Genomic DNA, 144,179 nt, shown 5'->3' with positions numbered 1-144,179 from the left:
CTGTCAAGGAATAGAAAGGGGCCCCTTCATGTAGATCTGCAGATTTTTCCCGGCCCTGAGCCTTAGGATTTTAATGGGCCTAAGAGATTTTAGGATCATTAGAGCACCATGATTAGCTGTAGAGTTTCTGAAGGAGGGTAAAAAAGAAGGCTAAATATTCCATAACATTGTGAAGGGATCTTGTTGGGGACCAGTCTGGAGAAGAAAAACTTTTGGAGGGAAAGTAGTGGTAAATGGGAACCTGATAACTCTTTGGAGGCATGACGTGGAGAAAAGATCCTCCACATTCTACAGGGCAAAATAGGGAGCAAGGAATGGAATCTGTAGAGGTTCATTGAGCATTGATGTCTGGGAATCTTCGAGAAATAAGATGCCAAGAGTTCTTTCTTCAAGACCTCCATTTCTTCTCTCCAACAACACAAATACTCCAGTTCAAAGTGTCACCAACCTTTGAGTATTACAATAGCTTCTCTTCATTGATGTTCCAAGCTCTAGTGTCTCCCCTCTCCTCCACACAGCTGATTAAACCCATATCTAAGGCACAAGTTTGAGAAGACTCAAGAAGACTCAGTGGCTCCCTATTGCCAGGAAAATTGCCCCTTATTTGTGTATTTCATTCCAGTTGCTGATTTCATTGACGTGGCTTGCTCCCATTCTCAACACTGACAAGCAGCCCATTGTCTTAGAATTCTGTTAGTCATTGAAATTTTAAGACTTGACCAGATTCTCAAGGCTAGTTTGTGTCAGAGTCCAGACCTGAAATCTGCCTCCTCTTTCTTTCTTATTCATTCATTCATTCATCTATTTGTTTATTCATTCATTCCTTCATTCATTTATGTGCTGAGGCAATTGGGATTAAGTGACTTGCCCAGGGTCACACAGGTAGGAAGTGTTAAGTATCTGAGGCCATTTTTGAACTCAGGTCCTCCTAACTTTAGTGCTGGTACTCTATCCACTGTGCCAAATAAATGCCCCTCCTTGGACTTTCAGTCCACTAATGGTATACCTGGGACATGGTGTTCTACTCCACACTAAGTCTTCAAGAAAAACTGGGTGACCACTTGCCATGTAAGTTATACAGGACATTGATGTTGAACTCTTGGTCAGACTAAATGGTTTCTTGGGTCCTTTCTAACTCAGGGAATTCATGACTAAGAAATTTCTATGACCCTTCTGATTTGACATGTCACAACATGCCATAAAATTCCTTCTAGATCAAGCATTCTCAATCCTAAATTCCTTTCCAACTCTGACTTTGGAAGCTTTCATCAGCTATTGTTTCCCCTTCCACAGGACCTGGGCTCCTCTCCTGCTTTTCCTGAAGTCCCACTTGAGAGTTGCTATCAGGTATGTACTTACAGAAGAGCCAGACTCAGTCAAGGATCAAGGGAAAGGTCAAAATGATGGTTGAGGATAAAGGTCTTCTTGCTGCTGAAATGGGGAACAGGAATAGGTCCAGAATAGAGGGAAATGAAGTCACGGTTGGGAATGAAGCCTTCCTAGTCGAAACCTCTATTCTGGGATACCAGCAACATTTCTTTTCTCTATCCCCAGACACTGGACATCACCAGAGTGGATGTTTATGACAAGATTTATCCCTGGAAGAAACCTAAAGCTTAAGGAAATGGGGAAAGTCCCAAGGCATGTTGTCACAACCCTTCTGTTTCCATTCATAAAGGAGGGTTCAGAGGTATCTCTCAGAAGAGATAGCTGAGATATTGGGGTCAGTGGGGAAAACTTACCAGAAGAGAGAGAAAAAAGATGGGTTTTCAGAAAAGAAAGGCCCCCGTGAACCTAGGGAACCACCAGACATCCCAGAAAGGATCAAGAAGAATGAAAGACACTAGAGTTGAATGTGCCTGAACTGGTCAGAAGATAAGACATGACATGCTCTGTTGCTTTCTAAGTACTTTAGTATTTTGAATGTCTCCATATTTTCCTGTCTTCTTTATCTACATAAAAATCCTTTTGGAAACTTCCACATTTATTCCTACTAAACTTGGGAGTCAATGATCCATCATATTTTCCTAGTCTAAGATGCTTGAGATTCTCAGAGTCAAAGAGTCCATGGTCTTATGCTCTGGAGGTTCCATGGAATCAGGAAAATCTGCCACTCAACAACATGACCTCAAAGTTGGATCACCAGAGGCAGAAGTGGTTGATGGTTGTGGAAATCCCTACAGAGTATGAACAAAGCCAGCCAAAGAAGAATAATGGCAATTGTGGAGAGTATGGATGCTCATGGCTAAAAGAAATGGGCAGTATTGAGTTCTAATGATAGTGACTCTTAGAGCCCAATAGTGACCTCTACTCATGGAGAATTTTCCAACAGGAAAAAAAAGGAGATCTATAGTGAGAATCTGGGTGGCACCCTGTAATGTCTGGGCTAGCTTTCTGGGGGTCTGCCCGATGGGCCTTAGTCTCAGTAAGATAGTCACCACAAGGATGGTCAGGAATAGACTCTATCTCCTTCATAGTCTGTTCACTCTGACTGACTGTGTCCCCAGTTCTCTCAGCCCTTAAATGCCCTATTACAATTACATCATTACAGCATAGTAAATATGTGTGAACTAGAGAACCATTACATCACCATATTAAGTACTAAATATATGTAAACTAGAGAACCATTATCTCATCAATTCCACTGAGTTAACACCTTGTTGTAAGTATCCTTGTTTCAAGTATACTCCTCCAGAGTTCCATCCCTCTACAGCACCCCTTATCTAAAGTAATCTTCCATATAGGCCTCTCACTACCATTTTATTTACATTTTATTGTACCCACTCCTTTCAGGGAAACTATTTACGGAAGAATACACCACAAATTTGGGGGTTTGAGGGGATATTTTGTAACAATAGTTCTTACTATTCTTTCTCAGTAAATAATTGTTTTTCCCTTGGATTATTAATGGGAGAAATCTTTCTTCCATGATCAAATGAGGCTGTAGGATCAGATTATCTGTTATAGTAGTTGCTCAGTTGGATCAGAAACTTCATAAGCCCATGGACCATTGCACTCCAGGCCTTTTTATCCTCCACTATCTCCCATAATCTTCCATGGCACTATCCATCCTCTGTCATTCTCCCTTTTTTTCCTTCAATATTGCCCAATATCAGGATTTTTTCCAATGAGTTTTGTCTTCTCAATCTATATCCAAAGCATTTAAGCTTTAGCTTTAGTATTTGATATTCTAGTAAATAGAATATATTTGATTTAGTATAGACAGCTTTGACCTCTTTGCTGTCCAACAATATTCAAAAGTCTTCTCCAGCACCACAATTCAAAAGCATCAATTCTACAATATTCAGCTTTCCTTATAGTCCAATTTGAAGTCATATATTGTTGCAAAACAAAACTCTGGTTATATGACTTGTTGGCAAGATGATGGCTTTGCTTTGTAGTATGCATCCAGATTAGCCATAGATTTTCTTTCAATGAGGCAAGTATATTTTCTTTTTTTTTTTCATTTTTCTTTTCCTTTTTTTTTTTCCTGAGGCAATTGAGGTTAAGTGACTTGCCCAGGGTCACATAGCTAGGAAGAATTAAGTATCTGAGACAAAATTTGAACTCAGGTCCTCCTGACTTTAGGGCTGGTGCCCAATCCACTGTGCCACCTAGCTGCCTTGAGCAAGTATCTTTTAATTTAATGATTGACTTCACTGTCTGCAATGATTTTTTTAGTCTAAGAATATGCAACCTCAAGTAGGATTTACACCAGGAATGCAGAGCTGGTTCAATAGCAGGAAAACTATTAGCATAATTGACTATATCAATAACCAAACTAACAAAAATCATATGGTTATCTCAATAGATGCAGGAAAAAACCACTGGATAAAATTCAGTACTCATTCTTATTAAAAACACTAGAGAATATATAAATCATCAGTTTCCTTAAAATGATCAGTTGCATCTATTTAAAACCATCAGCAAGCCACATATGTAATGGACATAAACTAGAACCATTCCAATAAGATCGGGTGAAGCAAGGTTGCCCACTATCACCATTACTATTTAATATTGTATTAGAAATATTAGCTTTAGCAATAAGAGAAGAAAAAGAAGTTAAAGGGGGAAACAAAATTGTCACTCTTTGCAGATATGATGGCATTCATAGAGAATCCTAGAAAATCAACTTAAAAAATACTAGAAACAATTCACAATTTTAGCAAAGTTTCAGAATACAAAATACATCCACAGAAATCATTAGAATTTCTGTATTTTACCAATAAAGTCAAGTAGCAAAAGATACAAAGAGAAATTCTATTTAAAATTATTGTAGATAATATAAAATATTTGGGAGTCTATCTATCAAGACAAAGTCAGAAACTATATGAACATAATTACAAAACACTGCCTACACAAATAAAGTCATATCTAATCAACTGGAATAATATCAAATACTCATGAGTAACCTGAGCTAATATAGTAACAATGATAATTCTACCTAAATTAATCTACTGATTCAATGTCATACCAATCAAACTGCCAAGAAATTATTTTACCAAGCTAGAAAAAAATAATAACTAAGTTTATCTAGAAGAACAAAAGAGCAAGAATTTCAAAGAAATCAATGAAAAAATGCAAACAAAGGTGGCTTAGCTGTACCAGCACTAAAACTGTATTAAAAAGCAGCAGTCATCAAAAATATTTTGTACTGGCTAAGAAATAGAACAGTTGATCAGTGAAATAGGTTAGGTTCCCAAGACACAATAGTAATCTAGTGTTTGATAAATCCAAAAACTTCAGTTTCTGGGATAAGAACTCACTATCTGATAAAAATTTCAGGGAAAATTGGGAATTAGTATGGCAGAAATTATGTATTGAGCCATATGTAACACCCTATACCAAGATAAGGTTGAAATGAGTTCATGATTTAGACATAGTGATACTATAAGCAAATTAGAAGAACAAAGAATAGTCTACCTCTCAGATCTGTGGAGAAGGAAGGAATTTATGACCAAAGAAGAACTAGAATAAATATGCAAGATAAAATGGATAATTTTGGTTACATTAAGTTAAAAGATTTTTGTAAAAACAAAACTAATTCAAACCAGATTAAAAGGGAAGGGGCACCTAAGTGGAGCAGTGGATAGAGCACCAGTCCTGAAGTCTGGAGGACCTGAGTTCAAATCTGATCTCAGACACTTCACATTTCCTAGCTGTGTGACCCTGGGCAAGTCACTTTACCCCAATTGCCTCAGGGGAAAAAAAAAAAAATTAAAAGGGAAGCTGTAAACTGGGGGGAAATTTTACATCTATGGGTTCTAATAAAGGCTTATTTTAAAAAATAGAGAGAATTGACTCAAATTTATGAAAATACAAGTCATTCTCCAATTGATAAATGGTCAAAGGATATGAGCAGACAATTTTCAGATGAAGAAATTAAGACCATTTCTAGTCATATGAAAAAATCCTCTAAATCACTATTGGTCACAGAAATGCGAATTAAAACAACTCTGAGGTTCCACTACATACCTCTCAGATTGGCTAAGATGGCAGGAAATGATAATAATGAATGTTGGAGGGAGTGGGAAAACTGGGACACTGATACATTGTTGGTAGAACTGTGAACGAATCTAACCATTCTGGAGAACAATTTGAAACTATACCCAAGTTATGTTATGGAATATTATTGTTCTATAAGAAACAAACAGCAGGATGATTTCAGAAATGCCTAGAGAGACTTATATGAACTGATGCTAAGTAAAGTGAGTAGAACCAAAATAACATTATATACAGCAATAAGATTATTCAAAGACCAATTCTGGTGGATGTAGCTATTTTCAACAGCAAGGTGATTCAGGCCAGTTCTGATAATCTTGTGATTGAGAGAGCCATCTGCACTCAAAGAGAGGACTATGGGGACTGAGTGTGCATCACAACATAGTATTTTCATTTTGTTGTTGTTATTTGCTTGCATTTTTGTTTTCTTTCTCATTTTTTTCGCTTTTTGATCTGTTCTTGTTCAGAATGATAATTGTGGAAATACGTATAGAAGAATTGCACATGTTTAACATAGATATGATTCCTTGCCATCAAGGGGAGGGGGTAGGGAAAAGGAAGGGAAAAAATTTGAAACACAAGGTTTTGCAAGCGTGAATGTTGAAAACTATATGTACATATGTTTTGAAAATAAAAGGCTTCATTTTAAAAAGAATAAAAAAATGAAAAACAAGAATATAAAATCTGATACTTTCTCTATTTGCCTGGCATTTTATCTGTCATGATCTGTATATAAGTTAAATAAGTCAGATGGCAATATACAACTTTGTCATAATCCTTTTATCATCTTAAACCATCTAGTCCTTCTATGTTGCGTTCTAACTGTTGCTTCTTGACCCACATACAGACACTTTAAAAGCCTAATAAGATGATCCTGTACTCCTATTTGTTTGAGGACTTGACACATTTTTTTTATGATTCATACTCAAAGGCTCTAATGTAATCAATGAAGCAAAAGGAGATGATTTTCTGGAACTCCCTCACTTTTTCAATAATCTAATGTTGGGAATTTTACATCTAGTTTCTCTGCCTCTTCAAAACCAGCCTGCTTGTTTTATTACTGAGCTTATATCCCAAAGAGATAATAAAGAAGGGAAAGGGATCTGTATGTGCAAAAATGTTTGTGGCAGCCCTTTTTGTAGTGGCTAAAACTGGAAATTAAGTGGATAACCATCAATTGAAGAATGGCAGAATAAGTTGTGGTATATGAATGTTATAGAATATTATTGTTCTGTAAGAAATGACCAGCAGGATGAATATAGAGAGGCTTGGAGAGACTTACATGAATTGATGCTAAGTGAAATGAGCAGGACCAGGAGATCATTATATAATTCAACAACAGTACTATACGAGGATCAATTCTGATGGACCTGGCTCTCTTCAACAATAAGAGGATTCAAATCAGTTCCAATTGATCAGAGATGAACAGAACCAGCTACACCCAGCAAAAGAACACTGGAAAATGAGTGTGAACCACAACATAGCATTTCCACTCTTTGTGTTATTATTTGCTTGCATTTTTGTTTTTCTTACCAGGTTATTTTTACCTTTTTTCTAAATCTGATTTTTCTTGTGCAGCAAGATAACTGTATAAATATGTATATATATATATACTTTATTTACCATATACTTTAACATGTTTAACATGTATGAGATTTACTGCCATTTAGGGGAGGGGGTGGAGGGAAGGAGGGGAAAAGTTGGAACAGAAGATTTTGCAAGGGTCAATGTTGAAAAATTACCCATGCATATGTTCTGTTAATAAAAAGCTATAGAAAGAAAGAAAGAAAGAAAGAAAGAAAGAAAGAAAGAAAGAAAGAAAGAAAGAAAGAAAGAAAGAAAGAAAGAAAGAAAGAAAGAAAGAAAGAAAGAAAGAAAGAAAGCAAAAAAAAAAAAAAACAGCCTCCTCTTCTGGTAATTTTTAGTCTGAATGAGGGCACTGATATTCTGTCCAGGCTTGATGAAGGAAGGGAGTTAAGTAATCTGGGTTTCAGGAAAAGAAAAAATCCACACATTTTTCTTCCCCTACCCCCACACTCTCAGTTGTCATCCTGAAATACAGGAGCTTTTATCTCTGTGACAGGAAATCAAATGGCATTTCAAGGGGCTAGTGGCTAATACTGAGTGACCCTTCTTCCCCTTAAGTGGGAGGAATCTGTGCAAGATAAGGAGAAAATAAGATGCAAGGATGTTTTTGTTTATCCTTCATTTTTGATGAATACCAATGAAATCACAGGGTGATGTCTTGATTTGTACATAAATTGGATTTGTGTGAGGCAAAGCTGTGCAGAGACATTTGCCTCATTCTCTCTTCTTGAGTTATTGAAGCCCAGTAGCATGACAATATCTTGACAATTGGTAATGACCTGTGTTAATGACTTGTGGTGACAGTAGATGACCTGACCAAATTCCAAGCCCTTCACAATGCCTAATTCTATCACCTTCATGGCCCTAAGATAAATTGTTCTCATCTAAGTCTCCTCATGCTTGGAATAGACAGTGCCTTATTTTACAAACAGGCTTGGAATCTGTAAATTACGCTCACCTTAGTTATCTGTAGGTTACCTTCATCCTGGGAAATGGGAAACTACAGAAGGTGGGAAGGGACAAAAATGTAGAAGAGGGGAAGAAGGAGCAAGTGAGAGACAAAATCCATGCCCTGTGGGGTCCATATGATCCTTGCTGAACTATGAGCTCCAGATTTGAAGAGAGAGTCCTCAATTCTGTAGAGAAGGAGAAAGAAATAGAGCAGACAGATCAGAACTTCCCAATAGAGAGAGCACTAAGCCTGATTACAGGCAGGGTCAACTTCAGGGTTTGTACCTGGGTTCTGTGAAGGGAAGATACAAATGCAGAAGGAAAAAGCAGAGATTACTGATGAAGAGAGAAGTGATCAGAATGCTACAGTGGACAAGTATCCATAGTGAAGTCACCAGATCTGCTCAGGTCCAATGGAGATTAGGTTCTGACCCTTAGAAGCTTAAGAGATTCTGACTCTAAAATAGACAACTGTCCAAGGACTAGGAGAAAGGCCAGTCTAAGGGACATATGTTCAAGAAATAGTCTCTGCAGACCTATCCAGGGGAATATTTCCTAAGCCTGGGTCAAAGGAAAAGTAGCATCTCAGAGCCATCAAATCACAAGCCTGAGACTCAGATCAGTGTCCAGCCCCATAGTTGAACAATCTCTGAACATATAAAGGAAATTTTTACAGTCAGAGGGGAGCTATTTTTGGGCTCCTTCCCTGATGTTTACTATGTAACTATGGACAACTCAGTTACCTTCTTAATCTTGTGCTTATCTGAAGCATTGTCTCCCTCTCCTGAGGCTGTTTGGGAGCAAAACTCTTGTCAGTCTTAAAATCTCTTGCATTTGAATGATCTGAAAGATTCTGAAAATCACTGGGCAGGATAAAATACTAGACATTGAATTACTTTCTTAAACTAAACTGCCAAGTATTCAAACTTTTCAGCAGAAAAGGCAAGTCCTATGGTGTGGTCATGTTGTTTATGTGCCAAATGTGCTTGGCTAAAACACTTTTTGTGTGTGTGTGTGTGTGACTTGAGAGACACTGGCCCAGGACTGCACAGTATGGGGTATGCTCATCAAACAAAGTGCTGTGCTCTATGAGCAAAACAGAATTGAAGTAGCTCAAAAGAAACATGAGCTGCAGAGATAAGTCAAGAAGCTGCCTAAATTTTCCCCATTTTCTCTCAGAAACAATGCTCAAACTTCTAAATAATTTCTGAAGTGATAGGATCTATAAAAAGATGGAGTGAAACAAGTTTCCAGATTAATAGAACTTGTAAGGACACCAACAAAAGTCTGTCTCACTTAGATAAAAGGGAAATGCAGCCCAGTGCAGGCATCATATGGGCAATCTAACAGGAAGCTCTTAGTAAAAATCAGCAACTGAGAGCCCTTGGTCCTGACTCAACAGGGCAGTGGAATAGCAGGGGAGTGGCAGAACCTCTAACCCTTAAACAGATGACAAATTGAAAGCCCCAGAATCCTGGAACAACAGAGACAACTAGGCTGAGCCGTCTCATTACAGTGGGCAAGCCACCAGCACCTTAAGCCCCAGGATGGAAATATAATGATCTATCCCTCAATGAAAGAAGTTGAGGCAGTGTCTCTTGTGCCCTAGGAGTAGAGCTCAACTTTAAAAATGAGCAAAAAAAAAAAAAAAAAGAACCCTGACAATACACAGCTACAGGGAAGATCAGAACATAAACTCAGAAGAAGAAACCATGGCAAAATGCCTACATGTGGAGTTTCAAAGAGGAATATCAATTGGTCTCAAGCTCAATCAGGTCAAAGAGGTAGAAGAAAATTTGGAAAAGAAATGAGAGTTATACAGGAGAATTAGAGGAAAAGACTAAATAGTTTAAGAAAAGAAGCATAAAAAATGACTAAAGAAAACAACTTCTTAAAAACTAGAATTGGCCAAATGAAAAGATGGTTTTAAAAAAAAACTTAAATGAAGGAACTCACTCTGTAAAAATTAGAACTGGGTGAGTGGAAGCTAATGACTCAATGAGACATTGAAAATCAATCAAATAAAATCTAAATAATGAAAAAAACAAAAGAAAATGTAAAACACCTCATTGGGAAAAGAATTTACTTAGAAAATAGATCCAGGATGTTAAGTGAAATGAATAGAACCAGGAGATCATTGTAAATGGCAACAACAAGATTATATAATGATCAGTTTTGATGGAGGTGGCTCTTTTATATAATGAAATGATTTAGGCCAGTTCCAAAGGACTTGTGATGAAGAGATCCATCTGTACCCAGAGAGGGGACCATGTAGTATTTCCACTCTTTTTGTTGTTGTTGCTTGCATTATGTTTTCTTTCTCATTTTTTTCCTTTTTGATCTGATTTTTCTTGTCCAGCATGATAATTCTGGAAATATATACAGAAGAATTGCACATATTTAATATACATTGGATTACTTGCCATCTTGGGGAGGGCATGGAGGAAATGGAGGGAAAATTTTGAAACACAAGGTTTTTTAAGGATGAATGTTGAAAATTATTTATGCATGTGTTTTGAAAATGAAAAGCTTTAATTTTTTAAAAAGAGGGGGAAAAAATAGATCCAGAAGAGAGAATTTAAGGATTTTTGGATCACCTGAAAGCCATGACAAACAAACAAAAAAAAGAGCCTGGATAACATTTGCCAAGAAATTATCAAGGAAAACTGCCCTGATATCCTAACACCAAAGGACAAAATAGTAACTGAAAGAATGCAGCAATAACCTCCTGAAAGAGATCCCAAAATGAAAACTCCAAGGAATATTGAAGCCAAATTCTAGAATTATCAGGTCAAGAGAAAAATACTGCAGGCAGCCAGAAAGAAATAACAAATAACAAGGAACCACAGTCAGGATTACCTAAGATTTGCCAGCTTCTATGTTAAAGAATAGGAAGGCATAGAATATAATATTGCAGAAGATTAAGAAGGCTGGATTACAATGAAAAATCAATTACCCAGCAAAACTGAGCATAATTTTTCAGGGGAAAAGATGGATATTCAATGTAATGAAAGACTTTAAAATTTTACTGATTAAAAGATCAAAGCTAAACAGAAACTTCAATCTTGAAATACAAGACTCAAGAAAGGCATTAAAAGATAACTAGGAGAAGGAGGAAAGGCATGTCATTCAGTAATATTAAACTGTTTACATTACATATACATGGGAAGATAATATTTATAACTCTTGACAACAGTATTTCTACTAGGGCAGTTACAAGGAATATATATATATAAAGAAGGTATAGGTATAAGTTAAGTCAGATGTAATTTTATAAAAAAAAAATTAAGGGATGAAAAAATTAATTGTATTGGGAGAAGAGAAAAGGGGGAGGCAGAAAGGGTAAATTACATCACATGAAGAGACACAAAAGACCTATTACAGTATTGGGAAATAAAGGAGGGAGTGAGCATTGTTTGAATCTTACTCTTATCAGATTTAGTTTGAAAAGGAAGTAACATACACACTTGGGTATAGAAATTTATCTTACCCTCTGGGGAAACAATGGAGGAAAGGGGAAAGAAAAGGTGGGGCTGGTAGAAGGGAGGGCAGTTTGAAGGAAGTAGGAATCAAAAGCAAGACATTGGTGAGGAGGGACAAGGTGAAAGAAGAGAGAAAAGTACAAATAATTGAAAACAGAGGAGAGAAATCACACAGTCATCATAACTGTAAACATAAATGGGATGAACTCTCCAATAAAGAGAAGCAAAGAGCACTCCTGTTGAGTGAAACAAGCCAGGAAAACATTATATACAACAACAGCAAAATTGTACAATGATCAACTTATGATGGACTTGGTTCTTCTCAGCAGTTCAGTGATCCAAGGTAATCCCAAAAAAACTTTAGACATAAAATATCATTGAAATGATGAGAGAGAACTGTGGAGACTGAATATAAATCAACACATACTATGTTCATTTTTTTTTCTTTTTATTCTGTTTTTTTTTCCTCTCATGGTTTTTCCCTTCTGTTCTGATTTTTCTTTCCCAACATGATGCATAAGGAAATATGTAAAAAAAAAAAAAAAAAAAAAAAAAGGAATTTACATGTATAACCAAAAAAATGTTGTTTCTACATGTAACCAGGGAAAATTTAAAAAAAAATTTTAAAGAATGTTATTGTCTCCCAGCTGAAAGCATGATGCAAAGTTAATGTCATCCAATTGAATGTACTTCCTTACAGATAAAAATGTTAAATATCACAAGACCCAGCAGAGGTCAAACTTTGAGCTACTAGTGACTACTTTTTGAGTCTGGACTTCAAGCAATTCCAAATAAATTAAACTGCACTATTAAAAAAAAATAGAATAGGCAATGAGGAAATAAGATAGATAATGCAGATGATATGATGGCATAACTAGATTCCTAGAGAATCAACTAAAAAACCACTTAAAATAATTAATTACTTTAGCAAAGTTGCAGGATATAAAATAAACTCACACAAATCATTGACATTTCTATATATTAATCACAAAGCTCAGCAACAAGAAATAGAAAGTTCATTTAAAATAACTGTAGACAATATAAGATATTTTCAAATCTACCTGCCAAATGAACCCAAGAACTATATAAACACAATTCCAAAACACATTTCACACAAATAAAGTCAGATCTAAACAATTAGAAAAATACTAATTGCTCATGGGTAGGCTAATCTAATATAATAAAAATGGTAATCTACCTAAATTAGCATACTTATTCAGTGCCATACCAATTAAACTGACAAAATACTATTTTATAGAGCTAGAAAAAATAATAACAAAATTCATCTGGAAGAACTCAAGGTCAAGAATATCAATGGAATTAATGAAACAACTCTGAGATACCACTTTACACCTCTCAAATTGGCTAAATGATAAATGTTAGAAGGGATAGGGGAAAACTGGGACACTAATGTATTGTTGGTGGAGTTGTGTCCTGATCAAACTATTCTGGAGAGCAATTTGGAACTGTGCTTAAAGGGTTATAAAACTGTACATGCCCCTTAATCTAGCAAGACTATTTTGGGGTATCCCAAGGAGATTATAAAAAGGAAAAAGGACCCATAGGTACAAAAATATTTATAGCAGCTTTCTTTGTGGTGGCAAAGAACTGGAAATTGAGCATATGCCCATCACCTAGGGAGTGGCTGAATAAACTGTGGCATGTGAATGTAATGGAATTGTATAATTATATAAGAAATGATGAGGAGGTAGATTGCAGAAAAACCTGGAAAGACATATAAACTCATTCTGAGTGAAGTGAGCAAAACCAGTGTAACACTGTACACAATAACAGCAACAATGTGTGACAATTAAGTATGATAAACTAAACTCTTCTCAATTATACAATAACCCAAGACAATTCTAAGACTCGAGGTAGAAAATCTATCAACATTCAGACAAAGAACTTTGGAGACTGAATGCAGATGAAAGCATATCATTTTCACATTTTTTTAATGTTCTTTGTTTTTTTCTTTCTTATTTTTTTTCCTTTTTATCTGATTCTTTTTTCACAACATGATTAATATGAAAATGTTTAACTTGATTGTACATTCATAACCTATATCCGATTACTTGATGTCTTGGGGATGGGAGAAGACAGGAAGGAAAGGAAAAAAACTTAGAACTCAAAATCTTACAAAAATGAATGCTGAAAATTACCTTTACATACAATTGAAAAAATATATATATTATTAAGAGAGGATGCATTTTCTGCCCTTAGCTACAAGAAATATACGATGTGCTCCTCTTCTAATTTTTATAATATCATCTTTAATATTAATGCTATGCATCCACTTAAAGTTTATCATGAAGATAGCTTAAGATGTTAATTTAAGCCTAATTTCTGCTGTCATGCTTTCTGGTTTTCCCAACAGTTAAAAAAAAAAACAAATAGAGAATTCCTTCCTAAATAATTTGTGTTTAAAAGATCATTGGTCTTCTCATCCAGAGTCCTGGGAAGCTTGACTGTAGTCTCCATGTGTATAAGACAATAGTATTGGTTTTACCAGTATATATCAAGAGTTGTTTGGAAAATGCAAAATCTAGTTAAAAATTCAAAATGTTTGATCACCAACCCGGCAGACTTCTTTATGTTATGATAAGATTTAATTAGCATCACCCCCCAGCAGGTTGTAATTGTAGTTATATATGAAATTGATGATTTTTAATGTTTGTGGCAGCCCTGTTTGTAGTGGCTAGAAACTGGAAATGGAATGGATGCCCATCAATTGGAGAATGGCTGGGTAAATTGTGGTATATGAATGTTATGGAATATTATTGTTCTGTAAGGTATGACCAGCAGGATAAATACAGAGAGGCTTGGAGAGACTTACAGGAACTGATGCTAAGTGAAATGAGCAGAACCAGGAGATCATTGTACACTTCGACAATGATATTGTATGAGGATGTATTCTGATGGAAGTGGGTTTCTTTGACAAAGAGACCTAACTCAGTTTCAATTGATAAATGATGGACAGAAGCATCTACACCCAAAGAAAGAACACTGGGAAATGAATATGAACTATCTGCATTTTTGTTTTTCTTCGCGGGTTATTTTTACCTTCTGAATCCAATTCTCCCTGTGCAACAAGAGAACTGCTCGGTTCTGCAAACATTTATTGTATCTAGGATATACTGCAATATATCTAACATATATAGGACTGCTTGCCATCTAGAAGAGGGAGTGGAGGGAGGGAGGGGAAAAATCAGAACAGAAGCGAGTGCAAGGGATAATGTTGTAAAAAAAATTACCCTGGCATGGATTCTGTCAACATAAAGTTATTATTAAATAAAATAAAATATTTTTTTAAAAAAAGAAATTGATAATTTTTGTTTTAAGATGTTCTATTAAAGTGCTCTATCAGGTTTTTGTACTTAGCATTTTTTATATACTTATCCCATACATAAGTAAGTACTTATCCCATACCTGAGTCATTTTGTAAATTAAGTACCTTTTTTACCCCTTAACCCTTTGGGAGATAACCCTTTGGGAGATTAAGTTACATAAGCCGTAACTTAAGTTATGAATAAATTTGTTTCATGAGAGCTGGGACTATATAAACCAAAGAGAGAAAGTACTCTACCTCTCCCCTCTCATTACAGACCAAGCTCCTTTAGAGATGAACCTAGTCCAAATCATCTGGATCCAAAGTAGCGGGGCCCTTGGTGGAAGGTGTGGTCCAGTATTTCAACCTCCTGAATCCAGCAGTGATTCCTCACAGTTACATGTAGTCTTTTAGAACCATAGAATTGTCCAACTGGAAGGGACTGATGGCTGTTTCCCTTTTAGCTCAGCAGGACCAAGGATGGAACTGTTATGACTAAACTTTTTCTTAGAAACTATGGAGAGAGAATGAAGATGGAAAAATTATATGTTATTGAAGCAATCAGGTTCACAGAATATAGCTTCCTTACCTTAAATCCAATTAATAGATACTGGTGTTGCCAACAGGCACTCACATCACAAATCTCTTCTTTACTGTAAAATCTGGTCCCTTAGGAGCCTTAAACCTGACCCTTTTCTCTCTTTTGCCCCTAAGATCTTTCTCCCCTGAGAGCTGCCTATAACTCTCACCTTAAAAAAATGAAAGCAATCAGGTTATGACATCATCTCTAGGAAATTTTCCCACTTTCCTTAGTTTCAGGCTTCTTCATGACATCAAAACTGTCATAAATATCCACTTTGGAAATATCCAGTGCCTGGAGATGGAAACAGGAGATATTATTAACTTCAAAAGAAAGGTAAAGGCTGGAAGGGGGCCCTTTCTGTCATATTTTTTAACTGGATTTTTTTTTTTATTTTTGGTGAAGCAATTGGGGTTAAGTGACTTGCCCAGAGTTACACAGTTCATAATTAAGTATTTAAGGCTAGATTTTTAACTCAGATTTGCTTGACTTCAGGGCCAATGTTCTATTTACTGTACCATCTAATTGCCTTCTTCTGCCATATTCTTTATCTCATTTCTTCCATTCTAGTCTTATCCTTCGACTCTATCATAACCAGAAACTCATCCTAAAACAGCATTTTTATCTCTTTCTTGGACTAATAATGATACATATACCCTCCCCTAGGCATATACCTGGTAAAGATTTTCAGAAGCTGCTGCAGAAATGGTGGGTGTGGAGTTCAGATCCTATAGAAGGGTTAAAAGTAGTTAGTCACAGTCTTCTAGATATCAGAGTTCAAAAGTACATAAGGAATATGGCAGAGGAGAGGCAAGAATTCAGGTGAACTCTCCAAATATTCCCTTTTGACAATAATTTCTGAGAAAACTGGAAAATAGTTTGGCAGAAATTAGATAAAGACCAATATCTCATATTAAATACCAAGATAAAATCAAAATGGGTCCATGATAGACACAAAGAGACTATCACAAGCAAATTAGGGGAATGTGGAAAATTTTACCTATCAGAGCTATGAGTAAGGGAAATATTTATGACCAAACAATAGATGGAAAACATTACAAAATGTAACATAGATAATAGTGATCACATTAAAAAAAGATTTTGCACAAATAAAATCAATGCAGCCAAATTAGAAGGAAAACAGAAAACTGCGGAAACGTTTAACAACTATCTTTGATAAAAGCCTCATTTCCCAAAAAGATAAAGAACTGAGTTAAATTTATAAGATGAGTCATTCACCAATTAATAATTAAAAGATGAAGAAATCAGAGTTTTCTACACTTGTGTGAAAGAATGCTCTAAATCACTATTAATTAGAGAAATGTAAATTAAAACAAACACTTCACACCTATTCAACTAACTAACATTACAGAGAAGACAAACAACAATTGTGGAGTGGGTTATGGAAAAATAAGGATACTAACGCAGTGCTAATGGAATTGTGAACTGATCTAACCATTTTGGAAAGTAATTTGGAATTATAAAAATGTGCATACTCTTGGATTCAGCAGTACCATTTGTTGTTATTTAGTTGTTTTCAGTTGTGCCCATCTTTTTGTGACTTCTTTTGAGGATTTTCTTGGCAAAGATATTGGAATTCTTATCTATTTCTTTCTCCAGCTCATTTTACAGATAAGAAAACTAAAGCAAACAAGATTAAGTGATTTGGCCCCCAGGACACACAGCTGAGACAGATTTGAACTGAAGTCTGACTCCAGACCTGGATCTCTAACCATTGTTGCACTTAGCTGCCCTAGCAAGACCTAGGTACAAGTAGTCCTGTCTCCCAAAGAAATCAAAGAAAAAGGAAATGACTTCTCTGCACAAATATATTTATAGCAGCTCTTTTTGTAGTGGCAAAGAATCAGAAAATGAAGGGTATCCATCTACTAGAAAATGTTTTAACAAGTTATGATATGTAAGTATCATTGTGCTATAAGAAATGATGACCAGAATGCTTTCCCAAAAAAAAAAAAAAAAAGGCTATAGATTTATATGAATTAATAGAAGATGAAGTGAGCAGAACTAGGATAATATTGTGTTCAGGAACAGCAATATTGTATGATGATCAACTGTGAATGACTTAGCTATTCTGATCAATACAGTGATCTAAAACAGTTCTGAAGGCCTTATGATGAAAATTGCAATCCACCCTCCAGAAAAAGAACTGGCAGAGTCTGAATGCAAATCTAAGCATAGTTTTTCACATTTTAAATTTTTTTCTTGCCTTTTGGAGGAGGGGGACTACATGGCTAATAATGGAAGCATATTTTGCATAATTTCACATATTTAATTAATATCACATTTCTTGCATTCACAATAGGGGAAGATGGAAAGAAGGAAGAGAATTCAGAACCCAATTTAAAAATGTATATTTTAAAAATAAATAAATAGTAATTTTAAAAAACTTTATAGCTTGGTCTCCATCTGTCTTTCTAGTTTCATTGGATATTCTTCTTCCTTTACTCTGTTATTACTCTGTTATCCAGTCAAGTTGACCTTTTTTCTGGTCCTCGAATATGATATTGCAGTTCCTCTTTCCAAGCCTTTACAATGGGCATTCCCTATTCCTAGAATTAACTTCCTTCTTGTTTCTGCCTCAGGAAATTCCTCTTTTCCTTTAAGGTACTATTCAAGGATCATTTTCATGAAGTCTTTCCTTATCCCCCAATTTCTAGTGTCTTCCTCCCAAACTCTAAATAATTTATGCATATGAACGTATTAACTTTAAACATATATGTTTTATGTGTACTTCTCTCCCCATTAGAATGTAAGTTCACCGTTTCTTCCCTGCATTTTCTACCCTCCTCATCGAGCAAAGTACTTGACAAACAGTAGGCACTTATTAAACATTTGTTTCTTGATCAATGTTAAAGTTCCTAAGGCATAGAAATCTAAGAAACTAGAGTCAGTTGGTTTTCACCGAAACAGCTGTAACTATAAGTTTATCTGAATACTCTTTCAATGCTTCCCAGTCCCTGTGTGATTACCCACTGGGAGTCAAATCAGATATTTCTTTTCCTTTCAAATGAAATCAGCTTAAAATACTAAACTTCTGGGCTACCTTTCCTTCCTGCCACAAAGGAGAATTAAGTGGGTGAAAATAGAACCCCAGCTTTTAAGTGATGTTTTGCCTGGGGAGTTGGAATTGAGAAGTGATTGGAATGTTGTCTTCTATGAGATAAATGCTTAATGCTTTCTGATTTTATGAATATAACTAAACTGCTTATTTGAAGATGAGAAGAAAGGATATTAGAACATAGAAATCAGATTGGGGAATGACCTTAGAACATGGAATTTCTGAGCAACAAGGGGCAATAGAACATAGAATGTCAGCTCTTCATGGATTTATAAAAATTCCACACTCTCAGACTTCAGGAGGATCTCATAAGCCAACCAGTCCAAAACACAAAAGAGCAAAAATCCACTTTCCTGCATCTCTGACAAGTGGTCTCCCACCCTTTGATCTTTGAATTAAGACTACTTATTACCTCTCGGTATAACCCATTCCACTTTCTAATACATGAAGTTGCTACTAAGTTTTTTATTTACATCTTCTCTCTGATATTTCTAATTTTTCTTGCCAGTGACTAGAATTTAATTATGCCTAAAACCCCGGAAGATTCCTTCTAAATCACTTCTCTTCTCCATATTGACCAGCATCAGATTTTCCATGGATCCTCATGGATCCTCTTTCCTTTTAGTGACATTCAGAAATCATCTATTCAATCTTCAAGAACATCAAAGCTCTTGTGGATCAGAGCTTATGAGCATCTGCAGTTCTGGGCAAAGGACTTCTCATCTTCTGCTAAACATCCAAAAATCCTCAATAATTATGATGGAAAGAAGCTCTCTGTCCCTACCTGTGCAGAAGGAGTTGAGTCTTGTTGCAAGTAAATATTATTTTCCAGAACCTGTCCTAGAGGGAGAGAGAAACCAAGACAGTAGGTCTTCTTGGTATGTCCTGTGCCTGGATTCTATGAGAAACTGATTCTCCTTGAGGGAAGGAAAGAGGGGAGGAAAAATTCTCTCCTTTGCATGTCCCCCACAGATACATCTACAAATACAAATGCAAACATACATACACATGTTATTGTTCAGTCATTTCAATCATGTCCAACTCTGTGTGAACCCATTTGGGGTTTTCTTGGGAAAGAAGTTGGACTACTTTACCATTTCCTTCTCAAGGCTCATTTTACATATAAAGAAATAGAGGCAAAAGAGAGGTAAGGTCTGTTCACATAGATATCTTAGGCCAGATTTGAATTTAGATCTTCCTAACTCCAGCCCCAGCATTCTGTTTACTGTGCCAGTTAGCTGCCCACATATATGTATACAAACGGGTTGGGGGGTGGAGGGTGAAATGATAGCCTTTTCTAGGGTAAGAGGGGAAAAGGGAAGGGAAATCATTTGAAACTTAAAATGTAGCAAAAAATTAATTTAATTTAATTTTTTAAAAATACATGGAAAACAGCAGAAAAAAGATCAAAGGGGGACCCAAACAAGCAGGACAGGCTTGGCATTGTGTCACTCGATTTGTCATATTTAGTATGAAAAACAAAAGAAACTATAAGTTTTCAAGGAAGTTTTTTTTTTCTTTAAAATAATAGAAGTGGGGTTTATTGGGACCAACTCTGGCATGTTGTCTTTGGATAACTGGTGATGAGCCACTGCATAAGAAAGGTGTCTGAGAGGCGGTACAGGTCAATAAATGGGGGAGAAATATCTACTGATGAGGAAACTAAGATCTAAAATAGAACAAGAACATTGCCAGAGCCAAAAGACTCCGGACTCCTCAGTTCATATTTGTTCTATTGCATTCCATTGCTTCTTAGGAGCCATACTCACTATGTTTCTGAGTTCTCCCTCCTGGGCCTGGGTCTCCCAGCATTCCTTGTGAGACTCTAAAAAAGCAAGATAGGAGAGCCATGAGAAGTTTTTCTCCTTGGAGTCACCTGGCCTGGGAGTTAAGTTCAAGGGAGGTCAGTTAGGTGATGGAATGGATAGAGCACTAAGGTTAGAGTCAGGACCACCTGAATTCAAAACTAGATTCAGACTCCTACAAAACATGTTAGCCTGGGTAAATCAGTTCACCTCAGTTTCCTCATTTGTAAAATGGGGACAATAATAATACTTACATCCTGGAGTTACTGCAAGAATCAAATGAGATTATAATTGTCAAGCCCTTAGCATAGTGCCAGCATATAATAAGCACAATATAAAGGTTAACTCTTATTATTAATGTACTCAAAGAGTCCAAGAGCTATGGGGAGTGAGTGGTACTGCCCTACCACTTAAATGGTACTTCCTCTTCTTGGATTTAGAAGGCAGAAAAGGGGAAATGGGCAGCAGTTACAAAGAAGTAGGTTTAAGCCCCATGTAAAGGGAAAACCCATTAGGGAGGAGAGGGAATGTTCTCAGAAAGAAAAACTCACCTAAGCTCCCTTTGAAATCCTCCTTGATTGATGTAAAAATAATAGGAGGAGCAAGTTTCAAAAGCACGTGGGAGGAGGCAGCTATTTCTGGGGATAGTGAACAGTCCTGATTTCAAGAAGGCAGACTTAAGATAACCCTCTTACCCTCCAGTCTTTCTGATGAACAGAAAATAGATGAGGACCCCAGTTAGGGCCAGCCCAGCCAGGACTCCAATCACAATGCCAGCCATGACACCTCCTCTGAAATTCAAATCTCCTATGAAAGAGAACAGAAGCAGGAAAGCTGAGGAAACAAAGCAATTCAGGAGCCAGACTTTCTACTTCAGAAGTCCCTTATAAGGAAAGGTGAGGTTGTAACCCATCTAGCACATAATCTGGGATTTCTGAATCCAGAACCAGTGCAACCAACTCTATGGACCTGAGACAGACCTCATTATCTTTCCCTCTACTCCCAACTCTGTTTCTCCCACCTCCTACTTTGTCAATTTTTGTTTATAGCTGAATGATCCCGAGCAAAGCACTTAACCATTGTCTGCCTCAGCTTCCTCAAAAATGAAATGGTCCCCACCCTGTCCACCTGTTCAGTTCCACTGTCACATTTAGCAGAATTTCAACCTTCAAAAAGAAGCCTCTCAGCTCTCTTCAGATTCCATGTTTCTATGGTTCTGGGTCTCAGACATCATCTAATATGATCCAAATGCCAAAGGGATCCTCTCTCCAACTTCCTCACCAATGGTTCAGATTTTCCTTAAAGGGATCCAGAATGGGGAGCTTACTACCTCTGGAGGCAGCCCATCCCCCATTAGACAATTTTAACTAATGGAAAAGTTGTCCTTATTTGGAGGCCAAATGAGCCTCTTTGTAATTTCTACCTATTGCATCACCCATTGAGGTCTATGCTTCTTCCTCCTCCAGCTTGAATCTCTCCTTGAAGGAGTGAGTCTAAACCCTATCACCTGTAACCACATTCCAGTTCTCCCCTCAATGTCCCCACTTAATTCAGTTCACTCTCCTTGGGACACGAGTAGCCCAAGAATGAGACTGGCTCACTCTGGATCCAGTCTTAGGCAGCCATTTTGCTCCTCTCCCTCTTTGAGAGACCCTCCATCAGATAAGCTTGTTTGCTGGAACAGAAGGGAATGTATCAGTGGGGCTAGTCTGCTTCCCCTTCCTAGACAAGGAGAGTTGGGGGAGGAAAGAAAAAAGGCAATTAAACACCAAGGACCTGTTCCAAACTATTGGTTTGGGGAGGATATGGGAAGATTCAGCTCAACTCATTCAAAATGTATCTCCACAACTTACTTTCTGTTTGACTTCTGGCAAATTGATAAAACTCTCTGGACCTTGAGTTTTTACATCTATATAATGTGATCTTTTTTATGCCCCCCAAAATGCCAGGATCCTTGTATGTCCCAGGATTTTTTAATGAGACCAAGATAGGTCCCAAAGCCTCCCCTCTCTGGGACTTTTCATACATTGGGTAGCATTAACTACTGAGAAAATGGGACAGACTTTTCAGTGACAAATTATCCCCCTAGATTTTGGATGAAACATGCATTGATTCAGCCCAAACTTCATCCCTCTTCCCCCCTTTCTTGTCTCCTTCCTGCCAGGCTTCCAAGAATTAGAACTATTGCAGGGTACTGAATTCAGCTTCTCTCTCTCTCTCTCTCTCTCTCTCTCTCTCTCTTTCTTTCTCTCTCTCTCTCTCTCTCTCTCTCTCTCTCTCTCTCTCTCTCTCTCTCTCTCTCTCTCTCTCTCTCTCTCTCTCTCTCTCTCCTATAGGCTTTGGTGGTAATGTGGGAACAAAGGATCCTTCAGACAGGTGTGAGGCTGAGTGATTCTTGTTGACCCACTTTGGCTCTCTCTGAACTGGACCTGATGCTGGTTCTCTGAAATTACTCCTGAGGGCTGTCATTTGCTTCTTCCTGATCCCCTATGAGCTCTGTAGAGAGAGGGAAGACCCCCCTGAGATTCTCGGCTTGCTATTCAGTGTGTGGAAGGGGGCTTCCCCGGGGGCACCAATCTCAGTTCTCATTCTCACATCTCACCCTAGGACAGACAGAAAGGGTGCAGATCCCCACTAGGAAAGGGACAACTTACCATATACTTGCAAATGTATCCTGAGAAAGTCTAGCTGAAAGTTTCCCCCCCTATCACTTGTAGAAAAAAGCTCTACTATGTATTCATCACTGTCACTGAGAGTGAGGTTGGTGATGAGCAGAGAGCCATTGGGGAACACAGTCTCTCGACCATTGTCTGGTATCTGCTGACCCGTCTGAACAATGTAGGTCACAATCCTGTTAGACTCCTTTGTGTTCTTTCTGAACCAAGTGTATCTTCCAGGTTGCTGTGAAAGCCCCAGGATGGACAAGGTGATGTTGCTCCCCACCATCCCATAAGGTGGGCTGGGCTTCAGTTGCATTGTAGGAGATTCAGTAGACTCCGACTGGATCCAGGTGCTGAGGAGAGCAGCTGAGAAGGGAGGAGGGAAGAATAGATTAGCATCTGTCAGAGGGCCAGGTGGTTGTGGGAGGTATATGAGGCCGCATAAGCGCTGCTAAACCTGACCTAGGTCTGCTGGTTGTTCAACATGACACATTTCAGTGGACTGTATGTGTGTATCTCTGTCCCCATGACTTCAGACTCTGAGAGTTTTCTCAGTACCACAATCTAAATTCCAGGTTCAGAAATTGTCTGATGGTGGGCAATCATTGAGGGGGTAACTATTGTCTGAAGAGGTGTTGCTGGTGTAATGATTAAATCAGAGAGCACGGATTCAGAGCTGGACAGAAGCCTAAGACCAACGCACTCACTTTTTACAGATGAGGAATCTGAGAGCTGAGGGAGCCCAGGAAATTACCCAGCATGCCCAAGCCCCAAGCAGAAACATGATTACAACTGACTGTCTCACTCAAAATCGAGTCCCTTTTCTACCAAGCCAGGCACACTTTTAAAATACACAGAACACATTGATCCCAAACAACACTTTGAGGGAAACTGCGAATAGGATTAGGCCATTTCATAGGAGAGGAGAGAGAATGTAAATGACACACTTATTAATGTCAGAGCTGGAATCCCAACCCAAGCCTCCTCTGACTTCATATCCCTCTCTTTGCCTCCCTAAAGATTCTTCAGCTCCAGGGCTGGATATTGTCCTGAGTCTCACTATGTGAACTATGATGTTCATTCTCCCCTCTGTTCCTGACCCAGAGAAGACTCCCGTTAGCTGGCTCTTTGAGATGATCTCTGAAAGAGTCTTCTCCAGGTCCTTGGGCAGATTCACTTGTCCCAGTCAAATTTCCCAGGATCTATCTCCTTTTCCTCTCATTCCCTTCCCTATCCTAATGTCTCACCTGTGATCAGGAGCCCCTTCCAGAGGCTGCCAGCACTGTGAGGAATTTCTGGACAGCTCTCCATCGGTCTGTGACTCCTACTAGATGTCACCACTTCTGGCCCTTTCAGGAATAGAGAGCTTCCCCTTCAGATCTGTGTCTTCTCTCTTCAAACTGAAGCTCTTCCCTTTTCCAGGATCATGTGGGCCTGAGAGCTCAGGAACTGAGCCTCTGACTCTCCTTCCCTCTTTTCTCCCTGCTTCTGTGGTTTCCTGCCTCCCCCAAAAACCCCTCCCCTGCTCAGATTCCTCCACTGTCTATGGTTTTTGCAACATTTCCTCCACGATATTTTTTCAGTTCTCCTCCACACCAGCCTTGGCTGCTGACTTTCCATGCTTCAGATTTCTTTGCATTCATTTATATATTTTGTGCATTTACTTATCTGGGTATAGGTTGCCTCTCCACAGTAGAATACAAAATTCTACAGGGCAGGCAGGGATTTATCTTTGGGTTCCTAGTGACCTAGTGAAATCCTGACATACAGTTTACAGATGTTGTGATTCAGAAAATTCAGATATCGTGCTTCTGTCTTCCTCTATCCAGACACCTTCTCCAACAATTTCAGATTTGGGCCTCCATTTTCTGAGATGAATGGAAGCAGGAAGCCAAAAGATGTCATCTTACCTTTCAGGGTCCTTGAGCTAAGCTTGGAGGCAGCGTCTTTCTCCTTCAGTACCCTGAGTGCAGTTGACAACAACCATCATAATCAATCAGCCTTTCAATTAATTGCCTCTCCATATGGGACTATTAGGATGCTCAACTCAGATAATTTTTAAGAATCTAAGGAGATCTTCTTTGGTTCCCAGGGGGGAAAGATTCATGTAGCATCAAACAGTTCCAAAATATGGACCAGTCAGATACAGAGCCTGCAGCGTCATTTTTCCCTTCTTTGTGACAGCAAAACTACAATAAGCTACAGTGTCACAAAATGTCAGAATAAAAACAGGTGCGATGTGGTGTGGTGTGGTGTGTGTGTGTGTGTGTGTGTGTGTGTGTGTGTGTATGTAAGAGGGAATGGGTAGAACAACCATTTATTAAATGGCTACTGTGTAAAGAAAAATGAATTCTTTGGTTGGCTGGGGTTCATCATTTTTAAATAGAACAACAAAAACATTATCTCATACCCATGAGGCCTAAAAGGAAAAACAGAAGAAGCTTGTAAAAGGGAGGGCAAGTAGTACTATACTAATCCATTAGGAATGGATTAAACAGAGAATAACATATATATCTAGAAAGGTATTAAAATCTCAATTCAGAAAGAAACAAGAGGACAAAGGGATAAGGTATGGAGACAGGATAAGATAGGGACTCTTAAAGGGGTGGGTAAATTAAAGGACAGGAGGGCAAAGTAGCAAGTAGAAGAGCAAGAAGGGAGAGTAATAGTGTGAGGATTGTGAGGGAAAATAGAAAGAAAGAAAATATGCAATAAGTAATTATAGTTTAAAATATGAGTGGGGTAAATTTACCCCTAAAATAGAAACTGATAGCAGATTAAAAATTTGAATTCAACAATATGTGGCTTTCAGAAAAAGATATAAAAATGAGGGATACACACAAGCATAAAATAAAAGTAAGGAGTAGACTGAATATATTAAAAAAAAACAGGAGTAATAATCATATTCTCAGACAATGTGAAAGCTAAAATAGAATTCATAAAAATAATTAGGGAAACTACATTGTGTCAGTCATGACTTGTGTTAAGTCATTTATGTTAAATGACTTGTCCAGGATCATGCAGCTAGTAAGTGTCAAGTGTCTGAGTCCAGATTTGAACTCAGGTACTCCTGACTCCAGGGCCAGTGGCCTATCTATTCTGCCATCTAACATCCCCCATATTATTCAATATTGTTTCAGAACACTTAAAATAAAAGACTGTATAAAATACCTGAAAGTATACCTGATAAAACAGATATAGGAATTATATAAATATAAACATAAGACACTTTTTATACAAATAAAATTAGTTCTAAATAGTGAATATTTATTGTCCATGGAAAGGTAAAGTCAAGATAGTTTTTTAAAATAACAATTTTACCTAATTAATCTATTTATATAATGCCATTCCAATTAAATTACTAAAAATTATCTGAGTTAGAAAAATAATAATAAAATTCATTTGGAAAAACAAAAGATCAGAAACTTCAAAGAAATTGGGGGAGGGGGGAAGAGGGAGATTGTAAAGAAAGCAGATTCAGTAGGATCAGACCTCAGACTCTATTTTAAGGTAAGAGCATTGTTGAAGTGCAAAATGGGTAATTCTGATTATTTTAAATTAAAATTTTCTTGTATAAATAAAACCTACGCAGCCAAGAATAGAAGAAATACAGAAAGGGGGTGGGAGGGTAATAAGCTTTCATAGATGATATCTCAGAATGTGATTGGATTGGAATATTGCTATGGTACAGGAAATGAGGAACTGATTGATTTCGAAAAGCATGCAGAGACTTGGATTATGAAGGAAGATGCTATCCACCTTCAGAGAAACAGGTGACAAGTGTAAATAAGCATAGTACTATCATATATACATATATGAGTGTGTGAGTATATACATATGTATATATATATATTTTACATATATGTATATGAGTGTATATGAGTATATAGGTATGTTTATAGATATCTATGTATATATGTTTGTGTGTATCCAAATTTAATTGTAGCCTTCTTTGAGGGGGAAAATAAATTTAAAAGTGTTATGAGCCAGAATTGAAACAAGGTGTTAAGTCACTAGAATTGATAGAGATAATGCTTATGTACTTAGTTCACACCTTTAAGAGAGTTCACACCTTTAAGAGAGTTCACACCTTTAGAGACCATATATATAGATATAAGCTAGGAGCTTCAACTAGGATTGGCTTCTAGAGACTCACAAGTCAGAAGCCCACAAGCCCACAAACCCACAAACCCACAAACCCACAAACCCACAAGCCCACAAGCCCACTCTCAGAGGAGGAGCCAGATTCATTCCAACTTCCACCTTTGTGCTGGCTGGAGACATTCGGAAGAAGAGAGGCTGAAGCTGGAAGAGACAAAGGACTAGCGGCAAGAGCTATGGGAACCAAGGAGAGAGATAGGCCTCTAAGAAAGCTAACCAGGCTATTGTGGAAAAGACAATAAAGGACTGGACTTTAACAGCTGGCTGCATTTGAGGTGATTATTACTTTGAACTGAAAGGAAGACTGCCTCCAGAAGTCCCCCAAGAAATCTGCTCCCAGAGAACATTATATTTGTAGAGAAGAGAACATTACATAAAAGTAGCATAGCAGAGAAGTTAAAACACCTACAAGGAAGCAAAGAAAAACTGAACAGCTTTGAAATGAGAAATATTTATTAAATAAGTTCTCTTGAAATAGAAATATATTGCTTTATATTAAATCCTTTCTTGTGTTCTTCTGAGTATATGGCAATGGTTTTCCCCTTTTTCTTCTTTTGTATTTAAGTTTAAAATAAATTTTAAAACTTGAAAAATACATATACATATATATCCATACACACACACACACACACACATATATATGTTCTATGTGCCAAGCACTATACTAAGTACTTCACAAATATGATCTCTTTTGAGACTCATGACATCCCTGGGAGGTGAATGTTGTTATTATTCCCATTTTATAGTTGGGAAAACTGAGGCAGACCAAGGTTAACTGAGCTGCTAATAAGTGTCTGAGACCTACTTGAACTCAAACCTTCCTAATTTCAGATAATCACTCTATCCATCATGCCATCTAGAAGAAGAGAGGAGAGAAAAGAAAAATATAGGGATGGAGAGAAAAGTACCCACTAAGAGAAAAAAAGAATAATGTCTCTCCTTGATTAAATATGCTGCCCATGCTTGCTCTATGCAAATACCCTACTCCCAGTGCCGATTGTCATTACTGACACTAAAAGAGTTTTACAGGAGAATTGGTGGAGATTAGATGAGATTAGATTAAGTGGCTGTATAGAGCTATCAGAGAGGTGACCATGATAGAGCAGAAAAAGATGTAATAAAGAGATATTACAAAGGTGACATCAATAAGCCTTGGTACCATATTGGATATGGGGAGCAGGGAGACAAAGTACAGAGAGTGAGGAGTTCAGGCTGACTCCTGGATTGGGAACCCAAGGGGATTGGGAATATGGTGGTGCCCTCAATAGCAATAGGAAAGTGAAAAGAAGATTTAGGAAGAATGATAATGAAAGCTGAAAACTTCTCTAGATCCTGAGGATACATGTACAAAGAGTGAAATAATCCCTATTCTCTAATAGGGAAAACAAGTGTGTGTACATGTACATATAAACCTACACATATCTACATGTATACCTATGCATACATATACACTTGCATACCTGTATATACACATGGATGTATTCATGTGTGTATATATCTATAAATACATATGTGCATATGTTGTGTGTGTAGACTCTGTGTGTGTGTGTGTGTGTGTGTGTGTGTGTGTAGTCATGGTGACATTCATATATAGCCCTCACTAAGAAAAGACTGAGACTGGTAGATCTTTTGACCTTGGGAGCTCTGAGCTACAGGATTAAAGTCCATTGATAAGTCAGAATTAAATCTAGGACTCATAGAGATAAGGATGGGTATCAGTCTAGGCTAGGAAGGAAGAGCCTGCCTAAGCTTTCATGCCAGTCAAAAGTGGGAGACCATGAGTAGCTGAGGAGCTTCCAGTCTGGACTAAATATGAAGACAGTCTCAAAAAGAGAGATAGATAGATAGATGGATGGATGGATGGATGAATATAGACATACAGAATCAACAAATAAATAGATATAAGAATAAATATAAAGAAATTAGATACAAAGTAACTAAATATAAAGAAATTGAGAAGGAAGGATGGCAGCAGTTGGGGAGAGGGGAAAACCAAGAATTTAAAATAGGGCTTTTATCAAATTTATTTTATTTTATTTTTAATTTGTGAAATAAACAAGCTTTTCCATAACATTAGAATTTTTTTAAAGGTGATTGCACATGAAACTGCAAATCTATTATGTATAACTTGTTATTTCTTTTAAAACTTGAAGGAAGAGAGAGATTCTATGAGGTGGAGATAAAAAGAGAATTAATTCTATACAAGAAGTTCAACTATAATTAATATAAAGGATTGGAGGTGGGAAATGGAAAACTTACATTGACTCTCCTTGTTCTAAACCACTGTTATCTGATACTTAGCAAGAGCATAATTGAAGATTATTGCTAAATTTTCTAGTTCACACTGCCTATTTCCACTGGGCTGGAAGCAATAACTATGTTTTGTAATATTATAACTTTAAATAATGAAAATTTGAATACTTGACAGTTTCATTATTTGCATTAACAGGGACCTGAGTAAAAATTGTATGGGGAGAGCTCAGTTGGCTAAACCAAGGGGTAGGTCTACCTGCCATAGTGTGTAATATCAATAAAACTTTTCTGCTCTAAACATTGAGCTGTGGATCTTTTTTTTTAAAAAATCCATATCAAAACTCTATCAGATAGTTTTTCCATCAAGTCTTTGTCTTAGGTTACATAACAAATGTAAATTCTCACTCTATACATTTGTGTAATAAGTGTAAATAGCTCCTCTTGGATTCTAAATCCCTTATTTGGATTTGGATAATTCCTCAAATAGACTTAATGATCAGACACAATTCCAAACAGGAACATCCAATGTCTCACAAACTTGGTCACTCAGGAATCCCTTAAAGAGGACTTTCTCTATTAGTAACTCCATAGGAAGTAACTCCATCCATCTGTCTTCAGGCATATTTCATTTAACCCTTGTCAGTTACTTGATTAATAGCACATATCAGATGCTTGTCATCTTCACAGATATTTAAAAAAACTGGGTGAAATTCCAGTGCACTGAGTAACATGTTTCAGAAATAAGTCATTCGTTTTTTTGGTTTAGTATTTTACATTTAACAATTTTATATTTGTTTTAAATTTTGAGTTCTAAATTATCTCTCTTTTCTCTCCTCCTCCTGTTAAGAGGGCACATGATTTGATATAGTTAAACGCATATGGTAGTGCAAAATACATTTCCATTTTAATTGTGTTGTGAAAGAAAACATAAATCAAAAAAAGCTGAGAAAAGTATTTTTTTTAAAGTATGTTCAGTCTATATCCACACTCCATCAGTTCTTTAACCAGAGATGGATAGCATTTTTCATTCTAAGCCCTTTGGAAATGTCTAGATCTCTGTATGACTAAGAATAACTAAGTTATTCACAGTTAATCATAATAATTATTATTACTTTGTACAATGTTCTCCTGATTCTGCTGTCTTCACTTGGAATCAATTCATGTAATTCTTTCAAGGTTTTTCTGAAAGCATCCTGCTTATCATTTCATATAGCAAAAAGTATTCAATCACAAATTGTTACAACTTGTTCAGGCATTCTTCCAATGAATGGGTATTCCATCAATTTCCAATTCTTTGCCACAACAAAAAGAGCTGCTATAAATTTCTTTTTTCTATTTTTTTAACTCTGATTTATACACATAATAGTGGTATTGCTGGGTCAAAGGGTATCCATAGTTTTATAACTCTTTGGACATAGTTCCAAATGGTCTCCAGAAGGGTTGGATCAGTATACAACTCCAGCAATAGTGCATTAGCGTCCCAATGTTCCCATATCCTCTACAACATTTATCATTTTCATTTCTTTATCAAAGAAAACTGCTATAACATTTTCTTGTTTTCCTGCTAATCTTCACTGTGTTGATTTTGTTTGTGCATGGCTTTTTAAATTTCATCAAATTTATCCATTTTATATGCAATAATGTTACCGATCCCTTATTTGATCATAAATTCTTCCTATAAATATGATAAACTACTCCATGATCCCCTAATTTACTTATGGTAACATTTTTCATGTCTAAATCATGCAATTCACTCTGCTATCCATTTATGTTCTAGAAGTGAATCTAACCCATCCACATTCACAATTATAATTATTAACTACGTATTTCCTTCTATCCTCTTTTTTCCTCTTGTTCATTCTTCTTTCTCTCTCCTTGCATTTTGTGCCTCCTCAAAATTGTTTTGCTTCTGAACAATTCATTCCCTAACTCACCCTCTCTTATATTAACCCTGTTCCTTTTCTGGTCCCCCATGCCTCCTATTTTTCTGTAAAGTAAGATAAATTTCTATACCCAACTGAGTATACATATTTGAATCAATTCCAAAGAGAGTGAATTTAAACCTCGATCTTCCCTTCTACTGTAAAAGCTCCTTTGTGCTTCTTTCATGTGTAATAATTTATCCTATTCTACCATTTCTCCCAGTGCAATCCTCTATCTCATCCTAATAATATCTTTTGAATATCATGCCATCATAGTAAATTTATACCCATGCCATTATTATTGCTAATAATGAAAAAATTCCTAGGATTTACAAATATCATCTTCATGGAGGAAAATAAAGAGTTAACTTCATTGAATACCTTATGATTTCTCTTTCCTGTTTATTTTATGCTTCTCTTGAGTCATGTATTTGAAAATTACATTTTCCATTCAGCTCTGATTTTTTCAACAAAAATTCTTGAAAGTCTTCTATTTCATTAAATAGAATCATGCTCAATTTTACTGGATAGATTATTCTTGGTTGTAATACTAGCTCCTTTGCACTGTGGAATATCATACTTCAAGCCCTCCAATCCTTAATCATAGAAGCCGCTAAATCTTGTGTGATTCTGGCTGTGGCTCTGTTTGTGGCAAATATTGTGGCAATATTTGAATTGTTTCTTTCTGGCAGCTTGTAATATTTCCTTCTTGACCTGAAAGCTTTGGAATTTGACTATAATATTCCAGGAAGTGTCCATTTCGGGATCTCTTTCAGTAGGTATTGGGTGGATTCTTTTAATTTGCATCTTATCTCTGGTTTTAGAATACCAGGGCAATTTTCCTGGATAATTTCTTGAAAAATGATGCCTGGGCTATTATTTTAAATCATGACTTTCAGGTCATGCAATCATTATTAAATTATCTCTCCTCTATTTTGAAGGTCAATTATTTTTTCAATGAGATATTTTAAATTTTCTTCTATTTTTTTCATTCTTTTAATTTTGTTTTATTGTTTCTTGCTGTCTTATGGAGCCATTGGCTTTTACTTGCCCAATTTTATTTTTAAGTAATCATTTTCTTCAGGGAGTTTTTGTGTCTCTTTTTTCATTTGGCCAATTTTAATTTTTATGGAGTTTTACTTGGCAAAGATACTGAAGTGGTTTGCCCTTTCCTTTTTCAACACATGAAGAACCAAGGCAAACAGGGTCCAGTGGTTTGCTCAAGATTACACATTTAGTGGGTGTTTGAGGTTAGATTTTAACACAGGAAGATGACTTTGCTGATTCCCAGCTTAGCACTCTATATAGTTGCCCCTTACAGCATCTTTGCCATTTCATAAATGATTTAACAATGTAGAGAATATAAGATTACATTGTATTTATTGTTTATTGGGGGAAAAAACATTTTACTTACTCAAATGAATGATCTTCTTCCTTTTATTGCAAAGTTTCTCCCATCCAAATACCCAAAACTTTCAGAATTCATTAGAAGACTTTAACAATAGAAATGTTCTCATTCAATGACCCCTTTGATCAAAAATACCAGATGAGACATAAAATCAGGAAATATATGGGATATATGGAGTCAAAACTACCACCACTATAGTGGGGATCCAGCACATAGTTCATGTTGAAGAGGTCTACCCATTAGACTAAAAGCTTTTTAAGGAACTGTTTTTAGTACAATGTTTGGCACACAAAAGCTTTTTTGACTGACTGCTGATGTTGAGGTCCACCAGATGCTTCTGTTTGCAGATGTTGTGGAATATAAACTGTTCTCTGACTGGCAGATCAATTTGCTAAAAGTTATTAAACAGGTGGGATATGATCTCTGTTTTCAGAAGAAGTCTCAAAATGATTCAGAGTAAAAGCAAGTGAGTTCCATGAGCAGGAACAGAGTGATGTGAAAATATCATTGCACATGGAGAATTGAAACAACTTGTGGTTATTAAGAAAGGGAAGAAAAACAGACTTGTGATTTTGCCTTCAAAACAGTGTATAAAGATGGAGCTGTTTGTGATGTTTCTTTCTATAATCTCCCTGTTATTACCTGTAAAAGAAAAAAGATGCTTTGCAGTTATGGCAAAGAAGCCAAACTGATCTTCTCGGAAGAATTTCTGGACCAAGACTATCTTTAAGAATTTCTCCCCTCACTCTAAGGCTTCCCTCCCAAGATGATCCAGTACCATGAGTACCAAAAAATAAGTCATCCTTAAAGGTTTTATTAAATATGTATGGAGAAACATAATTTTAAACATCTCATCAATGCTATTCTCTTTTAAAATATTTTGAATTAATTAATTTTTAAAAACTTAAATAAAATAGAAAAAACAAACATTGCCATGTGCATCACAGAACATAAGAAAAAATTCAAAATATAAAACAATAAATTTCCATTTCAAGAAAGTCTAAATAACAAAACTACACATTGTGTTCAGAGTTGACCATTTTTCGTTGATTTTTGTAAGTTTTCTTTTATTTCTGCTGTGCACTTTTTACTTTGTTCTTCTCCTCCTCCTCTTTCCTCTCCCTCATCACTTCCTTTAAGAAGGTCACAATTAAACATGGACATATTTAGATATGTGTATATATATATATATATATATATATATACACATATATATATATACACATACATATATGAAGATTTCTATACTCATATACACACATCCACCAACTCTTCATTTCTTATACCATAGCAGTAATTCAACCTTATACTGTTTTATAAATATTCTAAAACAATATTGATTAATATGACTTGACATAGTATGTTTCACTAATGTTCTTTTTTTTTTATTAAATCTATTTTAGCTTTAACATTTCCTAAAATCAATAATTATTAATTACTATCCCTGTTTTTTCCCTAGTAAATTCATGGTCATCATTATTATGTTTGTGTGTATCTCTTATTTCCTATCCTTTCTGACTCTTCTGCTTTACTTCTTTCCACTACCTTGTCTTGCTATTATCTAATCTTCTTACCAAGAATCCTTCCCTTATTCTCTTCCATCACCCTTTTCTTCCCCTTTTTTTTCCTATTTCTAGTAATCTACACACTTTTCTGTTTCCCATTATTCTATTCCCTTCCCTTTTTATCTCTTTATAAATTTGAAAGAGTTTTAAACCCTTCTAGTTAAATATGTATTGTTTCCTCTTTAATCCATTTCCAATGAGAATAGGGTTCCAGAACCATCAGTTTTCTTCTCCCATCTAATCCTCTGTGTCTATTCTTTCTCTGGCATCTCATTTTTATAGCTTAATTATTCTTTTTACCATTTCCTATATGCTTTTGCTTTTTAGAATCATGTCATACTGAGATCTAGCCCAATCTTTCTTTTGAACCACCCAATTACTAATGATAATATTAAATAGATGATTTACATGTCCATGTATAAAACATAAACAGTTTGAACTTAATATAGTCTTTGATGTTTACCATATATAAACATATATCTTACATGACAAATTTTCTATCAAGTTCTGGTCTTTTTACAACAAAATCTAAAAAGATAGGCAATTCATTGAATGTTCATTTGTTGTTGTTTTTGTTCAAGATTATGCTTCACTCTGCTGGGTAGATCAATGTTATTCTCAATGAGAACAAGTCAGTTGACACATGTATAGTGATCAAAAGTATCTGTGACTTCATGACTCTTCCCTGATCTGCTCTGGGTCCTGAAGACTGACCTCTAGAGCAGTTGAGTCATTTTTTAGGGCTTCAAATAGAATGAGTTAAAGGAAAGCAACTAGTTGCATGATGGATAGAAATGATAAGAAGGAATAGAAAAGACAACTTTTCAGTCACAACATAAATTAGCCCACACCAGCTGTTCTCCAGAAAATAGCAGCTCTTAGAAACACAAGAGCTATTAGATAGGCAGAAGGGTATTTATCCTGTAAATATGAGCAGTGGCCAGGCTCCTCACTCCTGGGTATAATAATTCATCCACTATTTCATGTACCTAGATGGATTTTGCATCCCCAAGAAGTCCCTCATGTTTTTGTAGAAGTCTTCATTCAGAACTACATCACCACCCTTATTGGAAGAGCCCAGGGGTCACAGTTAGCAGGCCAGAATTCAAACCCTGAGTATCAGAAGGTTTTTTAAAGTCAATATGTGACCTGCAGAGACCATTTACAATTTAGTACAATTTAGTGGTCCCCATTTTGTATTTGAATTTGACCCCACTGGCCTAGATTACATTACAACCTCATTCATCCACCTTTGCTTGCTTGTTGTCCTTCATTCTTGAAGAAGACCAAAATGGCATCATTCTGTTAGAATCCAGTTACAGTGTGTCCAATTCTGGCTAATTACATCAATGCAAGTTCAGAATGCCCTACCACAGATCAGGCACAAATAGTCCATTGGGATCTTTGGGGTGGATTCTCTAAATTTCATTCACTCAGTGACTAATTAAATACTTCCTTGAGGCAATGTATATGTCATTTGGGGAAATAGATTTAGCTGAGGTGAAAGGCTGGTGGAGGGATCCGACACAAATACCCATATTTGTACTATACAAATTTTATGTTGAATCAATCAGACTTATCCAAAAATGTCCTGTGAAACTTAAAAGGAAAGGTGTTCACTGATAAGGGTTCGAGGAAGGGCCAGGGAAGACTTCTTGGAGATGTTAACATCAGAATTGAGGGTGAGATAGCAATTAACAGGCAAAGAAAGGAAGAGAGGACATCGTAATCATAGAGCATAAAGTAAGGAAATATTCAAAGGAGGGAGAACTGTCTATTTCAAAGGCTATTTATGTGGCACAGAAAGTATAGGATGAAGAAAGTATAAGATATTGCTATAAAGACAAGGTGATTTAACATGTAAAGGACTGCTTGTCACCTGGGGGAGGGGATGGAGGAAGGGAGGGGAAAAATTGGAATAGAAGTGAATGCAAGGGAAAATGCTGTAAAAAATTATCCTGGCATGGATTCTGTCAATAAAAAGTTATTTAAAAAGAAAGAAAGAAAGAAAGAAAGAAAGAAAGAAAAGAAAGAAAGAAAGAAAGAAAGAAAGAAAGAAAGAAAGAAAGAAAGAAAGAAAGAAAGAAAGAAAAAGGTGATGCTAAACTATTGAGGAGCTTGAATGCCAAGATCAGAATTTTTATCTTTCTTGGTAGACAATGGGAACCACAGAACATCTTTGAGTAGAGGAATGTCATGGTCAGAATGATGTTTTAGGAAGATAACTTGTTTGGGGGAAACTTCAACAAGGACCCCCCTTAAAACCCACTGGAACTTAGCCAAAGCACCTAAAGTCAAAGTTATTCTAAAGATAGCAGGCTAAAGTTGAAATGAGCTCCAACCATCAGCAACCTCAAGCCAGATGGCAGCCATGTCTTGTCAGAACAAAAGAAGAGAGGACCAGCTAATACAGATGATTGTTCAGAGAGGTGGGACCCAGGACTTTATACTTTACTCTTTAGACAATGGGAATCACAAAAAATCTTTGAGTAAAGAAATATCAGTGTCAGAATGATGTGTTAGGAAGATGATTTGATCTAGGATAAGAAAGATGCATCAGCGAGCTGAGGGCCAGGAACAATAAGAAAATCAGTTAGAAGGCTAGAAAAGCATACATAGCCTAGGAAAAAGACAAAAACCTGAATAAGGGTATCAGAGTCACATAAGACAAGCCAACTCTGTACTTGGGGGCCAGTACAAAGATGTTCCTCCATATATTTCTTTGGTCTAAAGCCACTAATATCCCATTGGGCAATGGCCAGACCACAAAAGAGTATGGGAAAAACTCTGAAGTAGATTGTAGAAGGAAACAGAGCCTGACTGATGGCAGAAATTTATAGGAGCTAGCCAGGAGATTGAGTCAGAAGCCAAGAATGAGAGGCAGAGGATGAACTATCATTCCAGCTACTCTCTTATGATCAGCAACAGGTGAGGCATCCAGTCTACACAGAGGTTAGAACAAAATGAAGACAACTCAACCCATCTAAGAGAGCCAGAGGGAACTAGCCCCAGAGCCAATGTATTCAGGATTTTTTCTCTTCTCTCTCCATCATCAGCGATGATGAATCCTTCCTCTCCAAAGATTCCATCACTGGCATTGGGAGTGATAGGGCTGATTGATAATGGCCTCATTTATTTCTTCTTTATTAGAAAGATATCCTCTGGCAGTTCTCTTCCCTTTTAGTCAGTCTCCCTAAGTGGGGCAAAGAAAGTAGAACTGATGATAACCTACACTCACTCCTGGCCCTGGTTTTACTTCCTTCTCCAACTCTAGTTCTCACCACAAGTTCTGCCTTGGGTTGCCTTTTCCTTTTCATCCCTATATTTTCTCTTAGAAATCGTTGTCTCTCTTCCCCCACTGAGCTGAGACAAGACATAGCTGTTTTCCCAGTCATGAAAAGCAAATCAATGAGATAAGGAGCAGGAATAAAAAAGAGTGGGATGAGAAACCAAGAGATAAAGGGCAGAGTAGATCTCTGGGAAATGGAAAGGGAAAGCCAGTCACCTAAGAATGAAAAGTCAGGAAGATCAGAGCAAGAAGGCTGGTAAACGGTGAAGCACTTGGGGAAAGGACACACAGAAATGAAAGTAAGAAGGGCTAAAATGGACTTCCTGGAAAATGTAGCACCTGAGTTTGGGTAGGATGGAGGGGAGAAGAAAGGAAGAAGGAAAGGAAATTGAGATTATAGGGTCATGGATTTAGAGCTTTGAAGATGAGAAAGAAGAAACACAAAGGAGAGATGGAAGACTGAAGGGAAGAAAGAATGAAAGGAGTGAGATATAGAGGAAAGGAAAATAATCCAGGGGAAAAAGTAGATGAATGTAAAACTTTCAACAAGTTCAGAAATCAACTTCACAAGTACAAGATGGGGAGGGCATAGCTAAGGAATTCATTTTTTAAAAATGGGGGTAGGTCTCAGTAAAATGCAAGTACAATATAAATCAATATGAATAGATGATGGTCAAAAAAAGTTCAGAAATCATAGGCTGCATGAAGGAAGCATAGTGTTGGGAACGAGACTAGATATACTTCTGAACTCTGTATCAAACTGAGTCCAAATAGTGGAGGCCCAGAATGTCAGTCTTTGGAGTTGGTATTTTAATACATAGACAATAAGATCATACTGAAGAACTCTGAGTAAGGCTAGTAGTATAATCAGATTGGGGCATTAGGAAGCTTACTTTATTGATCATGTGAAGAACAGACAGGAGAGCAAAGAGTAATGTAAGAGGTTCTTATAATAATCTAAGCAAGAATATTGATGAGGTCCTTAATCAAGATAATGACTATGCTCATCAAAAGGTGGGATTGAATAAGAGAAATGGCATGAACATGGAATCAATGCATGATGGGTGGGTACAAAGAGAAGAGATTATGTCTTCTTAGATTTGAAGTTTAAGTAACTGAAAGAACAGTCCTGTCTTCAGCAGAAATAAAGATGTCAAAGACAGGCTTAGTAGAAGATGATGGGCTCTGCTTTGAATATGTGGAGTTTAAGGGGCCAGTAGGACTTTAATATAGACATTAATGTCCAATGTGAAATGCTAGACAGTCATCATTCAAGATGGCTGTTATCACCCCCTTTCTCTGGCTCTTGGACTCTGAATGTAAGGTGCTGAGAGACCTACATTTTCTTGCCTTGAGGTCAGGTGGCCCCAAAGGAGACTCTTTTGTCCTTTTTTAAAATAATATTTTATTTTCCCCCACCAATGACATGCAATAACAATTTAACATTCATTTAAAAAATTTGGGGGGCTCCAAATTTTCTCCCCTCTCCCTCCCTGAGATAGTAAGCAATTTGATATAGGTTATAAAGGTTCAGTAATACAAAAGATTACCATAGTAGTCATATTGTGGAAAAAGACAGACCCAAAGGGAAAAAAAAAGTGAAAAATAGTATCCTTCCATTTGTATTCAGACTCCATCAATTCTTCCTCTGGAGATAACATTTTTCATCATGAGTCCTTGGAATCACCTTTCTTCTATCCTTCTTTAAGGTCTCTTAAAGGACATTAGAGAGCCAGATTCAATTCAAGAGCACAGTGAGTATGTCCATTGGAAGCAGTCAACAAAGGGAACATGGACCAGGTATCAAGAAGGCTGGGATTTGGCCTTGGTTCTGTCACTGATTGACTACAGAACTTTGGGCTGGTCTTTTCCATTCTTTGGAGTTGTTTCTCTATCTGGAAAATTGGGTTGTTTGTCTAGTTTCCACCCTAGTATTCTAAGTATTGAGGTACCATGGAGACCAACATCATTAACCACAGCAGAGGGGAAATGTTGAGTGAAGAAACCCTCTTAGGCAAGACAATACGAAGCCCTGCCCTTAACCTATGCTTATCTCCTAGCTGGGGTAAGAGAAAAGAAGGAAGAGAGGCTGGCTGAGGGCTCTTTGGCACTCCCTGCCTTGACAGCTGCTACTCTTCAAGGTAGCAAACCTAACCGATCCCATGTTTGACTGGCATCCCATCCATCTCTCACTTCCCTCACTCTCCTCTTCAACTCTGAACCAAGATTTCATGGAAGACTCTGGTACAATGATGGTGCCAGGTTTCCCTCTCCTGAAATCAGCCAAACAATTCACTCACCTTGTTCAATGATGATATGGCTACCCCCCAGTGAGAGGAGAAATCCCTTAAATGCAACAAGACATCAAAGACAGTTTTTCATCAGAGGGTGGGGAGCATGTTCCCTGAGTCTATGGCCATGACATAAGTCCAAGGCATAGTGTTACCCCAGAGTTTTGACATTGCCATCCAAGGATTGGTTCTCTTGGAAATAGGAGTCAGGGATTTAGTAAAAATATTTCTGCTCCACACTCATCTGTTCAAGAAAGAGTTCTACTTGTCCATTTCCCAGCATTCCTCAGTTCCTATTGAGCCTGTATTTGAAAGACTCCAAGGCTTTAGAAAAGATGTTGGCTTGTGATTTCTGTGTGGCTGTTTCATTGTTTTATTAAGCATCAGGGTATATTTTTAAATGTTGCCGTGCTTGTCTATTTCTGTCCACAGATTATCTTCACTGATTCCTTATTCTATGCTCCATGTCTTGAGCTCACGGACAAAGGGTAAGCTAAAAAACAAACATTTATATAAATATAGCATTTATATACTATTTTAAGGCTTTCCATGAGCTATACATAGACTATCCCATCGTATCCTCACAATATCTCTGGGAGATAGATGCTATTATTATCCTCATTTTATAAATGAAGAAACTGAGGTGATTTCTCCACAGTTATACAGCTAGCAAATGTCTCAGTCAGAATTCAAAGCCAAGTCTTCCTGATTTCAAGTTTAAGAGCACTCTCCATCATACCACCTAACTGACTCAGAAATAAGGTAGACTGAATTTGATAGTGGACACCTAGTACTAAGTTCCAGTTAGATAAATGTCAACCCATATACATCCCTTGACAAGAAATTGATGCTTCCTACAGCCAGAGGCAGAGGTGAGAGGCGTTTGACTTTCTGAGACCCACAGAGAGACTAGCAACTACCCAGCACTTTTTCCTCACAGTGGACATATAAATTCTAAGGGAAAGCTTGGCACTGTCCAATGAGTATAATCAATACTACCTGGCAGCTAAATTTGTCATTTGCCAGCATCCAAGGTAGAGATTTTGAAAACAAACTGCTTGATAACAGAAACAAAGAAAGCAAGAATTCAATCTTACTGGGTGGCTCAGGGAGAGCTAAGTTCAAATCCTGCATCAGGCACCTAGCTAGCTATGTGACCTGCTTTTGCCTCAGTCTTCTCATCTATAAAATGGGAATAATAATAATACCAGGGTGGTTGTGATGATCAAATGAGATAACATGAAAAATGATTTGCAAACTTTAAAATGCCATGTAAATGTTAGTTATTAATAGTAGTACCTTTAAGAAGACCCACAGAATGAGAAGTCATTCAATTTGTCACTGAGCAAAAGGCTTAACAAGTGACATTTCTAATATAGATTTATAATTCAACTTGGGGTAACACTAAGAGCTTTCTACCATAATTGTTAATTCTCATGTGAAAACTAGACCTACTCATTGAGTTGTGTGCTTTGGTGTCTCAGAAGGTAGAGACAATCAAAAACGTTGTTAAGCTCCTACTATGATATGCCAGAAACTGTGAAAAGTGGGCAGAAAGCACCGAGCGTTCAATTTGAGTTAAGAGGAAAAGCCACAATGATTAGTGAGTGCAAAATCCAAGCTGGTGTTACAGGCAGCCCAGCTTTATCATTCTGAAAAGCAAAGATCCAGGGCTCACACCCTGGTTTGGTTCTTGAACTTGGGACCAGTGCCACGTAGGAACTGAGATTAATTTTGAGCTGAATCTGCCCAACCCCAGAGACTCAAAGTGGTGTAGGGGGAGAAGATCCCATCAAAATGTTGGAGAAAATGTCTATATATTTATTCTTGTGTAGCTGTGGGGGAACAAATCCCTTCATAAAACCAATTGCTATTAAATGTTTAAAGAAAACTAAGGTCCCAGTCACCAGACTTTCCAAAACTGGTAGAACATACCCAGTCGGGGCTCAAACTGATGACAGAGGAATGAGACACCCCAAGCCCCTTAAGTATCAGAGAACTTTGAGAGGAAAACATAGCAAACATGATCCAGAGAAGGTAGAGCCAGAGCAAACCATATTACAATATTATGGTGTTAGAATTCTTTGCTCTTTATGGTACCTAGTACCATGTTGTAACGCATCACTCTATACATATGTTTCCATATATTTATCGGTCGGTGTAAACCAAGATTTGTGTTATGTATGGTGCACACACCAATGTCGGCTGCATGTGATGTTACTTTGAATGTTACACATGTGTGTGTGTGCTCTTGTGTATATACCATGTACATGATGTTTTGCAGTTGGATTGGTTGCTTGTGGCTATAGACTAAATTATGATGTTCATGACATGCTCAGAGATATTATTGCATAACCCTGCATTTGCAGGAGACCAAAAATGTTTTATTGGGAGGAGATAGAAAGCATTCTCAGTTTTGTAATCTGGGTACCATTCCAAATTCCTTACTCTACTTCAAGCCACATTTTCAAACAATTGTCATGTCTTTTTTCTACCTTCACAGCATCTTTGATATCCAACCTCTTCTCTCTATTCATGTTGTTCCCATCTGAGATCAGCCCTTCATCATTTCTCACCTATCTTATTACAACAGCCTCCTAATTACCCTCTCTGTCTCAAGTTTCTCTCCATTCCAGTCCAACCTACCAACCATTGCCAAAAACTTTTCTCAAGCATAGATCTTAGCATGTTACACCCTTCCCAACCCACCCTCTATTCAACCAACTCCAATAGTTTCCTATTGCTTCCAGAATAAGATATAAAGAGTTTTCTGCCTAGTTTTTTTTAATAGCTTTTTATCGACAAAACATATGTATGGGTAATTTTTCAACATTGACCCTTGCAAAAACTTCTGTTCCAACTTTTTGCCTCTTTCCTTCCACCCTCTCTCCTAGATGGCAGGTTGTTGGAATCCTTACAAAGTATTAAGTTATTAGAGTTGATGGAGACAATAATTATCTAACTTTGCATGGTTCAGTATGATTGATCTGATCCTAAGAGGAGATGTTATGGGCCAGAACTTGAAACAAGGTACTAAGTAGAACTGATAGAAACAATGCTTGTGTTCACACCTTTAGAGAGCTCATATAAGCAAGAAGCTCTTAGGGCCAGAGAGCACTCTGGGAGGAAACTCATAATCCCACTCTCGGATCCCACAATCCCACTCTCGGAGAAGGAGCATAAATAGAGCTTCAGTGAGCCAGTCAGAATTAGTTCAGCTGAAAAGATTGAGAGGGGAGCATCAAGTTAGTTCAGAGAAAAGCCTACTCTGGGAGGCAAGAGAGATCCATTAACTTTCACCTTGGTGCTGGCTGGAGGCTAAAGGACAAACCTTTGGATTTGGAGACATTCAGAAGGATCTTTTGGAACCAAGGAAAAAGATAAGAAATAAACATTTGGATTTTAATCAGCTGGCTGCATTTTGGAGTGATTATTACTTTGAACTGAAACTAAGACTGCCTCCAGAAAACCTCCCCAAGAAACCTGCTCTTCCCCAGAGAACCATTATATTTTAAAGAAAAAGAACACCACAGCAGATAGTCCCATACATGTTAAATATGTTTAAACATATGTTAAATCCAACATATGTGTACTTATTTATACAGTTGTCTTGCTACACAAGAAAAAACAGATTTAGAAAGAAGATAAAAATAACCTGGGAAGAAAAACAAAAATGCAAGCAAACAATAACAGAGTGTAAATTCTCTACCTAGTTTTTAAAGCTCTATAAAACCTCTTTCCCCTCTTACTTCCTTTTCTCCTCTTGTACACAACCAGATGGAGTAGTGAGGGATTTGAAGTCAAGAAAAGCCAAGGTCCTATCTTTCCGTAAATCACTTAATTTCTCTCAGTCTCAATTTCCCCACTAGTAAAATGAAGATAATAGGACCTATCTCCCAGAGTTATCATAATAATGAAGATGGTGTTTATAAAGTGCTTTGCAAACTTTAAAGTGATATACAAATATTAGTTTTTATTATGTCTCTGAAGTCTAGCCAATGGGCCTTCTCTTCAGTCACCCACAAGGCACTCCATCTCCTGTCTCCATGAATTTGCACTGGCCATCTCCCATGCCTGGGAGGCACCTTCTTGCCTCTGTCTCATAGAAATCCTCTCTCCTTTTATGATGCAGTCCAGACACCATATTCTGCTAGTCCTCCTAAATCTACTAGTATTCTCTCTCCTCAACTACTTTGTATATGTATCTACACTTATATATGTATACAAAATCATTAAATATAAATCATCTATGTATACATTATCAACTTTAGATTTGTGCTGTGTATGTTTTATATGTACTTGTTATCTCCCTCTCCATTTAGAATCTCAGGTCCTTGAGGCTGAAATTGTTTTCCTTTTTTACTTTTGTATCCCCATTATCTAGTGCCTAGCACAGTGCCTGGTACCCGATAGACATTTTAAGACTATTGTCTGATTGATTTGCTGAGTGGTGGAGCTCAATAACTGACTTACTAGAGAGGGGAGATGACAAATTAGGAGAGAAATGCATCAATAATAGAAGGGTGTTGAGACAAGAAGGTAAGTAATGGGGTGATAATATTCTCTTTGCAAAGATGTCCCAATGAACCCACTCAGCCTATTCACTGATTGGCTAGCAGGGAGCTGAGAATGTGTCATAGGTCTTTACCAGAGACAAAACAGTAGAATTGAATCTTATGTCTCAGTGGAGCTCATTTAGCTGGAGGAGCCCATTCCCAATGCTAACATGCTTAAATTCTGAGGTCTTCTAGAGTTTCAGTCTTACTACCTGATTCTTGCTCCCATGGAAGTGCAAGTCATATAGGCTGTGCTTTGCTAGCTCGGGGGTAGACTCAAACTATCTTTTCTAAGGATTCTTGGGCTTACATTTGTCTAGGGGATTTCTCCTTAACTAAGAAGAGAAGCAAACTCAAAATGATTGACTATTATCCCTTAATGTTGAATGTTGTTTTATTAGCTCATGAGCCTTATGGTAATTTTTTTTTAATTAAAGCTTTTTATTTACAAAACATATTGTTTTTTTCAACAATGACCCTTGCAAAACCTTTTGTTCCAAATTATCCTTTCCTTCCTTCCACCCCCTCCCCAAGATGGCAGGTAGTCTTATACATGTTAAATATGTTAAAATGTATATTAAATCCAATATATGTATACATAGTTATACAATTATCTTGCTGTACAAGAAAAATCGGATCAAGAAGGGGAAAAAACTGGGAAAGAAAATAAAATGCAAGTAAACAACAACAGAAAGAGTGAGAGTGTTATATTGTGGTCCACAGTCCTCTCTGTGGGTGTAGATGGCTCTATTTGTCACTGCACAAGTTGAACTGGTTTGAATCCTTTCATTGTTGAAGAGGGCCACGTCCATCAGAATTGATCGTCATATAGTCTTGTTGTGGTGTACAATGATCTCCTGATTCTACTCATTTCACTCAGCATCAATTCATGTAAGTCTCCCCAGGCCTTTCTGAAATCATCCTGCTGGTCATTTTTTACAGGACAATAATATTCCATAACATTCATATAATATAATTTATTCAGCCCTTCTCCAACTGACAGGCATCCATCCAGTTTCCAAGAAACCTTAGTGAAACAAAGGTGGGGTCTACAATCCATCCTGTATTCTCTGAGACCCCAAAATACAAAATTCACAATTATTTATAGATCTTTTGATTCATGTACAAGGCAACAAAGTCCTCTAGAAATTGATGGATACGTGGCACAAGATTACATTTTGCAGATCTTCATATCCTGACTTTACGGTGTCCTAACTTTCCACGATGTCTAAATTAGTCCTTTATAGAGCTTTCTTTCTTTCTTCATCATTTTAATATAAAGATGAATATATAAGGATGATTATTATGGCCACACACTCAAGAGCCACACGTTATAAGAATTTCATACTATTTCTTAAGTTAACTAACAGGTATTCACCTGGGATTATAGCCTTGCTTTCGTTACATAGGTTTTTAGCCAGAACTATATATATATTTTTTTCCTATCAAAATGATTGTAACTGGCAAATGATTAGCAAAACAAGGTGTAGCACTCAATGCATTGATTATTGATCTTTCCCTTTACACTACCTGATTCCATTCAGAGTAGATGCCATTAAAACAAGAACATATGAAACAGAAGTTTTTGCAAGGACCAATGTTGAAAAATTACCCGTACATATGTTCTGTATATAAAAAGCTATAATTTAAAAAATAAAATTAAAAAAAATAAGAACATATCACCAGAATGATAATGTAGTTTCCCTGTGCTATAAAACAAGAGCATATCACCTGAAAGATAATGGGGTTTCCCTGTGCTTGGGTTGGGGCTCAGAGCTAAGTTTGAATTGAGTAAATCAATAAATCAACACACTCTTTGATAATAAGTCTCTGCTGTTTCCATGGAGAGTAATGGAGAGGACGGATACGACAATTGAAGACTCCCTGGAGACCATGGACAATATTGCACTCAGTATCTCTGCTTAATGGGATATGAACAGGTCTCCAAGGAACTGGTTTAACATCAGATCATCCATTGGATGACTCTTGTTTGCATTGCAGCATCTAAGGGGCTCCATAGTACATAGAACACTAAGTCTGAAGTTAAAAAGACTTGAGTTCAAATATTGCCCGAGATACTTACAATCTGTGTGACCTTGGACAAGTCATTTAAACTTGGCCTGTCTCTGTTTCCTTATCTGTAAAATGGGATTAATGATAGCATCTATCTCCTAGAGTAAGTTGTAAGGATAAAATGAGATATTCGTAAAGAGGTTAACAAATCTTAAAGCACTATATTATTGTTATGTTTTGCACTCAATTCCAAATTTAGGATGGATCCCAAGGATGAAACTCCTAAGTCAAGCATCCAGAGAAGCCCAAAGGCTTATGGACATCCCTGATTTCTCTTTTTTCCTGGTGTTTTTCTTTGGGGGCCTTTCCTTTTCACCAGAGCAACCCCTCCTACACTCTAGGAAGGAGAATATCCAACATCCCTTCATTATACATAAAGTATATATTTATATATACATATATATATAAATATATATATATAAAGCCTATGTGGCACTCCGTAATATTAAGACAATAATTTTAACCCACTTCTCTGCCCTACTGGAATCCCAGCCAGACTTCACAGCCAAGTGCCCAAGGGAATGCCAGGGTACCCTGGCATAGCCTGAGAGAGGGAAGGGAGAATCAACAGACAGCTCCTCTCAGGCTCTGGGCTCCATCAAGGCTTCAGCCCTTCCCTCTTTTAGAAGGGAAAGAAGTGACTGGAATAGGATTGGAGCAACAGGTATGACCAAAAGTGAGCCCCTGGGGGGTAGCAAAACCCCTTCTTCATGAATAGTGGGTAGGATCTGAGCAGAGGAGAAGTTCCCTGGGGGTAACAGGAAACCACAGCAGGGGAAGAGAAAGTCAGAGACCTAGTCCCTGCCCTGTGCGACCCATGTGATCCCTGCAGAGCAGAGAGCTTCAGCCCCAAAGAGAGAGCAGGCTGAGTCCCTAGGGAAAGAGAGGGAGAAAGGCAAGACAAGCAAGAACAGACGAAGCCTAGAAACCATCAAGACCTTCTTGGGGTCTGCTCTGGCACTCAGGACTGGGAGGCGGAATCTTGGGAGTAACAAAGGTAATTATCCAGAGGGAGTGATACAGACCTATGGATCATCATTCACAAGTTCCCCACGGGAGAAACAGTCCCTGTAAAGGACTCCTGCTCACAGGTAAGAGACCAGTTCCATGGGGATAGAGGGATGGCGAGAAAGGAGAGAGAGACAGAGGCTGGGAGCCTCTGCCCAGACAATCAGCCCAAGCCCCAGACTAACCTTTGGGGGTCTGTCCCAGAGACATCTTTCCATGAGCCAAAGGCAGAGGCTGAAGTAGCAGCAGGGGGCCATGCTCTGAAATGAGACCTAGGGCATTTACAGAGGCAAGGGAATGCACGTAGAATCTTAGGACATAGGGATTCAAATTCCAGCACAGGGTATTGATTTAGCAGCCAGAAGCTCTGGGTTCAAATGCTGCTGTTATTTGCTGTGGGACATTGGCCAAATCAGGCTAATCTGTAAAATGAAAATATTAGACTCCCTGGTATCTCTAGGGGCCAGCCAGCTCCAATTCCTGTGACTTATGAGTCCATTTCAGCCGCAGTCCTTGCAATGTTTTCTCTAATATCCTGTCTGTCACTTTCTGTATCACGTCCCAATGTGGCCAATGTGAAAGTTATTGTCACTTAGGTAAAACTTGGGGGTGGCTCACTTTCGAGTCACTCAGGAGGCTAGGGAACCCTGCTGACCTCTACCTCCTTCCTTTTCTCTTAGCCTCCATCTTCAGCTGCTGGATCCAGCCAACATCTGCTCCAGATGCTCCCATCAGTATTGTAACAATGCCACCCTATGGGATTGTGGGCAGCAACGTCACCTTGTCCATCCAAGGCTTCTCAGCGAAGGTTTATACATACAGCTGGTACCGAAAATCAGCAGATGTCTCCAACCAAATCATTACATACTCCACCCAGACCTCCAAAAAGTCACTGGCAAACATCCGGGAAATAATATTTAACAATGGCTCTCTCCTCATCCCCAACCTTACTCTCAGTGACAATGATGACTACATCGTCCAAATTGTTGACTCAGAATATAAAATCGTAACAGCTCACACCCATTTGGAGGTGTATGGTAAGTACGGTCCTTCCGAGGCTACCACGGCTCTGGAATAGCCACACTCTATCTGGGCCAAGAGACATCTTCGGGAACAAAGAAAAGCCAGGATCCAGGGAGAGGGCTTTCAGAGCTTGAGAATCCAAGGTCTAGGTGTACCTGGGAAATGTGTCACAGGGGCCAGATAGTGCAGGGTGTCCCTTGGATAAGTTTCTGGAAGTATGAAGCAGACCTAAGGATTCTACTTTGGGACATTGAGAAATGACTCAGGAGCTGTCCCCCCTCATTGCCATCCAAAGTGAAATAAACTGACACTAACAAGTCTCTTCTGTTTTAGGGAGATAGGAGCCACTCAAACTGAACACAGGCTTCCCTGACCTTCTTGGTCCTCAGAGAAAACTTGGGACAGATAGTCTAGGGATGCTTGAGTCCTGACTGGGTAATAGAGTCCAACAGAATCACTAATTTAGAGGTAGGAGGGACCTTAGAGATAGTAATAGCTAACGTTCATAGAGTGCCTAGGTTGTGCCAGGTACTATATGCCCTGCACTCTACGATTATTGTTTCATTTGAACTCTGGAAGGTAGGTGCTAGTATGATCCCCATTTTACAAATAAGGAAACTGAGGCAAGCAAGTGAAGTGACTTGCAAAGGATCATATAGCTAATAAGTATCTAAGGTTAGATTTGAAATCAAATCTTCTTGATCTCAAGCTCACTGCTTTATCTACTTGAGTCACCTAGATAATTTTACAGAAGGGGAAACTGAGGCCCAGGGAGGGTGAGGAAATTGCCCTGAGGGACATAGGCAGTAAGTGGCACAGCTAAGGGGCAGTCAGTAGTTGAGAGGTAATCAATTGTCTTCCTCTTCCCAATTCTCCTTGTCTAGGATGGGGCACTGAACTGACCCCTCCCATTCTGTTAGATCCGGGGCTCCATAAGTTGCCCTATGTGGACAGAGAAGAAAAGTATTTCTTGGGGGATTCTCTCTTGCCATCCTAGCTTAGTTGGGTTCTGTCCCCCACGGCTCAGGCAGACTGCCTGCCTGGAACCTGAGATCAGCCAGATCCAGCTTCATCCCCAGCTTATGGGGGAAGAGCCAGATCTCAGGACAAGGAGGGATGAAGACATGTGTGTTTGGGGTGAGGAGGCGAGTTTGGGACGAGAGTTATGGATCAGACTGACTCCAACTTTCAGGAAGGAAAACAGCCAGGAGGAGCCCAGGTTTATAAAAGAGGGGAACAGCTGAGCCTCAGCTAGAGGAAGCAACAAATTTATAGCTTATTAGGTTGTGCAAGTTCCAGAGAAACTTATCTGGGCTTCAAATAAGGACCACAACAATGAGATCCATCTGTCAGGGAGTGGTGAGCTCCCCATTTCTGGAGATATTCAAGAAAATGCTAGTTGGTGATTTGTCAGGGAAAATGAAGAAGGGGAAAAAAAAGAAAATGAAGAAGGGGTTATTATTGATGGAATTCAGACTAGATAATTTCTGAGACCCAGAGCCATGGAAACTTAGAAGCACAAAACAGCCAATAATTTGAATAATCTCGTGTTTGACAAACCCAAAGACTCCAATTTTGAGGATGGGAATGCATTATTTGACAAAAATTGCTGGAAACTTAGAAACAGAAGGTCCCACAGAAGCCATCTAAAGATTAAGCTTACCGAGATTCTGAAATCTGCAGCGTAAGGAGAAAAAATTCCCCCCAGTAGCTACAGGTGTCCCAACACTTGCTTCCTCGTTTTGAGAAGCAGCTGTCACCACAATTAATTGACTATAAAGGTGCCAGAGCCAGCCCCGGCTAGGAGATGGCACTATGGGGTATTCTAGGTTGTCATTTACAAGCCCTGACTGGGCACCTCTTGAGTACATGGTACAATATGCAATATTATAGGGAAGAGCAGGGAAAAGGGGAGGGAAAGAAGCTTAGACTCCCAGATTCCTTCCTGAGACCCAGGAAAAGGAAGGACAATGAGAAAGCCCAAAAGAGAAGCTGAATTTGAGAAATAGAACGTATCATTCTCAGTCCTCGCAATGGTGTTCTCAACAATCAATCGATAAGCATTTGTTGAGTACCTACTATGTGCCAGGCACTAATGTACCCCACTAGGGATATAAAAAGAGGCAAAAAATTGTCCCTGCCCTAAAAGAACTTATAGTTCTCCTATAATATAGGAGAGATAACATGCAAACAAATATGTACAGACAGCTCTAGTCAATAAATTGTAGATAATTAGCAGAGGGAAGACCAGAAGCAGCCAAAAGACTGGGACCTTTGCCAAGAAAAAGAGGAATGAGCTCTCCCGGGTTCCAACCCTAACTTCTTGCTAGATTAGCCTAGCTAATGCAGTGGGAAAGTTCCAGATCTGGAGCCAAATCCCAGCTTTAACATTCAACAAGCTAATGACATCATCCCCCTGCCCTTCACTTCACCCTCAGTAATGTGGATTATTAGTCCTGGCATTCTTCCTTTCACAGGAGTGTTAGGAGAAAAGCTCTAGGAAGTCCAAGGGCCTCAGCTATGTGAGTGGTTGCTGTTCCTCCAATAGTACCTTCAATTCAATTAAGTGGGGGAGGGTTGGAGAGCCAAGAAAGATTTCCTAAAAGAGGTATCCGGTAGAGTTCGGGCCTTTGAAGAAAGTGGGAAAGAGAGAGAACTATTTAAGGCATGGGAAATGGATAAAGCAGATTAAGCAAAAACATAGAGACGTAAATTGTATGATAATGAAATTGTAGAACAATTGAACACAGATGGAACATGGATTATACCAAAGGATCAAACAGATTAGTAGAAGTCAAATTGTGAAGGACCTTGAATGCCAAATTCTGGAGTTTTGTCATTTACTCTGTAGACATGGGAGCCATTGAAGGATTTGGGGACAAAGAAGTCAACGGGTCCCATAAAGGATTTAGGAAGATTATTTAGGAGGTGATGGGAAGAGGGAATTGGAGAAAACCAAGAGCCAGGAGCAGGAAGTCCTTGTGAGATTATCGGTAACATCCTAGACATTGATTGAATGTGGGAGTGGAGGGGACAGATCAGATACACTCAAAGAAAATTCTATTTCAAGTATTAGGGATTTAAAAAAAATAGAAGAGGAGGATAAGGAGAGACTAATTTGGGGGAAGTCAAAGAGTTAGCATCAGCATGTTTCATCTGATGTGCTATCCAACACTCGGGTTGTCCCTGAATGTTCTCCAGACACTAATGATAAAACCCTGCCAAGTGACAGTCAATATGTAAGATGTATGGATCAAATCTGCTTTGCAGAGGAAGTTGTTTTGTTTTTGTTTTTGTTTTTTGTTGTTTTTTTTTTTTTGGGGGGGGGAGAAAACTCATTGAAGGCTCCTTTGTTCTTCCTTCTCAGTTGGAGAAGTAGATAGACCACTGGTCCTGGAGTCAAGTAGACCTGATGCTTACTAGCTATATGAGCCTGGACAAGTCACTTAAGCTTTCTGCCTCAGTTTCTTCACTTCTAAGGGTGATAGCATACCAGGGTTACTGTGATTAAATTTGCTCTTTGCAAAAGGGTTTAGCACAATGTTTAATGCATAGTAGGTACTTAACAAATGTTTATTTACTTTCCCCACCCCTCTTCTCAGCAGCTTTTCGTTCCAGAGGAATTATTGAAGCTGGCATCTTTGTTGGCGTTGTGACTGAGGTGGCTCTGATTGTAATTGCTGTCTATATCCTGTGCATCAGGAAGGCTGGACGGTAGGATAGAATTTCCTCAGTTTCCCCTCTTTCCAAAATCTCCTCAAATTGGAGGAGATCACCCAGGACTAGCCCTCATCCAGGCTAGAATTGCTACCTCCACTCATGGCCTAATTTGGAGAGTTTCAACAGATTCCTATTCCAACTGGAGCCAATCTATACTTTCTTAAGCAGCCTGAAGGCATTTATTCCCCAAGGGTTTTCCATATTGGTGCTGGACAGTGCTGAAAACCAACACAAAAAGACAGAGAGAGAGAGAGAGAGAGAGAGAGAGAGAGAGAGAGACAACAACAACAACAAAAAAAAAAAAAATTCAGCCTCTCTAAGAAAAATTGGAAGCCTGCACCAGCACTTCCAGATCAATACAGCAGCTTCTATGTCCTGGCTTCATTTCTTTCCTAAAATTTTTGCTTCTCCCCTCTTCTTCCCCTCTCTTTCTCCTCCTCTCTAGATTTTTCATTTCCCCTTTCCTCTTCCTCACTTGAGCACCTTTTAAAAAGTCTCTAAATTCCTCAAAGGAGGGGACAGGAAAAGGAGACTCCACCATTTTCCCATCCACCCTTTCCCTTAAAACAAAGGAATCAAGATTCACTAACACAGCAATGAGGCATGGGGTGAAAAGAATGGTGTAAGTGACTGCAAGGGAAGGAAGGAAGGAAGGAAGGAAGGAAGGAAGGAAGGAAGGAAGGAAGGAAGGAAGGAAGGAAGGAAGGAAGGAAGGAGGGAGAGAGGAAGAGAAGAGGGAGGGAGGGAGGAAAGAAGGGGAAGGGAGGGAAAGCTAGGAAGGGAGGAAGGGAGGGAGGGAGGAAGGAAGGAAGGAAGGAAGGAGGAAATAATGAGTTTTAGTGTGACCTGTGGAGACTCAGGGGCCATTGGGACTTTAATCCAAGAGGATATGGCCAGCAGATTGTTGAAGGCACAAATCAGAGTCTCAAGGAATGTCTGCTAACATCCCCTCCCCATAATTATTGGACCCTCCCAAAGCTAGGTATCCAGGGACCTCCCTTTTACTTACCCCCAAACCAGAGGACTACAGGGAAAATGACTATTTATGACTCTCCTGTCTTGCTGTTTCAGGGACTCTCAACATACGCTAGGAGATCTAATTCGAAGGGGGAAGATTTGTTCATTCCAGAAAGAAGGTGAGTATGGCCCCCAGAACAAATAAGGAAATGCATCTGCCGCTGATAGACAGTATGACTTTAGATAAATCAGCCTTCCTTGAGTCTCAGTTAGATCAAGTGAAAAATTACATGATTGGACTAGACAATCTCTGAGGGTCTTTTGCATATTTTTTGACTGTAGGTCACACAAGGAAAACTTACATTCTCATTCTCACAGCACTAAAAATACCCCTTCCCTAAAATAGTTCTCTCATTTAGTGACTGTGCCACCTTTGACAAAACACTTCAGCTCTCTGGGCTTCAGTCTCGTATGAACAATGAGTGCCTACACTGGCTAGGACAAACAATATGAGTCAGCAGCCCCTTCCAGGGAGCACAATGAATTTAAGTTTCACACACTTCCTGCCACCATCTTGAATCAAAAGAATTCAATTACACTAAATACTCTCATGGCCATGGAGGAGTCTTCCTTGGATTTCATCAACTGGTTTCTCTTTTCTTAGTTAGAATCCTTACAATCCATTTCAGGACTTCCTTACTTTTCTCCAACTTATATCTCTCTCAACAGTAGGATATCCTCTAGAGGATTAGGTCAATGTTTCCAGGGATCACTCCCCTTTTTCTTGGTCTATATGTCTTCACATTCAACTAAATTCATTCAAAATAAAACATGGCAGAGACTGAGCAAGGGCCACAAATTATACTTCCTCTGATGTCTCTTCCCAGAGAAGTTCCAGACCCAACTTTACTCTCAGGAAATAGGAGCCTAGCTGCCTATGTGTCATGGATGGTCTTCATCCTTTCCATGGGTATCGCTATGGCCATGCAAACTTACAAGATGCATACTCAACAGGATAAAGTATTTTCATCTTCCTGGCTGATAGCACATATTGAACTCTTTGTTGATTAACACTACTACTCATCTCTGGCAATCAATATCCATTTGAGTTCTAATTGCAATATTCCCCTTTTCTTTTTTTTTTTCCTTCCATTTTTTCTTTCTCTTGACTGTTGTTTCTCTAAGATTTCAGATCATTTTTTCATTGAACCCTACTTTTTTTTCTGAGGACTTCATTGTCTTAACTTTCCATCTGACGAGTGTTTGCTGCCGGGGTTTCAAAGTTCTTTAGCCTCCTCAGTATAGCAATTTCATTGTTCAAATGCCATCAGAAAATAGCAATGTTCTCTGTTGATATTGATATTAGGGTTTTTTTCATCTATTTCCTGTATTTCAGTATTCACAGTTGCATTAAAAAGGTAAGACCAGAGTTGCCGCCATTGTATGCCATGTCTTCCAATTTTTACTTTCTATTTTAACTTGCTTTTGATTTTTATCTCTAACATACTTAAAATCTGACTGTTCACTGACCACACTAGTAACCAATAATTTCCTTTCTGCTACATTATAGTCAGTTTCCAATTTTGTAATATGTGGTGCTTGTCATATCAAGCACCTCACAATTCTCTTCTTGAAATGTAGGGAGAGTTTCTTTATTTCTTATTCCTGAACCATCTTTCCTTCCTCATCCTGCTCTTGGCATTGAAGTCTGAATTGAAAAAGTGGATATTGATTTAATATTAAGGTTTCATTAAGTTCTTAATAGAATTTCTTTATCTTCACATCCTCTGTAACAAATGATGATACAGAAATGGTCATTATCTCCATGATGATTTCTTTGAAAATATTTAATAAGCAGAAATCAGAAACAAAATTTTCTTGGAACTGTATTGAAAAACCTCTTCTAAAAGACACAGCCATGGAGATCTCAGGATTCCTTCCATGCCATGATGAGACACTCATTGGAATAGAACTTTATGATCAAACTGACTCACTTCTTGCCCTCAGGGAGTATATATACAGTTTTCTATAATTTCTCTCAAAAGAGGACTCAGAGCTAAGAGGAGGTGCTCAGGAAGGGGCCATCATGGAATATCAGATCACAGACTCTAAAACTAGAGATTTCTAGAACTATGGACATAGAAATCTTGTCAGAGGACTACTCTGTAATCTTAGATTATAGGTATTGCTATAGCTAGCTATGAAGAAAGGAGGGAAAGAAAGAAGAAAAAAAATTAAGTATTTCCTTTTTTTTACTTTTACTTTTTTATTTTTCCCTAATTACATGTAAACATTTTTTAACATTTGTTTTTAAAATTTTGAGTTCAAATTCTCCTCCTTCTCTTCTCCCTCCCATCTTAATTGAAAAGACAGATGACTTTGTATGTATTATACATGAAACAAGCATTTCTCAAGCATCAATGATCTGCCAAACACCGTACTAAGTGCATTACAATTGTATCATTTGATCTTCAGTCTGGGAGAGAGTTATCATTATTATCCCCATTTTACAGTTGAGGAAATTGAGGCAGATGAAGGTTAAGGGACTTACTCAGGGTTAGACAGTCAGGAAGTATCCAAGACTTGATTTGAACATAGATTTTCCTGACCCCAAGTCTAGTTTCCCTATTCATTGTGCCACTAGTTAGTGCTGTCTAGTCATTCTTTCATAGCATTCTGGCTAAAACAATATTCTAACAAGGTCTTCTGTCTGGATTTTCCTCCTTCCAGGTGAAGATTGCAACCTGTATATGAATAATACTCACTTCCCACAGGTAGGAACAGATAGTGTCCTTCAAACGCTATCTTTAGGGATTTCGGGGTGTCTATCATGGGGTGGAGGCAGTTAGATGGTATAGTGGGTAGACTGTCAGGCCTCGAGTCAGGAAACCTGAGTTCAAATCTGGCCTCAGACACTTCCTAGTGGTGTGACTTTGGCCAAGTCATCGTTCCCTGTTTGTCTCAGTTTCCTCATCTATAAAATGAGCCGGAGAAAGAAATGGCAAACCATTTCAATATGTTGCCAAGAAAACCCCAAAACAGGAGTTAGTTAGAGTCTGGCCTGAGTAAAAATAACCAAATAGCAACAATCAGGGGGTGGGAAGGGCATCCTTTGTCCAGAACTGGAGACACTTGGGTTCTGAAAGCTTGAGTGGGATAATCATTGGAGAACGCTGATGAGCTATAAGGCATCTAGTGATCATCAGATAAGTCATGGGACCCAAGTTCATGCCATTTGAATAGATCAATGAAAAGAGTTTATGACAACCAGCCTGAAGAAGAAAAGACTTTGTTTGGGAGGAATATATATTCCCATATATATGGTTCTTTGAGTAACTAGAATATGGAAGTGGAATTCATCTTAACCCATTTGGTCCCAAAGGTAAGAATATACCCTGGCACATAAATGGTAGTCATAGGAGAAGTTAAAGAGAGGGAAATTTAGGCTTCATGTGAAGGATGTGTCCCTAATCACATAACCCCCTACTCAAGCAGTTTCAACGGCTCACTATTATCTCAAGTAGCTGCAAGATGCTGGTGGGGAGAGACCCCAGAAGTCTTTCTGTAAAAGTTGATGCTAAAGTTAGCTTTTGTTCTTGTATCCGTAATGCCTAGAACAGTAATTGACACATAGAAAGTAATTAATGAATGCCTACAGCCTAAATGAGGGATGGATTTAGTAAGACCTTTTCCAACTCTGATATTCTGCGTTCTCATGTTCTAAGCTCTGACATTTCCTGTTTCAAATGCCCTCCCAGCTCTGATATTCCATATTGTAAGGGCCCTCCCAGATAGGATACTCTGCCCTAAGAACATCCCCAGCTCTCATCTTCCATATTCTAAGGTCCCTCCCAGCTCTGACATTCCCTGTTCTGAGATCCCCTGGACTCTGACTTCCCTGGTCTAAGGCCCCTCCCAGCTCTGACCTTCCAGGTACTAAGGCCCTCTCTAGTCTGACCTTCTCTATTCTAAGGCCCCTCTCAATCCTGACCTTCTCTGTTCTAAGGTCCCTCCTAGCTCTGACATACATGGTTCTAAATTCTCTTCCAGCTCTGACTTTCCATATTCTAAGGCCCTTCCAAGCTCTGACATTCTCTGTTCTAAGTTCCCTCCCAGCTCTTGAAGTTCCAAGTTCTAATATCCTTTCAACCTCTGATGTCCCATTTGTCTCTGACCAGGTTATTTTTTCTCACTCCACAGATCCAGAACTCCTCTTTCTCCTCTGCTGATCCATCTGAGAATATCTATCAGGTATATGCACACATAAGGGGCTAGACCTCCCCTGGGGACTGATAGAGAAGAGGGCATGTGATTAATTATGGGGTCCAAGAACAGGAGCAGGATGGAAGAAAGGAAATACATGGGAAAAGAAACCCCTTCCCATTTCTACCTTCCTCCTTGGAAGGAAAGAAATCAGCAGTGATTTAGCACTTACTGTGCCAGGCCCTTACTGTGCTAAGCAGTAAATATACAAATATGAGCTACCCACCCTCCACTTTCTTATTCCCCTTTCCCATCATTCCTGCCCTCAAGAAACTTACACTCAGCTGAAAATAAGGAAGGGAGGCAGGCAGGGAGAGAAGGATGGGGGTGGGGGGTGGGAAGGAGTGAAGGAGCCCAATAAGGGAACATGGTTTTTAAGTCCTGAAGGTCAGGAATAGAGTCAGGAAGGGAATGAAGGCAAATTGTCCTGGGCCCTTTTACAAAATGTAGGCTCTAGACAGGACTCATGGATGGGAGAAGGGGGATGGATCTTGTGGAGGGATGGTGAACAGACTTTATGGATGGGAGGATGATCTAAGGCAAGGAGGCAGTAGTTACTGAGGGAATTTCCTGGGAGATACAGTAGGAAAGGCAGAATTTTGACATGCAAAAGGTCCAAAACAGGATTGAGAAGCCTTGGATATCCCTGACACCTCCTCTTTCCATCCTCAGGCCCTGGAAGTCACTGAAGTAGATATTTATGACAAGATCATGCCCCAGAAGAAGCCTTATTCACAACCTTGGAAAGGAAAAATCACCAAGTCCTAGACTGTAGAGCAAGAAGGAACTTAGAGGTCACTGAGTCCTCATTTTACAAATGAGGATCCCAAGACACCCAGCTAGAAAGTCCAATTTAAATCCAGGCCTTCCTCCAGATGCAATGCCCTATCCTCTGAACCTTGCTGCCTAGCACAGGTCCTCAAGATGCTTTCAGTCTAACTAGTTTCAGTCATTAATGCAGGGTTCACAGGCAGCTTTCAAGGGAGAAAGCTGGGAGACTGGTCATTAGAAGAGAGTGAAAAGAGTAAGGGCTGATGGGAGAAGCATCTAGAATCCTATGATGGAGTGATGAGAAAGAAAAGGGACCAGGCTTTGTGTGCCTGGACTGGGTGCAAGCCAAATCACTGTGGCTAGATTTTAGATTCTTGCTCTTCGACCCAATAATATCAAAACTTCTATATTTTCCTATCTTCTTTCCTTTAGAATACCCATGCTCTCTGCTGCAAAAACTCCACTATCAGTCGTCTACATTCAGGAAGTCACAGAAAGCAGTTCCCACATACACCAAAATATTTATTTTAGCTCTTTTCTGTGATCATAAGTAACTGGGAACAAATTAAATCCTCCTAAATTGGAGAGAGGACGAATAAATTGTGGAGTGTGAATGGAATGAAATATTACTGTCCCAAAGGAAATGATAAATATGAAGCAGAGAAATATGAGAAGAATTATGCAGAGATAGTAATATTTAAGGTGTGTGAGGGGGCAGTGGGGAGAGAACCATGCACAGTGATTGCACAGTGACCAAACCTGTCCCTGGAGAAAATATGACAGAATGCATTACCCTCTCTTCTGTGTAAAGGTGGGAGATTAAGGTTGCTAAATGTTGCATGTATTCTCATATTCAATCTGACTCAGTTGGTTAGTTTTGTTGAATTGCTTGTTTTTTAACTCCTTTCTATTGTACTTTGTTACAAGCAGTGGGTTGTATGGGAAATGGGGGGGAGGGTGGGAAATGTCAATGATGTGAAAACAAAATATATAAATAATTTATTCAACTAAATCTATTATATTTCCTCTGCCACCTCCTCCTCCTGCCACCTGCCCTAAGGTGCTACTTCCTACATTCTATCCTATTAGGCACCCAGAACCATCACACAAATCACTACCAAGAGGACTAATTCCTGGAAAAGCTGCCTGGAAGAGGTAGCATCTGAATTATTCCCTAAAAGAGGGACAAAAATTCCTGGTAGATTGAATGGTAAAGATTATCTCTATCACCCCCCCAAAAAAAATTAGGATAAATTTGGGTATGATTTCCAAAGATCTGGATAATACCTCATCACTCAGGAGCCGGGTCTGGAGCTTCAAAATGAAAAGGAAAATTTCTAAGACATTGAAAAATGTCAGGAAAGGAGGAAAGGAGTAATCATCTGGTCCCTCTTTCTACAAAAGACATGAAAAATAGTCCCAAGCTGTTCCCTAATCTGACCATGCACCCCATAAAAACAAAATTGAGTGAAAAGAGTTCCAGTTTAATGAGAAGGATTCTGGGTAGGTGCCCAAAGAGAGGCCTTTTAGCTCCAGTTCTAAACTTGCTTCCTAGGAATCCTTTCCAGCATCCTTTTCCACAGTCCCTTTCTTCCTTCCCCCTATCCATCTAATCAAGCTCTCCTTCCCCACAGTACTGAGTATAGAGTTTGTATTTATTCTGACTACAACATACTTAAAAGTATACATGTTGGAATGCAAGCTACTTAAAGGCAGTGGCAATTTTATTTTTCCCTTGGATTCTCCCTCCTCCTCAGTGTATTTATTGGACACAAACGAAGCATTTAATAAAATGTTACTTATTGGTTGGTTGATTTACTGTGAGACCTAGCACAAATTCCAGGCTCTTGATGTCCTGACCTAGAAGAATGGAACTAAATGATCCCTAAAAGTCCTTTACATCTGTCAGTTCATGATTCAAGGGACTTGCTTAGCTCATGTGCTCTGTCATGGAGCCATGAAAATGGGCTATTCTGAGAAAGTCAGGGAATTGTCCTCCAGAGAGATAGAATGGGGCAATGATTCTGTAGATTCCCTCCTGACGTAGAACCTGAGAATATGGGAGATGCCTTAGAACAAAGAATGTCAGGGTTGGATTGGCTTTAGAACATGAAGTGTCAGAAGTAGGAGGGAACCTTAAAATAGATAACCAGGCCTTGGGCCATTTCTCAGATTCTTCTTTCTTGCTTTCACAACAGATTGATGGGACATCAGTATGGAAAGGGACCCTAGAATATTTTAAATGGAGAGCAAAGAATGTTAGAAAAGAGTCCCATGTATGAGAACATAGAACACAAGACTTCAGATCTAGAAGAAGCCTTAGAATGTAGAGCACAGAATGGGACAACTGAAAGAGAGAGAGAATACATAGTCAATAAATCTTTACTAAGCACCAAAAATTGTGCTATGTGCTGGAGGCCTTAAAGGTCATTTCATCTAGTCCTGTGTCTTACAGATAAAGTAATAACCAGAAGAAGGGACTTGGCTTCAACATCAAGCAACGAATCAATGACAGATGTTATCCTAATACCTATGTCTCTGGTTTCACATCCCAGTTTTCAGTCAATATGTATTTAAGTACATACTACGTGCTTACTAGCACTACCACAGTATTAGGCCTTTACAATTCACTTCCAATTTACCCTATCTAGATCTTCTTTGTACACAGTGTTCCCCATCATACTATAAAATCCTTGAGGGGAGGGGCTTCATTTGCCTTTCTTGGTTACTCAAGAGTTTAGCACGGTGCCTAGCACATAGTAGGTGCGGAATAAATGTTTGTTGACTTGACAACTTGATCTGACTTGATTTGATGATTTAAATCCAAAAGTTGAACAGTTCCTACTATTATGGATAATTTGTAATAATTAAGGTGACCCTCAGAGTTACATGATTTATTAGACAAAAAGCTATAATAAATAGATCAGTGGATTCCAAGTTAATCCAAAGACCCTGAATACAGAGTGAGATACATTTTTATGTATTAAAAGGATTCAAATAAAACTAATTAATTAAAAGAAAATAACCAAGGTACAAAATAAGGTAATTTGATTTCTAATTGAAAGAAAGATTAGTCTCTTTCCAAGTTGGAAAAGGGGAGAAAAAAGGTACAATTCTCTGAATTCAGGAAACAAAGAATCCCAGATCCTCCAAGTGAATATAAGCAGTCAAAGGAACATGGAAATAATAACTTCATTGATATAAAATAGAGAAGCAAAATAGGCCTTGAGTAATGGTTTCCTCTGAATGTCTGTTAACATTATGTCACTGACCCAAGCTGATAAGTCTTGTTGTTTCCTTATTCTCCTTATCTAAAATAGATGATTTGTTGTTGTTGTTGTTGTTGTTGTTGTTGTTATTTTAAATTTCTTTTTATGGGCCACATTGCACTATTTTACTTTTCTATTTTCTATCAATGAAGATGATTTTTTTAACTAAAGAAGATCAAATAAACATAGGCAAAATGGCAACCTTGACAGGAGAATTCTTTCTCAGTTGTAGGTTGGACTAAATGGACTTAGAGCTCCCTTCCATCTGGGATTAAGTGAACAGAATCTCATTATGAGTAAGGAAGGAAAATTAAAATTATTCCAAGACTTAAGAACCCAAAAATGGAAATAAATGGTTAGGGTTAGGGTTAGGGTTAGGGTTAGGGTTAGCTATATGGCTAGTCATCAAAAAGAACCAAGAAGCTGGCCATGGTCTAGGTGCTTAAAAAAAAATAGAACTGGATGGCACTTCAGAAGCCATGAGGCCAGTCTCCTCATATTGCAGAAGGGGAAAGTGAGTCACAAAGATCAGAAAGTGACTTGCCCACAATAATTAGAGGAAGAAATAGCAGCACTAGACTGCAAACCCAAGTCCATTCATTCTAAATCCAAGGTTCTCTTTATCCTAAGGCCATGCTACTTCTCTGCTTGTGTGATCTGAATGAAGAGTAGAGAACAGTTAAGGAATCAAAAGTTTGATATTGCTGTTGCAATTTCTTTCTTTTTCCATGGTGAGGAAGTTAGATTTAGTTTGGCATCCATTCCCAACACGATCATGGAGTGAGTCATTAAACAAATAGGGGTGGGAGGAGGGTGAAATTAGGAAGAACCAATGAGTTGGCTGAGTTGTTGGACTTCAATAATAGAGTCAGAAATAAAATGATAATAATGATAATGATAAGGGCCTATATTTATAGAAAACTTCAAGTTTTTCAAAGAGTTTTACAAGTATTATCTCATACAATCTTCACAGCAACCTTGGGAGGAGAGATGGTATTGTTATCCCCATTTTATAGGTGAGGAAACTCAGGTAGGTAAAGGTGAATGACTTATACAGTGTCACACTGCTAGTAGGTATCCGAGGCTATCTTAACTATGGTAATAGGATGGTCTGGAGAACTAAATTCCCAAGATGAGCCTTTTAGCATTTCCTTTAAAAGTGGAGAGAATAAGCTAATTTCATCATTCACATCACTAGGGTCCCTCCAGGTCTGACATTCTCTGTTCTAAGGGTCCTTCCAGCTCTGACATTCCCTGTTTTAAGGCCCCTCCCAACTCAAACATTTTAAATTCTACAAAATGGCTTTTTATTTTTATAGTAGTGCGGAGCAGAAAGACTAACTGCCTGTGACTGACTTTCTCTTTCTCAACCCTAATATTTTATAACCATTATTCTCTCAGAGAGAGACCTCAACCTAGTGGGGGAAGGGGAAGAGGGTTCAAGAGGACAGCAGAAAGCCCAGCCCTGCACATTTCCCTGGATGTGTCACACAGCAGGGAGAGGTTGCCCAGGCCACAATCCAGGGAACTGAGGTTCTGAGGGTCAAGATCTCCTTCTGGTCTGTTTTCTCAGCTCTGCAGGATGCCTCATCCTGTCCACTCATCAGCCTCGTCCTTATGAAACAAAAATTGTGTCTGTGATACTGGCTTCCTCTTTACTTCTCCTGCGTGTAAAATAAGAAGGATAAAAGAGAAGCAGATTTGCCCTGTTTACCATGAAGAATCCAGTGAGAAATCATAGGAGCCAATACAAATCATGTATTAATTGGATGAATCTGAGGAATTGTTTTCCTACAAAACTGACTTAGATAGGCTGGATCCCAAGAGGAGAAGGAGAAGAGCAGGAGGGGGAGGAAAAAAAGGGAGGAAGGAAAGAAGGCAGGGAGAAAAGAAGAGGGGAGGAGGGAGGAAGGGAAGGAGGGACGAAGATAGGGAAGGCAGGGGAGAGGAAAGGAGAAGAAGGAAAAGAAAGAATAGTGAGGAGGAAGAACAAGGAGAGAAAAAAGGGGGAGAGGAAGAGGAGATCATGCTGGATGAAACCTGGGAAGTCAGGGTGCTCCCAAGGAGCCCAACCTGCTCTACACACTGCATTGTACATGGTTGACTCTGCCCATATTAGTATAATGGGCTCTATACCTGTGCCTTTCATCACAGCAAGATCTTGGGATCTACACCACAATGGTAGCAATTTTAGGAGAGGTAAGAGACCATATGTGATAGATGGTGCGGAAGTAAAACCAGCAGACCTTGGTAACAGATTTGATTAGGAAGGAGAGAGTGACAGTGAGAAGTTAGGAAAGACATCTAAGTTTCAAGATCAGGAAATGGGGGAAGAGCGGTGCCCTAGATATTAATAAGGAAGTTTGGAAGACAGAATAGTTTGGGGGCAAAGATAAGAAGTTCAATTTTCAATATGGTAAGTTTAAGATGTCTATTATCTGGCTTGAGATACCCAAGAAGCAATTGAAGATGTGAGAACAGAAGTCAACAGAGAGGTGAGGGAAGTCTTAGGAAAGAGTTTTGTAGGACATCTACAAACACCTGACATCATGTAGATGGAGATTCATCAAAGGAAACCTTTTATTGTTGTTTCTCCTACATTCTCAAAGAAGACTAATGACATCAAGATGGTGACATCTTGATTTGCTGCTTGGATTTAAGTGAGGCAGAACTGTGAAAAGTCATCAGCCTCACTCTTTTCTGCACTTATCTAAGTCCAGTGGCAAGACATAGATCAGGATGACTGGGGATAGCCCTGGACACAGTGGGAGACCTTGGCCTTTTTGAGTTAAGGCCTTTCCCAGGTTTCAGTTTGAATTCAGTAGTTAAAGGCTAGTTAAGAATTGATGTAAAAAAATGTTTAGTTTGTGTTACGGGAGCCACTGCTAGTGGCTGCTGTTTTATGGAAACATGATTATTTTTCCCCCAACAGCATGGTCAGTAAGTTTGTGCAATGGCTGTTATCTGAGTCAGCATGCTAAGAAATGCAAACAGCACTATCAAAATCTTTTCTGTCCTATTCCTCTGCATGGTTGCATGGTGAAATGCTATAACAGCTGTTGAATCTTATGAGATGTGTTTTTCTCTATCATAATAGTCCATCATGGAGGCAAAATTTCTGACAAAAGGAGAAACAGGATTGTAGTCAGAGAAGGCATTAAGTCCCACATCAGTCTCCTGGCTCAGCCCTTTGATGTTTTGGCCCATTTTAATTACCGCAACTGAAAAAGTTTTACTGGGTCTCTTCTCCCTTTTCTTCCTTGAAGGTTACTGAAAGAACTCTCCTGGGAGAATCCTACTCACAAACAACTCTCAAGTACTGCTGCTTCTTTGTTTCTTGTGTTTCTTGTGCCCCACGCTGGGCACCATTTGTTATTGGAGCCACCTGCTAGCGGCTGCTGGGAATCTAATTCTGATCAGCAGAATAGATCCCTTCATGTGAGAGGATGATAACAATACAAGGAGACTGAGAGGCAGCTGCATTCTCTGACCTCTCTCTTCTTCCCTCTTGCCTCCAATTTATTTCATTCCCAATTAAGCAACATGTTCATCAGTAAAAGCTGATTTGCAATTTCTTCAAGTGTGTTATGGCAGTTTTCAGAGAATCAAATGCCCCTTAACCTTAACAGCCCTTTAACCCTTTACAAGCTTTCTGGGTTTCACACTTAGGCGTGGTTCTCAACAAGTTTGCCTTCACAGAAGAATCAATCTGGGAGGGGAAAATGTTCAGAGTTTCTGGCCAGAACAGAAACTCTTGGGCTGAGGCTTATTATTGGCCAATAAATGAGAACTAGAATCATTTGGAGTCAAAGGCAAAGTCAGGGAGTTCCATTTGAATTCCAGTGGGTTTTACAAAAACCTGATTTTTCAGAGCTATATTTCAAGAAATCATAAATGAAAATTGCATGATTCAAAAAAGTCCCAGTTTAAAAAAAAAAAAATCTTGCCTCCAAACCCCAAAATACCTTGTGAAGTATAAGCAACCAAAATTTATATTCCTTTGGATAGAATCTGTACATGTAAGGATATGACACCCCACATGAATGAGGAAGAAGAGTAAGAAATAGCAGCATTGCCCCCCTGGGACTAATCCCATCGGAGACAACTACTATTGCTTCTTGTTGTTTATCATTCATTCTCAAATAGGATCAATGATATCAGGAATATGATGTTTTGACTTGATAGAAGATTAAAAATGAGACTAAAGAATGGTCAGATAGGAAGAAAGATAATCAGCAGAAAGAAGTGTCCTGAATACCTAGTGAAAATAGAATATCAAAGAGGAGAGAGTGATGGACAGTGTCCAAGGCTGTAGAGAGGTCAAGGAGAATGAAGACCGATAAAGGCTGGTAGATTTGACATCCTCACCTGCAACTGAAATTTGCAAAACACCTTACAGATATTCTCTGTTTGAGCCTCATTATAACCTTGTGAGGCAGGTACACAGCTCTTGTAAAAAAAAAAAAAAAAAAAAAAAACTGAAAGTCATGCTGTCTAAATGATTTGCTATGGATCACATGTCAAAGGTAAAGTTAAAGGATTAGCAGAAAGGAGTGGGTTCTTCTGTTGTTCTGGTACCTTGTCCTTTCAATGTATTGGCCCATCTTTGGGTTTTCAACAATGTTGGTACAATCATAATCTTGAAACCAGTTCTCTAACTGGCAGACTCTGAGGTCCAAAGTCTTTGTCATTCACATATTATCTGCTGGTGTTTTTGTTGTTGTTGTTTGTCTTCTCCATTTGGTATAAAAGAGAACTTTTGTTGTTTTGGTAAAGGGTTGGAGGAAGTGGGTAACTAGTGATAGTGATTCAAAGGAAAGGGAAGAAGAAAAGGGAAGAAGCAAGCAATGAAACATAGGATAGGTAGGGGTGCAAAAGGCAGAAGGAAGTGGAGAAAGGCCCAAGCAGACAGTACAATGTGGGTGTGATCATGCTATATTTTATACACATTTCAAAAATTGGACCTAAGAAAAGTTGACAGTCCCCATTGCCTCTATTGTTTTTCTTTATATATCAAAATGTTCTTACATATAGATGGCTATTAAGTCATAATTTAAAAGGAGGAAAAAAATCAATACATGTCCTCCCTCTGAGCTTTGTCCCTCTCACTCCATTCCTGCCATCATTTCATAAAGGATTTCCCTTTTTCGGTGGAGGAGGGAATTTTATCAGTTGCAATCTTTGTTTTTTGTGTTAATTTTCAGTAGCATTTTATTTTTCCAAATACATGTAAAAATATTTTTCATATTCATTTTCATAAATTTTTCTCCCTGTCTCCCTTACCTGCCATCTCCCCAAGATATTAAGTAATCTGAGATATGTTTTAAAGACTTGTGCACATATTTAACCTATTTCCATACTTGTTTCCCCACATGAAAAACATGTGAAAGAAAAAACAAACAGGTGAAAATACTATGCTTTAATCCATATTCACTCTCCATAGTTCTCTCTCTGGATGTGGATGGCATTTTCCATAGGATTTCAGCACATTTGCAAGGAGTCAAAAGTCTAATGGTTTTTTTTTTTCCCCCAGCAGGTTTGGTTGTTTTTTTTTTTTTTAATTTGTGCCAAAGGATGAAATAGTAATTTTTCCCCAAACAGAATTAATACTTAACATCTAATTACAATTAAAATTAACACCAAAATTAATACCTCTTGCAAAAATAGATTCTTACTTGACTTGTATCTCCCCTTGTGCCAAGTAAGGGCGGCACAGTATACAGGGTATTGGGCTTAATGAGGAAGACTCATTTTTCTAGTTTGGTCCAAATGACCTGCAACTGGCCCCCACCCTGATTATGAGATTTCATATCTCTCTTCTTTTCAAAATCTTGGTTCTGATTTCTCCAGTCTTGGTAATTCTGGTTATACAAATTTTATTCCCAACCTGCTGCTACAAGAAACTATATATTCCCTGCCCCAAATTCACATTCATGTCCCACTTCAGGTAGTAGAAACAGAAAAGCAGAAAGAGAACCACAAGAAACTTCATGGTCATCTTTTCTATTGTAAAGATTTCTCTCCACTTGACTGTCTTCCTCCAAGAGGCCCATCCTCATCAGGTATTCACCACTAAGTGATGAATGATATCTGTCATCCTGTTTCATCCTATTGTGGAACTGGCCCTGGGCTCTCTAAGGCTCTTCCAGCAAAGTACAGACATTGGAAAAACTGAAAAGATTTTGAGATGGAGTATGACTGTCATCTCAGACATCAAGAATTAAAAGGGACCACAGGGATCATCTAGTCTAACCCCTTCATTTTAGAGAAAAGGAACAGCTCTAGTATATGTAATAGGTGACAAAAGAGATCATTTGATCCATCTCTTTCATTTTTACCAAAGAATAAACTGAGACACAATTTAAGTGACTACTTCAAAGTCACTCATACCAGGGATAGCATTTGAACCTGGGCCCACTGACTCCAAATTCTATGCTCTGTCCACTGCATCACTTTGCCTCTAATCTAAGACTTCCAGAGATTATTTCTGAAGGATTGGCCACTAGGTGATGACATTGTTTAGCCATGAAATTCATTGAGCAATTCACCAGAGAGGGATGTGAGGATGAAAGTGGGGAGGAGCTGCAGCTATCATGAGAGAATGAAGGATTCATGTGGATGCAAGCAGAGGTCTTGGAAACATGGAGATTAATACTAATAACAGCAACAACAATAATATAGCAATAGACATTTATTCAGTGGTTTATAGTGATAAAGTCCTTGATATTCTCCCAGAAAGCTTAAAATATAGTGTAATTTTATATTCATTTTGAGAAGGGAAATGAAATCCAGAGAGTAGAGATGGCCTGCCCAGTATCACATAGCAAGTAAATGGTGGAATTAGGACTCCAGTCCAAATCTTCTGAATCCAAGTGGAGGAAAGGCTAAGTAACTGGGTCAATTGCATAATAAATATTTTCATATGGTGATGACAGTGTCTGTTAAATGGAAAAAAAAAAAAGAAGAGGTTTGTCCCTACACCCACCCCTGTTAACCACTCTGGTGAAAAGGGCAAGAAACCTTGAAGCATTCACATGACAAGGTTGATCCAAGGTTTGATTCTCCAAGTTGTCTCTAATTCCCTTTTACCAAGTACCTTGAAATACAAAAAGATATCTTACAGAAGTCACCCAAAGGCTATATAACCTGAAAGTCATAGATGAATAGAATAATGGAACTGGGAAGGTCCTTGAAACAGAAAATTTCAAAGATGGGAGAACCCTTAGGACAGGGAATGTCAGAGTTAGAAGGATTCTTAAAACAGAAAATATAAGGGATGACAAGACCCTTAGAAGAGGGAAAGTTGTTGCTGGGGGATGACGTTAGAATAGGGAATATTACAGCTAAAAGGAATCTTAGAATATCAGAATAAAGAAAGAACTTAGAACACAGAATGGAGGGAGGACTCTAGAGGAGAGCATATAGAATGGCAAAATTGAAAAGAATCTAAGAACATAGAACATGGAAGGTCAGAGCTCTAGAAGACTTTATGACATAGAATACCAAAATTAGAAGAGTTCTTAGAATCCAAAATTATGTGGGAATGTAAGAATCAGAAGCTTCTTTAGAGACCAATAAACACTATCCCTCTTCGCCCAAGGTAGGAGTCCCCCTCGACAGAATGTCTGCCTTCCCTGCTTTTAACTCCCTACATGCCAAGGCAGTCCCAACCCACTGTCTTTAAAATAATGCTGATGTCCCTGCTAGGTCTTCTCTCCTCCATTCTTAATCTCCCAGTTCCCCCAATCCATTTTTGCATGATCTGATTTTCAGTCCTTTCCCTGTCCAGTTGTCTCCTTTACTCCAGCATGTCAGTATCATTCCCAAAATGTGTCTGATGAACTAAATACAAGCCTTCAAATAACTTCTGACTGGAAAAGAGAATTTTAGCAGTCACACCTCCCACCTTATGAACATCAGACTTTGGCTATCCTGTCAAAATTGTCAGTAGAGATCAGGGACAATGTTCTATCATCAGCTTCAAAGACTCCATTTCCACACACACACACACACACACACACACACACACACACACACACACGTACCTCATAGACCGACTCCTTTTTGTGCAATTGATCATTGGCAAGTGGTGAGAGAAATGCCTGATGACGAGATTGGTTATGATAGGCAGGTGCTTTATTCTGTATAATAAAGAAGAAAAGATTCAAGGGAACAATCTGTCTAAGATTCCAAGTATCTTGGAATTAGGGGAATTCATATATATATATATATATATATATATATATATATATATGTATATAGATATAGATATATAGATATCCCAGAATTATATCAGAATCTTATATACAAACTCAGAATATTAAAATTAATAGCCTCAGGGAATCTCAAATTAATATATTTTAACATTATAGAACCTTAGCATCACAGAATTTTAGAATGAGGGAATGGTTTAGAATCACAAAATTCTTAGACTTTTGAAGCAGAAACTCTTATTTGAGTCATTGGGTCATAAATCAGCCCAATGCATAAATCATCCTCCTCTAAGCATTAGAAAAAGATGCGCAAAGAATTGCATATAAATCCTAACTCTGCAGTATGCCAGCTATATAGACCCTGGACAAGTCACCTAATCTCTATTAACTTCAGTTACCTCAACTATAAATTAAGGAACTTGGACTGAAGGTTTTCAATATTCCTTCTAGTTCTCTTTTCTTTGACTTCTATAGTTCATTCCAACTTGAGTATCCTGAATTTTCATCTGTCTTCCCACTCCTGCCCCAATACTTCTAGACCTTCCTTCTAAGTGGATAAATGGAGGTTGGAATGGAAGCTTGGAAGACCCCTTATGGACCCCTTCCTTATAAGCCCTCTAAACATACCTCATAGATAAGGTCTTCTGGTGGTTCCTGGGAAGATAAACAAAAAGTGTTCACATCAGAGGTTGAGGATGGTTGAACTTAAAGTTCTCATCTAGACCAACTACCAAAACAAGAGCTCTTGGTCCTATGCAGTAGAGAGAGTGAGATTTGGGGGTTGAAAATATCAGGGCAAGAGAGTTCTGAGGACAGAGCCAAGATAGTGGAATGAAGCCAGGAAGCTGCTCGAGATTTCCCAGTTTCTCTCAAAAACCATATGAAACCAAGCCTCTGAACAGAATCTGATGGAATGAGACCACTCTCCAGTTCAAAATAGATTAGAACTTTAAAAAGTGCTTATAAAGGATTTAAAAAGGCAAATAAGAGAGTAGAAGAAAAATTGGAGAAACAAATAAGAGGTATTCAAGAGTCAATAGCTTAGGAAAGGAAACATAAAAATTGACTGAAAAAACAATTCCTTTAAAAATACAATTGGCCAAATGAAAAAAACAAAATCCACCTAAAAAACAACACCTTGAAAAGTAGAATTAATCAAATGGAAAAAGAGATACAAAATATAACTGAAAAAAAACTTAAAATAAAAATTAGAATTAGGCAAATGGAAGCTAATGAATCTATGAGACATCAAAAATCAGTCTAACAAACTTTTTTTTAAATGGAAGAAAATGTAATATGATTCATTGGAAAAATAGCTGACATAGAAAATAAATCCAGAAAAGACAATTTAAAAATTATTCGTCTACCTGAAGGCCATGATAAAAAAAAATGCTTTCAAGAGATCATCAAGGAAAACTGTCTTAATATACTAGAACCAGAAGCAAAATTGTCATTGAAAGAATCCATCAATCACCTCTGGAAAGACAGCTCACAAGGAAAAAAAAAAAAACATTGCTGCAAAATTCAAGAACTATTATCTCAAGATAAAAATACTGCAAGCTCTCAGAAAAAAACAATTCAAGCATCAAGAAGCCATAGTCAGGATTACCCAGGAAAAGAGATGGATCTTCAGTGAAGTGAGGGACTTTCAATCATTTCTATTCAAAAGAGCAGAACTAAAAAGAAAATTTGATCTTCAAACACAGGACTCAAGAAAAACATAAAAAAACAAAGATTAAATTGTTTACATTCTTAGATGGAAACATGATACTCGTAACTCTTGAGAACTGTATCTTGTATTAGGGCAGTTAGAGGGGTCAAATATAGACAGAGTATGTGAGTATAAATTGACTCTGATGCGATGATATTAAAGAAAAAGACATTAAAGGGTGGAGAAGGGATTGTGCTAGGAGAAGAGGAAAGGAAAGGTAAAATTAGATAAATTAGATCATGAAGAGGCACAAAATGCATGTTTTAATAAAGAGAAAGAAGAGAGGGAAATGAGCATTGTTGGAAGCTTAATCTAATCAATTTTGGCTCAAAGAGGGAATAACATATTCACTCAGCTGGAAATAGACATTTATCTTACTCTATAAGGAAATATGAAGAGAAAGGGGAAAGAAAAGAGAAGGGATGGATAGAAGAGAACAGAAACATTAGGAAAAGGGAGTAAAAGAAAAGAGGAGGAGTGATAGAGAGAGGGCAAGTTGAGAGTGGATGGATCAGAAATAAAACACCACTAAGGGAGGGACATGGTGGTAACAGAGAACAAAAGTATATATTGGGAAGAAAATAGGATGGAGGGAAATATACAGCTGGTAAACATAATTGTGAATGTGAATGAGATGAATTTTCATATAAGATGGAAGTGAATAGTATAGTGGACTAAAAACCAGAATCCTGCAGTATGTTGCTTAGAGAAAACACATTTGAAACAGAGTGATACACAAAGAGTCAAAAGCTGGAACAGAATTTATTATGCTTCAACTAAAGCAAAAAAGCAGAGGTAGCCATTCTAATCTCAGATAAAACAAAAGCAAACATACACCTAATTAAAAGAAATAAGGATAGCATAATTGAATGATAGCATTCTATAACCAAACTAACAGAAATCATAGAGGTGCAGAAAGAACATTTGACAAAACCCAACATCCATTCTTATTTAAAATACTAGAGAGCATAGGAATAAATGGAATTTTCCTTAAAATGTTAAGTTAGCAGCTATTCAAAACCATCAGCAAGAATCTGTAATGGGAATAAACTAGAAACATTCCCAATAAATCAATGGTAAGGTTGTTCACTATGACCATTACTATTCAATATCATATTTGAAATGTTAGCTTTAGCAAGGAGAAGAAAAAGAAATTAAAGGAATTAGAGTAGGTAATGAGGAAACAAAATTATCACTCTTTCCAGATGATATGATGGTATATTTAAGAGAATTCTAAAGAAACAACTAAAAAATTACTAGAAACAACTAACTTTAGCAAAGTTGCAGTATACAAAATAAATTCATATAAATCATTAGCATTTCTATATGTTACCAACAAAATCCAGCAGCAAGAGATTGACAGAGAAATTCCATTTAAAATATCTATAGATAATATAAAATATTTGGGAGTCTACTTGCCAAGACAAAACCAGCACTTTCCACACAAATAAAGTTAGATCTAAACAGTTGGGAAAATATCAAGTGTTCATAAGTTGGCCAAGCTAATATAATAAAAAATAATAATTTTACCTAAATTAATCTACTTATTCAGTGTCATATCAACCAAATTGTCAAGAAATTATTTTACAGAGCTAGAAAAAAAAAATAACAAAGTTCATCTGGAAGAACAAAAGGTTAAAAATTTCAAGGGAATTAATGAAAAATGCAAATGAAAGTGGCCTGGCTGTACCAGACTAAAATTATATTTTAAAGCAGCAGTCATCAAAACCATTTAATATTGGCTAAAAAATAGAGCAGTCTATCAGTAGAATAGGTTAGGTTCACACAATACAATAGTCAATGACTGTAGTAATCTACTGTTTGATAAACCCAAAGACCTCAGCTTCTGGTTTAAGAACTCACTTTTTGACAAAAATTACTAGGAAAATTGGAAAACACTTTATATGAAGATAAGGTTGAAATGGGCTTATGATTTAGAAATAAAAGGTAATACTATAAGTAAATTAAGAGACCATGGAATAGACTACTTCTCAGATCTGTGAAGAAGGAAGAATTTTGTGGTCAGAGGAAAAACTAAAGAACATTATGAAAATCAAATTAGATGACTTTGATTACATTAAATTTAAAAGGTTTTGCACAAACAAAACCAATGCAGCCAAGATTAGAAGGGAAGCAGAAACTGGAGAAAAAATAATAGCCAATGTTTCTGATAACAGCCTCATTTATAAGAATAAGTAATTCCTAAATGATTATGGTCAAAGGATATGAAAATTTTCAGATGATGAAATTAAATCCATCTATGCTTTGATGTTCTAAATCACTATTGATTAGAAAACTAGAAAACACTATTGATAGAAAATTAGTTGATTTTCTATCAACTCTAAGGTACCACTTTACACCTCTCAGATTGGCTAAAAGGACAGGGAAAAATAATGATAAATCTTGGAGGGGTTGGGGTAAAACTGGAATACTAATGCATAGTTGGTAGAATTTGTGAAATGATCCAACTGTTCTGGAGAGCAATTTGGAATTATGCCCAAAGGACTACAAAACTGTGCATATCCTTTGATCCAGTAGTACCACTGCTGGGTCTGCATACCGAAGAAATCGTAAAGGAGGGGAAAGGATCCACATGTGCAAAAATGCTTGTAGTAGCTTTTTTTGTGGTGGCAAAGAATTAGAAAAAGGGTAGATAGCCATCAATGGGGAATAGCTAAATAAGTTATGGCAGATGGAAGTAATGTATTTTTTTTATAAAAATGATGAACAGGTTGGTTTTAGAAAGGCCAAGATTTATGTGAACTGATACTGAATGAAACAAGCAGAAACAGGAAAAACATTGTAACACAATAGCAAGATTGTGTGATGATGATTGGCTTATTAACAGACTTGATTCTTCTCCGCAGTTAAATAATCCAAGGCAATCCCAATAAACTTTGGATGGAAAACACCATCAACATCCAGAGGGAGAAGTATGGAGACTGCATATAAATCAACACATGCTCTATTCACTTTTTTTTCTCATTTTTCCCTTTTGTTCTGATTTTCTTTTCCAACATGATTCATAAGAAAATATAGAAAGAGAGAAAGAGGGAGAGAGGGAGAGAGAATGAAAGGGAGGGAGGGAGGGAGAGAGAGAGAGAGGGAGGAAAGGAGGGAGAGAGTAAGGAAAGGTGAGAGAAAAAGAGAGAGAAAGGAGGGGGAGGGAGATGGGGAGGGAGAGGAAGAGGGAGAAGAGGGGAAGGAAGAAAGAGAGAGAAAAGGGGGAGGGAGAGGGAAAGGGGGAGGGAGAGGGAAAGGGGGAGAGGGAGAGGGAAAGGGGGAGGGAGAGGGAAAGGGGGAGGGAGAGGGAAAGGGGGAGGGAGAGGGAAAGGGGGAGGGAGAGGGAAAGGGGGAGGGAGAGGGAAAGGGGGAGGGAGAGGGAAAGGGGGAGGAGAGGGAAAGGGGGAGAGGGAGAGGGAAAGGGGGAGAGGGAGAGGAAAGGGGGAGGGAGAGGGAAGGGGGAGGGAGAGGAAAGGGGGAGGGAGAGGGAAAGGGGGAGGGAGAGGGAAAGGGGGAGGGAGAAAAAGTATGTATATAACCAAAAAATGTTGTAGTTTTTTACATGTAACTGGAGGAAATAAATGTTTTTAAAAAGATAATAACAGTGTATTTCCCAGAGGTATATGGGAGAGATAAACAGACTCCAAGGGAGTAAAGGAGTAAATGTAGAAAGGTTTCAAGTGCCATAGACAGAGAAGCAGCCCAGAGCAGGAGTTGTAAACCATCAGATATTGGCAGATGACTATGACAGAACCTCTGCAGGTGGGAAAGGGGCCCCCAGAGAACTTTCAGAACTTTGCAGATGGGAAGGGCACCACAGAAAGTTTGCCTAACCTGTGCAGATGTGTTTCTTGGTCTCTTGGATCCTAAGGTATCTATTGCCACAGATTCCGACTGCCCTGGAGGGAAAGAAAACTCAATATATGCAGAAGCAAGAAGTGACTCATGTGAGACCAGATTATGGCCTCTGTATTTAGAAGAGTCCTTAGAGATTATCTTGTTCAGCCCCTCCCATTCTACAGATGAGAAAAGTGAGATTTGGAGAGGTAAAGGGACTTTAAATCATACAGAGTAAATTAGTGATAGGAGCTAGTACTAGAATACAGGTGCCTGCAGGTTTTTTGTTGTTTTGTTTTGGGGAGAGAGGCAATGAAGTTATTTAACTAACCCAGTCATCTACCTAGTGTCTGAGGTCAAATTTAAACTCAGGTCTTTCGCACTCCAGAGCACTTGCTCTATCTACTACAGCACCACCCCATGCCTGGATAATAGAACTTCATTTGGAGGGGTGGGAGAGGAGTTTCTGGGGGATAGGGCTTTACACTGCTCCATCAGTGGCTCTGCTTACCAAGATTGGGCTCCAGGTGAGTTTTTCTCATCTTTTCTCCTTTCATGTGTCCCCCTGACTTCTTTTCTGGGCACCTAAAATAAACGTTCTTGTTGTTTTCTTATGGTTATTCTGTCACTGCCCCCATGGAATACTGAATACTCTGTCCCAGCACAAAAAAAATAAGAAAACAGGCCCGGATATTCTGACTCCTCTAGCCACAAGACAGTGAGACAACAATATGGAGAGCAGATTAATCATCCTCCCTGTCCTCCAAAGCCACCTCTAATGCCATTTCTTTCCTGAAACCCAGACCATGGCTATAAACTCTCAAAGCACATTCCCAACATGCTCCTCCTTCCTTACTCTACATACATAGCCCAGAATTTATGTGGGGCTTTCCCACCCCCTAGCCATATCCCACACCATTCCCCCCAGCATGCTCCCAGAGGCATCATCTTATGGTAAATCCTAAGAAGATGATCTCTCCCTTTCTGAACCTCAGTTTCCCCATCTGTAAAATGGAAGAGCATAAAATCTATATTATGTCATCCAGAGTGCACACTACTGACCCCAGTGAGGAAAAATCTTCATGAACCTCAAAGAATAAGAACATCAGAAACTATTATCATTCACAGCCTCTCCCATAGCTCAGGAGGCTTCAAGAATGAGAACTGAGTGGTACCATAGAGGTCCTTGGCATTCTGGGATCATACCTTTAGAGATGAGGCCATTTAATCCAGCCTCCTACTTTTACACATAAAGCAAGTGAGGCACACAGGAAGAGGTTGGGGATCTTACCTAAAATCACACAGGTAATACATGCAAAGCAAGATTTGAATCCAGGTCCTCGGATGCCACAAGCCACCCCCATTTCACTGTCCCTCCCTGCCTTGGAACAGAGCACAAAAGATTATGCTGAATAGATTCCCCCCTATTCTCCCATTCCAAGGGGTACCTTTTCCTGATGACGAGGAAATACACCAGCCCTGTGCTCAGGACAACAGCAGCCAGAACTCCAACCACAATGCCAGCAATGACCCCAGCAGACAGGGAGGAATCTGGCACACCCAGGAAAATGGGATTCAGGGCCAGAAGCGGGGAGTAGGACCTCAGATATTCCTATAGCTGTGAAGGATCCAGAACATCCCCAAGAGGTGGGCAAGGCCCAGGTATGTGGTAGAAGAAGGAGTCCAAGGTCACTATGGGAAGCCTATGGGGATGGGAAGGGGGGGGGGCAGGAGCATCTCCTAAGGGAGAAGCACCAAAGGATATGTTTGTAGGGTTAAGGAACCTTGAGTTATTTCTAGGGCCATGGGAGGGCCTGAAGATATTTTGAGGCAGGTAGGGACCTAGTTCTATTCCCAGAGCATGAGGGCTCAGAAGCATTTATTGAGAGGGGAGGACCACTCCTTCCTTTGGGGAGTGAAGGGAGTGCACTGATTGGTTAAATCACAGGCTTTATCCCCCCAGTCATCACAGGAACCCCAAAGCTTGGGGGCCAGGGGTGATTGCCCCACTTTGTCATGACTTCTGGCTTGGAGACACAAGTAGGGACTACTTTTTCTTTGTTCTCAATTCATGGACTGGAGGGGCTAGAGGCCGGTGATCTCCCCAGGGCCCCAAGGAAGATGGAAGGGCTATCTCAGGGAGACAAGCCCAGAGACTCACCAACCACCCTGATGGTGACTGTAGCTGAGCGGATCACTTGGGTCAAGTTGTTCCATGCCAGGCACATGCAGGTTCCCTGATGATCCCAGGTTATAACCTCGATAGTGAGCAGGGACCCATCCTGTTCCAATGGGCTGGTGCTATTGAGGGACCAGTGATACTGGGCAGCCGGCTGAGAATGAGCAATGCACAGTAAGGCCAGAGTAGAGCCAAGCTTAATCTCAATGCTGTTGACCCTGCTGGACTCGTATTCCGGAATGATATAGATAGGGTCAGGTCCATCTGTAAAGATAGGAAGAAATCAAAGACAGAAGGGGAAATTTTGCTAGATTTGGAATTATAAAACATAGGATTTATATTCTGGCCAGAACCCTACCTAGAGGTATGATCCTGGGCAAGTCCTTTCCCCCCAGGCTTCATTTTCCTCATCTAAAATTGGGTAATTGGACAAGATGATTTCCAAAGGTTTTCCCTGCTCTACCATCCCATGATTCTGTGGTTTTTAGTCTGGTTTATTAGGTGTTGGATATGAGAAATGGAAATGAGACCTATGTGCAATTACTCTGGTCAAACCACTTAATCTCCTTGATCCTCAGTTTCCTCAATTGCAAAATGGGGATAAAAAGAGGACTCCTATGGTTGCTGAGAGAATCAAATGAAAAAGCATATATAAAGTGTTTTGCAAACCTTAAAATGATTTTATAATTATATTGTAATATATTACATCAGTACATATAATAAGATATTTATACATATATAATATTTTTATTATTAAATGCTTAAATCTTAAACTGCTTTTTTATTACAGGGAGGTTGATTTTAGGTGAGCATAAAGAACTTCTTCCTTCTGAAAGCTCTCCTCCCATTGAACAATTAATTGTCTCCAAAAGACAGAGGTCTTTAAAGCAAGGGAATGACTAGTAGTGAAATAATAGTGGATATAATAGACTATAAGCTCCTGAGGACAAAATGTTTTCTAATCTGATGTAACCTATCACCTACATCTATTGATCTATCTATTTTGCATAATAAAATTTTATTGGCTTGGCTTGAAAAAAATTACTTTTTTTTTTTAATCTGCATGATGTTAGACTCTCTGAGCCCCAGTTTCCTCATCTGTAAAATGGAAGAGCTGGTCCAGATGGCCTCTAGATCTAGGATGTCTCTGATCACCCCCTAGATAAATATAAGGATAAAAATAGCTTTGTTTTTCTCTTCATATCCTCTGCCCCAGCATGGTGTCTAGAACATGTTTGTTGGTCAAAATGCTGTTATCTTTTGACTCAAAGATCCCACAACTAGGGACACACCCCAAGGAAGTCAGTGATAAAAAGAACACCAAAATATTCCCAGCAGCATTGTTTATAGTAGGAGAGAATTGGAAACAAAGGAGAATTGATCCAGGCTAAAGAAAGTGTGGCCCATGAATGAGATGGAATCCCACTGTGCCAGAAATGACAAATGTGATAAAAACAGAGAAATCTGAGAAGACTTCTATGAACTGATGCAAAGAGAAGTAAGCAGAGTCAGGGAATCCACATCTGCACTGACAACCACAAAGCAAAATAGAAAGAATGCCACCACCAACAACACAAAACTGAATGACCATGCTTGAACCCTAGAAAAGAGACATGCAAATGTGTCTCCCTTCTTTCTGTCAGAGGTAGGAGAGTGGAACATTGCATCTAAAGGTTGCCCTGATGTGTTTTTAGAAAAAAAAACAATTCTAAACAGCCTTTTCATCCTCTTTCTTTTGTATTTCTTGTCATAAAAGATCGAGAAGAGAAAAAAGATGTAATGAGAAAGAAAAGAAGAAAGGTTAGGATAGGATAGAGAATAGACTTGTGATTTCATTGACATAAGGACTTCCTCTATAAAAAAAGATTTCCTTTTCCAATTTAGGTCAGCACTTTTCCTTTCATTGATAATCTGAAAGTGTCAACTCAAATACAGAAAGGATAAAAAAAATTTTCCCAGGATCATAGAAGGTATATACGAAAATGTGATATATATATATATATATATATATTAAAAGATATATTTGTTTAAAAAATATTAGCCATCAAAAGCAATAAATGCTTTCTGATCAAAGTACTGAATAGGGTCACTTACAATTCACAGTCAAAGACACTGGGTCACTGATGTTCCTGCTAATCAAGTTCCAGGTGGCACATTGATATTGCCCAGCATCCTCCCTGTGGACCTGAGCTATGGTCAGTGACCGGTTCTCCTGGGACAGCACCAGTCGGTCACTCAATGGGATAATCTGGTTGTCCAAGAGCCACTGAACCTCAATCCCAGCATCTGGAGTATCACAGGTGAAGTTCACTGATCCCTCCTCCACAATGGAGGTGGTATTGGCCAACACACGGGGTTTGGTCACCTGTTCTGAAGGGAAACAGAAGAGACAATGCCCCCAAGGTTCCAGGATCTTTCCCTGGCACCCAAGCTTGAGGGGCTTCAAGATCATCAGATCTAGGTCTCTTATTATATAAATGAGGAAACAGAAACTCAGAACCATGAAGTGACTTCTCAAAATCACATGAATGACCAAGAGCAGAGCAAGGTTTTAAACACAGTCCTTGGGACCCATGGTCAGTACTTTGCACCCAACACATTCCCTTGGTCCAAAACTTTCACTCTCTCACTGCTCAAATCATCCTCAGCTGCTCCCACTCCAATTCATCCCAAAAAAAAAAAAAAAAGGAAACCAGGAATTTCCTCCCCAAGGAAACTGGGCAAAATGTCTCCAAACAGGTCAAGATCCAGGGACAAAGCCTGGCCTTTAGTTTTGATTTCACTAACTAGCAGTATGATCTTGTAAAGTCTCCCTCCCTTGTGGAGACCCACTCTCTTCATCTATAAAATGATATGGTGACCTCCAATTGATAAGGTGGGTTCTAAGCTATGACATTCTAGGATCTAAGGCTCTTCTCTGTTCTAAGGTCCCTTCCAGTTCTGACATTTTTTGGTTCTAAGCTTCTTCCCAGCTCTGATATCTTCTGTTCTAAAGACCCTTTCAGTTCTGGCATTCCCTGTTCTAAGACCTTTCTCACTTTGACAATCCTTGTTCTTTCATTCCAACTCTGACTTGGGTGATACTACATCTGAGTAAAGAAGAAGGGAGCCGGCTGGGCTCAGCAGTCTCATGGGGACTCACCAGCCACCTTGAGAGTGACAGATGCTGAAGTAGACTTTCCAGTCAGCCAATTCTTCACTGTACATTTGAAATTCCCTTCATTATTCTTGGAAGCCCTTGGGATGTAGTAATTGCACTCAGAAATCCCCAGGTTAGATTCATTTAAATACCAGGCACAGGTAGGAACAGGGTTTGATTCAACCTGACACTTGAAGGTGAGGCTGGAATTAATTTCCACTCCAATGGTGCTGCCCCAAATGGAGTCAGTATCTGGCATGATCGTGACCTCATCTGGTCCATCTACAAAGAAAGGATAGAGTGTTAAGACTCTTCATTCTCTTCAATATAAGGATTAATTGTACAAGGTCCTTCCTTGCCTTAACTTTCTTCTGTCCTGTCCATGATTCCTCATGGGGACCTTCTCTCCTTTCAGGGCTCTGTGGAGCTACCAAAATCTACTTGGCTGGCCCTGAGTTTTCCTAGAGCTCCTAGTCCACATGTTGGATGCTGGACAGCTCCACTTGGGCAGTATAGAAAGGAGCACTGAGCTAGGAAGCAAGCAGTAGTCTTCCTTTCTCCTCCCCTAACATAAGGGACAGGGTTCTCTTCCAGCTTCCTATGGCTTAACATAGTTTGTGAAGCCTGCTCTCTTCTCTACTCTAGCCCATTCTCCCTTTAAGAGCGTGTGTGTGTGTGTGTGTGTGTGTGTGTGTGTGTGTACGCGCACACATCTCTTTCCCTGTATCTGACTGCAAACTCCCCAAGAGCAGGGTTTATGTCATGGCTATCTTTATATCCTTGGCTTCAGAGAAGAGTCTAAATGTAGTAGGTGATTAATAGATGCTTGTTAAAGTGAACCAAATAGAATAGATTAGAATTTAATGGATTAGAATTGAAGTTATTTAAATTAAAATGAAATGAATGGAAAAGATAAATATGAATTGAAGTAAAATCAATGGACTGAAATTAACTGAATGAATTTTAACTGAATTCATGATTTTTAAAAAAGTAAAGGAAAGATTATTATCATTGGATGTGCACCCTAAGTTTTGAGAGTCCAGATTCTAAAGGTTTAGAGGCTATACGGGTAACATGTTATGACTTAGTAATGAATTTTCTTTAATTTTGTTACCCTTTATTTTCACATTATCTTTATTTCTAAATATTCCCCACCCTCTTCTATTCAATGGATTATTTCTTATATCAAAGAATCAAAAATAGAGAAAATTAGCTTAGCTGAATTTTTCTAGATCAGTAAAACAAGCCAACAAGTAAACTGAGTATGACATCTTATGCAATATTCCTCTAGAAGTTGGCCTTTTCTCTCTAAAACACCTATTCTATATGTGTTTTGTATGTTGTACTTCTTTATAGTCAAATTGTGTAGAGGGCTGGAACTCTGGAGAAGTATACTTGAAACAAGGTGTTAACTCAGTGGAATTGATGAGATAATGGTTCTCTAGTTCCCATATATACTTAGTACTTAGTAAGGTGATGTAATAGTTCTCTAGTTCACACAATCATTATGCCATAATGATGTAACTACCATAACGTATATAAGGGCCAAGAAGGACTGGAAGAGAGACATTCCATCTTTGACCAGCCTTATGATGGCCTTTCTGCCTCCTGCACTAAGCTCAGACTGGGCCAGAATAAAGAATCTAGACTCCATTCTTGTCCATTCTCATGGTGTCCATCCTGCTGAAACCAAGGCCCTTCTGGAGGACCTCCAGAAAGCTAGCCTGGATATTACAGTACTGTCATAGCCCAGTGGACAGAGCATTGGATCCACAATCAGGAAGACCTGAATTCAAACTTCACATTTGTTTGCCTCAGTGTAAAATATAAATGGAGACAATGATAGCACCTATATCCCAGAATTATTATGAGAATACCTTAAATAAGGTGATCAGCAGTTAATTTGTTATTGTTGAGTCATTTCAGTCATGTTCAACTCTTTGGGATATCATTTGGGATTTTCTTGCAAAAGATAGTAGAACAGGTTACCATTTTCTTTTCCAATTCATTTTACAGATGAGAAAATTGAAGTCAACAAGGATAATTTACTTAAAGATCTGAGGCCAGATTTGAACTCACAAAAATGAATCTTCCTGATCCCAGGTCTGGTACTCCATGTACTACACCATCTACTTAACAAAATAAATAAATAAAAAGTTGAGGGACTTGCCCAGAGTGACTTAGCTAGTAAGTATCTGAGCTTGGATTAAAACACATAAAGATGAGTCTTGGAAATTCAATGACTGGCATGACATCCACTGAGCCACCTAACTGTCCTAGCACCTTGTAGGCTCTTTTTCCTTTCTACCTTTTCCATTAGTATATAAGTTCCTTGAGGGTTGGGGCTATTAGCTTGTTCCTTATGCCTACAGGTTTTACCACAATAGCTATAATGTAATAAGTGCTCAATTAAAAGCTTCTTAGTATATTGAATTGAAGGATAATGAATCAAATTGACAAGAATTCAATATTGTTATGAACTGATTTGAAAACCACTTAGATGAATTTAATTAAAATGTATTTAACTGAAATAAACTTGTTGAATTGTTGTTGAAATGAATAGAATTGATATAAATTGAACTGCACTGAGATGAAATTAATTTAATTGAATCTCATTGAAAATAATAGAATGAAATTGAACTTAATCAAACAAATTGAATCGAACTGGAAAAAAAGCAAATAATATTGGTATAAGTTAAAATAAAAGAAATTGAAATGGATTGAATTGAATCATCTGATTAGAAAAATTTAAGTATGACTGGTGTGAATTCAATTAAACTGTCCTGAAATTAATTTAGTCTATTTAGATTTAATAGAAATAAACAGGATTGAATCTTCAAAATGAGTTTAATTAAATTATTACATCAATCTAAGCCATTGGCCATAATCTGGTATGTCCTTCTTACTCAGCACTGGCCTTAGGCACACATTTTCATCTGCCCTCACTCAGAAGAGTAGAGGACAGTTGGCATCTCAGCTTGCTTGGCTCAATGGGCGTAATCCTTTCCCATCATTTGAGTATCCTCAGATCCCAGCTCCTTCCCATATAGATCCTGCTCTGTTGAGTCCCCTGTCTGCTGCTGCTTATGTCAGAGGGGATGGGGGAAAGTGTATAGATGCCTTTCCTATCACAGACTCACAGCATATCTGTCACCCTCATCCCAGATAGGGCTCAGTTTCCTTTAAGGTTCATCAGCATTTCAGGATCTTCAAGTGGTACAAGCAGAATTCAAATTCACATCTCCTGACTCCAGAATGAGGAAGGTGGGGAGAAGTTAAGGGTGGAGGTAGACAACATGAAAACAGGGTAAGATAAATACAGGATAAATGAGAACTTGTCTCTGAAGGAACACCATGTAATTAGGGAGGATGGAGAAAGTCTTGCAGAATTTCTAGGGGTACAATGGGACGCAAGCATTTGGGGAATGGGAGGCCAGAAAGAAAGTCCCATGTAAAGGGGACTTTTGAAGAGATCTAGGGATTGTAAGGTGAAAAGGAAGAGCATTCTAAGCAGACATAGAGATGGAAGACTGAAAGCCAGGTTTGGGGACAGCACGGTGAGGTTAGAATGCAGGAAGGGGATAATAAGCGGGTCCTATGACCCATAAATCTGCAAGAACGTAAAAAGCATCTCCTACATCAAACATCGTTGGGAACTGGGGGTAGATTTTTCATTGGTCAGTTGTTTCAGTCGTATCCAACTCTCTGTGACCCCATTTGAGGTCTTCTTCGCAGAGACACTGGAGTGGTATGACATTTCCTTCTCCAGCTCATTTTACAAATGAGGAAACTGAGACAAATAGGACTAAGCGTCTTGCCCAGCATCACACGGTTAGTAGGTGACTGAGATCAGATTTAAACTCATGACAATAGTTCTTCCTGATCCCGGTTTTTATGCACTGTGGTGCCACCTAGTGGCCTTTTAGGGATAAATACAAAAACAAAAATCAGATAGTCCCTGACCTCAAAGAGCTTCCTTCTATTCTATCAAAAGAGATATAAGCAGATAGATAGATAGATAGATAGACAGATAGATAGACAAACAGACATATAGATGGATGGATGGATGGATGGATAGATGGATGATAAAGAGGCAGACAGGATAGATAGATAAATAGATACATACATAAATATAAACCACAGGGAAGGAGAGACCAGTATGTAGAGGTGGGGAGGAAGGAGTTATGAAGAATAGTTTCAACTTGGAAGTCGTGTTTGAGTTTAGCTTTGAAAGAAATCACACATTCCAAGAGACCAACGTGATCAGGGATTGTATTCCAGGTGAGGGGGTGGGGAAGAAAAGGAGGGGGCTCACGCAAAGGCATGAAAATAAGAGATGGAATGTTGCATATGAAGAAATAAAAATGCCCTTTGGCTAATACGTCCATGAAGCCATTGACCCTGGATCAGGGATCTACATGCCTACCCTATTCTCTCCTGATTCACCTCATCCTCTTGGTTTCCACTGTACTTAGAATCCAGAGTGAGCCCATTCTCAGGGCAACCAATTTCCTCCTGTGAATCTCTGTGTCCCTAACAATTGGCCACCACTAACAATGTAAGTCATCTCAATGAAGTGGCCACTCACAATCTTTCAGAGTCTCAGAACCAAAAGAAATCTTAGTATCTTCCAGAGGAACTTGGAAAAAATCCCTGAGGGCATCCCTGAAAAGATGGTTGGTATAAATGTCTCTTGAGAAGATCTGGGATAAAATTCTGACTGTTATTACCTTCCAGTATGACTTTAGGAAAGTTAGTTCTCCTTGACTTTCTTCTCTGGGGTAAGATCCTCGTTTTACTGAATGGATAACTTTTAAACCCCATGGCATGATTCTATGGCCACTCTGAGATCCTCTCTAGCTCTGAGATTCTGTGATCTGGGCCATCCCAATCCTGAACAAGAATTTCTTCTGTTACCTAATAAGTGATCAACCCTCTAAAAGAAAACCTCGATACCTACTCAGCCTATGCTGCTGAGGAAAGATATGAGATCCGGGTTCAGTTCCCTAAAGGGAAGGGGAGATACTCACAGTAGACAATCAGATTAAAGTCATCACTTTTCTGGAAGCCCACAGGATTCCAGGCTTCACAATGGTAGTATCCACTGTCCCTTCTAGTGACATTGTGAAAGATGACAGTCTTGTTATCTGAAGACAAGGAGAGTCGTGGACTGGATGGAAGTTCTGTATTATTCAGGAACCATCTGATGCTGACATCCACATCATCGGGATTACACATGAGCTTCACCACACTCTTAAACTCAATGATGGACTCTCTATACTCCCTAGTGAGGTTGGGTTTTGATGGTTTCACTGGGACAAAAGAGAAGAAAGGTTAACCCAAGGTGCCAGAGGAGAGGGCATACCCATAGCTGACACAGTCGGTCAGTCAATAATTATTTATTAAATTCATCCAATGTGCCCACTCCTGGGGATAAAAAGAATAGTACAAGATAGTACCTGCCTTGCAGAGCTTATAATCTAATGGAGAAAGAATATGCAAAGAACTATGGACTTTTGTCCCAGGGGACTGAAAGTAAAGAGTTTTAAATAGAATCCTTCCACAATGTGGAAATAATTTGGCTAAGCACCTGGTAAACAAGAGTAATTACTTAAAATTGAAAGCTATGATGTAATGAACTTCTTCTCTTTCACGGTAACTCTTCCCTAGCCTAACCCCACTTTGTTTTCTTCCCTGACTCCCCAACAGCAATCTTCTAGCATCCTGGGATCTCTGCTGACTCTCACCTTCCCAAACATTGAATTGAGAGTGTTTTCGTGCCACTTATCCCCAAGTATAGGGGCTGCTGATCCAGATTTGGCTAGAAGGAGCAAAGAAAAAGAGCCAACAGAGCAGAGAGAATAAGAGGGAATATCTAAGAGGGAGTCACTGCAGCTAAGCCAGCGTCATGATTGATCAGAGAGAAAATCCAAGGAAGTGATCTAGACAAAGACTAAAAGCAAAGGGACAAGTATTTATGAGAGAAGGAAAGCCTGCCCTGTGCATTAGAAAGCAAGGAAATCAATTTCATGGGATTCTCAGAAGTAATAAATAGCAAGAAATTCCAGAGTGGATCAGAAGCAGATTTTTAATGTTTAAGAAATAACTATACTAATTTGCAAAGGGAGAATGTCATTAGCAAAAATTAGGCCAGTTGGAAATATCAATATGGACTCAAATTAGAGGCTCTTTACTTTTTCTATATCATGAACCCCCATGGGAAGTCTAATGAGGCCTCTAGATCCCTTCTCAGCTTCCCTTCTCAGAATCATGTTTTTAAATGCAGAAGATGAATTAAATAGAATCACAAATTAAACCAATTCTTTTGAAATTAAGTTTTCCATTTCCTTCACAGGCTAATTGTATATTATTTCAGAGTCCAATTCTTTTTGTGCAGTAAAATAAATGTTTGGACATGTATACTTATTTTGTAGTTAATTTATACTTTAACATATTTAACATGTATTAGTCAACCTGCAATCTAAGGGAGGGGGGTGGGGGAAAGGAGGGGAAAAATTGGAACAAAAGGTTTGGTAATTGTCAATGCTGTAAAATTACCCATACATATAACTTATAAAAAGCTATAATAAAAAAAAGAAATTAAGTTTTCAAGTTTTTTTTTAAAAAGCAATTTCAAGGACTGCAGATTATGAACCCCAGACTGAGGAAGATGCTTTTCTTAAAAAAAAAAAATCATAACATATACAGGTGGTTATGATGAGCAGAAATTTCTTTATCTTGTGTCGCCATTTTGTAATAAAATGTGTATATTTATAAGATAGTGCTCACTCAAGATGGCTAAGATCACATATATGGCATCTATTAATTCTCAATTGTGTTTCCTTTTTTAAATACTGAAATCATTTAAATAACTTTTTACAAATAATATGGAAATTCCAAAAATGATTGACTATCATTTCAAAAACTGTTGTTGTTCAATCATTTTCAGTCTTTCCTGACTCTCCATGATCCCTTGTGGGGTTTTCTTGACAAAAATACTAGAGTGGTTTGCCATTTCCTTCTCCAGGTCATTTTACAGATGAGGAAACTGAAGTAAACACCTCAGGATTACACAGATAGGAAATAGCTGAGACCAGATTTGAACTCAGGAAGATGAGTTTTCCTGGCTCCAGACCCAGCACTCTATCTACTGTGTCACCTAGCTGCCCCCATTTAAAATTTTTAAAATGAATGTTTTTTATTCCTTAATATTTATATTTTGCCATCAGGGCATATATTTTTCTGACTACAATAATCAATTCTTCTACCACTGATTTCATAAACGTGTCACTGACTCTCAAGAGTATTTTTAAAGAAATATAACTATGGATATGTATAATGAAATCCCTGAAAAGGTCCTGTATATTTAAATTTCCACTGTCTGAAATTATAATTATATTTATTGTTTTCAGACCCATCACAATATATCATACAATTTAAAATAACACAAACACTACAGGAAGAATTTGTTGTTTGTATTCATTGGTGGAAACTTAGGAAGGCACCAAAGAGATGATCTCAGCTCTGCTACTTACTCTCTATATGACTCTAAGTGAATCACTGAACATCCCCGGGCCTCAATTCCCTCATCTATAAAAAAGGAGGATAACTGATTCAATAACCTCTAAGATTCCTTTCAGATAGGAGCAAAGTCAGGATTTGAACCCTAACCTTTTGACTTCAAGTCTAATATTCTTTCTACTATCCCTTAATAAATTACCATCAGAGTTTACCTGGTCATCCTACCAGATTCTTTCTTTTAACCAACTTGTCTGTGAAATTCTGTTCCCTGGCTAAGGTCCTGATTTGGGGAAATGCACTTCCTTTGCTAAGAAGAATTTTAGCCCCTCAATCTGTGGCATCAATTGAGCACCCTACAGCTTTCCTCGAGCCTGCTTCCCCTACCACCCTGTACTTTCCTACATGTCCCCCCTCTCCTTCCTCCATCCATGGTTTGGGGACTGGACTTTTTAGAGGAGAAGGCCCATCCCCATTTTTCCTATTTCACCCCTTGTATGACTATCCTCTTCTCTCCAGGGATATTCTTCCTACTGCCCTGTGCAGTCCCTATTTTACAAGTGAGGAAACAAGACAAATGAGTTAAGTGATTTACCCAGAATAAACCCTTAAGTATCTGAGGATGGATTTGAATCAGGACTTTCTGACTCTTAGTCCTTTTCTGACTTCAGTACTTCTAAGGGTACTGAATCTAATCCCAATATGAGTGACAACTGTGGCAAAAGGGACAACTTTGCTTTTGAACACAAATGTCCTGACTGAGACTTTATCCCTTCTACAAAAGCAGGTCAATTCTCAAGGGACAGAAATAGATGTGAGGAAAGAAGGGTCTCCCCCCCAAACTAAATACACACACACACACACACACACACACACGCATGCACGCACGTATGCACACCAAAACCCAAATCTCTTAGCTGTCATGGATCCAGTTCCAACTATTGAGTGACTTACCATAGACTTGGAAACTTTCTGTTGCCCAAATCAACCCATTGACTCTGGTGTTTACAAGGATGGTGTAGTTTTCCGAGTCAGTCACTTTGACTCCCTTGATGATGAGGGAACCAGTAGACTGCAAGCACTCCCGGTTGGTAAATGCAGGACCTATGGCCACTTTCTCTGTCTCAGTGTAATAAGACAGAATGCTTCTCAGAAAACCTGTCCCTCGAAACCAGGTGATATCGACATAACTTCCCTCCTGGAGGCCGTGGAGGGAGAGAAGGACATCGTCACCCACACCAGCGATGGATGGCTGAGAGATGATGGTAAGCTGGGCAGCACCTAGCAGGCTCCATAATGTAAGAAGAGGGGCTGGGAGAGAGGAGAGAGACCATTGAGAACCACTGAACAAGGGCCACGTCATCAACTTACGGTGGGAGCTTCCTTTAAGATAGAAAAGTGTGCCTAAAGAAGCTGAAGAAGGGAAGCAGGGCATGGCTTTGGGGGGAAATTCTATGTGGGAATGCACATGTAAGATTTCACATGTGTGCTTGGCTGATGTTGGTCTGGATGATGGGCCTGTCCTTGCCACTTACTCCCTTAAGGACTTCAGACAATTCACATCACCTCTCTGGGTCTTAGTTTCCTTAACTATAAAATAAAGCAGGGGAGGACTCCAAGATATTGTTTAGCTTTAATTGGGTTCCCCATGAGTTGCTTCTAGCATCTTCAGCAAGTTCCAAGATGCTCTCATTTTGCCTTACTATGAAATTAGGGAAAGGAGGGAAAATAGATCATTTCCAAGAGCTCTCCCAGCTCTGACATTCTTTGTATTAAAATCTTTTCCAACTCTCATATTGTATCACTAGGACCTATTCCAGGAATAAGATTATCTGTTCTAAGACTCTTCCCATCTTTGACATTCCATGTTCTAAGATCCCTCTCACCTCTGACATTTTCTGTTCTAAAAACCTTCCCAGTTCTCACATTCCATTTTCCAAGGGAGTTCTGACATTCCCTCTTCTAAGGGTACTCCCATCTCTGATATTCCATGTTCCATATGCTAAAGGATTTTTTGGCTGTTAGAGTTTAAGGTTCTCTGATTCTGTGCATAAACAGAATCAATAAATCATAGAACCTTGGAAGTCAACAAGTCTCAGTGAACATCTATTAATCAAATGGCTAGAGTGTTCCAGGCCAGCACATCCTAATGGCTTCCTATGAGGTCAGATCAGGACTCAGAGATGTTGATGGATCTCAAAGGTTTTACCAGTAGAACTCAAGCCATACCACGTCCAACTGAGCTAGAGAGACTCTCTGTCTGGGCCCAGAAATGACCAGTGTGCTCAGTCTCCAAGAATGAGTCTGATTAAAGTAAAGGAAAAGTTCAGGATCAAGAGCACCATAGAATGATGGCACTTTAGACCACAATGGATCTCAAAAGCTATCGAAGCAATATAGCATGATGGTTAGATCACTAGACCCAGAGTTTTATCCCCACTTTGGCCATTCTTTCCCCATAGCCTAAGTTTTCCTATCTATATAAAGACGATAATAATACTTGAAATATTTGTTCCTGTTCAGAGAAGAAATCTACTATCAGGTGATCTACCCTTGGAAAGAAAGAAAGGAAAGAAACAAGTATTTATTAAAACCCTACTACATCATGCACTATGTTAAATGTTATATAAATATTATCTCATTCCATCCTCACAACAACTCTGGAAAGTGGATGATGTTATTGTCCCTATTTTACAAGGGAGGAAACAAGACAAATGAGTTGAGTGATTTACCCAGAGTAAACCCTTAAGTATCTGAGGATGGATTTGAATCAGGACTTTTTGACTCCTAGTCTGACACACTCTGCCCTATGGTACCTCCTAGTTGCCTTTGAATGTGAAGGATTGGGAGGACTGATCTGGATCTGAAGACAGACGGGCATCTATCAGGGCAATTCAAGAACTCAGAAAAGGAAAGAGAAGGAATGATGGTGATCTTCAGTGAACTTTGACTTGGCTCACATAATTAGCATCTAAGTGATCCAATCATCCCTCCACCAAGGATACAGTGTCAATTTGGGGCTATGGTTACTAGAGAATGACCCACCCCATTTAGAGGGGTACAGAGCAAGAAGTTCCCACAGAGTGATTTGCCTTGAGCCCAGACCCATCTCCCAAGTATGGCTCTTGTGACTAGTTCACAAAATAGATAAAAGATGAGAACATAAATATTCTTCCATCCAGAGACCAGAGCCTATGGCCCAAGAGGAAAGGTGACCATATGCTCCATTCACCCATTTCCCTATCTATATCAGCCTTTTTCCTCCCCTGATCTCCACCTAAGAGGCACAAATCCCAGCACATGCTCAAAGAGAGGCAGAATCATAGAATTTTAGAGAATCAAAAATCATAAGATGTTAGGATCAAAGTCATAGAATTTTAGAGATAGAATCATAGAATCAAAATCATAAACTTAAACTGAAAGAATCTCTGAGCTGGAAAATCTTTAAACAATCATCTACTCCAATTTTAAATTCATATATAATTTAACTTTGTTAAATTTAAGTAAAATTAAATTTAAAATTAGATGTATTTTATATTATCATTAAAATATAATAAATCAAATTAATATGATACAATATAATGGAAACTGAAGCCCAGAGCAGGGAATTGACTAGCAACGATATGTATTATTGTCAGAGCCAAGAGTTGAACCCATGTTCCCCTGCTTCTCAGATCTGGGCTCCTTCTTTTGCCTTATAGTCAATCATTTCAACTTTTTTCCCAACTTAGCTTTCTTATAGTAAAACTATTCTACTAAATCTAATTCTTTCTGTCTTTTTCTCCCAGAAGCTTCCTGTCTCAATAAGAATGAGTGTTTTCCAATCTCCCACTTTCCCAAGATTTAGTCGCTTTCACCTGTGAGCAAAAATCTCTTCCAGGGCCTGAAACCCCTTTGGGCAATATCCAAGAGTTCTGACATCAAGTTCTGCCCCACTTTGATCTCTTGAAGTATCTGATTAAAGATGCACAAGATTTGGAAGCTGATCTCCACACCAACCTCAATACTCTCTCTGTTGCAATCCACAAGGAGTGTCTCTCAATTCATTACTTCTCTGTTTTTGGAGAGACTGAGATCGATTTTCCTCTGCCTCAGGATCCCTCCCCTTTCACTTCCCATTGGACTCCCACTGGACTCACTTCCAGAGCAAGGAGGGGCACAGAGATGTGGTAAAGAATCTTGGGAAGATAGAGCTAATTGAATTTCTTTCTGAATTTCCCCTGAGGTTAAAAAAAAAAAAAGCAGAAGTTTTGGGCCATAGGACAGGTAGACCTAAGTTAATTATTTACTTTCTCTAATAATATATAATGCAATAAGTATTTTATGGATTTGTGATGTAAAGGTCCAATTGTCTTTTATAACTCCTTCACGTCATCTCATCCTGAGTGATTCCTGACTATTTGAGAGAAGGGAGACAAGATTCATCATCAGTTTTCTATGTAACATCTCCTCTGGGGCCACTCCACCAATATTCATTAGCATTTAAACTTACTTCTTGGGTTCCTAGAGGGGTGACAATGACCTTGGATTTTAGAGAGGGTCTTGTGAGAATATATATCACTAACACTATAATTCTTGAATCCCTACTAGTGTGCTTACCACTAACAATCAGCTTTTGACAAATTAAATAAATTGCAATTATCTTTTAGCAAAGACATTTACTAAAATAGTGTCTAATAAGAGCAATTGTTTAAAAAATTACCCCCAGTGAGTCTAGGGCTCATTCACCCACAAATACACAGTGGACATAAATTCAATACATGATGGTAATAAGCATACATGTGAAATACAAACAGGAATGTACTGGTAAAGGTTTAACAACCAACTCTGGGGAAAAAAAGCACATACAATACCCTTTTAAGTTTAATTTGCATATTAACATTTTCTTCATCACTTTTTTTAAGTCTAAACAATAAATAAAATAATAAATCAAGCCTTGATTTGTAGCATTCATTAATTTCTAAGTTATAAATGCTCACACTGAAAATTTATTGGCTTTTTCAAACCAGTTCAAGATAGCTCAGTACATCACTGGATACAAATATGATAAAGAATAATTCACAACTGCTAGAAGACTAATGTCAGTCCTGGACATTTATACTATAGAATCCTCATCCACTTATTGATTTTGGGTTTTTTTGCCAGGCAATTGAGGTTATGTGACTAGCCCAGAATGATACAACTAATAAGTGTTAAGAATATGAGACCACATTTGAATTCAGGTTCTCCTGACTTCAGGATCAGTGTTCTATCCAGTGTGCCATCCAGTTACCCTTTATTACTTATTAAATGTATTAATTATTAAATATTTATATTACATCTTATATTAGAAAATAAAAACCAAACAAACATAAGAAGTCAGAGGTAGCTATGATAGATTCACAATCAAATGGAGGCTGGATGAAAGAAGGGATAGTCCCTCCACTACTTGATTCTTGGGACCAGCACAAAATAATCCAGAAAGAAAGGTAGTGATATGGTCATGTGGTGTAGAAACCAATAAAGGATCTCATAATTTCTGGAACCAGTCTTGGTTCCAGATGCAATGTGAGCAGACTTTAGAGGTCATTCTTTAGTATGTGTAAAAATATTCACTGTCGGATTTCAATTTAAGAGATTACTTTCAAGGTTGGTCCTTGAAGAATGCCTAAAAACCAGTTTGCCCACATTACATTTGGAACCAAGACTGGTCAAGGCAATTCAATTTGATCTGAATTTCCATTTCACAAAATTGTTTCATTTGCATCATTGTCATATTTGCATTGATTTTGTTTTTGTACTCGAAGGATTTTTATTTTCGATTAATCATTCCAAGAAGCAGGGGGAATAGAAAATAAGGTGCTGTCAGATCTGCCTGGTTTGCTCCTCAAGACAATACATATACAGATGTACTCAGTGCTAGGCACTGACAAAATTAAAGGATACAGGAGAGTTGGGGGGGAGAACATCAGAGACATACAAGGATAGCAGTTAGCAAAACTTTATTACTATTCATAAGAGGAGGGGGAGAACAGATGCCAACAGAGGGAAGTGCCAGTGTGTGGCCCTCATTGCACCAGCTCCCCACTGAGAACAATACATAGTAAGGGCTTCTAGACATAGAATTATGTAATGGGCTGAGGCTTGAGTTGATGCACTGAGGTCCCAAGCACGTGAGGCTAGATAGTAATTGGACCATACTCTATTAATGTATATTAAATATATATATATATATATATATATATATATATATATATATATATATATTATAACTCAAGCCTCAGCCCATTACAGAATTGTGCAAGGCAATTCTGGTTGAAGGTCTAATGTCCTACAGGGATCAGATTTATATATAGTTTTAGACAAAAAATCTGCAAGCATCAATAGGATATTTCCCCAGCGGGGAAGATGAAAGTACAGCCAGAACCAATGACATGAGTATTTCCTAAATTGTCTAAAAAGTAATGAAGAATGAGGAATGTAGGGATGCAGGATGTAGGGAACTTAGGGGTAATTATGCCAATCCAGTGAGAGATTGAGAAGACACAAGGGAGATAATGCCCAGTCTCTGGATTTCTTAAACTTGACATATACAACTCTAAGTATATGGAATCAGATGAATTAAATGGCCAGCAAAAGGAAAATAGTTCCTGTCTTCAAGTTTACATTCTATTGTTGTGGTACCTACCAGTGGCTGCTGGAGGTCTAACTCAGGCCTGTGGAATGAATCTCTTCATGTGAGAGGATGATGGTGATGATACAAGAAGACTGAAAGGTAATTGAGGTTCTCTGACATATCCACTGAGAGGCAATTGCTGTTCTCTGACCTCTCTCCTCTTCCCTCTGCCTCCAATTTATTTCATTCCCAATCCACAAGGAACACCTGTGTCAGCAAAGGCTGCTTTGCAACGCCTTCAAGTTTATGATTCACAGCTGTGGAGGTTCTCCGATAATTGACCTGCCCCTTCACCTAGGCATGGCCCTTAACATTCTAGTAGGTGAAAATAACTTGTATAGACAGAAATAAAAATGAAATACACACAAAGTAATTTCAGGGAGCATCATTAGCACTTGGGAAAGGAGGCAGGAATTTTATGGGAATTTGGCATGCCACGGCATGCCAGGCAGAAGGAACTGACTACAAAAAGCCAGAGATAAGACATGGGTAAGACATATGGAAAACTGAAACTGGTCAGCTTGGTCTAAATTCTATCTTGGTTTGCCTTGATAATAATTTGATCCTTCAAACAAGGAACAAAAAAACCAGGGCTGCTATGCTTCGAGGCCTAATTCTTGCCAAGGAAGAACTGGGTTCTGATGTAAAAATGTGGGCCCACTGGGGACAGATAGGAACTCAATTACAGAGTTTGAGATAAAAGGAAGAAAGCTGTGCATAGTCTGACTCACACCTTGGATTTGGGAAGGTTAAGGAGATTTAAGAGTTTGTGGAAAGAGTAGATACAGGTGTGGGCTGGTAAATGTTTAACATCCAACTATATAAGATTGTGAAGGAGATGAGAAGGGATATTCATGATATACTTTTAAATTTAATTTACATTATTAACATTTTCTCCATCATTTAAAGAAAGTAATTAACCACACCATGATTTTTTGCTTTTGTCCATTTCTGAGGTGTAAATGCTCACACTGAAGATTTATCAATCAACTCATAAGTTAGTTTGAGCTGGCTCCAGCACATCCCAAGGGCAGAATTAGGTACTAGGCTAAGTCTAATATTCTTCAGAAGAAATCAGTTCAACAGAAATGAACTTCCCATAGTGAAACATCTTTTTTTCAGTCACCACTCCCTCTTATATATAGTATCTTTTATATTAGAAGTTTAATTACTTGAGGAGTCTTGTTTGCATCTCCAGAGTTCAACAATGTGCTTGGTTTCTAGGAAATGCTTGATAAATTTATTTATTGATTCTTCATTTATTAATTTATCATAAATTCTCAAAAGCCTAACCCTGAAAACACAAGTAGAAATGATTCTAATAAAGAAAAGGTGAACCAGCTTGAAGAGAGGGCTAAGTCTATAAAAGGAACTCACTGACCAACTCGGATTTAAAAAAAAAAAAAACAAATGTAGACGTTATCTGCAAAGATGGATCATATAAAAGAAGACAATCAGATTCTCCACTTCTCAATTTAGTGTCCTCTTTTTTGTCCTATGCTGCCTCTCATTTGATCCTTACCCTAACCCCATGACTTTTGGAGGGAAGTAATTATCCACATTTTATAGGTAGGGAAAATGAGACAGAAAATGGGAAAGAGGATACCTATGACACATTTGTTTACATAAGCCCAACTTCTCCTTTCCCAGCTTGGACTTTTCCCCCTTCATCATGGAGGCCTTCTTACCTCCACTTTCTCCTCAACCAATTTCCCCTCTTCATACTGTCAATTCCTCTTCTTATACCCAAGCTCTGACCATCTTTCTCTACTCAAGGAACATTCAATGGCTCTCCATGACTCATAGGTCCAAGTTGAGACTCCATAGCCTGGTCCTCAAAGCCTCATGTACATTCCACTCCAACCATGTCAGTCTCTTCCTCACTCTTCCATCTACCAGCCCTCCTAGTTCTAACATGTCATGCATGCTCTTAGGGCCTTCTCAGCCCTTATATGCTAGGACTTTCATCTGTTGTAAGTACAAATAAGTGCTGGTTGGATAGGCTATATCTACCCCGGGGTAATCCAGACTTCAGGATGAGAGATTTTTCCTCCTAGAGAAGGACAAAGGGCTTTATGTCCCTGAAATTCCCCCATATGCCAGCCCTACTGAAAGATACTATTTCCTGTTTCCTTTGCTTTGAGGAACTGGTCAGCCCAACCCTTCCCTTACAAAAGCTTATAGGAAGTTCCCAGCAAACTATCTCTTCCCCTTCAAACCACAGAATTGACTTTTTATGATTAGAAACTGCTGTTGAATCTAAGGATCTGGGGCACTGTATCCTATCCCTTTCCATTAAGAAATCCATCTAATATAACTCTGGGAATGAAATAAGGACCAAGTTCAGTCCTAATGGATTCTAGCTTCTACTGAAAGGGGTTAAGACTTCCTTTTCTCCCACCTAACTTAACTCATCTCATCCCACCCCACACCTAGGAATATTTTTTTTAAACCTTGTATTTAAACTCCTATCCAGGATTCCTCCAAAGGGGAGAATAGAAAGGTACTCAATACATATCATGAATTAAGTGAGAAATGGGTGTTATTTCCTATTAAAAAAAAAAAAAAGAAACATGAACCACAAGTGCAAGCTCCCATTGACATAAAACCTTAAAGCAGTATTGAATTACTTATCCTGTAACCCTCTTGAGTTCTCATCAAAATATGGAGCACACCGAGGTGTTGCTGAATTGATACTGTCACTTGGCTCTGCACTATCTTCTCAAAGGCCATGCCTTGTGGATGGCCAGGCCAGTGTTTGGACTCTTTTTTTTTTTCCTATGGGATCTTCTCTGTCGCCATTTAGCTATGTTGTAACTCATATTACAGTCTATAGTCTTCTCATCATGTTTCAGAATTCCTCTTTTCTTTCTTTGTCATCACTGACCTTTCTTTTGGGGGAGCTATTTGGACCATTGTAGTGGGTTTACAGTGGGCCTTGTGAGATTACTTTTATTTGGCTTTCTCCAATTATTGAAGAATTTAGTCATTTCCTTATATGATTACAAACAGTTTATATTCTCTTCTCTATAACTTGTCATCCCTTCTTCCTTTGAAGGATGTTTATTATTCATTTTATTGGTATATATCATTTCTTATGGATCCATTGCTTTTTTCATGTATTTCTTCTTGAAGAATCATGAGATTGCTCTTTATTAATTTTGCCACAGACTAATTTATTACATGTATTGTGAATGTATAATGTATTCTTTGTCAAGAAAACCCTAAATGAGGTCACGAAGAATCAGACATGATTGAAACAACTTCCTGAGTCCAGGCCCAATGCTGTAACTACTGAGCCACCAGGCATAGAGTTTTATTCTGTGACTCCTTGACTGCCAATCATTTCCTAGCTTTTGTAAGGAAACGCCGCTTAACAATTAAGAATGATCCAAAAGTAGAATGAGACACCTCAGGAAGTAGTGAGCCTCTCATTACAATCCACAACATGGGATTCATGATCATTTCTATGTAGTGGCTATATTGCATGTGATAGTGCAGATTCTTTTCATGTATGGATTGGCCTAACTGTCCTCTGATATCTCTCTTCCTACTTTCAACTTGGCTGATGCTATGACTCCCAAATCAACCTGATTCCTACCCAGAATTCCAGTGCCTTATCTTCAGTTGCTCATTGGACATCTCCATGTGGATGTTCAATCAGCAACTCAACATGGCTAAGGGAGAGCTACCAAATATGAACACATCCAAAGGGGATGTTAAGGAAAGATAATGTCAGATGTGAGAAAACTTAAAACAGGGAAGGTCAGAACTGGGAGGGATCTTAGAGCAAAGAAAGTCAGAGCTGGGAGGATCCTTACAACAGGGAATAGCCTACTTGAGAAGGGCCTTAAAACAAGAAATGTCAAGGCTAGGAGGGACCTAAAAGTTCTTGCTGATATTTTTGAACTTTATTTTACCTATTAGATTAATAGTTATATGATCATTAGTCTGAATCCAACTCTCAGTACCAGTACTCTGAACTTTGGCCTGCCCTTGGAGTCAGTATGATGTAATGGAAAAAATAACTGGCTAGACAAAAAAAGAAAGATATGTATTCCAAATCTAGCTGTGCCCCCTTCATCACGAAGGTCTCTTTGCCTCCACTTTCTCCTCAACCATTTCCCCCATCTCAGCTGTCAATTCTCTTCTTATACCCAAACTCTGACCATCCTCTCTAATCTTCCTCTATTCAAGGAACATTCAATGGCTCCCCATGACTTATGGGTCCAAGTTCAGACTTCACTGCTTGATATTCAAAGCCTCTATGCAACCTCCTTCTTCTGCAACTTTATGTACTTTCCACTCCAACCAGGTTAGTCTCTGAAAGACTACAGGGTTGGATATTTGAAGATGACAGGGTCAGACATCTAAAAACCCTTTCATTCTGACATTCTCTAGTTCTTTGTGAATATACAAAGGACCTATGATTTTAGCAGCCTCTTCATGGCACAAGTCACAATCTTACTAAACCTTATAGTTCAAAAAAATTGCCTCAGGCTCAGAGAAGTTCACTTTACCAGGGTCACACAACATATAAATATCTGAGGTGGTATCTGCACTCAAGTTGGCCTGACTCCAGTCCGATGTTCTCTCCACTATGGTAGGTTGGTTCAAAAACGATCAAAATCTATTTGGTGCACCTGAGTCAATTTCTCTCCAAATTCACCCACAAAGGACTATGAATAGCAATAAAACCTAATTGCTCTCATGATATATTAAACATATGAGAGTAAAAGCAATCCTTGTGTGACTCCAGATTTTTTCCAGAAGTCACAGGGCATCTGACATTGATCTAAGAACCTGGGTGCCCACAGAGGACAGGAGAATCTGCTATCTCATGATATGAGCTGGCTATCAACTCTAATCATCCTTACAGCAGACTTTAAGAAAGAATCTTCCCTCAGCCTGTCTTCTGGTCAGATTTTCACCCTCTAATTATTTTCTATGCTGTCAAATACCTCTCCTGACAGCCAGCTTCAAATTCATTCATCTCCCATGGCTTCTTCTTCTGTCAGGATACCGTGTCATCCCCATTATTTAACTCAACATTTTGAGAGTTCAGCCCCAGACTCTTCAGATTGAGCCTGTGACTTTCTCTTCTCCCCTTCCTATATCCTACTCACAGCCTCTACTTGGGTGGTCGTTGTGATACGGGAGCCACCTGCCAATGGCTGCTGGAGGTCTAACTCAGACCTGTAGAATGGATCTCTTCATGTTAGAGGAGGAGGAGGATGATGATGATGATGATGATGATGATGATGATGATGATGATGATGGTGATGATGATGATGGTGATGATGATGATGATGATACAAGGAGACTGAGGCTGTTGTGTGACCTCTCTCCTCTTCCCTTTGCCTCCAATTTATTTCATTCCCAATCCATAAGAAACATCTGTGAAGGCTGCTTTGCAGCGCCTTCAAGTTTATGATCCACAGCTGTGGAGGATCTTGGAGAACTGACGTGCCCCTTCACCTAGGCATGGTCTTTAACAGATGCCATATAAGATCCCAGATCCAAAGCTACAAGGTCCTTAGAGGATGTCTACCCTTTCCTCTCATTTTATAGTGGAGTAATGTTTACTCCCAGGAAACCTAAGCTACTTGTGCCAAATTACTCAGAAAGTAAGAGGCAAAGTCAGGATTTGATTTTTTTCTGATTCTAATCTTTTCATTGCCCTACTTTGCCATCACCATCATCATCTCTACATAGGAACGTCCTTCAAGGCTCAACACTCATCTCCCTAGCTCTGCCAGGAAGCCATCTCTGATAGCTAACCCAGCCACCAGCCCCTCTCCTTCCTCAGAGCAATCCCTGTCCTGACCAGCTGAGACCTTCTTTACCGAGGCACAAAAAGCCCACACAGTCAAGGTCAAGGAGCAAATGTGAAAGATACACCTTCCTGTGACTCCCTATTTTGTTTTCTGTAATCTGTTGGCTCCTTGAAGGCTGAGATGAGGTCTTGGGGGATGACAGGACTTGGGACATCCTTCTTTTCTGGATCCTGGACCACTCAGGCAGCCAGTCATTCTTTGAATCATGCTATTAGAGCATGAACTAAAATCCATAGGATTGACAGAAAATCGATTCCATTGACATAACTACCAAAACAAGATTTTTTAAAAATCTGATTTCCTAGACCCCAGGTTGTTCTAAGAGAAGCTTTCATGGTCTTCAGCAACACTCTTGGTAATCTTTCATCCTCTTCTTGCATTGGAGATGAATGCCAAACCATAACATAATTAGATGAATTCTTTGACAACAGCCCAAGGATCAGAGTTGTCATCAGCTGCTTCACTCTTCTACAAGCACAGATCATCATCCCACTAAACTTATAATTTTCAGAGTTACCACAATGCAGGAGGTTAAATGACTTTCTTAGGATCACGCATCAACTAAACAGTTAAAGAAGTTATTTGAACTTAAGTTGGATAATTGGACTCAAAAAAAGTTTAGAGATCTCGTGTGTGTGTGTGTGTGTGTGTGTGTGTGTGTGTGTGTGTGTGTGTGTTGGGATGAGGGGGTAGTTCCTGGATCTGTCCTAGTCCTGACCTCTTTAATTGTTTTATCAGTTAATTGGACACAGCAGACAACTTATCTAATTTGCAGACAACACAAAACTAGGAGGAACAGTGAACCTTCAGGAGTATGAGTGGAATCCAAAAAGATTTTGGCAATCAAAAGCAACAAGCCTTTGGAAGATGAGATGAAGTGGAACAGACCTGAGATTTCATCAGCAAAGAAGATCCAATGGAAGGAAAGTCACTCTACCAAAGCACATCAATACTCTCTCGAAATACTAGCCTTCGAGGGTTACTTAGAACCCTGAGACTCAGCCAGAGTCATCCCCAGTTGCCATGCATTTCCCTGACTTCAAAGCCAACTCTGCCCACTACACCTTGCAGGGTTCTAATAAGAAAGGAATCCAATCAGATAAAATTTGGTGATAAATGGAAAGTCAGAGGTATGAGAAACAAGCTCTTAAAGGACTCCACAGTTCTAGAACTGGAAGGAGCAGCTAGGGGGCATCATAGTGCACAGGTAGCACCAAGCCAGAAGTTAGAAAGTGTCGTCTCCCTGAGTTCAAATCTGACTTCAGACACTTACCAACTATATGACTCTAAGCAAATCATTTGATCTTTTTTGCCTCAGTTTCTTCATCTGTCAAAAAAATCTGAAGAAGGAAATTTTTAAAAAACAGTATCTATCAAGAAAACTGCTCAAACGGGTCACAAAAGGGTCATGACTGAACAACATTAGAGCTGGAAAGGATTTTTAAGGCCAATGCCATTATTTACAGATGAGAAAACTGAGGCCCAGATGTTGGAATCTTTACAAACTGCTAACTCATTAGAGTTGATAGATTATTGATCTGATCTTACAAGAAGATGTTTTGGGCCAGAACCTGAAACAAGGTACTAAGTAGAACTAATTGATACAATGCTTATGTTCACACCTTTACTCATTGGAGTTCACAAGTATGGGAGTTCACAAAGTTAACTGTATAACTTTGTGAATTCACACCTCCCTTGAAGCTCTTAGGATCAGAGAGCACTATGGGAGAAAACCCATAATCCCTCTCTCTCGTATCCCACAATTCCTCTCTCTCGTATAAAAGAAACAGACAGAGGCTCTCGAACAGATTTCAGCGGAATTACACCAGAAGCCCTCTCTCCAAGGCAAGAGAGATCTATTCAGGAATATTTTCCACTTGGCTGGCTGGTGGCAGAAGAAGAGTTTTCAGAGGAAGAAGCTATGAGTCTAGAGTTCAGTGAAGATTGAAAAGGTTCTCTCAGAGGCTCAACCAGATTCATCTTCATCTCACACCACTGTGGTGGCTGGGCTCCTGCACTTCCCCCACTGAAACCAAGCTGGTCTGAAAAACTCACCAGAAAGCTAGCCGAGCCCCAAGTGAAGGAGACAAGAGATTCATTCCATCTTTGTGCTGGCTGGAGGCTGAAGAAAGCAAAGACAATCTGCAAGAGTTCTTGGAACCAAGCAGAGAGATAGGCCTCAACTAACCAGGCTATTTTGGAAGGAGAAAATAAATGTTTGTATTTTTACCAGCTGGCTGCATTTGGGGTAATTATTGATCTGAACTGATGCTAAAGCTGCCTCCAAGAAAACCTCCCCGAGAAACTTATTCTCTCCCCCAGAGAGAACTATTCTACTTATTTTAAAAGAAGATCACCATACCCAGAGAAGTTCAGGAGTTTTCTCAGGGTCATATAGTGAGGTATCTAAGACTGGACCCTCCAGCTCTAACATTCTTGGTTCTAATGTTCCTTCCAGTTCTAAATTCTTTGATTTTTCTTTGAGTTTGAATTTCTCTATTCCACTTAATCTCTGTTCTGTTCTTTTTTTCTTTGAAAACCCAACCTCTAATTTGGTTTACTGATTGAAAGAAAATGATGAGTAGATATGAGTAGAAATGATAGGGAAGTCCCTTCCTTCCTTCTCTTCCCCTTTCAGTTCCACATACCATCCTTTTATGGCTTCATGTATTGTCTACACCTCCTATTAAAAGCTGGGTTTGTTTTTAATTTTGTCTCCTGCACTCAGTAAACTGACCTAAAGTTCAATCAGACTCGTGTCCTATTATCCTTCATTTTCTTCTCTTGTTTCCTTTCTGACTAATTCACAGGACCAAGCTGAACTTCTTATAAAGTGCACCAAGCATGGCTTTATCCTTTATACTGCTTCTTTAAAGACATTTAAAGAAATTAATACCTCTGTGTTGTTCTTTTTCTGTTATTAGGTCCTGAGCATTCTAGAACTACTTCACGTAATGTAATCCCTAGGGGATAAAGAGAAAGAGACAGAGAGAGAAAGAGAGAGAATAACTTATTCATCCATTCTCCAACTGAGGGGCATTCACTCAGTTTCCAATTTCTTACCACTACAAAAAGGGCTGCCACAAACATTTTCGCACATATAGGTCCCTTTCCTTCCTTTATGATTTCTTGTATTTAGGATACACCATTGGATCAAAGGATGTGCACAGTTTGATAGCCCTTTGGACAAAGTTCCAAATTGCTCGCACACACACGTGCAAGAATGTGTTAGTGTTTCAGTTTTCCTACATTCCCTCCAACATTTGACATCATCTTTTCCAGTCGTCTTAGCTAATCTGAGAGGTATGTAGTAGTATCTCAGAATTGTCTTAATTTGCATTTCTCTGATCAATAGTGATTTAGAACATCTTTTCAGATGACTAGAAATGGTTTTAATTTCTTCATCTGAAAATTGCCTGTTCATATCTTTTGCCCATTTATCAATTGGAGAATAGCTTGAATCTCATAAATTTGAATCAAGTTTCTATATATTTTAGAAATGAGGCCTTTATCAGAACCCTTGAATGTAAAAAAAAAAATTTTTTAGTCATCTATTGCTTTCTTTCTAATCCTGTCTACATTGGTTTTGTCTGTACAAAACCTTTTTAATTTAATATAATCAAAATTATTTATTTTGCATTCATTAATGTACTTAAGTTCTTTTTTGGCCACAAATTCCTTCCTTCTCTACAGATCTGAGGGGTAAACTATCCTTTGTTCTTCTAATTTCCTTATAATATCACTCTTCATGTCTCAATCCTGAACCTATTTTGATCTTATCTTAGTATGGGGTGTTAAATGTGGGCCAATACCTAGTTTCTGTCTTAATAGTTTCCCATTTTCCCAGCATTTTTTGTCAAATAGTGAGTTCTTATCCCAAAAGTTGGGGTCTTTGGGTTTGTCAAATACTAAATTACTAAAGTCATTGATTATTGTGTTTTATGAATCTAACCTATTCCATTGATCAACCACTCTATTTTTTAACCAGTACCAAAGAATTATTATTTTTTCTAGCTCTGTGAAGTAATTTCTTGGGAATTTGATTGGCATTGAATAAGTAACTTAATTTAGATAGTATTGTCATTTTTATTATATTTGTTCCCATGAGCACTTGATATTTTTCCAAGAGATTAGATCTGACTTCATTTGTGTGGAAAGTGTTTTGTAATTATGTTCATATAGTTCCTGACTTTGGATTTTATCAAATGCTTTTTCTGCATCTATTGAGATAATCGTATGATTTTTGTTAATTTGGTTTTTATATAATTAGTTATGCTAATAGTTTTCCCAATATTGAACCAGCCCTGCATTCTTGGTATAAATCCTACTTGGTCAGTATATTATCCTGGAGATAATTTGCTGTAGTCTCTTTGTTAATATTTTATTTAAGATTTTTGCATCACTATTCATTAGGGAAATTGCTCTATAATTTTTTTTTTCTGTTTTGACCCTACCTGGTTTAGGTATCAGCATCATGTTTGTGTCATAAAAAGAATTTGGTAGCATTCCTTTTTTCCCCATTTTTCCAAATAGTTTGCATAATATTAGAATTAATTGTTTTTTATATGTTTGGTAGAATTCACATGTAAATCCATCTGGCCCTGGAGATTTTTTCTTAGGGAATTGAATAATTGCTTGTTCAATTTTTTTTTCTAAAATGGGACTATTTAAGCAATTTGTTTCCTCTGTTAATCTGGCAATATTTTTGTAAATATTCATCCATTTCACTCAGGTTGTCATATTTATTGGCATACAGTTGGGCAAAATAGCTCCTCATTATTGCTCTAATATCTTCTTCATTGATGGAAACTTCACCCTTTTCATTTTTGATACTAACAATTTGATATTCTTCTTTCCTTTTTTCTGATCCAATTAACTAAAGGTTTGTCTATTTTGTTTATTTTTTTTCATAAAACCAGCTCTTAGTTTTGTTTATTAGTTCAATAATTTTATACTTTCAATTTTATTAATCTCTCCTCTTATTTTCAGAATTTCACATTTAGCATTTACTTGGGGTTAGAAGATATTTCAATGCAAGTTTTCAGGGACCAAGAGAAAAGTTCTTTCTACTATTTCCCAATATCCTCCCTTCTACCATTCATCAAGGGATCAATTTTGATCTTATCTTTTCTCTTGCAATGTTGTCCATAGCACACTTCAACTTCTCCAAATTGTAAACTTCCTACCCCTGTAATCACTGTGTATTTAATAATTTGTTTACCTCTGTTCTTGTTCCCCAACACACATCCTGACTAGAATATATGTTTTTTGAGAGTAGGTACAATTACATTTTTTAATATCTGCAGCAACTAGCACAGTGTCTGATCCGGGGGATAAGAATAAGGATTGAATGTGTGATTTCACTGGTAAAGAAAACTCCTATAGGAGAAATTTCCTCCATCAATAATATCTGTGCTGACTCAGTAACTCACGTCTGAGAGCAGGGATTAGCACACACCATGACCTTTGGGGCAGACCTAGCCAACTGCCTATTTGTGAACAAACAGCCCCTGACTAACATTTGTAGCTTGAGAGCTGAGCAAAAACAGACAGATGGCTGGATTGGGCTATTGGGCCATAGTTTGTCCAGAATGAGATTTAAGTGAGTTTCCTAGGATCACACAGTCAGTGTGTCAGGGACAGGATATGGCCCCTAGGTCTTAGCTATCTCCAAGGACAGTTCCTTATTCATGATGTCATATTGTTCCTTGCCTGTTACATAGTAGGCCCTTCATAAATAATGGATAGATGATTAAATGAAAGAGTAAATGAACAGTTGGTTTGATGGAAGAATAGATGGATAATTGATGAATGTATAGTTTGATGGATGGATAGATGGATGGATGATTGGATGATTTGATTTCAACTATGATGAAAAGGCCAGAAAAGAAGACATAATTGGATTTGCCAACAACCAATGACTGCAATAAGTAGAGTAGTCTGGGATAAAGATTATCCCCTCCCTTCCCAACTGGCAGCAGCCTACCTTTCTAGATTTTAATGTCCCTGATTCATTTCAGTCACATGCACTCTTCTAGTAAGTGATTAAAAAGCACTTCTTTTTCGGTCATTTTGTTCAGTAGTTTTTCAATGGTGTTCAACTCTTCACAACCCCATTAAGGGTTTTCTTGGCAAAGATCCTAAAGTGGTTTTGCCATTTCATTCTCCAGCTCATTTATGAATTAAACGAATTGAAGCAATTTGCCCAGGCCCACATAGCTAGCAAGTTCTAGATTTGAACTCAGGTTTTCCTGATATATAGTAATATATAGATAGTAATATATATCCACTCCCTCTGCCTTCCAGCCAAACTAGCCAATTTGTTGTTCTCTATGCAGAACTCTCCATTCCTCATCTCCATCCCTAGATGAGCCATCATCTTTAATTCCTGGAATCACTAACACTTTTCATAGTTCAGCTCAAACACTAACATCTGCATGTGACCTCCCACACACACCTAAATTACTTTGTGGTTTTTGTGGGTATACTTTGTACTTGCTTTTGGATATATGTGGTTTCTAACCATTAAAATGTAATCTCCTTGAGAGAAGCAGCTGGGGGTTTTTTGGTGTTTGTATTTCCTAATGCCTTCCACAGTGACTGGCAAATAATAAGTGCTTGTTGATTGATGGATGGGTGGACTACTCTAAGGGAATTGCCCAGTTAACCTGACCTTCCCTCCTCATCGAGCAATGACTCACAGGTCACGTTGTCTACAATGGGGCTGCTGAGGCTGAAGGTGATGTCATTCCAGGCCTCACATTGTGAAGTACCTGAATCATTCCTGGTCACCCTGGAGAAGATTAGAATCCCTCTTAGGGACCAATTCATTATCTAAAAACCAGCAAAGGGTCACACCACTATTCAGAGGGGTCAGATATTGAATCCAGGTGTTCCATTGATCTGTCATCCTGGATCCGTGATGTTGGGTGGGGACAAATACTCTAAAGGGCAAAATGCAGAGAGATAGATGACAGATTCATAGAATTTAGCACTGGGAAGTCCTTAAGAGATCATCTGGAACAGTGATTCTCCAAATATGGGCCAGCAACTTCTAAGGATCCTGAGACCCTTTCAGAAGATCCATAAAGTCAAAATTATTTTCATAATACTAAGATGTTTTAATATCTAGTATGGTAAAAATCAATAGATATCACCAGGGGCATAGTAGAATCAGTGGATTGGAACCAAAGAGCCAATTGTTAAATTTTCAGTGTGATTATTTAAATCTCAAAAATTGGCAAATGTGATTAAACAGGGCGTGTTTTATTATTTTGATTTCCAGACTTAAGAAAGTGATAGGAATTACTAATATCAAAAATGAAAAAAATAAACTTTCCACCAATGAAGAGGAAATAACAGCAATAATGAGGAGCTATTTTGCCAATAATGCCAATAAATCTGATCATCTAAATGCAATGGATGAATACTTACAAAAATATAGATGGTCCAGATTAACAGAGGAGGAAATAAATAAGTGATGGAGAAAATGTCAATAATTCAGATTATATTTAAAAGAACATCTTGTGTACATGTTTCTCCCTACCCAAAGCCAGTTGTTAAACATTTACTAGCACATCCTGATATAAGCTACATAAACAAAAGCCCTGTAGAATTCTCAGTGTTTAATAGTGCCGTGGAGTCCTGAGACCAACAGGTTTGAGAACCACTAATCCAGACTAAAGATTCTTAGCCTTTTTTCCATGCAAGGTTGGCTTTGTCAGTTTGAGGGCACCTAAGGATCCTTCTCAAACTTTGTTCATTTTTCTTAAATAACTTTTTATTGACAGAACCCATGACAGGATAATTTTTTGCAGCATTATCCCTTACACTCACTTCTGTTCTGATTTTTCCCTTCCCTCCCTCCACCCCCTCCTCCTTTCCCCCAGATGGCAAGCAGTCCTTTACATATTAAATAGGTTACAGTATATCCTAGATACAATATATGTGTGCAGAACCTAACAGCTCTCTTGTTGCACAGGGAGAATTGGATTCAGAAGGTATAAATAACCTGGGAAGAAGAGCAAAAATGCAAGCAGTTTATATTCATTTCCCAGTGTTCTTTCTTTGGGTGTAGCTGCTTCTGTCCGTCCTTGATCAATTGAAACTGAATTAGCTTGCTTTATCGAAGAGATCCACTTGCATCAGAATACATCCTCAAACAGTATCGTTGTTGAGGCATATAATGATCTCCTGGTTCTGCTCATTTCACTTAGCATCAGTTCATGTAAGTCTCGCCAGTCCTCTGTGTATTTATCCTGCTGGTCATTTCTTACAGAACAATAATATTCTATAACATTCATATACCACAATTTACTCAACCATTCTCCAGTGGATGGGCATCCATTCATTTTCCAGCTTCTAGCCACTACAAACAGGGCTGCCACAAACATTTTGGCACATACAGGTCCCTTTCCCTTCTTTAGTATCTCTTTGGGGTGACTTTATTCATTTTTGAAGAAAATGCTAAATTTTACTTATAGATTAATGAAAATAGGTAATAGCTAGCATTTGTTGTTCAGTCATATCTGATTCTTCATGACCCTGTGTACCATGTGTTTTTTTTTTTTTTGCAGAGATATTGGGGTAGTTTTCCATTTCTTTCTCCAATGGATTTAAGCAAACAAAAATGAAATGACTATCAAGGATCACAGTTAGACACAGATTTGAACTAAGGTTTTCCTGACTCCAGGCCCAGTGCTCTATCACAGAGCCACCCAACTGCCTCCACTTAAAACTGATCAAACCTCACCTCAAAACTCACCAATTCAGTTCAACCAATAGTCAGCCAGTCAGTATTTATTAAGTGCGTTATATGAAGGTGGAGTGCTAGGCACTTGGTTTACAAAAACCAAAATAAAAGAGACCCTGCTACATTCTATTAAAGGGGAGGGGTGATACCATTTGTAAACTGATAAGTATGGTGCTAGGATAAGTGAGAAGGGACAGCTAATATTTGAGTGCAGAGAAGGCTTCCTGCATAAGGCCAGTCTCTCTCTCTATGACTGTCTCTGTCTTTCTTTCTCTCTGTCTCTTTCTCTCTTCCTGTCTCTATGTTTCTGTTTCTGTGTTTGTTCTGTTTTGGTTTCTGCCTCCATCTCTCTATGTGTCTCTATGTCTCTGCCTCTCTCTGAATTCCAATTCACTTGCATGTCATGGCATCACCTCCCTGAGGTCATGGTCCTCCTTGAGAGCTAAGGACAAATAACAACAACCCTGAACAAGTCACTTTGTGGCATCTGAGGCTCACAGATCCAAGGTCACACAGCTAAGGTATAGCCTGTACAGTTCCTTCACTCCAGGTTCCAAATCAGCCACCTGACCTCTCCACAAGAGGGCACCAAGCTTTAATCAGTCTCCTGCTGTGGCTGCACTCGCCTACCAGTCTTATAACTTTCCAGACCAAATGAAGAAGGGACTCATTTTGGGATATTCTCATTCACAATGGAATGGGAGGGAATAGGAATAATGGTTATCTCAGAAGACATTCCGTGCTGGCTTCAAATGCTCAGTGTGAGGGAGAACAAGAAGAGTAGGCAGTTAAAGAGCCTTGAGTACTTACCTTGTAGCAACCAATAAATCAGTCAACCGACAAACACCGAACAAAAGCCTGCTGTATCCTGGGGTCACTAATACAAAGACAAAAGCTAAATAGACTTTGTCCTCTAGGAATTTCCACTCTATTAGGGGTGGGGATATAATGTTTGCAGAGGAGGATGTGCCAGAGCTCTAAATCAGAGCTGGTAGAGGGAATTCCCAGAAGAAAAAGCAAGTCAGCACATCTTTTCTGAGTATTATAGCCTTAGAATTGCCCAGAGTGTGGAGAAATTAAAAGGCTCATCCAGGATCATGCAGCCAAGATATATCAAAGAAGTGAGATTTGAAGTCTTCTTGATTCCCAAGTCTGCCCTCTCTTCACTAACCAGGCAGCCTCTTGCACAAATAAGCATTAAGAACCTATGATGTGCCAGACATGTTAAAGCACTTCACAAATGTTATAATATTTGGAAGAAACCTCAGGAACTGTCTAACGTTGCTCCTACTCAAAAAAGAACCCTTGAGATAACCCCAACAAGTGGTCATCTAGTGTGAAGCTTCCAAGGAAGGGGAAATTACTCACTCCTGTGCTGACCATCTGTCAGTTAAGTCTGCCCCTCGAAAACTGGGACACTAAAACTGAATGGATCCAGCCATTGTGGAGAGCAATTTGGAACTATGTTCTAAAAGTTATCAAACTGTGCATACTCTTTGATCCAGCAGTGATTCTACTGGGCTTATATCCCAAAGAGATCTGAAAGGAGGGAAAGGGGCTACCCATATGTGCAAAAGTGTTTGTGGCAGCCCTTTCTGTAGTGGAAAGAGACTGGAAACTGATGGATGCCCAATAGTTGGAGAATGGCTGAATAAGTTATGATATATAGATGTTATGGAATATTATTGTTCTGTAAGAAACAATCAGCAGCATGATTTCAGAGAGGCTTGGAGAGACTTACATGAACTGATGCTAATGAGTTCAGCCAGAACCAGATCATTGTACACAGCAACAACAAAATTATAAGATGATCAATTCTGATGGGCATGGCTCTCTGCAACAATGAGATGATTCAAACCAATTCCAATGATCTTGAGATGGAAAGAGTCATCTGCACTCAGAGAGAGGACGATGGGAACTGAATGTTCACAATATAGCATTCTCACTCTTTTTATTGTTGTTTGTTTTGCAGTTTATTTTGCTTCTCTTTTTTTTTAACTGTTTGATTTGGTTTTTTTGATGCAGCACAATAATTGTATAAATCTGTATGCATATATTGGATTTAACATGTATTTCTACCATGTTTAACATATATTGAACTACCAACCATCTAGAGGAGGGCATGGGGGAGGAGGGAAATTGAAATACAAAGTTTTGCAAGGGCTAATGTTGAAGAATTGTCCACGCATATGTTTCAAAAAATAAAAAGCTTTAATTAAAAAAAGAAAAAAAAATCTGCCCCTCCCTCAATCAAGTCTAAATTGACTTCTTTGCATCTTTCATGCATTGCTTCTAGATTTCACTTCTAGGGCCAATATAACAATCCTAATCTCACTTCCACAATCAGCACTCAAAATATTCAAACATCCTGTCTGATCCCATACTGCCCTGAGTCTTCTCCGTTCTACATAGAAAATGATGCTCATGACTTTGCTCTATTTTGCCTCATTTAAGTCCAATTCACTTTCAAGTTAAGACATCAATTGTCTTCCAAAAGGAAGGATGAACACCTTGACAAACAGCCTCAGTCACTTCAATGGATCTTTACATGCCATGGCTCTTTACTTTGCAAGTTGTTCAGAAAAGGATGGATGAATATTTAATAGGCAGAGAAGGGGAAGGGAGAACATTTCAAGCACTGGAAGCAAAATGAGCAAAGACCAAGAGGCCAGCGAGCACAGGGTGTGTGGTAGTGGGGGAAAAAAGGGATAGGGAAAGTGGCAAATTTGCCTAATTACAGAGAGGAGTAATAAAAGATGAGAGAGACGGCTAGAAGAGGAGAGTTTACCGCATTATCTCCAGTCTTAAGTCCAGACAAAAAAGCTTGACCTTTATTAAAAGGCAAAAGGAAAGCAACAGGGGACTCCTGGAGATTTCTGATCAGCAGAATGACATGTCCTAATCAATGACAAAGAAGAATAATCCTGGGAGGGGCTGTGAAAGCTAGATTGGGGATAGGATTAAGGCAGATATAGGGGGAATTCTCTTTCCCTGATATTCTTTTTTCCTAGATGATAAATAAATATCAAAATTTCATATTGTTGTTCATCTTCACTAAATCCGGTTGTGTATGACTCTTCATAAGAGTTTTCTTGATTTTCTTGGGAGATCCTGGAGTGGTTTGCCATTCCCTTCTCCAGTTTATTTTACAGATGAAGAAACCAAGGGAAACAAGATTCAGTGGCTTGCAATTTATTAACAAATCAAAGCAATAATAAATATACATATATCTTTATGCTTATTATTGCCTTCTTAATATTTTTATTAAATTAAACATATTATCATTTATAATATTTTCTCTTTTATGAATATTATGTCCAATATATCCTGTCTATATCTTGTTTTTACATAGTGACTTATGTATTCTTTCCCACATTAAACTGTAAGCTCATTTAGATCAAAGGCTCTTTATGTCTTTCTTTGTACCCCCAAATTTTGCATGGTGCCTAACACAGCATATCATGTCATATATACATACATATACACATATATACATATATACATGCATATAAATATATGTATATATATATATATAATGTTTGTAGACCAATTGACTTAATAAATGGCTTACATCAGCCCTTCAATTTTAGCATAGATGACTTCCCTCCACTTTTCTGGAAACTCAGTGCCATGCCATTCAGCTCATTCTAGCTTCTAATTAAAATGTCTTAAAAATCTTCACATTTCCCCCTCAAGAGTTAAATTCAGTTTCTTAGGAAATAAACTAGATTGGTCCTTTCTCTTTCTAACTACACTTTCTAACTACAGGAAACATCTTTCCAAAAGACACTATCTATACCTGCTGCTCACAAAAAGCACCCCCCCCAGACCACTCTAAATCACAGCATTTTCTCCTGCCTTGGATTTGTCATAGTTGATTGCCTGAGTGCCCTAACTGATGGACATGCTGGTCAGCTCCTAAAGGGAGGTACTTTGGGACTAATATATATTGAGGAACCCCAATGTGCCCAGTTCAGGATTGGATAAACAGTAGATGTTCAATAAAACCTATGAATGAATGAGTAAAAGAAGTATGGATAATTCAAGTTTCAAATATTTGTAGAATGGAACAAAATAGAATTATAAGCTCATAGTGGATGTCTTAATGACAGAGAGCTTGGAGTTTTAGAATTAGAACCATAGGCCATTCAAATTAAGTAGCTTTGATGGGTCCCTATCACCTTCCTTCTCAAGAAGCTTTGATGGCTCCTTATCACCTTCCTTATTAAACACAAACTCCTAGATGTGATGACCATGTTAGCACCCTGGATATCTTAGAATCAGCCAGGGTCAGGATAAGCAAAAGTCCTTGTTCTTTATTCTTGGTCTTTAGAGGTAGGATTGAATTGGATGGAAGCAACCTTCCTTCTTCATCTCCCGCCCAGAGGTGACCTTGGCTAGTCTTACTCCACCCCCTAGTCCCTCCTACAATTCTCTGTATACACCAATTATTGAGCCAGCACAGGATAGTGGGAAGGTTCCTGTTTGGAGAACCTTTTCAATTTTATTTTTCCAAATTTATTACTCATTTATTCTTTTATATTCAGGCAGGCTTCCCTCATTTCCCTTTCTTACCTCCAAGCTTTTGCTGACATCATCTGCCATTTCCTCTACTCCCAAATTCCCTCCTTGTTCCTATAGTAGCAATTCATATTAATACAATGTGCAAATATTTAGAAAGTTATTTTCTTCTTAAGGTCCGGTGAAGTCAGTGGCTTCAATTTACAAATAAAGGAAACTGAAGTTCAAAAAAAAGTCAGGGACTTTCTAATTAGTAGATTGTCATGATTCTAAATTCTGGGAATTCATGGTACAGTGGAAAGGGTTCTGGCTTTGGATTTAGGGAACTAGGTCCAAATCCCGCTGCTAATGCTTCCTGCATACATAACCCTGCACGAGTCACTTCACCACTGCAGCTCCAACTTCCCCCTCTGCAACGTGAAGTCCCTTTCAGTTCTGTATTTGTGATCCTTCATGCTTCCCCCATTGGGTTCCACCAGAATGCCTCAGCTCCCCGGGCTGCTTTCTTCCCTTTGAGCCTCCAGCACACTCAACATCAACCACACACACTCTAATTTGTCCTTGACCTTTGAAGGATCCCCTTCCCCCACAAAGGAAGCTTCAAGGAATCCAGGCTGTTTCCAGGCACCCTCTCCTTTAGAGGGGGCTGTCCCTTCTCTCTTATTCAATCCTGATTCCTAGAGTGAAGCTAAAGGATCATGGGAAATGAAAGATGGAAAGGAGCCCTAGAAATCACCGAGTCCTCCTCTTTTTCACAGGTGGAAACTGAGGCCCAGAAAAAGTGAGTTTTCACAGATCCCAGAACAATTGCATGGAAAAGTGGGGATTTGAGCTGTCTTCTGGCTCCAAACCAGTCCCCACTCCACTCTCAGTCATTCAACATGAAGGGAATAGGAATCCATGATATGAGGGAGAATTTGGCCAGCCATGGGGCTCCTAGACTCATTGACTTAGAGCTAGAAGGGACTTTGGAGACCATCTAATCCAATCTTTTTATTTTACAGGTATAAAAACTGAGGCACAGTGACCTATTTAAGGTCATACAGCTAAAACACATAAAAGGTAACATTCAAATTTAGTTCTTCTTGACTTCAAGCCTAGTGTTCTATATGCTATGTCCACTGGCTCTCCAAACTACACAAGATCTCGGCAGCTGCTAGTCCTGAATGGATCCCTCCATCCCATCACCCAACCACTCCAAGCCCTGACCTCCGGTGCTCCAGGGCCGTGAGCTCTCTCACCTGTGAGCAGAAGCCCATTTATCTGGGGGTCTCCCAAAGAAAGGTCCATTTGTGCATTCATGCTGGTTCTAATGGCTCCTGAGATCCATCTTTCTTTCCTGCTCAAAACCTCATGTGCAGAAAGGAATAGGACCATAAAGGATGCTGCTGACCCTGAGCCCAGAGCCCTCCCTCTCTTGAGGCCCCAGAGCCCCAGAAAGAGGGGCTGAGCTGTGTCCCTGACAAGCACCCCCTCCCTGGTTCCTGAGCCCCTCTCTAAGTTCTCATCGGACCCCTGAGGGATGGTTAATCCTAGCATCAGAACAGGGTAAAGAAAAGGTGACTGACTGCAACTCAGCTCATCAGTTGCTCTTGTCCTTATCATCTCAGTTCCAGACAAGTGCCCTTTGTCTGTCTTTCAAGCTCATCCTGTATTCTCCATATCCCTTCTGCCTAGGAGGATGTTCAGCCACCATTCTCAGGACTAGAAAGTCAGACTTAACTTGTTCTCCCATTTTATAGATGGAAAACTTGAGGTTTGGGAGAGCTCTACTGCAGAAAATGCAGATAGCATTTTCCATACTAAGTCTGACTTTGTTTCCAAGAATTAAAAGCAAGATGGACAAGTATTAAGGAGAGAGAGAAGCTGATATTTAAAAGTTACTGGGAGAAAAATTAATGTTTAGACATGAGCTGTCTTAACTGAGGAGAAAATTAGTAAGGATATAAAAGAAACTGTTTTCCGCTCCTGAGCCATTGCTCTTGCACACATGCTACTTAACAAAGATAGAGAACATTATGTAACTCCTCTGCCTAGGTCCCCCACAAATTTATATTACCCAACCTTAGCAGGATCCTCACTGCTACACGGCAATCCTTCTACACCTTTCATATCAAGTCTCTTTTCCTGCCCTTCAGAGTGACTCTTCTAAACTTTCTCATCCTTTCTCAAATCTTCCCATGGCTCCCACTTGCCTCAGTCTCTCAGCTGATAACTTTGTCTCATATTTTACAGAAAAAATTAAGGCCATTAACCAACAGCTCCCTCTTCTCCCCTCTTCTTTATCTCTTAACACTTAGATTCTTGCCCCTCTCTCCTCTTTCACCCCCCTCTCACATGGTGAAATGGTCTTACTCCTTACCAAGTGATCCCATTCAATCCTATCTCTTCCAACACATCGCCCCCTCTGTCATTCCCACTCTCACTTATTTTCAATCTCTCCCTCTCTACTGGCTCATTTCCACCTGCCAAAAACATGTCCATGTCCTCCATCCTGGAAAAAATCCTCCCCATAATTCTTCTACTCCTGTTAACTATCATATATCTCTTCTGATCTTGGTAAATAAACTCCTCCAAAATAAACTATCTACAATAGCTGCCTCCGCTTTCTTTCTTGTCATTCTCTTCTTATCTTCCTATGATCCAGTTTCTCACCTCATCATCCCACTGAAACTTCTCTCTTCAAAGTGAGCAATGTTCTCCTAATTGCCAGATGCAATGGCCTTTTCTCAGTTCTCATTTTCCTTTACTACTCTATAGCCTTTGACACTGTTGATCATGCTTTGGTTTTTTGTTTGTTTTAATGATAGTTTTTTTTTATTTTCAAAATATATGCAAGAATAGTTTTCAACATTCACTCTTGAAAAACTTTGTGTTCCATATATTGCATCTAAGATATGCTGTGACATATTTAATATGTATAGGACTGCTTGCCATCTGGGGAAGGGGGTGAAGGGAGGGAGAAGAAAAGTCAGAACAGAAGTGAGTGCAAGGGATAATGTTGTAAAAAAATTACCCAGGCATGAGTTCTATCAATAAAAAGTTATTTTAAAAAAAAAGAAAAGAAAAGAAAATATGCAGTGCAAATTCAAAATAATAAAAAAAAAGAAAAGAAAAAAAGATAAACTTTGTGTTCCAAATTTTTTCTCCCTCCCTTCCTCCCACCTCCTCCCCTAGACAGCAAGCAATCATATATATTAAACGTGCAATTCTTCTAGACATACTTCCACAATTATCATCATGCTTCTTTCTTGACACTGTCTTCTCTCTACATTTTCAGGGCATCCCTCTTTCCCTCCCGGTCCTCTTCCTATCTCTTTGACCACTTCTTTGTCTCTTTGCTGGATCCTCTTCCATATCATTCCCTCTAACCATAGGTGTCCCTCTAGGTTCCATCCTGGGTCACCACCTCTTCTCCCTCTATAACACTTCATTTTTGGTCTCATCAGCTCCCTGGGCTGATCTGTGCTCCAAGATCATCTGTGGCTCCAAGAAGCTGCAGCATACACAGCAGCCCCACCTTGGAAAACCATTTTGGCACATGGGCTAAACTAGGTTCAAGATAACTGAAGGATCTCAAAGCTTTGGTGAGCTAGGAGGACGTCGGCCTTAAGCATGAGAAGACTTCCCCTGATGGAATGGATAGATAAGTGTAATTTGTTCCAAAGGCCATGTAAGCAACTGGAGCAGGTACTGGGAAGCACTTAGAGTTTGGTAAGACATGGAAGACAACAAGGTCATCCATGTGGATGTCCTGCCACTGGACGGTAATGGCTCTGGAAGAGAGAGTGAAACTGAGGACTTAGTGCAACTCTACCTCTCTTAAAGCCACTTTACACACAAATCAAAAGCCATCATCCATGTAATTTTACCATCTTTGCCACAAGGCAAAAAGATGACTGGAAGAATCCATGTCAATAGATTAGAGCACAAACACTCACAAGGGGATCAGAGAAAACAATACAAGGACACTCTCAAGAGCTCTCTAAAAAAAACTTTAGAATGGATTTATTACATGGGAGACACTGACTGGCACAGGACCATCCAGTGCGGCACACCCTCATCAGAGAAGGTGCTGTGCTCTATGAGCAAAACAAAATGGAAGGCGCTCAAAAGAAATGCCAGATGTGCAAAGACAGAGAATGTAGCCCAAGTGTTCAAATACCAAGAGGGCTCTTGGTATTATGTCTGCCAATGAGAAAGAGAGTCTGTGGGTCTTTGGGATTCCTTTTGTGAGGACTGAGGGCTTGCGGAGGAAACTCAGAATCTGATCTCTTTAGCAGTTTTTCAACCATATATTTCTCCAACTTCTTCCACACCCCTGTCTTGGCCTCTTCCTGTCTGCTTTCTTCCTCTCCCTCTGTTTCTTTTCAGCTATTTATCCCTCCCTCCCTCCTTCTTTCTCTCTCTCCTTCTCTCTCTCTCTCTCTCTCTCTTTCTCTCTCTCTCTCTCCCACCCCTCCATCTCTGTTCTTCTTCTTTTTCCTCCTTCTTTCTCTCCCCACTCTTTCCCTCCTCTCTGCTTTCTCTACAGTTACTTTAAATGGATTTCTCTTTCTATCTCTTGCTGCTGGGCTTTATCAGTAATATACAGAAATGCTGGTGATTTGGGTGGGTTTATTTTATATCCTGCAATATTACTAAAGCTGTTAATTGTTTCAAGTAGGTTTTGGATGATTTTTCTAGGATTCTCCAAGTATATCATCATATCATCTGCAAAGAGAGATAGTTTTATTTCCTCTTTTTCTTTGTGTCAATCTCTCTGCCTCTGTCACTGTCTATTTGTCTCTCTTTTCATTTCCTTTGTATTCTCCCTCCTTTTCTTTTTCCCCTTCTATCTTCAACTCTTTTTCTTTTCTTCTCCATCTACTCTTCTTTTCCTCCTTTCTCTGTCCTTTTCCTCTCCCTTTTTTACTTCTCTCTCTTCTCCCATCTTTCTCTTCCCTCTCTTTAACTTTCTTATCTTCCTTTTCTCCTCCCTCTTTCCCTCCCTCTCCCTGCTTGCCCCTATGCAGAATACTGCACCAAACCCACAATGACCTGTTGTCAACACTGCCAACAGGACTCATGGGAACCAGTGCCCCCCACATGCCCAGAGTTGTCATGGCAGCTGTCAGAGAAGTAACTGAGGCTCAGAGATTTGAAATATTTGCCCAAATCTCACAAGAGATAAGTAAACTATAATTTGAACTCATTTGGAGTTTTGAAGCACAAATAACTTTCCTTCTATCTGCCAGCTAGAGGAGGTGGGGAGGAGGAGGAGGGGAAAATTTGGAACAAAAGGTTTTGTAAGAGTCAATGTTGAAAAATTACCCATGCATATGTTTTGTAAGTAAAAAGCTTTAATAAAAAAAATAACTTTCCTCAAATCCCACTAATGCCCCCTTTCAGACAAGGGACAACTTGTCTGAAGGTCCTTTTCCTGCCCCAGACTTCCTCCCCTAAAGAAGGGCCATTGGATGGATGGAGTAAAGATTCGAGAGAATTGCCGGCAGGAAATAGAGACGGATATTACCACAATGCCCAGAGAGCTTGCTACACACACACACATACACCAGAACAGGCACTCTCCAAAGGAGGCAGGCATATGAAACTTCCCAGAAAGAAGAGACCCAGAAACATAGCCCCATGCTAGATGGCATTTCTTCTGAGCTGGCAGCTCCTTCCACATGGCTCCTGGAAGGTGGCTTTTTTCACAGGTGAAAGGGAAGGGCTCCCTCTGGACCTAGAGCATCGGTAGGGAAGAGGGGAGAGGAGGGGAGGAGGTAAAGACAGGAAGAAGCTCAATATAATCTTGACTCTCAGACCCTGGAGACATGACTAGTAGTCCTAGTTCTGGGGCACACACCAGAATACAAAGCTGGGCAAACACAATAAAAGATATCTTCATTACCAGATTGTTAAAGGAAATTAATTGGATGGAGGGAGAAGAATCTTGGGGAAAGCTTTCCGATCTACAGTGGAAGAAAGAAGAGAATGCCCTGAGCTAGGGAACCTTTAGTAAGAAGCTCCATCTGGTAGCTCTTTATCTGAACTAACCCTGCTACCTGAGCTGCAAATTACCAATGCTTTCAGCTCCTCTGAAATTCTGCTCCCTGGAAAATGTTCCACTTGGTTGCCCCAGTCTAACTATGACTTGGACTGAGCTTCAGGTTTGCCCATCTGGAAAAAGGAGAAGTTTGGACTAGTTTCCTTCTCATATTAAATTTTTTTCTTTTTTCTAAGATCCATCTAAACTCTGACATCCTATATTCTTTGACTTAAGACCCTCTCCCAGCTCTAACATTTTCTGTTCTAATGTACCTTTCATCTCTGACCATATTCTATAGTCTAAGACTCTGAACAGCTCTGACATTCCCTGTTCTAAGGTCCCTTCCAGTTCTGACTTTCATTGTTATAATGGCTCTCCCAGCTCTGACATTTTCTGTTTTAAGGTACCTCTCATCTCTGATATTCCATGTTCTATATTCTAAGATTCTTCTTTGTTCTGACGTTCCCTGTTCTAAGGTCTCTCCCTGTTTTGACATTCTCTGTTCTAAGATCGCTTCTAGATTTGCCATTCTACGTGCTAATGTCTTCTCAGTTTTTCATTTTAATGACCTTCAGTGTACTGATATTCCAGGAAACTTCAAGAAACTGAGGTTGCACAAAGAGGTGTTAGTTAATAATCCAACTCTAAGGAGGATTGAAGAGAAGGATCTTAGATCTTAACAGGTAGGGTGTCTGCCCCTAATACACCTCTGCTCTTCTCCCAGCCTCCATTCTGAGCTCCTGGAATGCCACGGGGTGGGCCCAGGTGACCATCACTTCAATCCCTGAAAAAGCAACAGTCGGCAACAGCATCACACTCTCTGTGCAGAGTGTCCAGAAAGATGTCCTTTCTTTCACATGGTACCGGGAGAACACCTCAAAAAAGTTCTGTGTCATCAGACCTACAGATGAATATATGAAGTGTGAAATTCCAGATACTAGCCGAGTAATTACACATCTCAATGGCTCCTTGACCCTGACAGACCTTTCATCCAAAGATTCTGGATTCTACCTTGTCAAAGTCGGCACCTTTGAAAAAAATCCGTATTGGAGTGAGAAACGCATCCAAGTCATTGGTGAGTTACATTTCCTTTTATTGTGATGAAAAAGATAATGGAAGAGGCCCTGGAAACCAGGGACCACCCAGGTTCTTGTGCCATAAGTAGATCCTGTGGCCTGATCTTTTCTACTCTCAGCCTCAATTTTCCCCATTTACAAAAGAAGGTGATTAGCTTTTCAGAGATCTTCCAGCTCTGGCATGGCCTACTAAATGTTCCTAACCAAGTCTGACATTCCCTATTTCAACATTTCTTCCAGTGCCTATTCTAAAATCCCTCCCAGAAATGATATTCCACATCAGATCTGGGAGGGCTCTCTGACATTCCCAGTTCTAAGGATTTTCCCAACTCTGATATTTCACATCTAAAGTTCATAGGATTACAGAAACATCTGGAATTGATAGAGACATTGAAGGTTAAATTCCCTGGAAAGACAATTTCCCTTCCAGTTCTAAAATCTCCTCACTTTAGACCATCATTCCTAAACAAGATGACTACAAAACTTAAAAACTGCATGGTACTTATTGAGGAGTGCAATGGTCTATCAGAGAAAAATCCTGCAATCAAGAAAGACACTGGAAAATATGGGACTTGAATCCCATTAAATGATGGGGAAACTAGGAAGAAGACTGAAATAATAAAAGAGATTTTCAAGCAAGGGAATTTCCTGATCTGGGAAAGAATCAGGTCAGGTCAAGTCAATATACACTTGTTAAATGCCTATTTTAAGTCAGGCACTGAGCTAAGCACTGAGATTATCAAGAAAAGCAAGAAACAAAATCCAGTATCTTCTCTCAAAGAGCCTTTAATCTAATGGGGGATTAGATTGCAATCTAATGCAAACAACCATGTACAAACAATATATAGACAGGCTGGACTGGAGATAATCCCAGAAGGAAGATACTAAATTTGAGGAGAACTGGGAAAGGTTTCTAGTAGAAGGTGAAAGTTTAGCTGGGATTTGAAGGTGGCTTCTAGCAGAAGGTTAGCTGAGATCTGAAGGTGGCCAAGAACCATAGATGAGGAAGGAAGATGTTCCAGGCATGGAGGGCAGTTTGGGGATGGTGTGCAGTGGAAAAGATGAATGAGGAGAGGAGAGAAGAGAGAGGGAGGGCTATGACTTGTACAGAAGAGAATATGGGTTCAATTATGATACCAAGGAAGATATTAAGGCACAAATGTGGTGAATCCATTCTCCTTGATGAAGTAAACAAATTGTGGACTAGGAGTTTTCTGAATTCTTTTGGTCTCCTTGTTGTAGCGATTGATTTCCATTGGTCTACCTTCTGAATGAAATGATTATAGTCTGTGATCATGTTATTTCTATTCTCTATTTTTCATCTTTGAGCTTCCAAATTCTATATAGCTGCCTAAAATGAAGATTCCTCCCTTATCTTCTTCAAAAATTTCCATGATATTATTGCCTCAGGATAAAAAATAAACACTTCAATTTGGAATTTTAAGCTCTTCACAAGCTATCCAAATTTGCTTCATATTAAGACAGGTGTAGGAGTCCAGAAAATAACACTATTTAACTAAAGGTTAAAGACATCAGACAATGCTCCTGTGAATCATCAAGCTGAAATGTTAGAATCTCAGGCACCCAAGGGCATATCAAGCCACCAATAATGAAATGCAGAAGGAGAGAAAAGAAAGGTCTTGGAGTGGGGAAGGAGGGACAAAAACCCCAAGCCTCCCTTTCTGTTTCCTGCCAGGGCCCCACTGGTTCCCCTTCAGCCTCCCATCACACATTTATCCAAACTAATTACAGCCCTATTCTCAATTTTATGCAAAATCCCATACAGGACTAGTTTACCAATTCAGAGAATTTCAAATGGGGAGGGGAATGTCAGAGTTAAGAAAAAGCACAGAGTTTCAAAATTAGAAAAGATCATAGACCATTGGATGTCAGGACTGAAAGGACCTTAGAATACAAACTATTAGAACTAGAAAAAACCTCAGAACGTACCTTAAAACCTTAGAAATGAGAGCAGAGAAATCCCTCCTCATACTCCCAATTTTCTGTTGCTACCATTTTCCAAGGACTCATGAGAGAGTTTAATGTGTGGGTGAAAGGGGAGACATCTTCTTGTAGAAGGATTTCGAAGGCAATATTTTCCTCATGTAAAGTCAACTAATATTTTGCAATCCACAAACATGAAATACAGTGAGTTCTTATTATTTTCTAGCTACTATGTGACAACAGTAGATAAAGAATTGGAGATCAATATCAGATGTTTTAAAGCTGTGTGACAATGATAACATCCATGTCCAGGGTTGTTGTGAGGATCAGATGAGATAACCATTGTCAAAGACTTCAGTCCAGAGCCCAGCAACAAGAGGTGCTATGTTAGTGTCAGCTCACATTACTTCTTTGAATCAATTATAAGATTACAAGGTCCATTTGTATATATCATTCACAAAATCTTCCTTGAAGATGTTTTCAATCCTCATTCAAATGACCCTCATAAATATATTGTATTGATGAGAGAGAAGGAATATAATGCTTTCTCTGTCATATTTTTAAATCAATAAAGTCAATAATCAATAAGATCTGAGGATTTTGTCCATGTCTTTAGTATTTTTCTCTCCTTTAGATATCTTGTAAGTTGGTTCCTTCCTCAATGTCCTCCTCACAATTGTATCACATGCACCACAGATCTTTCTACTCAATCCAATTGCTTCTTCTCATCTATGTGCCCTATCTTGCTATTTCTATATCTTCTATAAAGCAACTGTGATATTAAGACACAAATGTGGTGAATCCACTCTCCTTGATGAAGTAAACAAATTGTGGACTAGGAGTTTTCTGAATTCTTTTGGTCTCCTTGTTGTAGCGATTGATTTCCATTGGCCTACCTTCTGAATGAAATGATTATAGTCTGTGATCATGTTATTTCTATTCTCCATTTTTCATCTTTGAGCTTCCAAATTCTATATAGCTGCCTAAAATAGATCTCCCTCCCTTACCTTCTTCAAAATTTTCAGTGACAACATTGCCTCAGGATAAAAAATAAACACTTCAATTTGGAATTTTAAGCTCTTCACAAGCTATCCAAATTTGTTTTATATTAAGAAAGGTGTAGGAGTCCAGAAAATAACACTATCTCACAAAACACCAACCCTGCCTCCATCTCAGCCCTCAAAATCTTCATTTATGGAAACAACTTATGTGGAGAAGGTGCCAGCCATCCTCACCAACCACCACACTCAGAGTAGGCAAATCTATCTAGCTAAAACACCTTGAGGGAGTGAAGAGAGAAAGCATGTTCCAAATAAGGGAGCCCACCGCCACCATCTTGACCACTATCTCCATCAGACCTTTATCAAGACAGTCCAAGACCCTGAGCCTAAGAGCTTTGGTAATAGTTATGCTTCCAGTGCAGTGCCACTAGCCATCATCCTGAGAAGCAGCCCTTGTGGAGATGCAGCCTGGCCATTCCCCTGCTGCAGCCACAATTGCTGAAAAACCCAGAAAAGGTCTTGACACGATCATGATTCAAAATCAGAAACTTTAATTTTGATACCTAGATGTGAAATTCTCGTCTAGTGACCAACAAATGGATTTATCTCTGGAGGAGTTGAACCTTATCAATCTTGACTTTCTCAATTTAAATTTTTTAAAAGAGTGTGACTGAATGGAAAAATGGCTCCCGGATATCAGTTGAAGAGATAAAGAAAGGAGTTGGCTGAATGGATTTCACCATTCTCCAAATAACATTTGTGAGACATTTGATCATCAAACTACTCATTGAAGTACTAGGAATAAGCATTTGCAAAACACCCACCATGAAAATAATCTCAGAGTATACACTGAGGATACAGTAGTAGAGAAATTCCATTTAGAATTTATTAAGATTGTAAATACTATACATTTACCCCCAAAATCATTTGAGATTAAATTAAAACTAAGTTTTCACTTCTGAAAAACTAGATTATGTCTATCAATTACCAGCATTTGAAGATGATTTAACAGACAGGAAAATACATGGTATAAATGTGAGAATCATCTCTGTATCAATTGTCTGTATGCAGTCAGGCTATTAAATCATCAGACATAAGACCAGACCTTGTAAAAGAAAAAAAAAAAAAAGAGGAGTATAAGAAGCAGGAAGAAGGGAAGAGAAGGAGGCGGAGAAGGAGGAAGAGGAAGAGGAGGAAGTAGAGGAGAAAATGATGGTGGTGGTAGTGGTGATGAAGATGATACTGAAAGAATAATAGTATGAAAAGGAGAAAAAGATCAGTTGCAATAATAACCCCAAGTTATAATTAATTAATAATAATGATCAAATACAAGACATGGATGACATAAATGACATCAGTACATTTCAATAAATTTTATCTAGAAATTTAACCAGTGCAAATGTGTCACCACAACAAAGAGACCAAAGGATTCCAGTGAGCAGTTTAGTCCACAAACACTTGCCGTATGAAAAAAATGATTGACAAAGGTTAGGACATAAAATTGTTTTTAAACTCTTATGAAGAACAAAGGTGGATGATTATAAGCAGTATCAGCACACAAAGGTGGCAATCAATAAAATGTGAAAGCCAATATAAAGAAAGTTTTGTGAGAGATTCCAGGGTATCCAAGAATAAAAATAGAAGAACTATGTATAGGGAAAAAAATGATTTTTTTGAGGTTAAGTGAATTGCCTAGGTAGGGTCACACAGGCAGCTTTAAGTGTCTAAGTCCGAATTTGAACTCAGGTCCTCCTGACTTCAGGGCCAGTGTTCTATCTACTGCACCATCTAGTTGCCCACAAAAATGTTTTCAAAAGTTATTTGGGGTGGGGGGGAAAGTGAGTTGTTTTCTCTATCAAGGAAAATAGAATCATCACATTTGGGCCCACACATCACAGTCTGATAGAAACAGCACCAACTAGAACAACAATAGGGAATGCAGCAGGATTAGGACCAAGTGTAAAGGTCTATTCCAGGGGCAATTCAAAACTATAAGAGCATTGAGGGACCAATATATATAGTATCTGAAAGAAAGAAAGATACTAAAGGCCTGGACAAAAATCTCAGACCTTAGGAGCACTAAAAAAGAAAAAAATAAGAATACCAATAATTACCAACCTATATTCCTACTTTCCCATCAATACCAAAAAAAAAATTCTAATTGTTATCTATATATGAATCAAAGGCATTTTGAATGGATGCATTAGTAGGGAACAATTAGATTTTCATAAGTTGTGATCAATTATTGACCACATCTTTAACATCTTACAATTAATTGAAAGATATAGAGAATAGTCAAAATAGTCAATCTCATTCTACTTGTTTGTTGATTGTGAAAAAACATTCACCTCTGTAGAACAAAATACCATCTCAGCCTCTAACAGGTAAGTGTCTCTTATCCATTCATCATGATCACTCCAGATTCCTTGGAAGATATCACAACCGTAGCTACCTGTATAATGATCCTGTGGTAGTGGTAGTGAACATCAAGTGATAAAGATATAATGGTGATAAAGAGATAAATAATAAGTAAATAATAAATAATAGTGATAAAAGTGATAAAGATAAATACTTCATTTAAAATATTTAGTACATGATAGAGATCTAGGTTGAGGAGAGATTCTCTGTAAATGATGAAGTCCTCTTGATTTTCCTTTTGGGAGCTGGTATTGGACTGATTGTATTAAGGTCCAAGACACTCCAAAACCTCCTGGAAGAGAGTGGTTATTTAATGGAGTTTGATCTGTCCACCCACCCAGGAAAAACCTAATTGATCATATTCTAACATATATGTGGATAGACAACAATAGAGCTTATTAAACAATGTGTACACTTGAAGCAAACCATACAGATGGACAGTGAGTTAGGCCCTGAGTTGAAAAGGAGACCAGGATTGACTGGTTTGGCATTAATATAAATCACTTTATTGACTCCAAACTGTCAAGAAAGGGTAGTATGTTGTTCTGTCTCATTGGGCCCAAGACTGACCACTCTCCTTTGGGATTCTAGAATACCCTGAGGAAGAGTATTGGGTACTAGTATTGCCTCAAGTCTTTACCAACTCTATTTCTTCCTGTCAATTATTAGGGACCAGTAAGGAGCACCCCAGTTCTATTTGACCATTTAATATCAATAAATGATTACAAGAGGATATTTATTTCAAAGGTATAACAAAAACAAATTTAGACATTTCTCCCATTATCTCAAGGGCACAATCTCCCCCACACCATGACCAATTAAAAAGATTCCTCTCTAACACATAGTTCTCAAAGTCAGAAGGACCTGACTTCAAATTGTGCCTCAGACACTTAACACTTCCTAGTTGTGTGACCCTGGGCAAGTCACTTACCTCAATTGCATGAGCAAAAAAAAAAAAAAAAGGGGGTTCCCCAACTGGAACCAATCACAGAGTGTCCACTCATTCTCCATACTCTTTACAAGGGAGTATGGTAAATATACCATATACATCTTCACAATTCTTCCTGAAGGAAGTTCCATAGCTTCTTTATGTGGGAAGATGCTATTCCAGGAGTTCCGCAAACGTGCCAGATCTCCAGTTCCAAATCAAGGGCCCATCTTTTTTCTAATAACAATATACTATTAGCATTGCTCTATACCCCATAGACCAGGAATATGACTACCTATGAAGGGCTAAAGCTGTACACCAAAAGCAATGAATAGGTACTATGGTGAATGTGAACAGGCTGCCACTTATATTAAGGGTAAAAAAGGAGTCAAAGATGTCATCAGGAGACTTTATGATGCCATCTGCATCCAGAAAAAGAACTAAGGACACTGAATGTAAATCAACACATGCTATGTTCACTTCTTTTTTCTGTTTTTTTTTTAAATCTCACCCATGGTTTTTCCCTTTTACTCTGATTTTTCCCTCCCAACATAATTCATAAAACAATGTGTTATTAAAAATAAATAAACTAAAAAAGAGAGACTGTGTGATAGGAAGAGAATATGAGTTGGTCACATAAATGTGTAAATTATTTTGTTATCAGATGGCTGGGTTTGGCATTGAGCTCCAACAAGGAAAGATGAAGGAGAGAGCTTAATAGAACTGTAGGGTCAAATCAAAGTCTGTTAAAGGTATGAGTTCTACTAATGGGGAGTTATGAAATGACCCAACCATTCTGGAGAGAAATTTGAAACTATGCCCAAAGGGAAATAAAACTGTGCATACCCTTTGATCTAGCAAATAAATCATAAAAGAGGGAATAGGACCCAGATGTGCACAAATGATGGTAGCAGCCTTTTTTGTAGTGGTAAGGAACTAGAAATTGAAAGAATGCCCCTCAGTTGGGGAATGGCTGAATGAGTTATAGCATGTGAATGCAATGGAATATTAGTTCTTATTTCTTATAGAAATGATGAGCAGGTTTCAGAAAAGCCTGAAAGACTTACATGAACTGATGCTAAGTGAAATGAGCAGAACAAAGAGAACATTATACACATTAACAGCAAGATTAGATGATGAATAGGTGTGATGGACTTGGCTCTTTTCAACAATGAGGTGATTCAAGGCAATTCTAATAGATTTGTGATGAAAAGTGCCATCCATATCCAGAGAGAGAACTATAGAGACTGAATGTGGATCAAAGCATCTTTCTGTTGTTATTGTTGCTTGTTGTTTATTTTCTTTTGGTTTTTTTTCCTTTTATCTTATTTTTCTTGCACAACATGGCAAATATGGAAATATATTTAGAAGAATTGCACCTGTTTAACCTATATTGGACTTCTTGTTGTCTTTCGAGGAGGGACAAGGCAAGGAGAGAAAAATTTGGAACACAAGGTTTGCAAGGGTGGATGTTGAACTCTACCTTCACATGTATTTGGGAAAATAAAATACTATTAAAAATAAAGATATGAGTCCTGGGTATGTCTGTGACCAACTGGGGAAAGATATAAGCAGAACTAGGCTTTCATATTTTTATCACTATATCCTTCTTGTGTTCACAGATGAACCTATAGCACTACAGCTCACTCTTAATGCTGACTACAATCAAAAGAGTGCCATTGAAATCAAAGTCAACTCCACCATAGCCTTCTACTGCCAGATCAAGTCCCATCCAGTGACTTCTTATCGCTGGACCCTCAATGGCCACAACCTCAACCACACAGGGAACCAGCTCACCTTACACAATGTGTCCTGGGCTCACCAAGGCATCTACACATGTTCTTCTCACAACAAACAGGCTAAGTCCTTCAATTCAGCTAAGGTCACTCTCAGAGTGGTAGGTGAGTCTTTCCAACCAGCTCTGTCAGAAATACCTCAGGGAGGATTGGGCAGCAAGTGATGATGGAACACCTTACGGCCTGAATATGATGTCTTCTAATGGCAGGAAAATAGAGGAATTAGCACCAAAGTCAACTGGATATGGGGTGTGAATATGTATATTTGAGACAATTATTTCACTTCCCTGAGTCTCTGCTTCATCTGTGAAATGAGAAAGTTAGACAAGATGGCCTTTAAAATCCCTTCCACTTTAAATCTATGATCCTGTGATTTTGTACAAGTCTTTAACCTGCTTAAAACTACATTTTCTTCCATTCAACTCTGAGCAAGAACAAGGATTTTCTGCTTTCCTTTTTTATACCCAATGCTTGACATAGGGCTTAGTACACAGTAGGTATTTAATAAAAGCTTATTGATTGGCTGACAATGAAATGAGTGTTTGGAATGGTTGGATCTCGAATCCCCTTCCAATTCTAACATCCTTTGATTCTCAAGATCCTTCATTAAACACCTCTGCACAGCAGAGATGACTCAGCTTTGCTCTTTTCTACCTGTGTAACTTCAAAAAAAAAATCCCTTCCCTTTTCTCATCATCAGTTTTCTCATCTATAAAATTTGATTACTGGAAAAGACCATCTCTGAGTTCCCTTCTAGCTATGGCATTCCAGTATCAGTGGTCCCTTGAATTCCAATAATGTAGTTAAAAACAACTGACCTTCCTTCCTCTCCACGCAGATTCTGAGGATTCTCACAGGACTTCCCAGTCCAGTGAAATCAACATCATCTTCCTTATCGCAACTGCTGTTCTGACTGGACTGGTGATAGTTGGAGGCCTGAGTTGTATTCTGTTTACTAGAAATATCAAAAGGTAGCTGTGTTTCCTCTATTGCTTACCTAATTAGTTGCAGATCATAAACCAGGGGTGTGGAAAATCATCATTCTGGCCAATGTGGGTCAGGGTGGAGGCCCTTAAAAGAGCAGCAATATGCTGGTGCCTCTGGTAAAGTAGATCATGGGAAGGGAAGCTGCTAGTGCTAAAAATATAACCATTATGGCATAATGGTGTCATATTGTTGTGGTGAGCCGCACCACAGTACTAGTCTGGGGGATGATAACCACAGAACAGACCATAGTCACAAGATGTGAAAATGGCAAGCAGAGATCTGTGCCCAGGGAGGTCAGCAGAAGCCCAAGCACAGAGGGGTGGCTGGGTGGTTTGTGGTGTGGATGGCAGAATGAAGTAATGATCCTCACAAATGGCTAAGAAGCAAGGCAGTAAGCAGCTCACACATCAGAAGGAAAGAATCCTGGGAGATAAATATATATCCTCATGTAGATGCTTCTGCTTCTAAGGCAAAACCAAATTAGCCCCCTCTCCCCCGGTAAAATTGCTGTGATGTGCTGAAGCCATTTCCTACCAGCTAGAGAGCTGAGAGTTAAATTTTCAGCTTGATAATTTATGCCACAGAAATCCAACCCAGTCAGGGTTGGATTTGTTGTTCCGTTGATTTAAAATTATCTTAGATTTAAGAAAATATTTATAATGAAAATCACAATTGAAAAAAAAAAAAACATTCCATTGCCTAGATCTCATCTGTGTTCCTGAATTTGGGCAACCCAACATCCTAGGATGGTTCCTACTTTGAGGCAACATGGAAAGCACTCTAGACTTGGAGACCCAACCACTTGCTAGCTGTGTAGCCACAAGTACCATCATCTTTTCCTTCCCTGGGCCTTCATGTTCCTGTGTAGAAGAGAAGGGGGTAGACATAGTCTCCAGAACTTCCCTTGTGATGATCCCCAAGATGAACCACTCTTAAAAAACATCACTAATCCTTACTTTCCTCCTTACTTTTCCCATTCAGGACTTCACAGAAACAACTGGAAGATCTAGGACTACAAGAAGAGAGTCATGTAGCCAGGACCCCTGGTGAGTATTGTTGACCATAGTAAAGGAAATCATGATCATTGAGCTGTAGAAGTAGGAAGGAAGCAATTGTAAGACAAAGCCCTGGGATTAGGAAAGAAGAGAACCATTTTTTCCTACTCTAAAGCAGAACCTCTAGGCTATTATTGTAGATTGAATCCGTGCTACAGATCCATTTTGGAGAGAATGAAAGGTGGGAAAATAATAAAGAGAAAGAGGAGGAGGTGATATTTGAACCTGGTTCTTCTTGTCCCCAAGTCCTAAACGTTCACAAAAGTGATGCTCTAGGTCCTAGGTCCTAGGTCTAGCAATGACCTAGATCAATTCCCATATTTTGAAGAGATGTAAACAGTTTACGAGACACACTGCAAACATAAACTACACAGAAAAGAATTCTTGCTGCTTGTTCTCTTCTCTATCTCTGTCTACATCTTTCTCTGTCCCTGTTTTCCTCTCTTTGTTTCCTCCTCAGGAAAAAAAAGAGAATTCTGGAGAATAGAATAAGTAGTGATGGAAGTAAGTGTGTAAGAAGGCCAGAGAGGTTAGGAACTGCTATGGCTCTTCCCCTCCTAGGATTATCGAGTGTTATGATCAGGTATACCTGAGGGCACTCAATGAATATTTGCCTTGTGGATGATCGGGGCAAGGCTACTAGTGATCCTTCAAAATTGACTAGTGGGTCAATTGTGGGCACAAGTGAGCTTGGCTCTCGGTACCATCACTTGTTAAAGGTACTGCTAAAGAGGGATTTCTTATTGTACAAATAAGGAAACTGTCACAAAACTAGTGAGCTGGAAAGGAAAGATTCAAATCCAAAACCAATGCTCCTTCCTCTATACTAGGATGATGAGTAGTCTAGATAACCTCTAAGATCCCCCAAAATCTGGACACTTCCCTCTGATCTCTCCAAGATGTGATAGTCCACATTCTAAGATCCTCCCAACTTGGTATAGTAGATGGAGTAATTGACTTGGAATCAGGAAATTCTAAATTCAAATCTAGACTTATTCATATTTGCTATGTGACTCTGTGGAAATCATGTCACCTCTGTCTGTCTCAGTTTCCTCATCTGTAAAAATATGGATAATGATATTACCTCTCAAGGCTGAGATAACAAACGAGATAAAATTGTTGACATGATTATTATTGGGATATCTAGGTGGTGTGGATAGATAGGGTTAGAATGCTGGGACTGGGGTCAGCAAGACTTACATTTCTGAGTTCAAATACAGTCTCAGACTTTAACTAGCCCTGTGATCCTAAGCAAGTCACTTAACCTTGTTAGTTGTCTCTCTGAAAAACTTTGGAATAGATTATGTAACGTAGAAGACATTGGCAAAGGACCACCCAGCATGGTATGCTTACATCAAAGAAGGCAATGGGCTCTATGAGTGAAGCAAAAATGCAGTAGTGCAAATGTACAAATGAGATGCACAAATTTAGAGACATCTCCATTTCAGGTGTTCATTTGTGCCCGACCTGTGCCTTCTGAGCCTTCTGAGCTCTTATTTGTCTGATCAGTCATAATGGGCATACCTTAATTCCAATATGGTGATAAGAATGAAAGATAACAATAACCAACCTCATTTGCCTCAATTTTCTCATCTGTAAAATGAGCTGGAGAAGGAAATAATGAGCCATTCTACTATCTTTGTCCAAAAAAAACTTCAAATAGGGTCACAATGAGTTGAATATGACTGCAACAACTGAACATTATCATCATCATCATCATCATCATTATTCTCTCTTTTCTTATTTCAGCAGAACATGTTCTTCACACATATGAAAATGATTATCGGTCCCAAGATCTGCACACATATGAGAATCAATCACAGCAGTCATATAACTACAATCCCCAAGCTGGAGTTGGGATGGCAGTTGCCCAGGTAGGAGCATCGCCTTTGATCTCTATCTCCCCTCTTGCTCTCCTTTGTGGGATGGCCTGTTGCTTCCCCAACCCCATTCTGTCTCCCTTGCCTAAGGGAGGATATCCAGTCCTCCTCAGGGCTACCCCTCCAACCTAACTCAAAGATGTTGATGGAGGAAAGCTCTCTCTAGAATGGAAAAAACTTAATGTCCTCCCAAGTCACCTTGTGCTGTTTCATATGTTTTATGTACATCTATTTGTGGGCAAGTTATTTTTAATTCAAGTAGAACATAAATTCAATGATGCAGAGATTCTTTGGTTTTTATCTTTTTGTGCCCAGTGCCTAGTTCTTGTCTGCCACATAGCAGATGCTTGATAAATGCTTGTGGATTATTGATTTGTTTCTTTTTAAATTTTTTAAAATTATTTTCCCATTTTTATTATATATGTACATTCATTTTTTTTACATCAGTCATGTTGGGAGAGAAAAATCAGAACAAAAGGGAAAACCCATAAAAAAAGAAAGAGAAAAAGAAAGGTGAAAATAGTATGTGTTGATCTACATTCAGTCTCCATAGTTCTTTCTCTGGATGTAGATGGTGTTTTCCATCCAAATTTTATTAGAATTACCTTGGATCACTGAACCACTGAAAAGAAGCAAGTCTATCACAGTTGATCATCAAACAATCTTGCTGTTGCTATGTACAATGTTTTCCTGGTTCTGCTTGCTTCACTCAGCATCAGTTCATGTAAATGTTGCTAACTTTTCTAAAATCATTTTTATAGAAGAATAATATTCTGCTACTCATATATCATAACTTATTCAGCCATTCTCTAGCTGATGAGCATCTACTTTTCCAATCCTTTGACACCAATAAAAGAGCTGTTACAAACATTTGTGCTATATGGGTCCTTTTTCTTTTTATTTTTTCTTTGGGATACAGACTTAATAGTGTCACTGCTGGATCCAAGTTTTATAGCATTTGGGGCATGGTTCCAAATTGCTCTCCAGAATGGTTGTATCAGTTCATAACTCCACCAACAATGTATCAGCATCCCAGTTTTCCCACATCCCCTCTAACATTTATCATTATCTTTTCCTGTCATCTTAGTCAATCTGATAGGTATGAGGTGGTGGCTCAGAGTTGTTTTAATTTACATTTCTCTAATCAATAGTGATTTAGGACATTATTTTCATATGTCTATGGATGGCTTTAATTTCTTCTGAAATTTGTTTATTCATATCCTTTTATCATTTATCAATTGGATTAAATGGTCTCTTGAAGAAGGCATAGTTAATTCCTATTTTTCTCTACAGGATTGGGGTTTTGCCTCAGCCTCCTCTTCAACCCCATCTGAGAAAACTTATCAGGTAAGTACAAGGACAACTGGAGAAATACCTGAAAGAGTGTGGATGCTTTGGCTTCAGCCAGTTATCTCTTGTTACCATCATCTTGATGGAAGAAGATCTTAGCATGAGATTCCCTATCACCCAAGAGGACTTGAAGTAGGGAAATCAACTTTCCAACCCAGGCTCTAGAACTAAAAGGCTCACAATGGGAGATAATCTTGTTCAGCTCCACGGTCCCTCAGGAAAGAACAGGCAGAGCTTTCCTGTATGGCCTTATTTACCACATGTGGTTCATGGAATGAACTTCAGATGTAAAAGTGGCTCTAAAGGCTAGAGGCAGTTTGGAAGCTCCTTTTTTAGAGCATCTAGTCTTGGTTGGAAAACTTCTCTTGACATTCTGAAGACAAGTTCAAGTGATATTGCTGGACTGTTCCTACCTACAGGAAATTCTTCCTTAAGTTGAACTGAAACTGGCTTTTCTATAGCTGTTATTGGGGCCCTCCCACTCCTTATATTCCTTATTCTAAGGGTCCTCCCAAAGTCTGACATCCCCTATTCTAAAGGCCTTCCCAGTTCTGACATGCCTTGTTATAAAGGCTCTCCCAGCTCTGATATTTTATGTTTGTGTGAAAAGTTAATTAAGGTTCCAGGTCATATAAGCTCAGAAGAATGTGGAAAAAAAAACCTAGAGTTAGTAGGTTTCTAGAGAAGGCAGGATAGAGAACATCTCAGGAAAGGGAAGTGATCCCTGAAGGCTGGGGTGGTCAGAGGGAGCTTCATAGGAAGAGGGGACCAATGTCCTGGATAGGCCCAAAGGAGCTTAAAGGCCTGGACAGGGGTAGGGAAAAGAAGGGCATCCCAATTGGATAGGGTCACGCAGGTAAATGCTGTGAAAACAGAAATGAGTACCTAAACTGGACTAACAAGAGCTGGGGAAGCTGGGGGTGGGGGGGGAGGAGAGAGAGGGGAATGAAGACAGACAGAGCTTAGTCCAAGATTCTTTCCTTTCTAAGAACCCCAGTATGAGCCCTCTCTTTTTGTCCCTAGGATCTAGATGTCACCGAAGTAGATGTCTATGACCAGATCATTCACCCAAGAAGGAAGATGTTTCATAGATGATGTCTCCTGTATTCCAAGACACCATTTTGCTGGAGCAGGATCCATGGAGGCAAAGCATTTGAAAATAAGACTGAGAGACTGGGAATCTTTCCAAAGACTTAGCCAGGAACCCAAGATTCCAGCATTTCCTTTTCCCCAATCTTCAGAACTAAGCCCAGTAAAAGCACTTGATCCCAAAAAGGGTTCTAGTCTTCACAGCTCCCTAACAATAGAAACTTCCATAGCTTCTGATTGCTAATTGCTGGCCCCTATGGAAGGAGAATTCCCACCTGCCTCTTTCCCCTAGGTGGAATTCATTCTGTCTTAGTCTTCCTGGGGTCCTAGCAAAGGAGAAAGATATTTGAGTAAGAGGTATCAAGAGCTGTTAAGTATCTGCTGGAATTTTTTAAGGTAAAATGAGACAGTTTTATTTTTGGTGTCCAGTCATGATGAGAGAAGCCACCTCCCAGGTCCATTCAGGAAGGAGAGAGCAGGAAAGTTGGTGATTCATGGAGGAATTGAAAGGTAGCACTGAATGAGGCAGCTAAGTGGTGCAGTGACTAGAATGTTAGAGCTGGAGCCAGAATAGACCTGAGTTCAAATCCACCCTCAGACACTTGGCTGGCTAATTCACTCCATCATGTTCTAACTCTGTTTTCTCATCTTTAAAGAGGAGTAATAATACATACCATCTACCTTCCAGGGTATTGTGAAGACAAAAGGAATTGATAAATGCTAATTAGCATCCAGGAAATCGGGGGGAAGGGGGGTGGATATAGGGCAAAGCACTTAATTTCTCTGAGTCTAATTTTTTTATTTCTGCAAAACAACTAAATTACACAAAGTTCCTTCTTTTTCCCAATGTATAATCTTAAATTCTGAGAAATTGTGCAAGAATCTGTGTCCTTATGCCTTCCCACACCACAAAGTTGATAGGACAAATATGGGGTGTAGGAGAATCCAGGAAGAGAAAGTTGGCTCAGATTTCATATTACAACTCTCAGGATTCCCTAGTATCTCACTGAAAAATCAGGGAGTTCAGGAAAGGGATAAAATACCTAGAACTTGAATCATGAACATAAGACTGTGAATGAGGATGTGACCCTAATCTAGAATTCAGCAACATGAGAAACCTGGGCTTCAGAACTATGAAACATGGACCTCTATTGTCCATTCCAAAGATTCTGAACCACAGAAGGTCAAAGTTGGGAGGAATCTTGCATAGGTTTTAGGATGCCAGAACTGGAAAGGATGTTCAAATGAAAGACCAAATGTGTCATACCTAAAAGCGTCCTCGAAATATAGAATGTCATGATGGGGAGGGGCCTCTATAGAACATAAAGTCACAGAATTACTGGTGGCATTCTGATTGTTACCCCCAGACCAAACTCCAAGTAAATCCTCAACTACTAGCTGAAAGATGCAGGGTTACATGATCTATAATTCCATCATCCATCAAATCTAGACATACCATAGAAATCAGCCAATATGAAAGCAGCATCAATGGGTTATAGACCAGAACATTGAATCCCAAACTTTAATAAATTTTTTCCCCAACACTAGCCTTTGCTCTCCTTTGGGTGAACTTATGACAAAATCAGGCTAATTATAATCACTACTACTGTAACAATATCATTATCAAATCCCCGCCCCAGTGAGCTTTTCTATATGCATTCTGGGTATTCCATTAACTGGACTTCCCCATGTTAGTAACCTCCTTCTGTAGCTTCAAAATCTACATTTCTTATGATAAAGCTTCCATAACTATCTTTGTCTTGCTTTGTTGAACTACTAACTCCTGCCAAATTCCTAAAAGGAGCATAGCCCACGCTGAGTTGTATCATTCTCAATCTTAATAAATGTCTTTACCTGATATGGGGAGGGCCTGATTCCTGAATTATTTCAAAGATGACACTACAGACTATCTGCTTGAACCCCAACATTACAAGCAGAATTAGGTGGAATATCAGAGGCCATCCAGTCTAACTTACATAAAAAAAATGAATCCTTTCTATAATGCACCTGACAAATGGTCATCTAGAACCTGCTTTAAGACCTCTAATGAGGAACAGAACCAACATGGTGGAGAATAAACAGATCTTTGTCTGAGATTCTTCTCTCAGATCAATACCAGATCAAGCCTCTAAATTGGTTTTGATGACAGAACCTACAAATATTTGGCAACAAATTTTCAGCAAAAGATATTTTGGTAAAACTTCAGAAAAGATCTGCTCCAATAAGGCACAAGAAGGGGGGATGGGGAGATGGCCAGCACAGGTGCAGTGCAAAGGCTCAGGGCACACTCCACACACCAGGGGAATCCATTGGGAGGTTCTTAGCCAAAATACAGTAGTGTTGGCTATTCTTTCTTGGTTCAGAAAACAGTGGATTAGCAGATAAGCTGTGAGAAATCCAACACAACAATAAAAGGCAATTAGTGAGCCCCCAAACTTCTGAATAATACAGGACTTAGCCATGCCTACCCAACACCGGAAGGAAGTCAACATCATCAGGCCCAGAGTAGCATGAAGTCACTGTTGCCTGTAGAGGAAGCTTGGGATAACCTCCCCTTTGCTCTAATAAGCAAAAAAGCAAAAAGGGTTCTGACCATAGATAGCTTTTATAAAGACAGGGAAGAACAAACTTCAAACCCTGAGGAAACTAAAGGCAAACATCTCCAGATGAAGCACTGAAGAGTGATATGAATTGGTCTCCATCTCACAAGATTCTCTTGCAAGAATTGCTCAAAAGAGAATTAGAACATGTACAAAAATTAATAGAAAACTAAGATACAAAAAAAATGAAAAATAAATTTGTTAAAATGAAATTTTAAAAATTACAGAGAGAATTAGAGGGACAGCTAGTGATGTAATAGATAGAGTATCAACTCTGAAGTCAGGAGGACCTGAGTTCAAATCTGGTCCCACACACTTAATATTTCCGAGAGAGAGAGAGAGAGAGAGAGAGAGAGAGAGAGAGAGAGAGAGAGAATTAGAATAAAATGGGGAAAGGAAATGAGAACTTTGCAGGAGAGTTTGGAAAACGCAAAAATTACTTGAAGAAAACCCCTTAAATAGATTTGATGAAATAGAAAAGCTATATAATTTCTTATAAAATAGATTTGATGAAATGGAAAAAGAAAACAACTCTTTGAAAAACAAAATTTGTAAAATGGAAAAAAAGCCAATGAACAAAACAACTCATTTAAAAGTTCAATTGACCAATGCAAAAGGAGCTAAAAAGCCAACTGAAGAAAATAATTCACTAAAAACTAGAATTCAGCAAATGGAAGTGAATGACTCAATGAGACATCAACAATCAGTCAAACAATACCAAAAAATAAAAAAAAGAAGAAAATGTAAAATAACTCATGAGAAAAAAACAACTGACTGGCAAATAGATCTATGAGAGACAATCTAAGAATTATTGGACTACCTGAAAACCACAATGAAAAAAAAAAAAGAGCCTAGACAACATCTTTCAAGAAATCATCAAGGAAAACTTCCCTGATGTCCTAAAAGCAGAGGGTAAAATAGCCCTTGAAAGAATTCATGAACCACTTCCAGAAAGAGACCTAAAATGAGAACTCCAAAGAATATTATAGCTAAATTTCAGAATTATCAGATCTAGAAGAAAATACTGCAAGAAGCTAGAAAGAAACAATTCAAATATCTAGAAGCCAAAATCAGGATTACTCAGGACCTAGCAGCTTCCTCTTTAAAGGATAAAAGGGCATGGAATATGATATTCCAAAAGGTAAAGGAGCTTGGGTTGCAGCCAAGAATCAACTATCCAGCACAATTAAGTGTTATCTTTTGGAGGAAAAGATGGACATTCAATAAAATAGGTGAATTTCATTTATTTTTGATGAAAAGACCAGAACTGAACAGAAAACTTGATTTTCAAATACAGACTTCAAGAGAATCATTAAAAAGACAAAAAGGAAAGGAAAAAACCTATGTTTCTTTTAAAAGTTAAGAAGTATACATTCCCATATTGGAAAGTGATGTTTAACTCTTGAACTGTATCTCTGTTAGGAGTATACTTAGAGATTTAGCTATAATTTGACTTTACTGTGATGATATAAAAAAGAAACTAGAGGTGAAAAGGGGATTGTACTGGAAGATGAAGAAAAGGGAGGTAAAATGGGATAAATTATATCTCATGAAAAAACAAAAAAGACCTATTACAATTGAAAGAAAGAAGGAAGAGAGATGAGCATTGGGTGAACCTTAAGTTCATCAGATTAAGTTATAAGAAAAAATATTAGACATTTGGTTTCATAGAGAAACTTGTTTCACCTTATAAGGAAGTATGAGAGGAAAGGGGAAAGGAAAAGGGGAGGCTAGTAGAAGGGACATCAGAAGTTGAAAGGGAAAGACATAAGAAAGGATGGAGGGGTTGTCAAAAGGGAGAGCTATTTGAAGAAGGTGGTGGTCAGAATCAAAACACTGGGGAGGAGGGGAAAGGGGAAAGGAAAGAGAAAAGTATAACTTGGGGAAAATAAGATGGAGGGAAATACAGAGTTAGTAAAATTCTCCCATAAAATGAAAGCAGCAAACTGAATTAAAAACCAGAATCCTACAATACATTGTTTACAAGAAACACATTTAAAGTAGAGTGATACATACAGAGTAAAGGTAAAAGGCTGGAATATAATCTATTATGCTTCAACTGAAGTTAAAAAAAAAAAAGCAGAAGTAGCAATCCTGATTTCAGGTCAAGCAAATGCAAAAATAGATCTAATTAAAAGACATAAGGAAGTAAATTATATTTTGCTAAAGGGTGTCATAGATAATGAAGTAAAATCAATAATAAACATATATGCATCAAGTGGTATAGCATCCAAATTCGAGAAGTTAAGAGAGCTGCAAGAAGAATTAGACAGCAAAACTATACTAATGGGGGAATCTCAATCTTGCTCTATCAGAACTAGATGAATGAAACCACAAAATAAATAAAAAAGAAGTTAAGGAGGTAAATAGAATCTTAGAAAAGTTAGGTATATTAGACCTTTAGAGAAATCTGAATGGGGACAGAAAGGAATATACTTTTTCCTTAACTATACATGAAATCTGCACAAAAATTGACCATTTATTAAGGCACAAAAACCTCAAAACCAAATGCAGAAAGGAAAAAATAGTAAATGTATTTTTTTTCAAATCAGGATGCAATAAAAATTACATGTAATACAGGGCCAGGGAAAATCAAACAAAAATTAATTAGAAACTAGTCAAATCCTAAAGAATGAGTGGGTAAAATCATAGACACAATCAACACAGAAACCAAGACTCATTCAGGAGGCCCTCAAGAAGTTGGCAGAGGCAGAAAACACAAAAGACTGGCTGCAGGAGATTAAGCTCTCAGAACCAAGGGGAGAAATTCAATTTGATCTTTGATCTTTCTGGTGGCTGGCCTGGACTCCTGCACATCCCCCAAGACTAAGACCAGACTGAAAGGTTCTCCAGAAAGCTGCTCAGCTCCAGGAAGGAGATAATAAAGAATCTGGACTATAAGAAAGCTAACCAGGCCCCAGGAAAAGAGACAAGACTTGGAAAGAGATAATAAAGGATTTGGACTTTAATTCCTGGCTATACTTGTGGTGATTATTGAACTGAAAGGAAGACTGCTCCCAGAGACCCCAAGAAAACCTCACCAGAGAACATTACATTTTACAGAGAACATTACAATGGCATCTATTCCAAATCTTTCCATTCCTCCTCAAACCTTTCATCACATACACACACACACACACACACACACACACACACACCCAGAAAACCTTGCCTCATATTTCCTGGAGAAAATTAGGCCACTCACCAACAGCTCCCTTTCTCTGTTCTTCCCTGTCTCCTGTCATTCAGATGTCTTCTGCACTGTCTTCACCTTTATCTCCTTCACCTTATATCACATGAAGAAGTGGTTCATCTTTTTTCAAAAGGCAATAGTAATGTCGTTCCATATATCTTCTCCAACATATTCCCCCCATTATCCCTTCTCTCCTTCATCTTGTACCTCTTCCTATTTCCTGGCTGCTTCCTACAAATATGCCTGTGATTCTCTTACTCTTAAAAAGCTTTCACTTGGTCTGATGCTCACTAACATCCTTTATCATTCTTCTCTTTTATAGTTAAACACAAGAAAATGATCCAAGTTCTATGCCTCTCCTTCTTCTCTTCTCTATTCTGAACTCTGCAATCTGGTTTTCAAACATTAATTGAAAATCTCTCTCTTCATCCTTCGAAACTGGTAATCACCCTATTTCTTTTTCAGGCTCATTGCTCTTTCATAATATTTGTCTCCCCTCATTCTTCCCCTACCTCTCTTATTGTTCCTCAGTCTCAGATTTTCTTCTAGGTAATGCCCACTAACTAAGGGTATCCTCAAAGCTTAGAGCTGGGCCCTCTTTCTCTTCTTTCTCCATACCATCTTGCTTAATGAGGTAATCAGCACCCCTGAGTACAATGACCTCTATACAGATGATTCCCAAGTTTATTTTCCAGCCCTTCTTTCCTGAATTCTAGTCTTGAATTACCAGCTGGTTCTTGGATATCTCGCCTTGGTGAGAAGCATCTCAAACTCACCATTTCCAAAACAGAATTCACCATCTTTCCCTTAAAACTGCCTCTTCTTTATAACTTCCTATTACTGGAAACTACCTTTCCCCTTCCTATTGAGGCAACTGTCTTCTTCTCAGTCACCAAGGCTCAAAGCCTTGGTATCTTCCTCAAATCTTTATTCATGCTCACGGCACCCTAAGTAAAAATTATCAGCGAGTCTTCTTGTCTCTGAAACTGCCATTATGCTGGTGCAGGCTCTCATCTGTTTCATAGCCCTTCCCCATTCAAATCTATCCTTCACTCAACTATTGTTGTTCAGTCATTTTAGTCATGTCTGACTCTTTTTGATCCCATCAGGGGTTTTCTTGGCAGAGATATTGAAGTGATTTGGTATTTCCTTTTCCAGCTCATCTTAGAGATGAGGAAACTGAGGTAAACAGAGTTAAAGGACTTGCCTGGGGTCATACAGCCAAGAAATGCCTGAGGACAGATTTTAATTCATAAAAATGACTCAATTACTTAATCTCACTTAATGTTCTATGCACTGTGGTACCCAGCTAGCAGCCCTTCCATAGCTACCAAAGTGATTTTTCCAAAAATGCTCATCTGACTATGTCACTTCAATCTTTATTCAATAAATTCCAGTAGCTCCCTATTACCTCCAGGATCAAATATAAAAGTCTTCTCTTTGACTTGTAAAGCCCTTCACAAAATGTATGCTTCCTATTTTTCTAGCCTTCTTACTTAAACTTATAGTATTACTTATAACTTAGTTACCATAACTTATCTACTTATAACTTAGTTACAATAACTCAGAGTACTACTTAAAATTAGTTACCATAACTTATAGTACTACTTATAACTTAGTTACCATAACTTATCATACTACTTATAACTTAGTTACCATAACTCATAGTACTATTTATAACTTAGTTACCATAATTCATAGTACTACTTATAACTTAGTTACCATAACTTATCATACTACTTATAACTTAATTACCATAACTCATAGTACTACTTATAACTTAGTTACCATAACTTATAGTACTACTTATAACTTAGTTACCATAACTCATTGTACTACTTATAACTTAGTTACCATAACTCATAGTACTACTTATAACTTAGTTACCATAACTCATAGTACTATTTATAACTTAGTTACCATAATTCATAGCACTACTTATAATTTAGTTACCATAACTTATAGTACTACTTACTATAACTAAACTCTAACATAGTGATGTCATTTTGAGCCTTTTCGATAATGAAGGACAACAAGCAACCCTGGCATTTTTCAAGATTCAACTCAAACCTCACCTTCTCTAGGAAGCCTTTCTGGCCTCCTCAACTCCCCATCATTGCTAGTATTTTCCCTTTGAGATTGCCATCCACTTTGAATGTATGTGTCTAGTATGTATACTTTTTTACCTGTTAGCAGGGTAACACCTGAGTGTGCAGACTGGGATGTTTTTTTCTTTCTTTGTATCCCTGTACTTAACATAGTGATTGGCCCATAATAAATGCTTAGAAGTTGTTGTTATTGTTCCTTCTTTCACAGAGAGGACTGAAGGTGATGTTTTAACTTGCTAGTGAATTAGTTGAACTGAAACAGTGTTGTGCAGAGTCATCAGTGGCAAGACAAGCGTCAAGATGAGTGGTGATGGCCCAGGATGCAGTGGGTGATCCCTGGATTTGTTGAATTAAGTTCTTACCCAGGAAGTAATTGTTGACTGACTTAGTACATCATATTGTTGGTTTGTGTTAAGCTTACAATGTATTATAACTTTAACATAAAAACTGCTGTCCAGTCACACCTTTCTCCATCTTGTACTTGGAAAGTTGATTTTTTGAATTCAAGTGTAATACTTTACATTTAGGTCCATTTTATTAGGTTCAGTCATCATTCTGGGCTATTGGTGTCCTCTGGGATTTTGACTCTTACATCTAATACATTAGCTATCTCTTCCAGTTTTTTGTTCTCTTCAATTTCATGAGCCTCTAAGTGATTATTTAAAATGCCTTTTATAATTATTATTTAAAATAGTGACTAGCACAGGACCAAAGACCCATCCCCAGAACACTACTAAAGACATAACTCCATATTGAATTCTATCTATTAATAACTAATCCTTGGGTCCATTTATTCAACTAGTTCCAACTCCACCTAATGGTATTATTGAAGAATTGAGAATCAAAAAGGAAAATGAG

General features: G+C 38.6%; 4 protein-coding genes across 5 annotated transcripts; 2 read left to right on the top strand and 2 right to left on the bottom strand.

Moving 5' to 3' along the window:
• Positions 1-11,341: 11,341 nt before the first annotated feature.
• On the bottom strand, positions 11,342-24,282 carry LOC127557568 (carcinoembryonic antigen-related cell adhesion molecule 4-like). Its single transcript, XM_051990878.1, has 7 exons — positions 24,219-24,282; positions 22,966-23,337; positions 21,007-21,118; positions 20,276-20,331; positions 19,291-19,346; positions 16,102-16,155; positions 11,342-15,721 (listed from the first exon to the last, which is right to left on the bottom strand). The coding sequence occupies exons 1-7, from the start codon at positions 24,280-24,282 to the stop codon at positions 15,635-15,637; spliced, it is 801 nt and encodes a 266-aa protein (XP_051846838.1). The 3' UTR covers positions 11,342-15,634.
• Positions 24,283-47,341: 23,059 nt separating this feature from the next.
• LOC127556368 (carcinoembryonic antigen-related cell adhesion molecule 3-like) lies at positions 47,342-60,054 on the top strand. 2 transcript variants are annotated; one of them, XM_051989476.1, is made up of 7 exons: positions 47,342-47,580; positions 48,178-48,534; positions 52,126-52,234; positions 53,312-53,376; positions 55,928-55,971; positions 57,398-57,448; positions 58,664-60,054. In XM_051989476.1, exons 1-7 carry the CDS (start codon positions 47,517-47,519, stop codon positions 58,760-58,762), a joined length of 789 nt encoding a protein of 262 aa, XP_051845436.1. In that variant the 5' UTR covers positions 47,342-47,516; the 3' UTR covers positions 58,763-60,054. The 2 variants fall into 2 exon arrangements, with proteins under 2 accessions (XP_051845436.1, XP_051845438.1); XM_051989478.1 differs by having other exon boundaries at positions 47,343-47,580; positions 58,133-58,756.
• An 8,122-nt stretch (positions 60,055-68,176) lies between these two features.
• Positions 68,177-115,167, bottom strand: LOC127557565 (carcinoembryonic antigen-related cell adhesion molecule 20-like). Its single transcript, XM_051990877.1, has 12 exons — positions 115,107-115,167; positions 89,055-89,411; positions 85,613-85,894; positions 80,586-80,864; positions 79,538-79,813; positions 77,430-77,707; positions 76,713-76,876; positions 75,776-75,849; positions 75,262-75,326; positions 70,341-70,367; positions 69,546-69,641; positions 68,177-68,438 (listed from the first exon to the last, which is right to left on the bottom strand). The coding sequence occupies exons 1-12, from the start codon at positions 115,165-115,167 to the stop codon at positions 68,385-68,387; spliced, it is 2,013 nt and encodes a 670-aa protein (XP_051846837.1). The 3' UTR covers positions 68,177-68,384.
• A 5,060-nt stretch (positions 115,168-120,227) lies between these two features.
• On the top strand, positions 120,228-135,426 carry LOC127557564 (carcinoembryonic antigen-related cell adhesion molecule 20-like). The gene is made up of 4 exons (XM_051990876.1): positions 120,228-120,971; positions 128,886-129,160; positions 134,275-134,328; positions 135,355-135,426. Exons 1-4 carry the CDS (start codon positions 120,812-120,814, stop codon positions 135,424-135,426), a joined length of 561 nt encoding a protein of 186 aa, XP_051846836.1. The 5' UTR covers positions 120,228-120,811.
• Positions 135,427-144,179: the final 8,753 nt, after the last annotated feature.

This window comes from Antechinus flavipes, chromosome 3 (assembly GCF_016432865.1).
Source record: "Antechinus flavipes isolate AdamAnt ecotype Samford, QLD, Australia chromosome 3, AdamAnt_v2, whole genome shotgun sequence".
NCBI classification, from domain to species: domain Eukaryota; kingdom Metazoa; phylum Chordata; class Mammalia; order Dasyuromorphia; family Dasyuridae; genus Antechinus; species Antechinus flavipes.
This window is presented reverse-complemented; position numbering and strand designations above follow the sequence as displayed.

Coding starts and splice junctions, on each gene's coding strand:
- LOC127557568 (XM_051990878.1), bottom strand. CDS start 24,282: ATGGAGAGCTGTCCAGAAATTCCTCACAGTGCTGGCAGCCTCTGGAAG. Junction 20,332..21,006: donor TTCATCAGAAAGACTGGAGG/GTAAGAGGGTTA, acceptor TTGCTTTTTTAG/AGTCTCACAAGGAATGCTGG. Junction 16,156..19,290: donor ACTCAACTCCTTCTGCACAG/GTAGGGACAGAG, acceptor ACCCTTCTATAG/GATCTGAACTCCACACCCAC.
- LOC127556368 (XM_051989476.1), top strand. CDS start 47,517: ATGGATCATCATTCACAAGTTCCCCACGGGAGAAACAGTCCCTGTAAA. Junction 47,581..48,177: donor TAAAGGACTCCTGCTCACAG/GTAAGAGACCAG, acceptor CTTTTCTCTTAG/CCTCCATCTTCAGCTGCTGG. Junction 57,449..58,663: donor CATCTGAGAATATCTATCAG/GTATATGCACAC, acceptor TCTTTCCTTTAG/AATACCCATGCTCTCTGCTG.
- LOC127557565 (XM_051990877.1), bottom strand. CDS start 115,167: ATGAATGCACAAATGGACCTTTCTTTGGGAGACCCCCAGATAAATGGG. Junction 89,412..115,106: donor AAATGGGCTTCTGCTCACAG/GTGAGAGAGCTC, acceptor CCTCTCTCCCAG/CCCCTCTTCTTACATTATGG. Junction 75,850..76,712: donor TTCCTCGTCATCAGGAAAAG/GTACCCCTTGGA, acceptor CGTTTATTTTAG/GTGCCCAGAAAAGAAGTCAG.
- LOC127557564 (XM_051990876.1), top strand. CDS start 120,812: ATGAAGTGTGAAATTCCAGATACTAGCCGAGTAATTACACATCTCAAT. Junction 120,972..128,885: donor GAAACGCATCCAAGTCATTG/GTGAGTTACATT, acceptor TTGTGTTCACAG/ATGAACCTATAGCACTACAG. Junction 134,329..135,354: donor CATCTGAGAAAACTTATCAG/GTAAGTACAAGG, acceptor TTTTGTCCCTAG/GATCTAGATGTCACCGAAGT.